The sequence below is a fragment of the Megascapheus bottae genome, chromosome 10 (genome assembly GCF_031878675.1).
Source record: "Megascapheus bottae isolate mThoBot1 chromosome 10, mThoBot2.hap1, whole genome shotgun sequence".
NCBI lineage: Eukaryota > Metazoa > Chordata > Mammalia > Rodentia > Geomyidae > Megascapheus > Megascapheus bottae.
The window spans coordinates 45,185,340-45,288,091 of record NC_143518.1 but is presented as its reverse complement, the minus strand read 5'-3'; the positions used below and the strand labels follow the sequence as shown (position 1 = coordinate 45,288,091).

The window sequence follows — 102,752 nt, the reverse complement described above, 5'->3', positions numbered from 1 at the left end:
GTCTAGATTATTTATTTAGTAAAAAGTGAACATTCAATGGTATAGGCTTTTCTATCCCAGAATACTTGTTGTCCCTGGTAAATGCTACCTTGATCAATATAGTCATGAAAAGAAACTCTAAAGAAATCTGACAGATAAGTAAGCCTTCACTGAAACTATGAATGGCATGAATCCAACTGGAAGACTCTCAAAGACAGTAAATACATACTTGTGTCCATACTTGCAAGCAAGGAAAATGTATTACATATCTAAATACCTGAACACACAATAGCTCAGTTCCAAGCAGAAAGTAACACTTGGATTTTTCTCATCTCACAAAATCAAGAAGACAGAAGGTACTTTTCTCCCTATCCCATTAAACTCTACCTTTTATAATGTTCTGAGAACATTTTCCAGCCTGGAAATGTACTTATTTTACATTTCTCCAAAAATGAGGAGAAGAAAAGATATTCCTGAAGTTCCACAAATACCTAACTTCCACTTCCATGGACTTTGAAGGTGATGGGATATTATGACATTTCAGGGTTTTTTTTTCTACATAGGGAGTTATGCCTCTCACCTGAGAGTCAGCTAAAAGCTACTTAAGGGTGCAGCTCAGTAGTACAGTCCTTAATTCACATATACCAAACCCTGGGTTCAATCCCCAGCACCACACAAACAACAACAATAATAATAATAAAAGGAAGAGCTATTTTAAATCCAGTGTCCAGAGTTAAGAGTTCCACCCTTCAGTATCTCTGGTCTATGTGCTAGTGCACTTTGCTTTAGAAATCACAGAACTGTTGAAGAGCAGCAAGAGATACCCAGGGGAAAAACCAACAGATATGTTTCGCTAAAGTCCTAACTTAGCCAATCTTTACTGAACGAGGAGACTGCAAGGTTGGTTTGAACTCACAGCCCACAAAGCTGTTCCCACAAGCCAAGCTGGTGGTCTCAATAGGCCTCAACTTATAGAGTCTGATCTTATGGGAGTACCAGATCAAAAATGTGTACTGTTTTCACAGTGTTGTTCCTCCCGAGTTTTGTTAACAGATTGTCTGTGGTCACTCAGGCAGCCATCCACAGATAGGTCAATGGCCACTTCAGTGGCTTCTCTTCTACTTCTGTATATCTCTACAGGAGGGCCACCATTGTGCTCAGCACAGCCATTGACGTGAGCCAGTGGCAATGCCCCAGGGGGACAGCACAGCCTCGTAGCACAGCCCTTGGAGATGCAGGGGTGGTTGCATTGCAACAATAAGTCTTTCTGCTCCAGGGGTTCCTTCATGTCCACCTGTTCACACTGGATGGTCAGGTTATGGATTCCTGCATTGTGAAAGATTTCTCGAATTTTCATGCTGGCATCCTGATAGCCAGTGTCCTGCTGGTACTTGATGTGCAGGGTGGCGATGATCTTTCCACTCACAAGTTCCCAGATGTGTACTTCGTGTATACTGCGAATTCCGGGCACTGCAGACAGTTTGCTCACTAGAAGAGAGGAGAGTTCATGATAGGAAATTGTGAATGCAGTGTAGGTGAGAGCCAGAACCAGAGCACAGGTATGTCTGTTTAAGTTCTTCAGCAATATAGTATGCATTTACTAAGACTAACAGAAGAAGAAGAAAAATCACTGCTTTTCTATGAACAGGTGTTTCCTGTAATCTTCTTTCTCCTCTCTAAATGTCTACAATCATTGTCAGCCCACAAAAAGCAATTCCAATGAACGTGTCTGAATGTAGAGAGAATAGCCCTCCAGTGAACTTCTGAGAGCATAAAATAGAATAGCTCTTTGAAAGAAGAAGTGTTTGACAAATACGGATGGAAAATATTTACCAACAAAGCTAGAACTGCAGTTTCACCCAAAGGGTATAACGAAATATCTATGTACACGCACAGCTTGAGCAATACTCTTTGTAGTACTCAAAACTGAAAACAAAAGGGCAATGTCTCTATCTCCTGCTTCATCTCCTTCCTCTCTCTGCCTGCAGCATTGAGCAAACAGCAGATACTCGGGAAATAGAGGCTGGTTTGGGGAGGTTTTTTTGTTTTGTTTTTTTAAAACAGTCAGAGCAATGGTCTCAGAGAACAGACTAGAAAATACTAATAAAAGGTCCAGGAGAAAATGCCTGAAGAGGCTGTTGCAATGATCCCACAGATTGGCCACAGTGGGTACAATTAAATATAGTACCACCAGAGATATGTCTTTCAAAACAAAGTGATACTGGAGCTGGAACTGTAGCCCAAAGCTAAGATTGTGTGTTTGGCATATAAGTAGTCATGAGTTCTGTCTTCAGCATTAAACACACACACACACACACACACACACACACACACACAAACACACACATACACACACACACACACACACACACGCACACACGCGCGCGCATGCGCGCGCACACACACATTGCCACATTGCAAGTTACCCCTCTATCTGGGACTATCTTTCACAATAATAGAATATATTATTGTTACAATTAAACTGACTGTGATGCAGGTCATAAAAAAGATCTCCTAGCTTATACTTCCTGTTTTCTGGCTCACTAATGAAACAATATATAATAGTAACAATCAAATGCACAAAATAGTATTGCTTCTATATAAAACAGTTTCTTCTGTATAAAAATGTATTCTTTTAAAAACACCAGATGGCAGGGAGTTTGACCTAGGGGTAAGAGTGATCACTTAGCATGCACGAAGACCCAGGTTCAATTCCTCGGTACCACATACACAGAAAAAGCCAGAAGTGGTGCTGTAGCTCAAGTGGCAGCACTCCAGCCTTGAGCAAAAAGTGTCCAAGGACAGTGCCCAGGCCCTGAGTTCAAGCCCCAGGACTGGCAAGAAAAAGAACAGCCCAGAAATAAAATTATATATCCGATTTCTCACCAACATCTGTATAGGCTTCCCTTAGGAATTTTACAGTCTCTAAACTTTTTAATCACAGATGCACACATCTAAAGAGAGTATCTGACTTCAATCTGAGCGAAGTGAAGAGATAGATTTCATTTATGGAGGAAGAAAGGATCTGAACTTGAGACATGTCCTTTTTACAGGATATGAGAGACAGAGAGACTGGTGTGCTGTAATAGTCGTTTAACTGAATGGCGGGATCTCTAATATGAATGATTCAGGTTTACATGAAAAATAAATAAAATTATGGTTTAGGCAAAAGTAGCCTTATTTGAGTTGGAATAAATCTTTTTCTCTTTTGTGGGGGTGCGGGACGAAGAGGAGTTATTTATAGAACATCATTCAATAACAGCAAAGCAGTCATTGAATTTTTCACTAAAAAAGATTTTCTGGATCACAAATTTTAAAAATGACTTTTAAATAACTGAAATCACACAAAAAAATGCCCGCAGGCAATAATGGAATTAACTCGAAGCCTGCAATACAAAGATAACAGCAAGCATCAGGAAGCACCAGTGTCTCACACCTAAAATCCTCGTTGGAAGCCAGCCCAGGCAGAAAAGGCTGTAAGATCCTTCTCTCCAATTAACCACCAGAACACCAGAAATGGTGCTGGGGCCCAAAGTACTGAAGCACTAGCCTTAAGCACAAAGGCTCAGGGACAGCACCCAGACCCCAAGTTCAAGCCCCACGACCGTCCAAAAATAAATAAATACAACAGCAATATAGAATGACGAGGAGGTTTCAACTCTTCTTCCTCAAAAGGCCAATGATCCAGTCACTAACGAGTGACTGAAACAGCTCTCGGAAAGCTCTGAGGTATACCGTGAAAACATGGTAGTTCCGGTCCAATGACTGATCTTCCCCCACTAGGAGGTCCGGGGAGCCCTGAGGGAATATGGCACTTCCCCTGGCCCTAAAGGACTGACCCAGGCCAAGTGTTTGTGGATGTCCCGAGGCAGGGGCTGGGAGACAGTTAACCAGTTAACGCAGCTGCTCTCTGAGAGGTTCTGAGTGGAGCAATATTCTTTGGGTCCTCATTACCTCCAGGAGAAGGAGGATTCTTTCTGCTGGCAGAGGGCAAGGAAGTTAGTCCAGAACTGAATCCTGACTTACAGCACCAAAGCAGGGTAGACAAGGATGCAATAAACCATTATTCAAATAAATCTTTTATGGGAAGGCACTAGGTATTGCCCAAACATCGAATTTTCAAAAAAATGTGCAACTGAGTCAGAGTACCCTGGCTGGCAAAGGACCTTTGGTTCTTGGAGCCATGCATCATCTCCTTGGGCTTCCGGGCACAGGGGGAGATTTCAGGTATTTTGGAATGCACAGACGGAACAGCGCTCCGCACACAGGCTAACCCTCCAATGGCGGTAGACCCCTACCTCCACATGCAGTTCACTTACTCAGCTCCTCCATGTTGACTCCCCGGGGAACCATCTGCAGCAGAATGACAGCAGTCTCCTTGATGAGTGGAAAGGCCGACGACAGAATAATGATGACCATGATGATGGTCAGGCTGGGGTCAATGTAACACTGCCAGTTACAAGGCGCTTCCGCCTTCAGGGGACGAACGTAGAAAATGATGGCTGTGATGACCACGATCACAGACCCCAGAGCATCTCCCATCACATGTAAAAGAACACCTACGGTGAAGAAAGACACTGGTAAAGCACGTGGGAACCACGTCACAGAGTCATGCAGATTTCCAAGTAGAGAAATATCTGTTGCTACCTGTGTTCTCTGTGCTTAGCACTCCAGCAAACATCTATATGGAAAACAACAACAACAACAATAATAATAATAGGATGATGATGACAATGATGATGATGGCAATAATTTTTCTAAAATGAAAGCCAAGACTACCAGATCGAGGATTCAGAGGGCCCAGGAAATGGCAAGAAGGATTCTTGGTGGCTGTCACCTTTGGGAAGAGTGGGTGATCGTGTCATCTCATAGTGTGATATGAAGATTTTCTGTTCTAGAAAGAAGTGCTGGCAAAGAATAGCAAGCTTTTGATTTCCAGCAGTTCTCACACATTTTATTGACCATCATAAAGGTTCGTGTGCAAACCCAGCCATGGTCTCATCTGTGATTCAGAGGTAAGTCTGGTAGAGACAAAGATCAGCCCTTTGTAGCCATGTCAGTTACCTGATTAGTGACAATGTTCAGAAGACTGGAATCCTTTACAAAAGCAGGAATCCTCTGTACTTGGCCTTCACTTCTCAACTTGGAATTTTAAAAAGTTAAGAAAAAAAATAGGTACTGGTGGCTCACACCTGTATTCCTAGCTACTCAGAAGGCTGAGATCAGAGGATCAAGGTCTAGAACCAACCCAAACAGGAAAGTCTGTAAGATTCTTATCTCCAATTAATCACAAAGAGCGGTAAGGGAAGATGTGGTTGAGGTGGTAGAGAACTAGCCTTGAGCACAAAAGCTCAGGGACAGCATCCATGGCTTAAAGTTAAAGTCCCAGGACAAGCACAATAAAATAATAATAATAATAATAATAATAATAATCCCCAAAGTGATCTAGAGCATGAGCTGGCAGTTGGACTAAAATTAAAATTTAGTAAGTATAAGCATCAATGCACTAAACCAGGAACATGCTGCATTCACACTGAGTACTTACACATGGTTCTGAAAGAATAAAATCTGGGGTGGGAATGTAGCTTAGTGGTAGAATGCTTGCCTAGCATGCATAAAGCCCTACGTACGATTCCTCTGGACCACATAAACAGAAAAAGCCAGAAGTGGTGCTGTGGCTTAAATGGGAGAGTGCTTGCCTTGAGCAAAAGAACTTCAGGAGGGGCCGAGAGTTTGGCCTACTGGTAGAGTGCTTGCCTAGCATGCATGAATACCCAGGTTCGATTCCTGGTACCACATACATAGAAAAAAACCGGAAGTGGTGCTGAGGCTCAAGTGGTAGAGCTCTAGCCTTGAGAAAGCCAAAGGACAGTGCTCAGGCCCTGAGCTCAAGCCCAGGACTGGCAAAAAAAAAGAAGAAGAAGAAGTTCAGGAATAGTGCCACATACCTGAGTTCAAGCCCCAGAACTGGCAAATAAACAAACAAAATAAAATGTGTCTTTGCCGAAAAGAAAAAGAATAAAAGAACTATGAGGAAACATCTCATCAGAGGGGTGATGCCAGGATTGTGATTTATCTATTTAGATTCATACTGAAATTAAAAGAGCTAATTGTCTTTCCAACACTGTTGCAACATTTGCAATGTAGCATGCTTGTTACTATTACATAAAGTCGGCTACTACAAATGTACATTAGGATTTTTTTAAGATGGAGCTTCTTGGAATTCATTTTCTTATTTCTTCTGGAGTGAAAGAAATAATGATAAAAGTGAAGGATTTTTTTTATAGAGAACTCTATCAGGGAATTTTTACCTACAAATGGGGAGAGGCATAATCAAAATTTCATTAAATGATAAAACATGAAGCAAGAAGTTATACTCCAATCCCAGTCTGTGATATCAAATCTTTTCTCTGGAGCTGAGTGCTAGTGCCTCACGCCTGTAATCGTAGCTACTCAAGAGGCTGAGAGCTGAGGATCACAGTTCCATGCCAGCTCAGGCAGGAAAGTCTCCACGAGACTTTTCGATTAACCACTGGAAAACCAAAAGTGGAGCTGTGGCTCAAGTGGTAGTATACTGGCTTTGATAAAAGGAACTTAGGGACAGAGTTCAGGTTCCACACCACCATTACCACCACCACCTACAGCAAAAGTCTCTTCTCCCATTCTTCCCATAGATTGTTAAAGTTAAGAACAGCTGGAATAGCAAAGTCTCCAGAACTTGACATCTTTAAAATGTAATTTTTTTTCATTTTGAAAAGACAGCAAGGTGTACGTGTATTGCATGTACATATTCCATTTATTTGTATGCAGTACACGAAAGGATCAACCATCCTGTTTTCTGAAGCCCACTGGAGTGCACTGGAGTGTACACTGGAGAAGCAAGCCACCGCTGCCTGGAAGCCAGAGGCAGTGTGTGATAATAGAAGGAGCCAGAAGCATGAAACAGGAGCCAGGGTTCCAGCCCACCCCTCAGCTGGCCAAGCGGATATGGGGAAGTTGCCAAATACTCTAGACTTCGCTTTCTCTTTTGTAAAGGGTAAGTAAGGATGGGAGTTCATTCAAAGTTTTTTCTAGCACTTACATTCTATGGTCCTTCCCTGCATTATAGCCCCAATTGAAGGGCCTCACACTTAACCTGAATTCAGAAAGCAGACAGCCAAAGTATGGCCTACCTTACTGAGCCAGCAGGGCCTCGTGCTTCACAGTTTCACTCAGAACCTGAATGACAAACGTATCCATCTAGGAAGCTGGTAGTGAACACTAAATGACTCATCTATGCATGGTACCTGGCACAAAGTAGGCACTCAATAAAAGAGGAAACTCATTTCCTATTATAAGCCTAAGTACTTTACATGTTTTCCCGTCATGCAAATCCATGAGGTAAGTACTGTTGCTAACCACCTTTATTTAGTTAGTTGCTATTCATTCGTTCATTCATTCATTTGCAGTACTGGGGATTGAATTTCAGGCCTCATTGTAGTTAGGCAAGTGTTCTACCACTAAGCCACACCATAGACCTCAAATCCTCATTTAAGAAATAATGGGGGCTGGGAATGTGGCTTTGTGGTAGAGTGCTTGCATGAAGCCCTGGGTTCAGTTCCTCAGTACCACATGAACAGAAAAAGGCAAAATTAGTACTGTAGCTCAAGTGGTAGAGTTCTAGCCTTGAGCAAAAAAAAAAGCTCAGGGACAGTGCCCAGGCACTGAATTCAAGCCCCAGGACTGGTGGGGGGTGGGGGGAAGGGTGGGTGGGGAGAGGAAGGAAGAAAGGAGAAAAGAAAGGAAAGAAGGAAGGAAGGAAGGAAGGAAGGAAGGAAGGAAGGAAGGAAGGAAGGAAGGAAGGAAGGAAATAGAGACTTCTGGAAAACATAAGGGAGGCACCCATCGTCTAGCAATGCCATACAAGGCATAGTCTTGGGGAAAGGCCTAATCAGTCTTTTTCCCCTTTTATCAAAGTCATATTCAATACAATCATTTGCACTGGGGCTGAGTGTGTGAGTCAATAACGGAAGACATGGATGTTTAGCATGTGTCAGGCCCTCAGTTCAGTTTCCAGAATCACAAAAATCACTATGTCTTAAAAAATAAACAGAGGTCAGGCCAGGTTCAAAGCCAGCTGGGACAGGAGAATCCATGAGAGTCTTATCTCCAATTAACCGGAAGTGATGCTGTGGTTCAAAGTGCTAGGCTTGAGTGCAAACGCTCAGGGACAGTGCCCAGGTCTTGAGTTCATAGATAGATAGATAGATAGATAGATAGATAGATAGATAGATAGATAGATAGTCAGACAGACAAATAGGTTGTATTGTACATCAGCAATACCCATGGATGTTCAAACCCAAGTGGAGCAGGGAGATGGCAGTACTCTATGGAACTCAGGAGCAGGGATATCATATCTGCCACAACTAGAACAAAGATCAATCATTAGCAACTAGTTTCTCCTTCTGAATCAATGCAGTGATTAAGTAAGACACCAGGTCATAGTCTGTGCAGGTAACTGGCCTGCTTTCCAACACACCATTGACTTACTCAAAATCAAATAGAAATGGAGAGCAGGGCACAGTCCACAGACACCCCTGGAAAGCATTTTGAGTGGACCCAAAGCCAAGCCTACCTCTGATATTCAGGGTTTCAGACTTTTTCTCCTTTTTCATAGTCTCTTCCAGCTCATTCTGGGTGCTCAGGGAATCACCTGCATTCAAAGAAGAAACCTTGTGTTGTGTATAAGTTCTACAAACAAAAAGAACCAATGGACTCAAAATAAAGTTTTGTTATTTCAAATTCCTATTAGTATATTGGAACTCCTCCTCCCCCCTGCTAGCGCGCTCTCTCTCTCTCTCTGTCTCTCTGTCTCTGTCTCTGTCTCTGTCTCTGTCTCTCTTTCTCTCTCTCTCTCTCTCTCTCTCTCTCTCTCTCTCTCTCTCTCTCTCTCTCTCACACACACACACACACACACACACACACACACACACACACACACACACACCAATAATAATCCCTTGGCCCTGAAAGAGCCTGTGATCCACCTTTGGATTTCATTCACCCTTCCTTTCAAATAAAAAAGGAGGAGGAGGACGAGGAGGAGGACTGGGAGCCCACCCCCCAGCCCCACCCCCAAATCAAGAGACAGGGTATGGCCAAAGGGGAGGAGGAGGCGGGAAACAAAGTTCAGACGGTATAATCGGTATAATCAATGAAAGGGAAGAGGGAGGAGGAGTGCTGTTTCATTGCCCAACAATGAGAATGGATCCCTAGGAAGATGGATACCTCCATACACAGAGGCTAGACTAGGAAGTCAAATGGCAAATGAGGACGCTAAACCTACGAGGGAATGAAAGATATTGTGGGGAAATGAAAGATATTGTTAGGAGAAGAGAAGTGGGCAGCAAAGAGTATTAAAAACAAAAAAAAAAAATCCGGACAGGAAGAAAAGGGCGTGGGATGAGACAGGGACCAAGAGGAAGGAGGGAGACAGAGGATGGAGGAGGGGGGCAGAGGGCCAAAGGATGCAACCGAAAGGCACCTGCTACGTTAGAGAAAACGGTCGCCCCCTTCTCCAGCTTCCTTTCCATCGAAGCCCCCCGGAAGGTCACAGCCGAGTCGGAGCCGGGGCCTGCCGGGGTCACGGCACCGTGCTGGCCCTCGGCGCCCTGGAGTCCCCCGAAAGGACCCCCCTGGTCCTGCGGCGGCGGCGGCGGTGGCTGCCGCGGGCGCGGGCGGCGGCGGGAGCCCGGGACGCAGGCGGGGAGGCAGGCGGCGCAGTCCTGGAAGATGAGCAGCCCCACCAGGTTGACGGCGAGCCCCAGCGCGCCCACGATGAGCACGAGCTCGGGGTCGTCCATGCGCTCGGGCCGGGCGAGGCGCAGCACGGCCTGCACGAAGATGGTGAAGCAGAGCGCCGTGAGGAAGACGGCGTTGCTGAGCGCGCCCACCACCTCGGCGCGCGCGTAGCCGAAGGTGGCCGCCGCGCCCCGGCGCGGGCGCCGCGCGATGTAGCCGGCGCTCAGCCCCACGCACAGCGAGATCAGGTCCGACAGCATGTTGAAGGAGTCGGACAGCAGCGCGATCGAGTTGCCCAGGTAGCCCGACACCAGCTCCGCCACGAAGAACACCACGGTGAGCACCAGCATGAACAGCAGCCGGCACGTCTTGCCCGAGTAACGGCCCATGGCTGCAGCCCGGCGGCCGCGCCACAGGTGGGGGCGCGCACGGCAGCCCCGACGCCTCCGGGCCCCGGCACCACCCCGCCTCCAGGGCTTCCCGCTCCGCGCGCCCTGCCCAGACGCGTTTTATGCGGCGGCGGCGGCGGCAGCGGCGGCGGGGCGACCCCAGTCCCCGCAGTCCAGAGTCTATGGGAGTGGCCCAAGAGCCTCTGCTCTCCTCCCTCCACCCGGGCCCTCCTCCCTCCCCTCCTCACCCGCACCCACCCACTGCCTTGGCAGGTGGCCACCGGACGGTATCTCTCCTGGGGCCCCACGCTGCTGGGAGGAAGGGAGGTGGGGGCCGGTGGCACGCCCTCACCCCCGGGACCCCCTTCTCCAGGCCCTCCTTTCCCCGAATGGACCATGGCCGGCCCAGTCAGATGGATCAGGACCTTGGCTACCTGGAGGCGAGCTCGCGGCTGGTGGACGTGGACACCTGTGCGTACGTGCCCAGACTCGGGTGGCTGTATAGATTTTCCCATTAACCCTCCTCATAAAGCCCAGGAGCGTGAACTTGGGCCAAGCTTGACTTTAAGGGCGCTACCTGCTTTTCTGTTTTATTTTATATCATTACTACCACTGCTGCTGTTATTATGACCAGTACCCGGGGCTTGAACTCAGGGTCTGGGTACTGTCCCTGAGCGTCTTTTGCTCAAGGCTAGCACTCTCACCACTTGAACCACTTTTTCTGTGTATGTGGTACTGAGGAATCGAACCCAGGGCTTTATGTATGCTAGGTAAGCACTCTACCACTAGGCCATGCTTCCAGCCCCTTGCTTTCTTTTTCTTTCTTTCTTCTTTTATTTTTTTAACTTTCTTTTTATTTTTTGCCAGTCCTGGGACTTGAACTCAAGACCTGGGCACTATCCCTGAGCTCATTTTCCTCAAGGGTAGCACTCTACCACTTGAGCCACAGTGCTACTTCTTGCTTATTCTGAGTTTATTGGAAATAATTTCCCACCCAGGATGTCTTAGAACCACTACCCTCAGATCTCAGATTCCAGAATATCTAGGATTTCAGGCCAGACCCACCAGTGTGCCCTCCACACAAAGCATTTTTAGAAATACAGGGAATGGCACTTTGGTTGATGCAAAGTAATAGTGCCCTTCAGTGTTTTTCAGGATATTGTAAACTTAAGAGATTCAGTGTGTGTGTGTGTGTGTGTGTGTGTGTGTGTGTGTGTGTGTGTGTGTGTCTGTGTATATGAGCTAGAGAGAGAGACAGACAGACAGGCAGACAGAGAGACAGAGACACAGAGACAGAGACTGTCTCAGGGCCTCAGTGGTATCTCTTCTTTTTTTTTTTTGCTCAAGGCTGACACTCTACCACTTGATCCACAGCTCTACTATGGCTTCTTGCTGGTTAATTGGAAATAAGAGTCTAACAGACTTTGCTACTAGGGCTGGCTTCAAACTGTGCTCCTCAAATTTCCGCCTCGCTAGGATTATAAGCATGAACCACCAGCAGTCAACTAAGAAATTCTTAATGATGGAGGTATAAGTGTCAGCACCATTCTGAAAGGGTTGCTGCTGACGATGAGACACAGCAACACGAGGTGCTTGTTCTCTAGAAGGCATGAGCTCCAACAAGATCAGTTCAGAGCTGTGCTAGTCAACTTATCAAATGTCCTCACTTGAAGGCATTTCCATGGTTTCTTAAAAATAATACTTTTTCCTCCCCTGCAGTCCTGGGGCTTGAGCTCTGCATCTGGATTCTGTGCTGGAGCTTCCTTTTGCTCAAGGCCAGCGCTCTACTACTTGAGCCACAGCACTGGCTTTTTTTTAGTTTAGTAGAGGAGATGAGTCTCTTGGACTTTCCTGCCTGGGCTAGCTTCTCAATCCTCAGATCTCAGCCTCCTGAGTAGCTAGGATTACATGCATGAACCTCTGGTGCTCGGCTTGCTTGTTCTTGAGATGAAAGACTGCCTAGCTTTACCACGACTCCTTGAACTAAATACCAGCCTCATCTGATAGGAACTGGCATTTTTACCTTAATCCATTGCTGCCTTCAAGCCCCACTTGACCTCTTCCCACTTCCCATCATCCCCAGGGCCATTCTTGAAAGTCTTGGCCTTGAGCAATTTTGGGGAAAACCTCTCCTATCTGAAAGTATGCATTGCCCAAGTAGAATTCAGTTTTGCCAACTGCCTGAATTGTTTCTTGTTTGACTTGTACTTACGCCCTGGATTCCCCACTTTCCGCACCCTTGTATTTTAGACTCTGCGCAATGGTACTTGACAGTGATTAACAAAATCTGCTTTGATCTGCTGAGGTCTCTGTGTTCTTTCTCTTCTTTCATCCTCTTGATCTTTTGTAACGCTATCTAAAACATTACAAGTTAGGATACAGTAAAGACACTTGGACATCCATTTTGGTGTACTATTCATAATAGCTCAGTTATGGAAACAACCCAGATGTCCTACAATAGATGAGTGGAGCAGCAAAATGTAGTACATAATTACAATGGAATTTTACTCATCGATTTAACATTATGTCATTTGCAGGGAAATGAAGGGACCTAGAACAAATCATGCCAAGTTTGGTAAGCCAATCCCAGAGAGACAGATGGCATATGCTTCCTCTCCTTTGTGGGAGCTAGATTTAAACTACACGTGGATGTGATAACTTATACACGGCCTCAGATAGTCACACAAACTAAAGGAGCACACTTTTAGGAGAAGAATCCAAAGGTGTAACTCTTCTAAACATTTTAAAACAGTATTTTGTTGAAACAAATTCCAAGAAGTGGAAACAAGTATTTTTGTTGGTGGTGGTGGTTGGTTTTTGTTTTTGTTTTTGTCATTCTAGGTGGGCAGAAAGGGAGGGAGGAAACATGAACAAACGCAGTCCTGGTATTCAGCAGACACTCTGTGGAAAATGAATTATGTAACTTGTGGGCAGGGACAGAAAGAAGAGGGAAGGGGAGAATGAAGGGATGATGGTATCCAAAAAAAGTAATGAACTCATTACCTGATTATTAAATGGTAACCCCTCTGGACAACATCTTAATAACAATAAAATTTTATTTAAAAAAAAAGAAACCTGCCCTGTTGTAACATCAAATAATGCAACCCATTAAATAAAACATTGCGTAAATCATTCGAATTTTGCAGTCACTTTAAGAGAACTTGGAAGGTTAGGACGAAACCCCTTAATATGTATAGCTGAGTATTTTTCAATAGAAATGCAAAAGAAAATTTGAAAGACACCATAGCATAGTAGTTAGTAATTGGAGTTTTCCTATTCCCAATAACAAGAGCATTGCACATGGTAGAATGAGCCAGACACAATAGGACAAGTACTGCAGAGCCATCGGATTCCTACGTGGACGCTAAGCAGATTCCAGGAAGAGTACTAGGGAGAGGGATGGGGAAATATTGATCGATGAGTACTAAGTTGTTACAGCTAGACAGGAGCAAGAGGCTCTGGCAGCAACGGTACGGCGGAATGACTGAACAGTACGGATAGTGGTTCTTAACCACAAGAAGTGTAAAATGTTTAAAACTGGTCAGTGTAACTTGACTGAAACATGATGCAGTGATGCAAGTATCGAAATACTACATTATCCCACTAATGCGTACTATTTTTATGCCTCTGTGTAGCAGTTAAAGTTAGTTTAATTTTTTTTGCCAGTCACAGGGCTTGAATTCAGGGCCTGAACACTGTCTTTGGGCTTTCACATGGCTTGTGCTCTATCACTTGAGCCACAGCACCATGTCCAGCTTTTTCTATGTATGTAGTACCAAGGAATGAACCTGGGTCTTTGTGCATGCTAGGCAAGCACTCTTACTACTAGGCCAAACTTCCAGCCCAGATAAATTTTTTTAATGATTTTTTTTTTGCACCAGTCATGGGGCTTGAAGAGGATCTGGGAACTATCCCTGAGCTTTTTTTGCTCAAGGGTAGCACCCTACCACTTGAGGCACAAAGCCACTGCCAGCTTGTTCTGTGTATGTGGTACTAAGAAAGCAAACCTAGAGCTTCATGCATGCTAGGCAAGCACTCTACACCTAGGCCCAATTCTCAGCCCCTAAAATGATTTTTAAAAGGCGCCAGACTGGCATAAAACTAAATCCAAACTCTTCTGATTTTGCTACTGCCTCCATGTCCTGAGTTTCCTTTTCTCTTATCCTTCTCTTTCCTCATCTGTACAGAATAAATCATAAAAGTATCAACCTCCTGAGGCTGTCATGAGACTTAAATAAGGAAATACATGTAAATTGCTCAGTGGACTGCCACATTATATAAGGCTATTCACAAATAACCACTCCCTGGAGTTTTGCATATAAGTTAGGGAGGAAAAGAATAATTCACTTTAAACAAGCATGGTAGCATGTCATATTCCCTAATCCTAGCTCTTCAAGAGGCTGACATCTGGGGATTATGGTTCAAAGCCAGCCGGAACAGGAAAGTCCACAAGACACTTATCTCCAGTTAACTACCAAGACACTGGAAGTGGTGCTGTGGCTCAAAGTGGCAGAGTGCCAGCCTTGAATGTAAATGCTCAGGGTCAGCAACCAAGGTCTGAGTTCAAGCCCCTCGACCAATTTAAGAAAAAAAAAAATCACATGAAGGTGACTATTAGAAAAAAATATGCATTTAAACATTTAAGGACTGGTTTACAGCTCATCAAAGAAGCAATGAAATATATACAGAATAAGGTAAAACATTTTCAAATTCTCGAAACTGAAGGAAAAGATGAATTAGAATGAGCTGGGCCTGGTGGCTCACGCCTGTAATCCTAGCTACTCAGGAGGCTGAGATCTGAGGATCAAGGTTCAAAGCCAGCCCGGGCACAAAAGGACCTGAGACTCTTATCTACAATTAACCTCTAGAAAATAGCTGTAGAGCTGAGACACAGCACCTAGACCAAGTTCCACAAAAAAAGAAAAAAAAGAAAAAGATGAATTCGAATGACAGTACTTTTACATATACAAATTGTGGATAGAAAAATTACTGTTAGGGCTCAGCTCATATGTGAACGAATGGTATTCATATATATATTTATTATTATTATTATTATTATTGCAGTATTAGCGTTTGAACTTAGGGTCTCTGAGATTGTGAGAGGAGGAAGTCTTCCACCACTTGATCCACAATCAATAGTCCTTTGCTTTTAGTTTGTTTTTCAAATAGTGTTTCATGCTTTATTCCAGGCAGGCCTCAGACCTATCTCTATTTCCCAGTAGTCAGGGCGTCAGCCTTACCATCCATTTTCATGTAGCATCAGGGATAATGTAGAAGTTTTTTCCCCTCAGGGTATTTGAAAAATACATTAAATTTGAGAGATTTTTGACTTTTGTCAGGAAAGATCAAGCTGGTGAAAGGGAAGAAAGGGGACAGGCACTTCGATAAATTACAATAGGAACAGGCTTTAATCAGTGCAGCAGAGGGGCTTCAGGTAAGGCCAAGTAGTCAGAGATATAAGGGGCATGGAAGCTGGAGAATTTAGGGTTTTAGTTCAACAAGACAGTCAACTTAAGCAGTTGGCAAAAGGTTCTACCTGGGACAATGCATACTTTCAGACACATGAGGTTTTACCTGAAAATTGCTCCATGGCAAAGAATGGTCCTGGGGGTGAATGGGTTCAAGTAAGCCATGAAGGCAGCATTGGGTTATGAAAACCATGCAGAATCCCTCCAAATTTACATTGTTTTTCCATAATAAAAGGAGGCAATGTGAGCAACCATTTTAAAAAGCTAGTGGATAGGTTGTTGATAAAGCAGGAATAGTCTGTGCTCTCTGATGTAACTGAGAACAGAGAAGCCCATGTTCTCTGAGAATTTCTGAGGTCTGGAGCTTCAGTGCCTGGTTCTCTTCCCTCCTGCTGGTCACAAGGGCATCCCAGAGGCTCACTCATAGGGAATCCCTGCGCTCTAGGTTTAGGAGAGGAAAAGGTAAGTTAAATACGAACCTGAAAGGGGATATGGCTATTAGGAGAAATGGGAGAAACCGAGGCAGAATTGGACATTTAAGAAACACTTCTCCTTCCAAGTTCATCACTACAAATTGATACCATTTGAAGTCTAGTTCCTCCTGATTGATGAAGGGGGGTGGATATTCAGCTTGTGGACAATTTTTAATTGTCCAATGGAAGCAAAAAAACCTAAAAGTTATTTTAAAATGGAGAAAAATTCCACCAGAGTTTGCCTAATAAATATAAATAAAATGGATGCCAGACAAATAGGTAGATAAATAGATTTATAGATAGATGATAATTTGTGGGAAATAATTTTTTCCTCAAATGTGGAATTCTCCTGCCTCAGCCTCCTGAGTGCTGAGATTGCAGATGTGAACCACTATTTCTGGCTATATGATTTAAAATCCTCCACAAAAAAATTCACATGTTATTTGATGCCACTCCAAACAACTACACAAACAGCAACTTTCTTTCCTTAAAGTTTAATCTATATGAAAATGGGAAACCTCTTTGTCCAAAAGAACAATTCTTTTTTTTGCCATTCCTGGGCTCGAGCTCAGGGCCTGAGCACTGTCCTTGGACTTTCTTAAGGCTAGAGCCCTACCACTTGAGCCTCAGCACCACTTCCAGCTTTGTTTCAATGTATGTGGTACTGAGGAATTAAACGCGGGTCTTCGTTCGTGCTAGGCAAGTACTCTACTGCTAGGCCAAACTCCTGGTCTAAAAGAACAATTTTTAATTTTAAAATAAGAACTTTTGAAGAAGACATAGTGATCCCTTCCCTGAACTGTGTTCTTGGCAAAGGCCATTTTGCCAGAAAGTGGCCTGGTGGGACTGTTGTTGGAATATGGGTCGGGGGGGTGGGGTGGGTATCTGAATTGACAGCAGGAAACCCCCAGGTCTTTTTTTTGTGATTTGGGGGCTTAAACTCAGGGCCAGGGCACTATTCCTGAACGTCCTTTTGCTCAAGGATAGTGCTCTACCACTTGAGCCACAGTACCACTTCCTACTTTTTCTGAGTAGATTTTTGGAGAAAAGGGTCTCAAGTACTTTTCTTCATGGGCTGGCTTCAAACTGTCATCTTCAGATCTCAACCTCCTAAATAGCTAGGATTATAGATGAGAGCCACCACCGCCCAGCAACCACAAGGCATTTTAAAAAATAATACAGTAGAGATTGTAACAGGATACCATGGTTTCTGCATAACTAAAAAGGATTTGCCCACCTGATCAGAAGTTGATGTTGGCCCACCTGACCTTTTGCATATCTGATTAATGCCTATTTTGTGTGTAATCAGCCTGTATAAACCTCGGGGTCTCCCTGATTTCAAGATCCAAACTTGTTTCTGGCACTAGCTGGGTTCAATCACCAGCAATAAACCCCTTTATCTTCTCTAAGAAGTCATCTTGATCTCTGCTGGTCTGTGCTGCTGTAACACTATTAGTGAATGTTTTAACACTGACCTGCCAAATACACACATGAAATATCTATGGTAGTATAGTAAAATGGCATAGACTTTGGAACTGCACATCCAAGATCCACGCTTGACTGTGTCAGTTACAAGCAAGTAGGCAAGAGCTTCTACATGCTCTTTTGTCATCTCCCATAATGATTGTGAGAATAGTAGTGTGTAAGGGCTTACAAAAAACTCTAGTAGATTATCTGCAAGGTACTCCTCCCATTGACATTTATTGCTCTCTGTGTTCCCTTAGCTTAACACACTGTTCATGTTTCCTTCTTGTCATTCAGGCTTGAGTCCCCTTCACTTTCCTCTAGAAAAGCTCTTCTGACTATGAATCTGAATGCATATATTTCCTATCAACAGTTTTAAAAAGCCCCTCTGGTTTGTTCATTATCCTTATTTTGTATTTTCAGTTCCTAGAACTATGTTAAATATATTTCTGATTTAATATTTAGGGGATGAATGAAGGAAAAACAGAAAGAAAGAAAGAAAGAAAGAAAGAAAGAAAGAAAGAAAGAAAGAAAGAAAGAAAGAATCTCTGAAACTTTATCTCTTCACCAAGCAGAGTTCATTCTGTTTCTCATTATTATGGAACAGAGAATGATGGTGTACACTAAAGAAATTTAAAGAGAATAAAGCTGTGTGTGATGACACACTGGGGCAGTGGATGCAGAAAAATCATCATGAGTTTAGGGCCAGAGTGAGTTACATGGAATAGAAAGAGAGGAAACTTCAGATAAACAGGGAACTGATTTTGAAAAAAATTGCTTCTGGAAATATTGAGTCAAAGAGATATGGGCACTTAAGATTGTATATTATTGTTGCTTAACTTCCACCCAAAAATGTTGTACAAATTTGTATTTGTATTGAAAGTATGCAAGAGTATCTTTGCTTCATTTTGTGCTTGTTTTCTTATTTATGTTAAAACATAATTGATATTAGCCAGGTATGGTGGCTCACGCCTGTAATCCTAACTACTCGGAAGGCTGAGATCTGAGAATCTCGATTCAAAGCCAGCCCGGGCTTTAAAGTCCATGAGACTCTTAACTCCAATTAGTCACCAGAAAACTGGAAGTGGCACTGTGGCACAAGGGGTACGGCAGTAGCCTTGAGCTGAAGAGCTCAGGGACAACTCCTAGGCCCAGAGTTCAAGCCCAATGACCGGAAAAAAAAAAAAAGTACCACAATTGATATTAACCTTTATCCACATTGCTAGATTCAATTAACTCTTAAAATGGTTTCATAAATTTACTGAAATTTATAGGATTGTTACGTTAAATTTGACACTTAGAAACTTCTCCAGAATGTATATACTGACTGGTTGCTCCAATCTGATTTTTCCATTCTGATTGGCAGGTAACTAATCTTTACTTGATTCAAAAAGATTTTCTATTATAATTTGGATAGTTTATCTGCCACTTGTGTTTTGCCCTTGGGAAATGCCTAACACGTTCTAGAACTGCTGATGGTTAAACTCCATTAAACTCCTAGGCCAATTTCTGGCTACCATATCCTGTAATGCTCATTTTATGTCTCACTGCTTCCTATTTTTATTTCAAAATTTTCTGTTGCTGGGTGCTGGTGGCTCATACCTGTAACCCTAGCTACTAAGGAGACAGGAAGCTGACATTTGAGCATCGAGGTTCAAAGTCAGCCCAGGAAAGTCCCAGGAGACTCTTATCTCAAATTAATCACTCAAAACCCATAAGTACACTTTTGGCTCAAAATGGCAGAGACTAGCCTTGAGCAAAAGAGCTCAGGGACAGTGCCCAAGTCTTATAATGGACAGTTGTTTTTTTTTTAAAAAGATGTCGGGGCCGGGAGCATAGCCTAGAGGTAAAATGCTCGTCTAGCATGCACAAAGCCCTGGGTACAATTCCTCAGTATCACACACATGGAAAAAGCCGGGAGTGGCACTGTGGCTCAAGTGGCAGAGTGCTAGCCTTAAGCAAAAAAGTGTCCAAGGAGAGTACACAGGCCCTGAGTTCAAGCCCCAGGACTGGCAAAAAACAAAACAAACCAAAAATGTCTGGTTATCTTCTCCCTTCACTCCAAGTCTGACAGTCTATCAAAGTCCACGAGTACAGGAAACAGTTATCGAAGAGTGACCTGAGTCCTAGTGGCTTCCAACGGAATCTGTGGTACCAGAACTTATCAAACATTCTTCTTCCCATAGAGATAATGAAACCATCCTGGTGGATGTGTTCCACAGTTTACAATGGAGAATTTTGGCTCACAGATTTCTTTCATGATGAAGGGACCTAGCACTCCCAGAGTCTCGCCTATCTATAAGGTTACCTCTACAGAGGACTCACACATGGCCTCTTTTCACCCTTGATCCTTCTCAGGGTCAGGACCATTTCTTTGGAGCATGCTCAGCTCAAGAATTCTGGGATTTCCTAACCCCACCCCTCAAGATTTACCTTCCCATAGAGACCTACACCTCTGATGGATGAGGAAAGCTAACTGAAACAAGCTCTGCCCTGGTGAAGCAGATCTGGAACTGTGTAGATAGTTCTAGAATGCACTCTGATGAAGCTCCCTGTCACTATACATTTAAGTCATACCTTTTTTTTTTGTGCCAGTCCTGAGGCTTGATCTCTGGGCCTGGGCATTGTCCCTGAGCTCTTCAGCTCAAGGCTAGTGCTCTACCACTTGAACCATAGGGCCATTTCCCATTTTCTGGTGATTAATTGGAGATAAGAGATTTAGGTCCTTTTGTGCCCAGGCTGGCTTTGAACCATGATCCTCAGATCTCAGCCTCCTGAGTAGCTAGGTTTACAGGTGTGAGCCACAGCTCCCAGCAAGCCATATCCTTGAATATCTATATTATAGTTTAGATTTATCTGTCAGCCATATCTAATCTATCAATTGCTTCCAAACCCAGGTGAGAAAGAGGTATTATTTATAAGTTCCTAAAGTTCAGTCATATTTGCTGAGTTCTCAAGAACCTCAAGAAAGATAAATGATTATCCAGAGGCCAAAGAAAAACAGGAATGGAGCCTCTGGTGAGACCCCGGCACATGCTGTCTTAAAGAGTGCTTCACAAATATTTTGATGTTGGCAGGTCACAGCAGCTATTGCCTACAAAGAGACTTTCTCTCTTCCCCTCTCTCTCCCTTTCCCTCTCTCCCCTTCCCCCCCCCCGCCCCCAGTCCTGGTCATGAACTCAGGGGATGGGCATTGTCCCTGAGCTTCTTTTGCTCAAGGATCACTCTACCACTTTGATTCCAAGTGTCATTTCCATTTGTTTATTTATTTGTTTGTTTGTTTTTTCAGTTGCAGGGTGCTTTCTTTTTAAGGATTTTTCAGTTTATTTATAAGTACTGAAGAATTGAAACCCAGGCTCCATGCTAGGCAAGCACTCTACCACTACCACTAAGCCATGTTCCCAGCTGGATAACTATTTTAACAGGCTTTCGTGTGCGTGGTTGTTTAAGAGTGGATTTTATTATGTGCATCGGAAATGAAGAAGAGTAATTTGCTCACAAAACAACAGGTAGGGAAGTGGCACTGTGGCTCAAGTGGTAGCGTACAAGCCTTGAGCTGAAGAGCTCAGGAACAGCACCCAGGCACAGAGTTCAAGCCCCATGATCAACAACAACAACAAAATTAGAAGTTTGGGGGCCTAGTGGTAGAGTGCTCACCTAGTAGGCACAATGCCCTGGGTTCAAGTTCAAATACACAGAAAATGCCAGAAGTAGTGCTGTGACTTAGTGGCAGAGCGCTAGCTTTAAGCAAAAAGTGCCCAAGGACAGTGCCCAGGCCTTTAGTTCAAGCCCCAGGACTAACTGAAAAAAAAAAAAACAGCAACAGCAATAACAACAACAACAACAAAAATGCAGGCAGATTGAGCTAGAAGAAGATAGCTCTTCTGAGAGTGGAAAGAAGAAAAGGAAAGGAAATATGCCCACATCTGAGCATTCGTGTGTGTGTGTGTGTGTGTGTGTGTGTGTGTGTGTGTGTGTGTGTGTGTGTCTATTTATTTGGTGGGAGGATGTTTCTCTAAACACTCTTAACAGGAGTATTAGATTACAGAGTAGGAATCAGGAAAATGTTTCAGAGACAGAAGACAATTTCAAACAGCCATCAGTTGTCTAGACTGCAGTTTCCTCACCACCAGGGGGAAACCATACCTAGGAAACTATTAACAGTTGTCTTCCTAGAGTTATGAATGCTGTCTAAAACAAACACAGCACAAACCTCCATTGTACTATGCCTGTCCTATCACTGTGTATGGGGAGCAAGCCATTTGTTTCTTTAGCACCCAGATCTCAAGAAACTCAAGGAGCCATATATGAGGAGCTATACCTGAGATGCGTCATTCATCCTGGACCCATTTAAGACAACAAGACCCTGCCCTGCAAATGGAGCTGATAGCACATTGGATAAACTTTTAAGGTTTTTGGAGAGAGATGAAATTATTTTGCTTGTGGAAGTAATGTGAATTGGGATCAGGGGAAAAATTGGATGGCATGTTTCTAAGCAATGGCTCTAGGAATACCTCCAGTTCTACATGTTCTTCTATAGGATAACCTAGATGTGCCCTTCATCCAGAGGAAAACGAAACAAAAATAAATGCCTCTGAGGCGCATGCCTGTAGTATCTATATTCAGGAAGCTGAGGCATGAGAATCTTGCATTTGCTGCCAATCTAGGCTATATGATGAGACCCTGTCTCAAAAACAAAATGAACCAGGTGCTGCTTGCTCATGCCTGTAATGGTAGCCAATCCAGAGACTGAGATCTGAGGATTTCCGTTCAAATCCAGCCCAGGGAGGGAAGTCCATGAGATCCTCATTTCTAATTAACCACCAGAACACTGGAAATGGTGCTATGACGCAATGTGATAGAGTGCTAGTCTTCGGTACAAAAGCTCAGGGACAGCGCCCAGGCCCTGAGTTTAAGCCCCACAACCACCAGCACTAGCAGTTCCACCAACAACAACAACAGCAGCTAAAGAAGCTGCACAAAGCAAGAAATAAAATTAGGGCCGGGTGCAGTGGATCACGCCTCTAATCCTAGCTACTCAGGAGGCTAAGATCTGAGGATGGTGGTTCAAAGCCAGCCCAGGCACTAAAGTCCAAGTGACTCTTAGCTCCAATTAACCAACTAGAAAACCAGAAATGGCACTGTGGTTCAAGGGGTAGGAAGGTAGCCTTTTGCTGAAATGCTCAGGGATGAGCGCCCAGGCCCAAAGGTCAAGTCCCATGACCACCACCACCAACAAAATTAGGACTTTAAGGAGAGATACAGGGAAGAAAAGACACATTGAAGACCAGACAATGATAGTTTGAATCAGGCCTATGATAGATTTTTTTTAATTTAATTGCAAAATGCCTTTGAGTGAGATTATCCAACTAAGAGGGATGAGAGTTGACAAGATTTGTTTGGACAATAGTTGTTTTTGGCAGACCCTTAAAACATTGACTTCATTTCTCTTACTGTGATGAGAACAAAATCTGTGTTTGAAAAATAAACAGCCCAGAAAACAATGAACAAGTAAAAGGAAGATAGTCCAACAGAAACACTAGCTTTATAGTTGTAAATAAGGAAAGAGACTGATTTAAGGACTTAGTGAAACCAGTAAGCCATTAACAATGCAACTGAATCTTCAGGAGAGGAGCTACAGAATAAAACACAGGAAACTACCTTAGGAAGTATACAAATAAGATAGATATTTGAAAACTGAAAACATAACATGAGTAAAAATTCAATGAATTATCTCAATAGTAGAGTGAAGATGAAATCATAGAAAGTAACCCATGTGAACAACATAAAATAAAAAGACAGAGAAGAAAAGGAGGGTGGGAAAGAAGCAGGAAGGCAGGAAGGCAGAAAAGCAGGCAGGCAGGCAGGGAGGCAGACAGGCTCAGAGACCGATACGGCAATAACAATTATAAATGAAGAAAGATAAAGGGAAACATAAAGGAAAGTTTCTAACTTCACTTGCACTGGGAAACTATTGCCACATTAATCTATTATAAATTACATGCATGCAATGCTACATCAAAAGTAATTGCTAACAATATTATACCAAGATCTGCTAAAAAATGCAATGGGAAAGCTGGACTCCAGTGTCTCATGCCTATAATCTCAGGAGGTTGAGATCTGAGGATCATAGTTTCAGGCCAGCCCGGGCAGGAAAGTCCATGAGACTCTTATCTCCAATGACCCACTAGAAAACCGGAAGTGGCACTGTGGCTCAAAGTGGTAGAGCCTTAGCCTTGAGCAAAAGACCTTAGGGAATAACACCCAGACCCTAAGTTCAAGCCCCACAACCAATTTAAAAAGAAAAAAAAACAACAACAGGAAAATTACAATGGAATTCCGAAAATCAAGAAAAGCAATAAGAGGAAAACAGCAAAATAAAAATCAAAATAAACAAATACAAATACAAAGTAAATACTAGACTTAGATTTTATCATCCAATACTTATATTAAAGTGGTCTAAAATATCACTTAAAATAAGCAGAATGGCAAAAAATCCCCAGACTCTATAACAATATATAATAATATAATTATACAATAAAATATATAATATACATAATATGTAATTATATAGTTATATGTAATAAGATATAATAATCCAAGGCTATGTAATTAAAGAAACAAACTATTGACCTATGTAACAACTTTAATGAATCTTAAGAGCTTGTAGTAGAAGAGACAATCTCAAAGGTCACCTATGCACATTCCATTTGTGTAATTAGATTACAAAAGGAAAACAGACTGGTGGTTTCTAAGATACAGAGCTGAGGAGTAGGGGAATGGTTAGTGTGACTGTAAACTGGCAGGATGAGGGAGGGACACATCTGTGGTGATTTAATTTGAAGATGGTTATACAAGTTTACATTTGATAAAATAGCATAAAATTGCATGTATGCACACACTGGTACAAATGCCCACTTCTCTCTCTCTCTCTCTCTCTCTCTCTCTCTCTCTCTCTCTCTCTCTCTCTCTCTCTCTCTCTCTCTCTCTCTCTCTTCTTTCTTTCTTGCTAATCCTGGGACTTGAACTAGTGCTCTACCACCTCAGCCACAGCTCCACTTCCAGCTTTTTCTGTGTATATGCTACTGAGGAAGCAAACCCAGGGCTCCTAGGCAAGTACTCTACCACTAGGTTATGCTTACCAGCCCATGCCCATTTCTTTACTGATCCCATGCAACAGTTTCATTGGGGGAAACTAGACAAATGATATTATTAGCTTTGAATTTGCCTTATAACTTAGTGTGTCTATAAATTCATTTCAACATAAAACTTGCAAAAGTTAATGAACATCAAAGTCAAAGAGAAAAGTGAAGATAAATCTGAAGAACTATGTGTGTACTATATTTTCCTGGATGGAAAATATGAAAGATCTTACAGGGCATGGAAGATATAACCAGATCCAACATTATATAACTAGCACTGTACACCAGGACTGGGGTGCAAAACTGGAGCCAATAATATCTTTAAAAAAAAAAAACAACAGAAGCCAGATGCAGTGGTTCATCCCAGTAATCCTAGCTACTCAGGAGGCTGAGATCTGAGGATCATGGTTCAAAGCCAGCCCGGGGAACTAAAGAACCTAAAGAACTAAAGAACGAGAGACTCTTATCTCCAATTAATCACTAGAAAAAGGGAAGTGGGGCTGTGGCTCAGGGGTAGGGCAGTAGCCTTGAGCTGAAGAGCTCAGGGTTGGCACCCAGGCCCAGAGTTCAAGCCCCAGGACCAAACAAACACATTTTCCAATTGATAAATGCTATAAGTGCTCAGATTTGGAGAAGTGCTATTCTTGCTGCTCTGGAAGTAAAGCCCATCAGCCCTCCTCACTGATGTGAGATAAGCAGAATTTTCTTCCTATGTACTACTAGGATCACACATCTTAGAGATGTCACTGCAAATGAAGACAAGAATACAGATCCTACTTTATTAAAAAATACTTTCTCAGAGATCTCTCAAGATAGTATCTTAGTGGTAGATGATAAATAACAGGACTTGGACTTTGGAAGGCATTCTAAGAGAGACGAGTCTCTATAGATAATCCTTTCTACTTATGAGGCTGAGATCTGAGGAAGGTGGTTTGAAGCCAACCTGATCAGGAAAGTCTGTAAGACTCCTATCTCCAATGAACCACCAGAAAACTGGAAGTGGCGCTGTAGCTCAAAGTGGTAGAATGCTAGTTTTGAACAAAAGAGCTCAGGGACAGAGCCCAGGCCCTGCGCTCAAGTCCCACAACTAGTCAAAAGAAAACAGAAACAAATCTCTAATGAAATAGATGCTATGATCCATGATATTTATACATTCTTATCACAGGATCTCTTGTGGGAGTGAATTAAGACTAAAGATGGTACTGTCTTCTGAGAATAGTAATTAGTGTCAGATATGGAACCCTGTAAAGGGATACTTCTGGGAATGATTATTGCACATTTCCAGTCATCTGAATCCTGCCTGCGGAAAAGAATGAGAAAGAGTGCAGAAGATGGGTGCCTAGGAAATGACCAAAATGCTTTATTCTGCCCTGCAGATTTCTACCTATCTCTGTCTCCTGCCTTGGCCTCCTGATGGGTAGGTTACAGGCCTTCTCCACCATGGTTTGTGTAGGTTTTTTGGTGCTCTTGTTTTTTTTGATGTTGTTGTTCGTTTGTTTGTTTGTTTTTAATTCTGGTACTAGGCTTAAACTTAGGACCTGGGTGCTATTCTTTAGCTTTTGTTTAAGGCTGGCACTTTATCACTTTGAGCCATAGCTCTACTTCTGGCTTTTTGGTGATTGACTAGAAATAAGAGTCTCTCAGGTTTGTCTGTCCTGCTGTCTTCAAATACTTCAAACACAATACTCCAACCTCAGGTTCCTGAATAGCTAGGTTTATGGGCATGGACCATCAAGACCAGGTTTGTACAGTTTAGTTGTGGTTGGTTTGTTGGTCATAAGTCCTCAACTAAGAGCCTGGACACTTTCTCTGAGTTTTTTCACTCAAGGTTAAGTGCTCTACCATCTTGGGCCATACTGCCACTTGTGATTTTTGAGTGGTGAATTGGGGTTCTCTCTGACATTTTTTTCTTAATAGTTTTGTTTTGTTCCTTTTCTCCCTCTCTTTTTTTCTTTCCTCCCTGTCTTCCTTCCTTCCTCTTTTGGACAATACTGAAATTTGAACTCACTCTGAGATTCTGAGTGAGAATCTCTCTGAGATTTTTCTGCCTGGGCTGGCTTCAAACTGATTCTCAGATCTTAGCCTCCTGAGTAGCTAGGATTATAGGCATTAGCCACTGGTGCCTGGCTTCTATAGTTTCTTATATCTATCTCATTTACTCCAGAGTATTTGCCACTGAAGAATCAACAAATTTAGTGACTGCTACAACCTCTTCTGATAAATGCTGGGTTGTCATTGCTTCTAGCAAGTTGGTTGGGAAAACATGGTATTAGGAGGGAGGAGAGAAGGCACAAAGCAAAGCAAAATTAAGTACTAAAGAATTTGTAAAAAAATTGAATATACATGTGTCAGATAAAATTCATCATTTATAAATGATAGGAAAACAGGGTGCCAGTGGCTCACTCCTGTAATCCTAGCCACTCAGGAGGCTGAGCTAGGAGGATCCAGGTTCAAAACTAGCCCAAGCAGGAAAGTTTGTGACTTTTATCGCCAATTAACCACCAGAAACCCAGAAATGGCTCAAGGTGATAGAGTGCTAGCTCAGGGTCAGCACAGGCCCAAAGTTCAAGCCTCACGACCAACAAAACAAACAAATAGGACATTAAATAAGACTGATTGAATCCTAAACAGAAAAAAGGTGCACATGAGACTAGATGCCATTGTACTAGAAAGCAAGCTACATAAAATTCATTTTTGCTTTTTTTAAAAAAGGACCATTGTGTAGCAAGATTTTCGGGTCCAGTGCAAGTCAAGTGCATAGTGTTCTAGTGGTTACATTTTAGAGAACATTCAGGTTTGAAAAATAATTTTCAAAAAAGCAATGGAGCAAAAAACATGAGAATCAAGGAAAAATTCAAAGTAAATAAGGAAAAAGAAAAAACAAACAAGTGAAACATAATGGCTCGCGCCTAGAAATCTTCACACAGATGAGGCTGAGTTAAGGATGGAGACCAACCCAACCTGAGCTACGCAGAAAGGGCCTATCTCAAAGAATGGAAATCTCTGATTAATTTCAGAAAAATCCAGTCTCAAGTGGTTGAGTGCTAGCCTTGACTAAAAGAAGCTCAGGGACAGTGCCCAGGCCCTGAACTCAAGCCCCAGGGGGGAAAAATATATGTATTTATATGCTGCACACAAAGCTCAGTAATACAATGATGCTTGCCTGAACTCAGGTATGAAACCCTGAGTTCAAATCCCAATATTGTCCAAAAGGGTAAGGAAGAAAGACAGGGAGGAAAGAAAAAAGGGAGGGAAAAACAGAACAAAACAAAACTATTTAAAAAATCAAATAGGTTTAAAGTCCAAAATGTTGATGATTCTATGTGTATATTTGGGGGAGTGAAAAAAAAAAACAAATAGTAAAGAGGAGTAAACAACAATATACATCCAGATCTCACAAAATATGCTTCATCAATCAGTTTTCTCCTTCCTTCCTTTTTTTCTTTCCTTCTTTTTCTTCTTTGCCTTGTTTCCTTCCTTCCCCCCGTTCCTTTCTGCCTTCCTTTTATTTTTTCTTTTGCTTTCTTTCATGCTTTCTGTTTTCGTCTCCTTTCTTTCCTTCCTTCTTTTTGCGTCTTTCATTTTCTCCCTCTCCTTCCCTCCTCTTCCTGCCTTTCATCCTTTTCTTCTTTCTCTTTATTTTCTTTTGCTCCCCTCACATCTTTCTTTCTCCACTGACATCTCAATAACATAGCCCAGTCTGGCCTCAATTTGAGATTCTCCTGCCTATCTCCTAAATGCTGAGATGACAGCTGTGTACTTCCACACATTCTTTTTTTTTTCTTTCTTTCTCCATGGCTTTAAAATACACTTGACTCTATGACTGCCTAAGTTACTTCATGAATCCCAATTATGTTGAATGCCTTAGTTGTATGTACAATCTGGATACTATTTCAAATTAGTGGCCTTGATTGTTATTACTATTTTACTTTTCTATAATCTCAAACAACAAGCATAGCTAGTATTAATTCCCAAAGCACACAAATAAAACAAAACAAGAAAAGATCTACAGGACCAGGGACACTGAAGTTTTACTAAGGCAGAAGATCCCTAGCTATAGACCCCACAATGATGAGTGGTTACTGCATTCTGAAAACTAACCAGATGGTATCAGCAGTTCTCTAATAGATGGCACCTCAAAGTATTTCAGACTGAAATTACCTTGAACCCCAGCATTCAGAAGGCTAAAACAGGAGAATCATGAGTTACAGGAAAACCTGGACTCCACAGTGATACCTTGTTTCAAATATAAACAAAGAATTCTTTTCTCCCTTACAGATTATTATGCATGGATTAGCTGTATTTCCTCCTGAAATGTGAGCTAATTCTTAAATTAAGGTTTATTTATGAGATTTATTTGACATGTATATTTACTCTTTAAGTGAGTGAATATGGTTTAGAAGCTGGGAGTCAGGGGGTCATGCCTGTAGACCTAGCTACTCAGGAAGCTGAGACCCAGAGGATTGAAGGTTCGAATCCAGTCGAAGCACAAAAGTTAGTGTAACTCTATCTCCAAAAAAATCAACAAAAAGCTAGGCTGGAAGCATGGCTCAACTAGTAAAGCTCTAGCCAGCAAGACAGAAAGCAAACTGTAGGCTGTGAGTTCAAAATCCAGTACCAATACAAAACAAACTGTGATTCAAATAATAATGAATATTTACCTAAAGACATAAATGGTAACAAGCTAAAACTACTTGGGAAACTTAAACACTGACATTTCTAATCAAAGAATTCAGTAACACTAAAAACTACCCAAATAGTAATGTAACGTAGAACACCAATCTTAAAGCATTGGCTCTATAGTTGAAGTAGCCATTACTACACTTAGTTATTAGAGAAGAAATACAGTATAATCCCCTATACTCTACAGGAAGAGAGATACTCTGGAATCAAACCAGTAGAAGCCATATAATCAGGGCAAAATACTTTTTCCTTAAGTCTCTTAGCTGTTACCTCAGCATGGACATAAAAAGGACTAGAAAGCACTTTTTCCCAAAAGAAAAGTGAACTATGAGCTATCTGATAATTCAGCTTATAAATGAAACTATGAATGTATACTACGTGTCAGAGCCTGAGCTCTGGACTGAATGACTTTGTTAAATGCAGACAAGAGATCATCTATGAAAATAAAGTGGGCCAGGAGTTTGGCCTAGTGGTAGAGTGTTTGCCTAGCATGCATGAAGACCTGGGTTTGATTCCTCAGTACCACATACATAGAAAAAAGCCAGAAGTGGTGCTGAGGCTCAAGTGTAGAGCTCTAGCCTTGAGAAAGTCCAAGGACAGTGCTCAGGCCCTGAGCTTAAGCCCAGGACTGGCAAAAAAAAAAAAAAAAAAAAAAAAAAAGAATAAAGTTAGAAGGCTGGGAGCATGGCCCAGTGGTAGAGTGCTTGCCTAGCATTCATGATGACCCAGGTTCAATTCCTCCGCACTACATACATAGAAAAAAAAGCCAAAAATGTTGCTGTGGCTCAAGTGGTAGACCTCTTTCTAAGCTCTAGCCTTGAGAAAGCCCAAGGACAGTGCTCAGGCCCTGAGTTCAAAACCCAGGACTGGAGAAAAAAGCAGGAATAAAGTTAGAATTGTTGTGGTACAACTAAGGACATGTTAGCCCAGTAAAGCTGACAATCTAAAATAATCTCCCATGCTTATATTTATAAATAATAATTATATAATTTATAAAAAATGTCATATTGAACACATGAATTTTATAGTCTGAAACTGATTACATTAGTCACCAAGTTATAGGGTCTTAGGTTAATATTGTCTTTTACAAAATAGGATGTTTTAACTTTTTTTTAAATTCCATTTTGGGTGCTTGAACTCAAGTCCTGGGCACTGTGCTGAGCTGATTTTGCTCAAGGCCAGTGCTCTACCACCATGTAAGTGATCCACTTCTGACTTTTTGATGAGTAACTGTGGATAAAGAAGCTCAGAAACCTTCCTGCCAGGGCTGGCTTTGAGGCTACTCAGGGCCTCCTGAGTAGCTAGGATTATAGGAATGAGCCACGATCCTCTGGCAATGAATTTATTCTTTAAGCTTAATGAAGATGTAGACTTTAGTTTCTCCTCCTCCTTTCTTGGCAGTCCTGGGATTTGAATTAGATTCTAGACACTTATTTGACTCCCTTTATAATCAGCACACACCATCAATGTTTTCCTAACATATTCTACTGGTAGGAAAGCTTATCAGAAAATTTAAAACTGACTTAATAATGGTATGAAGAAAAGGATTACACTGAAGAATACCAAAAAAAAGATCAGTACTAAATAAGCCTTGAAATGTATCTTTGATTTTTTTGCAGTATAAATACATATACATAATTTTATGTGTAGTTATATGTAATTTTTAAGTCACTTTACAGCAATAAAGTGAAGAAACATGGTTTGATTTATAAAGAAGCTACTTTTTAGATTTACTGTTTTCTTCCAAGATTTAATTCAATCTGGTAACAGATGACCCAGTAACCTTGGTATCCACTCTTAAAGTCCTTTTTGAGGATTCACAGGTACATTGTTTTCCTTTTACTCGCAGAGAATATATGCCTACAATAAATATGTGCAAATATTCCTGTCAGAAACCACCATTTTCTTTTATATCTCCTCTCTCCCCATTTTATGTAACACCCATTCACAATGTTTCTAGAAGTTTATCAGTGAGTTAGATATTTTAAAATTCAAACACGGCCGTGTCACATCTAGGCAGACTGTGATGCCACATGCATTTTTCTTCCTAGTTGCTCCATGTATATTTCTACAGTCAGCACCCTTGCCTCCTTTCTACTGGTCTGAGCATGCTGTTTCATTCTTTGAGAGAAAAAAATTAAAGAACACCTTCCACCCATGCCAATGGCCTGAAGAGCCAGACCGAAAGCAACTCTTCTAAGAAAGACCTATTGTAAAATCACAAGGACAGGAGGCCCACCCAGTGAGGAGGGCCAATCCGGATAGGAGCCTCATAGGCCCCTGAACACACCACCTGCCAGAACTCTCTGTAACTCTGCCACCACCACCTGAGGAGCTTTACCTGTTTTGATGTCGCCCTGAGGCCTGGGCGCTGCACAGAAACAGCAGTCCAAGAAGATGATATAGTTAAGAACATTGAAGAACAGCCCGATGATTCCAGCACTAAGCACCAGTAGGGGCTCCTCGGTCTTCTGGGGACTGGTATACCTCTTGATGGCTTCAACCAGGATACTGAACATGAGGGCCACAGCAAAAACACTGTTGCCAAATGCTCCTACCACATCTGCCCGAAGAAAGCCGAACGTGCTCTTCTTGTGATGTTCTATACTGCTCGCCCTGACACCTACAAGTCCTATGATCATGGACAAGAAGTGAGAAAGGACGGCAAATGCATCGGACGCCAAGGAGAGGGAATTGCCTATTTGGGAGATCACCAGCTCCATCACGAAAAGGAGGAGGCTGACCACACACATGATGATCAAACGGAAGCTCCTTCCTGAGTATCGCCCCATAGCTGCGCAGCGCTTGGAAGTTTCTCCCGTTTCCCAGGAAGGCTGAGCAGCCACAGATTCACTGATAATGTTGTTCCTGGCTAATTTACCCCTTCAGCCTTTCAGTGTTTGTCTTATTTGGAAATCATCTTTTATAGGTGGCTATAAAGCTATAAAATAGTATAAAGGGCGATCAAGCAAGAGATGTCACGTGAGCAAAGGTTTGTAGAAACGGAAGACACTGGCTTCCTATATGGACTTGAAACATCTGTTGGGTTGTAGGTCTATGTTTCCTTACAGAGCTAAATATCTTTCAATGTGTAGCTCATGGGTACCTACGGGCTTTCCAGTTCTCCCACTCCATGAATGAAACTGTAGCTGAAGTGAAAGAAGTCATTTGATATCAACAACCATGTTTGGACCATCTGATATATAAGTAGTTTTGAATGCCATCTACTGTGAGAAACGAGGAATATTCTAAAGCCAACGACCTGCAAATTAAAGACACAGTAAGTGAAAGTCAATGCAAAAGCTAGGGTGGTATTTCTATGGCTTTTCCCACTGAACTGGAATAAACCAATACGCTACTTCCAAACAACAGTCTTGGAAAGTAAAACAAGAAAAACATTCTTCTTGTTGAGGCATGGCGATGCATTTTTAACCGGAGGAGCTTAAGACAATCCCCGAGAGTTTCAGGATAAAAGATAAAAATAAGGATTGAAGGAAGATTAAAAAATAAATAAATAAAAAATTCCAAGATCAGGGCTGGGAGTTTGGCCTAGTGGTAGAGTGCTTGCCTAGTATGCACGAAGACCTGGGTTCAATTCCTCGGTACTACATATATAGCAAAAAGCCAGAAGTGGTGCTGTGGCTCAAGTGGTAGAGCCCTATCCTTGAGAAAATCTAGGGACAGTGCTCAGGCCCTGAGCTCATGCCCAGGACTGGCAAAAAAAAAAAAAAAAAAAAAAAAAAATTCCAAGATCTGCTGAGTGCTAGTGGCTCACATCTGTAATCCTAGCTACACAGGAGACTGAGATCTGAGGATCACAGTTCAAAGCCAGCCTATGAAGGAAAGGCCCTGAAACTCTCTTCTCCAACTACACCTACCTAAACCAGAAGTGGAACCGTACCTCAGTGTTAGAGCCCTGGCATTGAGCAAACAAAGCTCACACTACCCAGGCCTTGAGATCCAAGCCCCACAACAGGGGGGAAAATATCCTAAGATCTGTTAGGCACGTAGAGCTCTTTAAGGTTTACTAGCTGCCCAATATGGAAAATAGTACTAGCCTGTATTGTTCTGAATAGTCTCCCCACTACTTCTTTAAAAGAAATACAGGCTGAGATTCTGGCTGTTGGTAGCTCACACCTATAATCCTAGCTACTCAGGAGGCTGAGACCTGAGGATCACAGTTCAAAGCCAGCTCAGGCAGGAAAGTCGAAGAAACTCATATCTCCAATTAACCACCAGAAAACTGGAAATGGCACTGTGGCTCTAGTAGAATGCTAACCTTGAGCACAAAGACTCAGGGATAGCACTCAGGCCCTAAGTTTAAATTCAAAGCCCCCTGTCTAACAAAAACCATGTTTTTAGGCCAGTGGCAGTAGCTTATGCTTGTAATCCTAGCTACTCAGGAGGCTGAGATCTCTGCTCGGAAGCCAGCCTAGGCTGCAAAGTCTTTGAGACTCTTATTTTCAATTAACCACAGAAAAAGCCAGCTGTAGTTCAAATGGAGCAAAAATTTAGGGACACTGCTCAGGCCCTGAGTTCAAACCCTAGAACCAGCACAAAATATAAAGACAAAGAACCTCAACCCTTTAGCTTCTAATACTACTACATTTGATAGAGGATAGAGTGTCTACTTTAAAGCTATATATTAGGAATAACTTTCAACTGATAGCTATTATTATGTATTGAGTTCCACCTTACTATATGAGATAGAGGAACTCTGTAATAGGTATTAGACTTCTCATTTAATAAGCAGTTTACATTGCTTCTGAGGATGGAAGAATAATGAAGAATTGCCATCAAGCATGAAATCTGCTTCACAGTTCAAAGATATGGCTCAAATATTTCACTTGATTTCACTCACATAGTTATGACATGAATCAAAGCACACTGTAGTTAGTATGCTTTCAAGCAACAATTCCCTATCAGTGTAAGAACAGCTCCTGTTTCTCATACTTTCCTGCCTTTGAATCTTACTCCCTCTGCCTGAAACATTCTTCTATTTATTCCAAAATTCTATTCATCTTTCAAAACTGCTCAGAATTCAAGCCCTTTTGGAACATTTTGTCTTTATTGATGTATTTATTACTACCAATATGAAAAAAGAAAACATACTGGAATGAAGTGCTGAAGGAAGAATTTACCAAGGAGACTAGAAATTAAAAGTGAAAAGTATTCCAGGAGAAGACAGAGATGGGAAACAGCAGGAGGCCCTACATGGTTGAGTTGCAGACAGTAAGAATCTGCTGAGTCAGGCAAGCCACAGAAGTATTTCAGAGTCAGCCAAAAAGAGACAAATATAATAACACACATGGAAATGTAGACACTGGCCTAGAGATTCACAAATAAATCTACGGAAGGGGAAGATGTAAAACATATTTAACCTAACAAGTTGTTTATTTTGCTGGCCAAAGACTATGGATGTCAGTGTTAGAGTAGCTGCTTAGGACAACTCAGGTTCATGATTTGGGTTCACAGGCTCAAAGCTGTTTTTTCTAGGCAGAAAAGATTGATACGGAGTAAAATGAGATTTTGGAGGCATGCCAACCAGAAAATATTGCTGGAACATAGAAAATTTAGTGTAATTACAACAGGTCTACAGTTCAGACCAAGAGATACCAATGTCAAGAGTTGTTAGCCTATTAATGCTGTTTGAAACTATGAGATTAGATGAGGTAGTATTAGAAGAACGCCAAATACAGACATTTACTATACTAATATATGAGAAGTAGGCAATGAAAGAGAAGCTGGTGAAAGAGTCAGAGAGGTAAAGGGGCAAGTCATAGAACCAATTAACTGCTAGAAAACAGGAGGTGGGGCCTGGCTCAAAGGTAGGGTAGTAGCCTTGAGCTAAAGAGCTCAGGGAGAGAGCCCAGGCTGAGTCCAAGCCCCATGAGTGGCCCCCCATCAAAAAATAAATAAATAAATAAAAGGATCAAAGCCTGGTGCGGTGGCTCACTGCCTGCAATTCTAGTTATTCAGGATGGTGAGATCTGAGGATCATGATTCAAAGACAGCCAGAGCACTAAAAAGTCTGTAAGACACTTATTTCCAATAATCACCAGAAAACCGGAAGTGGTACTGTGGCTCAAGGGATAGGGTGGTAGCCTTGAGCTGAAGAGCTCAGGGACAGGGCCCAGGCCCGGAGTTGAAGTCCCACAACCGATCAAAAAAAAAAAAAAAAAAAAGAACAAAAAAGTATCATAACCAGTAGTAATTTAGCAAGCCAAGAATAAGTAAACATTTGCTGACCTAGGGCATCCTCACTGATTTCAGTGAGAAGCATCATAGTGAGGGCAAAAAGAGGGTTAAGAAAAGATGGAAAGAGGAGAAAGACGGATTGACTGCTCCTTGACTTCTGAAGACCCAGTGGTAACTAAAGAGAGAAGCTCAAGGAAAAGCTTTAGTATTTTTTTTTTTCCAATTTGTGGATTTAGGCTCAATATTAGGAACCACAGAAGGAGTACTTTAAGACAGTCAAGACAATGAGTAGACAGAACTTACCTAATTTTCAAAGACCTATCTCTTGATAGAAATTTGTGCATATAATTTAGTTATTTCAGAGAGAAAAGAATACATGAAGCAGTTAATTAGTTCATGATATTTATTACTGTAGTTGTTTACAGAAAAATCTTTTCAATGTTAATTTGTTCATAAGAATAGCTGTTCATCCACATGACCTCCTTTTAGATGTAACTTTTATTTTAAAAAATCAAAAAACTGTATCTGAGATTATTAGTATCAACTTTTTAAAAAGTGAGGAGGACTGGAGAGAGACGTCTGTTTTATCTTCTAGTAACTCCTACCAAACAAGGTATAGAACTTGGCAGGGTTCTTGCCACAGATGCATTTGGCTCCAGGTTGCAGCTTACAGAGTGGTTCAAAAGGGATACAAAGGCTTTTAGCTCCCATGGATGGAGCACCAGGTTCAAGATCCTGATCCCTGGAAAAAAAACGAGAATTCCAGTCATCCATGATGGAAAACACATTCTTTTCCAAATACGATACCTCAGAAGCCTTTTAGTTAATTATGTTTACCTGGCAGTGGTCTTTTTGATCCAGTCTTCACAGTCAATTTCCCCACAGAATGGAATCTGAGCAATCTAATAAGAAAAGGAGAAGTGATCAGTACCTCTTAACCCTGTTCTATGTGTAGAAAGATTTCAGTTTTATTCATAACTCATAAGCAAAAAAGTATGGGGTTGAAGTCTCTTTCCAGACTGTTCAGAGTTTTCTTGTACTATCAAAAATTCAAACTCAAAATAAGACACACTGAAGGAATCTCTGCAATACATTAGCATGTCCTAATAAACTGGCTGCAACAGTAACCTCAGCAGAACCTTACCATATATGGACTAATGTCTGTTCTACATACCTGGTTTTCACTGGGAATATAAACAGGAGATACTTGGCAGGTAGTTTTTTTTGGGGGTGTGTGTGTGGGTCATGGCCTGGGCGCTGTCCCTGGACTCTTCAGCTCAAGGCTACTACCCTATCCCTGGGGCCTGGGCGTGGTCCCAGAGCTCTCCAGCTCAAGGCAGTAGCCTAGAGCCAAGCCCCACTTACCGTTGGAGATAAGAGTCTCAGGTACTTTGGTGCCCAGGCTGGTTTTGAACCTTGATCCTCAGATCTCAGACTCCTAAGTAGCTAGGATTACAGGCGTGAGCCACCCACACATGGCTGGCAGCTGGTTTTTACAGTGATGTTAACAATAAAAACAATCATGAAGACCTCACCTTTATCACATTCTGACATTATGGTTAAGGGAATAATTAATGCTGAAGACCTTGTGAAAGTAAAGAGTCAGTCATTCTGTAGCTAGACACCATTGGCTCTGCACATGCCCGCAATTATAGCTACTTAGGAGGCTGAGATCCAAGGATCATGGTTTAAACCAGCCTGGGAAAGCAAATCTGTGACTCATCTCCAAATATGCACCCCTTCCAAAAAAAAAAAAAAAAAAAAAAAGCTAGCGGTGGAGCTGTGGCTCAAGTAGTTGGGTAGAGTGCTAACCTTGATTAAAAGAAGCTAAGGAACAGAACTCAAACCCTAAGTTCAAGCCCCAGGACTGGCACCAAAATAAAGTCAGTCTGAAGCTCAATTTTTTAAAGCCATGTTGAATAACAGAATCAAGCCACTTAGAATTTTTTCTTAATTTTGAAACTTTCCAATTGTTTAAAATCTTTGGACCTGGGTTTTTTCTCAATAAAATGTAGTTCTGACTAGAACAGCATTAAGATTTCTCCCAGTTTTTTTCATAGTATGGCTACAACAAATGAGCTCTATCTGTAATAAGAATTGCAGGATAGCCCTCTCCCCAAATCCTGGAGATTAATGTAAGAATACCATTAACATATCAGAAATTATTAAGCAGCTGATGCCAATCTAGAGCCCAATAAAAAGGAGATCCAAGAGCTATTAGAAATAATACCAGTGTCCCTAGCTTCCTCACCACGTCTTCATCAGCATATCTCAACCACATGTTTCACACTCAAATTCTGAGCAACTGCACAACACTTGCCTATAAAGTTAGTAAGACTAACTCAAAAAACAAACAAAAAAACAAACAGAAGAATGTGGTTCAACTGGTATAGCTCATATGCCCAACCTGGGATCATGTAGTTCTCAATCCCTAGAACCAGAAAAAGTTTTTAGAAGAAAACGGCAATGGTGACAAACAGTAATAGTAAATACTCATGTGATTAACGAAATTGCTATTAACAGATAATAAATCATATATAGATAGCATTTGCTTTTCATTGACCTAAGTTCCTTTCTTTAGAAAAAGTACTAAAACCAAACCCTATAAATATAATGTCTTTCTTTTTCTTCATTTATAACAGACAAGAGTAAAAAAATAAAACCTACTCTCACCTACATTCAAGTTCAAAGATCCTGTTCTTCTCTTCCCTTGCTAGTAAATACAACTTTATTTATAACAGCCTCAAAGGTTGCTTGACAGTTAACATATCTAAGCTGACCCACACAGAGATGGAACTGACTTATTATACAAAGGGAAATTAGCTTTCTGGTCCTAAGTGCTTTTTGTATACATCACTGAAACACTATGTTCTACTTCAGAATAGAAGTAATCCATTCTAGTAATAGAAGTCAAAATTTGTGCAGTAATTTTATTATAACAGCATAAATGATACGACTTCCATGAGCACCTTTTAAGATTCATGTCTTTGAAATCAATGGATTAACTGAGTTACCCTATTGATTTATTAACTCTTACATAATTTCTCTAATAGACTGCTGTAAAAAAGACTACTGTATTTCTATAGTAAAAGAAAAAGTTTTTGTAGTCCTATTTTATTTCTTTTTTATTTCAGTAAAAGAAATTTTTATATAAAAATTTATGGAACAAAAGGAAAATAATAAATTATAAAGAAATGAAAAATATATGAGTTGACTATATAAGTTCTAGTCTTCTATTAAAAGTATACAGTTTGAGTCAAAGGAAAAATTATGGAATCCAGAAAGGTCAAATATTACAAAGGCAATAAACCAATAATAAAAGGCTAAACAGAGGAATTACAAATTTGAAGGGCATTTTGAGATGATGTATACTGTACTTTTTTACAGATTAGTAAACTAAGAACAGATTAATACTATCAGCTTGTGCAATAAGAGACGTACTAGCATTCATAAAACAAAGTATTGTCTTATATACTCAACATTAAAAAAATTGCAGAGGAAAGCACATTAAACTGAACAGTAAGGGGGAAGGAGTGGACTCTAACTCTACTTAGTCTGTGCTAACTCATTTAGACTCTGGCCCATAAGGGCTTTTTCATTTGTAACCTAGGGACATGAGACTGGTTGTGTACTCAAACATGTATAGTAGAATTCTAAAGTCCATAAGTGATTCACTCCGATAATAAATAACTTTGCACCTCAGTTTCTTCTTACAAAAATTTAAATTTATAACTAGAACAGTACATATATGGAATACACAAAACCAATGATATCTTAGCTAAAAACTACCCAAGTTGAAAAAAAATCTTTGCAGTTTTAAGATGCCAAAAGTAGCTAGTCATTCTAAAAGGAAGGCTTAAAACTGAGCAGTATTTTTTTCCATGTTATTCAGAAAGAGCAATCCACCAAGGGCCAGGTAAGTGTATATACATGCATAGTCAGGGAATTGAGAAAAACTTTTAACTTTGTGTTACATTTCTGAAGCTTATTATAAGAATACCAAAATGAAATAATCAGACAATGAAATTAGTGTTTCATGTATTTTTTTTTTTTTTTTTTGCCAGTCCAAGGCTAGAGCTCTACCACTTGAGCCTCAGCACCACTTCCGGCTTTTTTCTACGTATGTGGTACCGAGGAATCAAACCCGGATCTTCGTGCATGCTAGGCAAACACTTTAACCACTAGGCCAAACTCCCCGCCCATGTTTCATGTATTTTTAGGTAAAATTACTAAGCACGAATTTATAAGTGTTAGCCAAAAATGACAGAACTTTGGGAAACCAGCGGAATACAACACATAATGCTAAATAATATACAATTCTCTTATTGACTGTTAAAAAAAGATTACTATTGTATGTCAGTTTGATGAGTCATAAAATGTAATTGCAATCCTCCACACCACAAGGAAAACAAAACTAGCACCCCCCTCAAAAAAAAATACAAAACAACAAAAACATTCTTTTGGAAATCTCTTACCTTTCCAGAATCTAGTACCTTCTGAAAGTCCTCCAAGGTATCAGCCACAACCATATGAGTCTTAAGGTCTTCAGAAGCCCTATCAAAAACATTAGAAAACATGCTTCTTAAATGAGCTATACAAAAATACATAAGCATCATTTAATAAAAATAAAAACCCAAAGTTAGCAGAATTTAATTTGAAAATTAACTCCCTCTGTTAGTGATGACCTTCAAGATCAGCACCTTATCACAGCGCTACAGGAAGTGGAGGTATGGGAAATCTGCCATGTGCACAGTAGACAACCACTGCTTTTGTTGCTGCCATTGAGATTCAACTGTGTAACGTTCTAGTTCTGGCTATCCCATTTCCATCCAATCTGTGGTAGTTTGTTACTTTTGAAAGTAAGTTTTCTTACTTAGTTTTGGGTTTTTTTTTTTTTTTTTACAAAACTGGAAAAGTAGTAAATACTGTTAAAAAATACTTAGTAACTACTACATATGACTGCTGTGACAAGGAAACATGAAGGCATTAAGGCATATATGTGCTTTTCTTTAAAAAATATATATATACACTCATATAAATCAAGATGTTTCCTTTTTCTTTTTGTGCTGGAATTGGGACTTGAACTCAGGTCCTAGGCACTGTCCCTTAGCTATTTTGCTCGAGTGGTACTCTACCATTTGAGCCACAGGAAAACTTCTACTCCTTTTGGTTGCTGATTGGAGATAGTCTGACAGGCTTTTCTTTCCAGGCTGGTACTGACCCATAATCCTCAGATCTCAGCTCCTGAGTAGCTAGAAGCCACAGGGCCTAAATTTTCACATGCTATATAATTCCCTATTGTAAGAATCCAGGTTTTAGACATGCCACAAGTAAATATTTTCCTTCATATCAAAACCACTTTTTTAGTTACTCGTGAGTGGTGATGAAGGAAGAAAAACATTATTGGCCATATGAACTCTATATCACTACTAGCCATCTACCAAATGTGCTTTTCCTTCCCCGTCTTGTTACTATAGCAAGATGAGCCTGTGCAATAAGATGAGAATAGTTGTATACAACCCTCAGACTGAAGCTTGAAGGCAGTATGCATGGCATGGCTCCTGAACATTTCCCTCCTTCCAACCAACACTGGTAGACATGACTGTCATCTTGTTTGGACCATGTAGATGACCATAGGCTCCAGAAGATGGCAGATCCAGTGAGATAAAAAGCAAGGCCCCTGAATAACCAGGGGGAGCACCACAATCCTGACCTGCAACAGTGACTTTACATTGTTCAATGAAAGACTACAGAAGTCATTCATTAAGATCCTCAACTTTGGGGCCGGGAGTTTGGCCTCCTGGTTAAAGTGCTTGCCTAGCATGCATGAAGACCTGGGTTCGATTCCTCGGTACCACATATAGAAAAAAGCCGGAAGTGGTGCTGAGGCTCAAGTGGTAGAGCTCTAGCCTTGAGAAAGTCCAAAGACAGTGCTCAGGCCCAGGACTGGCAAAAAAAAAAAAAAAAAAAAAAAAAAGATCCTCAACTTTGGCTAGGTACTGGTGGTAGCTCATAGTTGTAATCCTAGCTATTCAGGTGTCAAAGCCAGCATAGGGAGAAAAGTCCATGAGACTCTTATCTCCAATTAACCACACACACACACACACACACACACACACACACACACACACCAAACAAACAAACAAAAACACGGAAGCAGAACTGTGGCTTAAGTGACAGAGCAGTAGCCTGGGACAGTACCCAGGCTCTGAATTCAAGCTCCAAGACCAGCACATGCATACACATGCACACACACACACTTTTCGTTTTCTCCACGTTGTAATAAGTCTATTTGACTCACATAGAACTTCTATTAAAAGTAACAAAAATTTTTACATTGTAGGTATTAGCTATATACTCAATAGTGAAGTACTTACCTATCTTACATGTGGCTCTGAATGAACCTATGAGCCTTAACATCACAAATGCAACACATACACACACACACACACACACACACACACACACACACACACACACACACACGAAGCTAAATGAGATGATGAAATCCTATAATCCTAGCACTTGGTAGGCAAAGACCTAGATCACAAGTTCTAGGCCAGCCTGAGTTACATAATGAGCCCACCTCACCAAAACAACAACAACAACAACAACAACAAACCAAACCATAATATCTAGATATGTTTCTGGCTCTTAAACCTCTCAGTAGACTTCACAGAATTTCTGGAACTGAACCAGTGCAACAAAAGCACTATTGGAACATTACAACAAAATTACTTGTTCTGAATTCTAACAAATTTTAAATGCATTACATCATTTGCATACAAACAAATCTTAGTTAATATTTCTCCCAGATTTAGAGGCACTGCTTTCCCTCAAATTGAGACTCTATTGTTATTGGTACAGCCTTCATCTCTACTCCAGGTAGGCAGAAAAGAAAGCAGGGCACCACACCAACACCACAAATGTTCTACTGTGGTAGAGGTCACCTTAAGATCCTTCTTTCTAAAAGACTCTTTTTCACGGGCCACGGCAGCTCTAAGGCCTCCCCATCCAACAATCCCCAATCCAATCATGAGATTCATAGCCCTGGCTACCTTATAATCACCCAGAGAACATTTTATACTATAGTTACCAGGCTCTGTCTAGACCAATTGAATTAATATCTCAGGGAAGGTATCAAGCCCTGACATTTATTAAAGCTTGTCAGATACTACTGACCTGTACCTAACAGCTGAGAATAGATACCTTGATCTCTTGCATTTACATCCCATAAGAGCCTGGATCCTTGGAGCCGGAAAGTTGGCATACTAGTAGAATGCTTGCCTAGCATGCACAAAGACCCAGGTTCAATTCCTTTGTACAACATACATAGAAAAGCTGGTAGTGTTGTGGCTCAAGAGAGTTAGCCTTGAGAAAAAAGCCTAAGGACAGTGCTCAGGCCCTGAGTTCAAGGCCCGAGACTGCCTAAAAACAACAACAAAAAATAACACCTGCTAAAGTTAACCCAAATTAGACTAGGAGAGAAACAGTTCATTTCTGCAAACCGAATGGGAGACAATGATACTTAGAAAAATAACCATAATACAAGATGAAACATAGAGAAAAGCAAAGAAAAAAGCCTGGCACTTCCGAAGCAAAGATTATTTCCAGCTGGGGTCACCCCGAAATTCCTTGTTTTATAGTTGAGAGGTTGGTTATGATTTGAAGAAACATAATTATCAGAAACTACCTTCGGAAAAGATTAACCTGGATATCTTCCAAAATAGCTTGAAGTTTAGTTTCAGCCTCATTTTCTGCAATTGTTAGCTTTTCTCCAGTATCTCGTCTGACAGCTACAAACTGACAGTTCTTCATGTCACGCGGCCCAACTTCAAGTCTAATTGGTACTCCCTATAAAATAAAAAAGGTAATTACATTGGCACATGGCAGTTTTCTCTCCTAAGTAAGTAGTTACAAATTTACCCATATAAAATTTTTCTTTTCAATAGCAACAGAAATGTATATATTGAAATATTTTCAATTTTTCAGTCTCCCTGATATTGCCAGGGGGACACTAAGAATAATTTTAAGAGGTGCTGCAAATCACATTATATCTCATGTTCTTATCAGAATGAGCTTCACATCCACATATACATTACTCATACAAATACTTCACACACTAATTACTATAAAATAAACAGGAGCCTAGATTTCTCCAAATGTTTTTTGCTACCAATTTTTTTAACTAAATGGAACTAAGAAGGTATTAAAAATATTACAGTGGAACTAAAACTGTAGCTGAGGTGACATGCTTGCCTCAGCAAGCATGGGAGGGGAAAATACAGCTAAGAGTAAGTATCCCTTATTCAAAATGCTTCAAACCAAAAGGGTTTCACATTTTACTCTTCACATTTTCAAATATTAGAGATTTAAGCATCCCTAATCCAAAATCTGAAACTTCTGGAGTATAATTAGAGCTTGATTTGTATCTATACTTTTCATTAGCTAGTCAAACTCTTTCTCATGTTCTTTAATTTAAGGCATGAAGTTAAAAACTTAAGGGCTTTATTTTCTTTCTGAGAAATGAAAACATAGACTGTATGGATGTAACTCTTATCAGTAATATCTCCATTCACAAAGTGTAGGTTTACCAGGGACTCAAACAGTGATAGAGGAGGGACTAAGAAAGGAATATGGAGAGATGGTCTCTGTTTAATTAATCTAGTAGCAATAAGAAATTTATTCTTTATCATTTGGTATTAAGGCAAGTATAAACTGGTTTAGAGAAGGTGTTACACACCATGCAAAAAACTTTTTGTGCTGGGCGCACTGGCTCATGCTTGTAATCCTAGCTATTCAGGAGGCTGAGATCTGAGGATTAAGATTCAAAACCAGCCCGGGTATTAAAGACCCTGAGACTCTTATATTCAATTAATCTTTAGAAGAGGGGAAGTGGGGCTGTGGCTTAAGGGAAAGGGTAGTAGCCTTGAGGTGAAGAGCTCAGGGACAATACCCAGGCTAGAGTTCAAGCCCTATGACCCACCAAAACAAAACACTTTTTGGTGTAGCTAGGATTACAGGCACCAGCCACTGACGCCAGGGTCAAAAAACTATTTTTTAAGCAAGAAAGACATTTTTTCAAAAGGAAAAACATCCATCTTAAAGTCCTTACTATAGAAAGCACTACCCAATAAAAGAGAAGCAATAACTGTGTTCCAGCACAGAAGATAGTTTAATTCAAAGGCCATTAAAGATATAACATTGTAAATACAGCAACTTGGGAAATGTTAGGTATATTGATACTGAAAAATCCCAGCATTACCAAGCTTACACCAAAACTGAAAGTTGAAATATCACCACATTTTCTCATTCCTATTTGCTATATAATGTGAATTATATTTTTGACTTCTAATGTCTAGATCCAATTATGATTTTCTGAGCTAGGCAGGAATAATCCTAACAGGAGGCTGAGACAAAAGGACTCAAAGTTTAAAATTTAGGATACATAGTGAGATGCTGACTCAAAATAAATGAACAAAAAAATAAAGTCAGGCAATGTGGCTCACAGCTGTAATCCTACTCAGGAGGCTGAGCTCTAGAGGATAGGTTCAAAGCTAGCCCAGGCAGGAAAATCTGTGAGACATTTATTTCCAATTAACCACCAGAAAACTGGAAGTGATGTTGTGACTCCAAGGTAGAGTGCTAGCATTGAGCTGAAGAGCTCAGGGATGGCATGAAGGCCCAAAGTTCAAGCCCCAGGACTGGCAAAAAAAGAAAAAAAGAATTTAAATGCTAGAAGTTCATAAAATGGAATTAAGCACCCAGATCATTTTAACAACAGTGTATGAGAGGTAAATGAAATTTGTATTATAATAAACCAGAATTCAAATAGGCCTTGGATAGACAAACTAAAAAATCAACTAACTGATGTGAAACAATGTGGCATTAAAAACCCAACAATGGATCGCTCTCTCACTCACATCTTAGAGATGGCCCTGACCAGTTGGTATGATTCTCGATGCTAGGCGCGGAATAAAACTCTGTTTAACTTCTAAAAAAAACAAAAAAAACAAAACCAACAATGACAAGTGATGCCCATGTATTATTCTAACATTACATCCAACTGGTCAAATAACTTACATGAATGTCTGGGTTTGTTTGTTTGTTGACCGTGGGGCTTGAACTCTGGGGCTAGACGCTGTTCCTGAGTTCTTCAGCTCAAGGCTAGTACTTTACCATGTGAGCCACAGTGGCACTTCCGATTTTTTGGTGGTGGAGATAAGTATCTCATGGACTTTCCTGACCAGGCTGGTTTCAAACAACAATCCTCAAGTCTCAGCCTCCTGAGTAGCTAGGATTACAGGCATGAACCACCAGTGCCCAGCAAGGTTTACTTATTTTAAACAAAATCTCTAAATTCATTTTTATTGTAGCAGAGAAAGCCTTAAGTGAAAGAGAAATGAATGTACAGAAAATCTAAATCTGGGTTGAGTATTCAGGAATAAAAGTCAACTGAGTGATTTACCTTGAGTTCCCAATGATTGAATTTCCAGCCTGGAGAGTAGTTATCTCTCAAATCGACTCTAACTCGGATGTTAACATTGAGCAACCGCTGTCGATAATCATTGCATTTGGCCATCAGGGCTTCTTTGTCTTCTTCAGAAAGTGTGTTTGTAATACCACAAGGAATAACCACAACCTAGAACCCAGCAACACAGAAACAAACACATAGAAGTCCTGTAGCTGTACACTATCCATCCAGGAGTTAAAACCTACCATATTTAAAGCTTTTCTTTTTAATTTTTTAAAATTGTTATTATAAAGGTGATATGTAGAGGAGCTACTTTTCAAGTCAAGTAGTAAGTAAATTTCTTTTTGGATGTCACCCTTTCCTTTGCTGTCTGCATTTCTCACCCCCCCTCCCAATATAAAGTTTCTAAAGGCCTAATGAATTTACATGATTTCTAACCTACACATAACATCTATCCATTAGGCACATATAATTTATCTACAGTAAATGAATTTTCATTTAGTCTACTTTAAGTCATTTCAAAAAATGACTTCATGCAGACTAGGGTGTGTGTGTGTGTGTGTGTGTGTGTGTTTTGTGTATACATGTGTCCATGCAGTTCTTGGGCTTGAACTCAAGGCCTGAGAACTGTCCTGCCTACAAAACATTTAAAAATTAAAGAAGCAGGGAATCAGTGACTCATGCCTATAATCTGCAATCCTAGCTACAAAGAAGGCTGAGACCTGAGGATCACAGTTCAAAGCTATCCTGGACAAGAAAGGCCATGAAACTCTAATCTCTAATTAACCACCACAAAATGAGAAGTAGAGCTCTAGTTCAAGTGGTAGAGCACTAGACTGAACAAAACAGGGACTGCCACACACACACACACACACTAAAAACAAACAAAAGTACAAACAATAACAATACAAATAATACACAGTTGCACAAAACAGGTCTAAGCTATATTCTCTGTTGCTTTATTGTCAAATCTACCCGAATATCTCATTAAAAAAGTCTTATAATTTCAAATCTTCCAAATCACAATTTCAAGTTACTAAACATGGCTAATATTATAAACAAAATGAAAAACAGAAAAAGGGAACATTTTCTTTACCTGGACACAAGCCACACGAGGTGGCAGTACTAAGCCCATGTTGTCCCCATGCACCATGATCATAACACCAATGGTTCGTGTGGTCAGTCCCCAGGAACACTGATAGGCAAACTGCTTCTCTCCAGGTGTTTTTGGATCTTCAAAAATGATTTCACACATTTTGGAAAAATTCTGGCCTAAATGATGTGATGTTGCCCCCTAAAATAAAAAGAAAAACAGATAATCACCATAGACTTACATGTGTTAAGATAGCACTACATCTGTTTTATCTTCCCTTCTGGAAGGTGCATAGGTTTAAAACGTTAAGTATAGGGGCCGGGAGTTTGGCCTCGTGGTAGAGTGCTTGCCTAGCATATACAAAGATCCGGGTTTGATTTTATGGTACCACATACATAGAAAAAGATAGAAGTGGTGCTGTGGATCAAGTTGTAGAGCTCTAGCCTTTGGAGAAGTCAAGGACAATGCTCAGGCCCTGAGTTCAAGCCTCAGGATTGGCACCAAAAAACAACAATAACAAAAAAACCCATAAGTATAAATAATATAAGAAGAGGTCAGAATTAGTGGGGGAAGGGAAGAACCCACCAAAAACTACGTGAGTGTTTTGTAATTTGCAGCTCCCTTTTCAATAGAAATAACTTTCAGTACAATCTTTAAAAAGGTGTTCATGCTTTGGTGATTCTGAAATTAACTAAACATAGAGACTTTAAGATGACAGATGTGCTGAAAATATGAACTAGAAAGCACATAAAACGCTTTTTTTTTCCCTTGTGTTTTGGGGATTAAATTCAGGAGTGATGTCCCCTTGCTTTTAGTTTCTCAAACACATCTTGAGCTTTTTTCCTGGCTTAGCCTCAGACAGGGGTGCTCCTGTTTCCATCTCCCATGGGTATACCTGAAATTACAGGCATACCCGATCATGTCCAACTTCAATTATTATGCAATAGGTGCATAGAAACATAAAAACTGAACATACTAATATTGTAACATATTTTGATATATAAAGACACTGCATATTTAAATCAATTTAAATATATCTCTTTGAGTTTACAATTTTTATACAGATTATTAAAAAATTTAAATGTATAGTATATTACTGTTATCCATCACAATCTTACTCTACAAGAACATACCAGAAATTTCTGTTCTGTTAAACTATGTGAAATAAGAGAAACATTAAAACTAAAAGTACTACATGATCTCACTCATATGTTGACTCCTAAGGTCATCATGGAAATTTAGAATAAAACAGTGACACCAGCTGGAGAAAGTAAGAGTGGGAGATGCAGAAAGGCTAACTCATGGGTATACAATTATAAGTTACACAGGAGTAAGAATTTCTAGTGTAGCAGAGAGTGATGACCCATAATTCAACTTGTAATTCCAGCATTCAGGGGTTGAGCTAGAAAGACTTTGTGAATTCAATGTCAGCCTGGGCTACATAACAAAATCCTATTTCAACACAAGAATATACTTATTTGTAATAGAAGAAATTGCTAGGTCTGCCCATGGGTTGTCCTGACTGTCTTTTACCCACAGGTCCTAAGCAGTGGCAGGAGGGTACCTGGATAGCTCTCCCACTAGCAGATATGAATGCTTCTACTGTCGTCGTATAGTCTCCTCCTGCAAATTTCTCCTTCTCAGTCTTTCTTCCTCTCACGACAGGAATTGCCAGAAGTTCTTCATATACTCGAGTATATAACTCAAGTATCTGTAAGACCTGTAAAAGTAATTTAAACAAAAATATGTCCAAACTTAGGGCATATTTATTCATTATAAATCTATAAATTGTGTTGTGGAAAGTACTTCAAACAAGGAAATCTTATTATAATGGAAAAGTTGAAAGTTAAGTGAGAGATTCATTAAAAGACATTTTGGCCGGGAGCACAAATGGTAGGATGTCTGCCTAGCAAGGTCCCAGTTCAAACTCTAGTATTGTTAAATAAAAATAAATAAATAAATAATAAGGAAGACAGAGCAAGGTTGAACATCTTTTTTAAACATCTTTTTAGATTTGGAATTAGAAAAAATGCACATGAAATTATATAGCAATCTGAGTGAAAAATGATTATTTTTAATCAACACATGCCATATTTTCAACTAAATTTCATTGTATGTTTTGTTTCTTAGTAAGACTTCAGTAAGTGATTTCTTAAACCTGTGTACATTTGAACAAATTTTTTACTTTGTAAAAAGTGCTGCGTAAATTTTAATTAAAATGCAGAGCTGAAAAAAAGAAAAGGATCATAAATAATATGAAAATCTTTTTTTTAATACCTCTTCTGCTGCTTCCTCAAAGGTAGCAAAAGCACTGTGCCCTTCTTGCCAAAGGAATTCACGAGTCCTAAGGAAAGGCTGGGGGTGCTTGAATTCCCAACGCTACAAGAGGAAAGAGTGCAATTGGTTATTACAGACAGTTTTCCTTTCCTATTAACAACTTTCCATGGTAAGTAATCAGAAACCATAACCATGGTCCCCAGTACTTCAAAAATTAAAATGAAAATATGATGACAACAAATCTGAGTGAAAGTGTGGACCTACCACCACATTGCACCACTGATTGAGCCGGATGGGCAGGTCTCTGTGTGACTGCACCCATTTTGCATATGCAGGATACATTACTGAAAGACACAAGAAAACATAAGTTACTTACTTAAGGATTCACTTGATTGCATTTATTAAATTTATATTCACAAAGAATAACATTCATTTACTTTGACTGTTTTCATGTTAGTTTTTTTTTTTCCTGGAAACACAAGTTCTAGGTTAATTCATCGCATTTACTATCCTGTTTAGTTCTCAGCCCATAAAGTACAGATTGTCAATATCAAAGTTTGTGAAAGTTTAAAAACTTTTCAAATTCAGCAGTTACATATTATAGAATGAAATCTTACTTAGATCTAATTGAGTATATCTTAAATTATGAGCTGAGAAAAAAGTTAGTATCATAATGGCAATAGAGGATATACAAAAACATCACTAGAAATATCAAATAAAGAATGTACATTCTTAGCCAGATGCCAGTGGCTCATGCCTATAATCCTAGCTACTCAGGAGGCTGAGATCTGAGGATCACAGTTCAAAGCCAGCACAGGCACAAAAATTTCGTGAGACTCTTATCTCTAGTTAACCATCAGAAAACCATAAGTGGTGCTGGCTCAAGTGATAGAGTGCTAGCCTTGAGCTGAAGAGCTCAGGGACGATGCCCAGGCCCAAAGTTCAAGCCCCATGACCAACCATACAACTACAAGTTTTTTCTTAAAAATACACATTCATATATCTAAAGAGGGACAATCACTTTAAAAGTCATTAGCGGGGCTGGGCGTTTGGCCTCGTGGTAGAGTGCTTGCCCAGCATGCATGAAGACCTGGGTTTGATTCCTGTGTACCATATACATAGAAAAAAAGCCAGAAGTGGTGCTGTGGCTCAGGTGGTAGAGCTCTAGCCTTGAGGGAAGCCCAAGGACAGTGCTCAAGCCCTGAGTTCAAGGCTCAGGACTGGCAAAAAAAAAAAAAGAAAAGAAAAAGAAAGAAAAGGTTAGCAGCACTCCCACTTACTATGAGTAATTTTAAAAAATGATTCAATCTTTTAGGGATATTTCTTTACCTACAAAATAAAAGGTAATAATAGCTGTGACTTCTTCAGTTTTGTTGTGGGGATGACAATCTAAAAAACTTGATTAAAATAAATTGTTTAGCAACCTTTAAAAATTCTACATATGGCCAGTTGCCAGTGGTTTATACCCGTAATTCAAGCTATTCAGGAGGCAGAGAACTAAGAACCTTGGTACCAAGCCACCCTAGGCAGGAAAATCCTTCAAACTCTTAGCTCTAATTAAAGAGCAGGGATTGAAGCTGTAGCTCTAGTGGTAGTATGAAAGCTTTGAGTGAAAAAGCTCAAGGACAACATCCACGATCTGATTTTAAGCCCTAGTACTGGCATACACAAAAATAAACAAACAACCGCACCCCCCACAATTCTTATGATTCAAATGAGTAACCAAGTTTTAAAATAAATGACATGAAGTATTAATTTGCACATTTTATTTTTTGCTAGTCCTGGGCTTGAATTCTGGGCCAGGGCACTATGTCTGAGTTTCTGTTGCTCAAGGCTAGTGCTCTATCATTTGAGCCACAGTACCACTTCATTTTCTGAGTAGTTTACTGGAGATAAGACTCATGGACTTTCCTGGTAGGGCTGACTTCAAACAACCATCCTCAGAACTTCAGCCTCCTGAGCAGCATGAGCCACCAGGGACCAACTTATCATTTTTATATGCAATTTTTAAAAATCTTCTAAGTCATTGTACAAATAAATTTCAATTTAACATGTCACCCCTTCCACAGTTACCCCCATCCCTCAATTCCCATCTATTCTTCCTCGTTACCCGATTCCATTCTCATTTATGTTCATTGAATATTATTACTATACTTGCCCCCTCTCTTCATTAGTCTGCTCCTATCCTTTCCACTCCCCTGACATAACCTGTTCCAGCTTCCTGGTATTCATTCTGTCAAACTCTAAGATAGCTGTTTAGAGGAGTTTTCAAACTCAGCTTCATACATGCTAGGCAAGCACTGTACCACTAAGTCACATTCCCAGGAGCTTTGGGCCTGATTTCACGTATTTTTTTCCCCCAACTCCACCATTTTCCTGCAAATCATATTATTATTCTTCCTTATGAATGAGTAAAATTCGGTGGCAATCATAGTGGTATGTGTGTACATTATATGTTTGCTATGTTTTAATCAGTTCTAAGAATAAAACATATCACAGTAAGATTCCATGAAATGCTCTGAAATTATTCCAAGACATTTTAAAGCAATGAATTTTAAATAAAAACAGAACCTACATCCTTATAATAAAGAGCTCTGTAACAAAACTAATAATGTTTAAAGAATAAAATTCCAGGGTCCGGGAGTTTGACCTACTGGTAGAAAAAGCCAGAAGTGGTTCTGTGGCTCAAGTGGTAGAGCACTAGGCCTTGAAGAAAGCCTAAGGACAGTGCTTTGGGCCTGAGTTCAAACCCCAGAACTGGCCAAAAAAAGAATAAAATTCCAACCCATCTGCAAACAATATGCTATGGACAAGGATAACACATATCAAACAAAAGCTGAGACTCAGCTCTGCAAGTGCAGTTAGCTCTGGTCTCAGTGGGCTTCCTGCCGTTCTCACTTACCTGTTTCACTGGTAGGTCGGATGGCAATTGGTTCTGCCAACTCTGTTTGGCCAGATCTGGTAACCCAAGCAACCTAGTAAAACAAAACCATTTTCAAACATTGTTTTTCAAGGGCATTTCATGACAATAGTGTATAGGTAGGCAAATTTTGTTTTTCTCAAAGTCAATAAGGCAATTTCAAATTACTGAGGCTGCTTCTATGAGGTAAGACTCCAGTTAGATGTCGTGACAAACAACTATAACTTGCCATAAAGGCAAAATATAATTTTAAAATAAAAACAGCCTTACATTTCTATAAACTGGGTGTTAGACACCATTAAAATTGCACTTTGAAGGTTATAAAGGGAAATCCACCTCCAAACCCCCTGCCCCGCAAAATCAAATAGTGAAGGGCTGGAGGTATAGCTCAGTCATAAGAAAGTCTACCTAGCAAGTACAAGGCTCTGAAATCAAACCCCAGAACTACCAAAATAATAAAAAGAAAGTCTGTAAATCACATAAGCAGCCCAGGTCACACCATTATTGTGAAAGTAAGAGGATGGTGGGCTGAGTGGGGAGAGGAAGAAAGTACTAACAAAGAGGGTACATGAGGATGAATATGGCTGAAGTAGTTTATTTGTATGTATGAAAATAGAAGATGAAATTACTGAAATTGCTTTAGGAAGGAAGAATGGGAAGGAGAATGATACAGGGGGTCAAACTAATGCAAATACATTGTATACACATGAAGAAATGTCACAGTAAAAATGCCCCTTGTAAAATAAATTTAAAAACAAAAAACAATAAAGCTAACTTACCTCAGGGGCAAAGTCAGCAACATGAGTCTTCTCTTTCTCTAATGCAGCTTGAGACACAAATATGGGGAAATAGCAGTTTTCAACACCAAGTTTCTTGATCTCAGTATCAAAAAAGTCCTTGATTAATTCCCAAATGGAATATGACCATGGCCGAAGAATGTAACAGCCACTCACATCATAATAGTCAATCATTTCTGACTTTGTAATGACCTTTTAAAGGGAAAAATAAAATCTGTGAAGTTTAATTTTGCTGTAAAGCACAACCATACACATGGCAAAAATACACAGTAATAAATAGTCCAATCTAAGCCAGGTGTGATTGAACACACGTGTAATCTCAGCTCCCAGGAGGCTGAGATAGGTGGATCACAAGGATGAGGCCAGTTTGGCATACCCAGCAGATCCTGTGTTAAAAAGTAAGTAAATAAAATGAAATGAAAATCTAATCTAGTCATTTCCTCTGTTGATCCAGAGTTGTAATGTGGAAGATATGAATAACAATAAAACACATCTTCCTACACTGAGAAGCAACAAAAACAGGTTTCTAAACTCTTAAGACTTGAACTCCAATTTTGTCTCTACAATTTATTTACTATCTTTAGGACTGTAGACTAATCCTCTTACTTTACCAGGGGTAAAACAACAAATAATTACTATCTCCTTGTCTTATGTTTTTCCTTGACAGTCCTAAGGTTTGTAACTAACTCATGGCCTCATACTTGCTAGGAAAAGTACTCAGTCACTTAAGCCATGCCTCTCTCTGTTTGCTATGGGTCATTTTTTTAGACAGTGCTCTGTTTTTACCTAGGTTATCAAGGATAATACTCTCATATCTATCTCTTATCTAGAGACCAGACCATCTATCTAAACCGAAGCTTACATATATGTTGAGATGGGAACTGGTTAACTTTTTTTGCTTGGGCTAGACTTGAATTATAACCCTGATGAACCCTACATAGCTGAGATTACATGTTCAAGCCAATGCACACTGCCAGGGCTTCCTTTTGATCCAAGAATTTATGTGACCAGGCCTTAAAAACGAACTTGTTAAACGACTATATGAAGCCCTGGGTTTGATTCCCCAGTACTGTACACACAGAAAAAGCCAGAATTGGTGCTATGGCTCAAGTGGTACAGTACTAGCTTTAAGAAAGTCCAAGCCCCAATACTGGCAAATAACCTAAAAAAAAGACTATGCACTATATATTATAAAAAGGCACCATATATTCAGTAAGTCTGTCTCAATAGCAGATTTATTACTCTTTTTCTTTCGGGTGCTGGTTTCTTTCTGGCTTTCTGGGGTTTGAACTCAGGGCCAGGGCATTTCTCTTAGTTTTTGCCTTAAGGTTGGCACTCTACAGCTGAAGCCATAGCTCTACTTCGACTTTTTTGCTGATTAATTGGAGATAAGAGTCTAGCAGGCCTTTCTTGTCCAGACTATCTTAGAACTGCCTCAGCTACTGAGCAGCTAAAACTATAAGCATGAGTCCATCCAACACTTAGTTTTGACATAAATTTGAAATATTCAAAGTCTAAACTTTTTAATTCCCACATGCATATCTTGTAGCCCAGTTGATGTGGAGTTCTTAGTTCTATTATCTCTTGTTATTTTAAAATAGTTCTGTAATCTGATGTTTTCCTGTCCTTTATTTGGGAGGCATATTTTCCTTTCCCCCAAAGTCAAAGCAAATCATCATGCTTGTCATCCTAATGGTTAAAGAGGCTGAGCATCAAAGCTGGAAGCCAGCACAGGGAAAAGAAGTCTACAAGATTCCATCTCCAATTAACTAGCAAAACCAAGCAAAAAGCTGGTGACCCAAGGCTCACATCTGATCCTATTCAGGAGGGTGACATTGAGGATTGTGGTTTGAAGCTACATAGGCAGGAAAGTCCATGGACTCTCATCTCCAATCAACTACCAGAAAACTGGAAGTGGCACTGTGGCTCAAAGTGGTAGAGCATGAGCCTTGAGCAAAAGAACTCAAAGACAGCACACCCAGGCCATGAGTTCAAGCCCCAGGACCAAAGAAAAAAACAAGACAAGTTAGGTGTGGCTCAAGTGATAGAGCGCCAGCTAAATAGGCAAACCTAGTAACAGTACAAGTCCTTGGGGTTCAAAGCCCAATATCTGAAAAAAAGGGAAAGAAGGAAGGAGGGAAGGGAAGGAAGTAAAAAAGGGAAAGGAGGGAGGGAGGGAGGGGAAAGGAAAGAAAAATCTACGAAGTATGATAAAAGCTCACCAAAATGATACATGAAGATTGAGGTTTGGTGACAGGCTGCCTATCTTCAACACAGGTTCAACAGTGTTATGGGGCGGGGGGGGGGGGATAAATTAAGCATCCATGATATAGTACTGAATTCTGTGAATTCTAAGCTCTCACCATTTTCCCTCAATAGTAGTCTCCTTGGAGATCATGGTACATTTACAGACACCATGGATCTACTAGAATTCATTAACTTTATTAACTGACTGGACCTTAATCATAAAACAGATTTTGGGAAAATTAAAACTAAAATCAACTGAGAGCATACTCACTTGAGAATACCAATCTGCGAGATTTTCTTCCTTTTTTGCCTCAAGACCCAATCTGCAGATATGAAAAAGAAAATAAAGAATGGTGGATGGAGCATGGCTCAGTACTTGCTGGTTCATCTCTTATAAACATACTAAAACCCTAATAAAAGCTCTTCTTTCTTGAAAGTAAAGCTAATCTTTACTTTCCACTGCCTCCCACAACCCTGACAAGTTCCATTTCCAAATAACATCAGCATATGAATTTGGAAATTAATTCCAAGCATGTACTTTAGAGAAAAACCTTCAAATCATGGCAGGCTGAACTGAAAACAAACACCTAAAGTTCAAAACAGATTAATTTTTTTAGTATCATTTATTTATATATTTGTATCTTTTAATTGTATCGGTTCACTGCCTGGAGAATGTTTTTTAACATAGAAACAGCTTAGCCCTGCATATGATGATGGATTTTGTCCAAAAAAACTACAAAACTGGATTGATGCTGGCGGCTCATGCCTAACATCCAAGCTACACGGGATGCTAAGTTCTGAGGATAAAACTTTGAAGTCAGCCTAAGCAAAAAAGTTTGAAAGACTCTTATCTCAATTAACCAAAAGAATGCTAGACTGGAAATGTAGTTCAAGTGGTGGAACACCAGCCATGATTTTAAAAGCCGATGCAAAGAACAAAGTTCAGAGTTCAAGTTCAAGCTCTGTACCAAAAAAAAAAAAAAAAAAAAAAAAAAAAGGAGGAAAGACCAAAATAATCACCTGCCTCTCTCCCAGAGGCCGGGTGCTTGGCCTAGTGGTAGAGTGCTTGCCTGGTATGCACGAAGATGTGGGCTGGATTCCTTGGTACCACATACATAGAAAAAAGCCAGAAGTGCTGCTGCGGCTCAAGTGGTAGAGCTCTAGCTTTGAGAAAGTCCAGGGACAGTGCTCAGGCCCTAAGCTCAAGTCTGGGATTGGCAAAAACAAAACAAAACCAAAACCTCCCCCAAGTAATACCAAATCTAACAAAAGCTATGATTTTAGTGCAAACATCTTTTACAAAGTACTTCATTCAATTAATGTGCTTGTTAAAGACAAGCCTAGCTATGTATATTCTCTACTAAATAAGAAATTCATGTCATTCTCAACTGTGATCAGTGTCTCACTGAAAAGATGTAACCTATAACTTTTCTAGATAGTTGTCCTTTTCTGAAAATATCCCAACAATTACTCAAAGAAGTTTGGTCTCACAATCCATAAAGGAAAATCTATACATTAGTCATGACATATAGCAGAGTCTTTTAGTTTGTAAGCTAGGCTTTGCTGGCTTAAGATGCGAACATTTTTGCATGGGCATTCTCCTATGTTTTCCTGTGATCCATCACCACAAAATAGCTACATAAAATCTGGTCCTTAATACAATCAGAAGGCAAAGGGTGAGAAATTCTACTCACTCCTCCAGTATTCCATAAATCTTATTATCTGTGACAAATAAAGAATAATAACTGTTGTAGTCTCTTATAAAGATCCCAGTTTAAAGCCAGTCTGGGCAGGAAAGCATGTGAAATTCTTACCTCCAATAAACTATTCAGAAAAGGCCAGAAGTGGCACTGTGGCTCAAAGTGGTAGAGTGCTAGCCTTGAGTACAAAGAGGCTCAGAGACAGTTCCAGGCCCTGAGTTCAAGTACCAGCCCAGAAAAAAAAAATCATAATCTACTGGGAATGGAGTCCTTATTTAGTTCCCAGAGAAAAAAAAATCTGCTTGAAAAACTGCAAGAAGTTATTAGGCTATCCAGTGTTAAAAGGGAGGAAAGAAGCTGAATGTTATTGGCTCATGTCTGTAATACTAGCTACTTAGGAGGCTGGGATCTGGGGATCAAGGTTCAAATAGACAAAATAAAACCCACTTATAGAACTAATATATGCTAATAAGAGAGGGAAGGCTTTTTAATAAGGTGGGAGCAGGGCGTGACAGACTGTGTGAGATTGAATGGATAATATGAAACCAACACACATGGCTATATAATAATGAAATCTCTTCTGTAAAACTAATATAAGCTCATTTTCTAAAAAACAAAAAGGCAATGAAAGGAATACCCTTAAATACTTAAATAGGAATACCCTTAAATAGGTACAGAAGAAACTAGTAGAAGCTGAGAATCCTTTAGTTAAAACACTCAGGACCAAAAGTCTTAGATTTTGTAGTTCTAGGATTTTGAGCATAGCTAATTACATTTTCAGGTTAAAGGAGTTCACCCTGTAATAATGGCCAATAATTCATTTTAATTACAGAGGAAAGAGGAATGATGGGAAACATGCACGGGAACTTCTTATGTTCTGAGACTCTTAGTCCAAGAAAAGCATGTGTCACTTGTTTTAAAAGTTAAGAAAACTGAAAGTTAAAAAGAAGTTATCTGCTGACATTACAGAGTTAAGATTCTGACATAACCTTATGGTAAAATTAACCAAAATTTGTTGGTTTAAAAAATTACAGTTAAACAAAAGAAAGGCAACAATAGATTACATTCGAAATTCAGTTCCTTCAAAAGAAGTCACCATGTTTCTTACCTGGTTTGTTTCTTTGGCCCTTGCCCTTCGCCTGCTCCACCTGATGACAGCCCACTCCCTTGGTTCTTAGGAGGGTCGTTCTTTTGACCATCATTCTGTTTCTGGGGCTTACTCTGCTTTTCAGATGTATTTTCTTTTTCTTTCTTCTTCTTCTCTTTGTCCTGGGCTCCAGTGGCAGACACAGGCTTATACTCTACTCCTGTCAAAGACTTGTACTGTGCCTTCAGCTGAAGGAGTTCTTGAACAGCAGCATCTACTTGATCCTACGGTGTAATTAATGGGAGGAAAAAGGGAAGACTGTACAATGCACAAATACAATATCCAAAGCTTTGCAAACACTATCAGAAGTGGGGGTGAGGGGAAGTATAGGGTAAAGGTGGTAAATGTCAAAACTAATTACTGAAAATAAATGTCAAAGTACTATTAAACAGAGACAGATTTATACAAGAGTACTGGGAAACAACAGTCTATAGCAACAAACTAATCAGCTGCCACATGGGGCTATTTAAATCAATAACATTAATGTTCAGTATCTCAGGTGCAGCAGGTCCATTTCAAATGCTAATAGCACAAATGGCTCAATGCCTATTGCACTGGACAGTCTTGTTATATTCCCACAAAAAACAATTATTCATAACATGTATTTCATAGTGTTCTAAGGTAAAATCCGTTAAGTGGGATACATCACAGTTATAAAGAAGGCAACAAGTCAAGTATCTACAATACTAGCTAAACTTTAAAACCTACTACAATTTACTATCTTGCATGCATGTAAGACTGAGGCTGATATCTGATGATTGTGGTTCCAGGCAAACCTGGGCAGTAAAGTCTGTGAGATTCTTATCTTTAGTTGACCACCATAAAACGAGAAGTAGAGCTGTGGTAGAGGACTAGCCTTGAGGAAAAATACCCAGGCCTTAAGTTCAAGCCTCATTACTAATCAAAACAAAAACAATCCCCCACCACCAAACAAAAAACCCAAAAAACATAATTAGCACAAACTATACCAGAGCTCAAAATAAAAACTATTTTGAGACTGACAAGAAGAACAAATCAAAATACTAAGAGAGGCTACAACATCATAGGCACAGTTAGGTCTAGATTATTCTATACTCTGGTTCTTTCAGATCAGAAACAGAAATCAAAGCAAATAAAATAAAAGCTCTTACACCAGACACCAGTGGCTCATACCTGCAATTCTAGCTACTAGGGAGGATCAAGATTTGAAGCCAGCCCAGGAGAGTCTTATCTCCAATTAACCACCAGTAAACTGGAAGTGGCTCTGTGGCTCAAAGTGGTAGAGTGCTAGCCTTCACTGAAAAAGCTCAAGGACAGTACACAGGTCCTGAGTTCAGGCCCCATGTTGGACAAAAACAAAAAACAAGCTCTTTACATACTTTGGCAGTAAAAGTAATAATAACATGAAAATATTTAGCTACATCTAGTTGGGGAAAGATGTTTCTCTAAATGAATAATGAGAACTGAAATACAACCAGAAAGAATCAGAACTGATAGACAAGTGTTCCAGACAGGCTGGGAGTTTGGCCTAGTGGTAGAGTGCTTGCCTAGCATGCATGAAGACCTGGGTTCAATTCCTCTGTAACGCATACATAGAAAAAAGTGGTGCTGTGGCTCAAGTGGTAGAGTTCAAGCCCTGAGAAAGTCGAATGACAGTGCTCAGGCCCTGAGTTCAAGGCCCACGACTGGCAAAAAAAAAAAAAAAAAAAAAAAAAACAAGAAAGAAAGGAAGGAAGAAAACAGTATAAAATGAGAAAAATACAAGTGCACAAAGAAAACAAAACACTCACCTTGGAGGCTTTTTCAGCTTTAAGTTTCCGAACTACTTCTCCCTGACAAGCTACTTTGTCAAAAAGTGCTTTTGCTTCTGATGTGTCTGGAGCAGCAGTACCAATGTTTTTGATGGAACCTGAATCTGAACTTTGAGATGATGGGCACTGACCAGGTATGTATTCCTTCCCAGTTTTTTCTTTATATTCAGCTTTTAGGGAGAGTAAACACTCCACTGCTTCATTTACTTTGGCCTGAGATAAAGGAGGAAAAGAAGTAATATAAATGGAAATTTCTGAACATTTCAAGGTCATGTAAAAGTCTTCAATTGTGACCAAAGTACAGTTAACTATGTCCATAGATTTATCCAACTACAGGTCAAAAGTATTTTTTTAAAACAACATTGCATATTGAAGTCTAGAGGCATGGCTCAGGGGTAGAAAGTCTGACTAGGAAATGCCAAGACTGAATTCAAGTTCCAGTACCGTCAAAAGAAAAAAGAACTGGAAAATTTTTTTCCCCCTTTGTTCAGTCCTGGGGGATTGAATTCAGGGCATGGGCACTGCCCCTGAGCTCTTTGCTCAAGGCCAGTGCTCTACCACTTGAGCCACAGCGCCACTTCTGGCCTTTTCTATTTATGCAGCACTAAGGAATTGAACCCAGTACTTTAATACATGCTAGGGAAATATTCTATCTCAGCCACATTCTCAGCTCAAAGAAATGGATCTCAGGCCAAACATGGTGGCACTTTTTATAGTCACAGCTACTGGAAGGGCTAAGATTCAGAGGGCAGAAATTGAAAATCTGTTTGAGCCGGAAAAACAAAAGCTAATGAGACCCCAATCTCAGCCAATCAACTGAGTGTAGTGTTACACACCTTAAACAACAGCAATACAGGAGGCATCCCTAGGCAAAAAATGTAAGACCCTATCCAAAAAACAAAGAGTAAAGCGAAAAAGACAGAGTTTGCGTCAAGTGGTACAATGCCTGCCGAACAATGGAAAACCCTGAGCTGAAGCCCAGTCCACACAGTACGTTTGCAAATATTATCTCCCACCCCTCCCCACAGGCAACTTTATATCATACAAAAAACAAAACAAAACAAACTGATCATTTGTTGGTAAAACTTTTCAAACATCCATTTGAATAAAGCATACTTGCTATATTCCAAGATCTATTTGGGGGTGGGGATTACACCCTACTGAACATTTACAGACTTGCTTTTTACATCATTATTCCTCTATACAGTATGACTATGACATAGCACTTATGCTGTATTAGGTATCATTAACAGTTTAGCAACCATTCTAAGTATATAAGCATATAGGTAAATATGCTAATTTAATATATACTCTATTCAACATTTTCAATAAATAGTGATGCATATTGACAATAGATTTGTGGAAGTTCAAAAGAAACAACCTATATAAAAGACTTTCATAAGATTTTGAAGGTAAGCAAAAATGATCTTTTTTTTTTTTTTTTTTTTTTTTGCCAGTCGTGGGCTTGAGCTCAGGACCTGAGCACTGTCCTTGGACTTTCTCAAGGCTAGAGCTCTACCACTTGAGCCTCAGCACCACTTCCGGCTTTTTTCTATGTATGTGGTACCAAGGAATCGAACTCGGGTCTTTACGCATGCTAGGCAAGCACTTTAACCACTAGGCCAAACTCCCGGCCCCGCAAAAATGATCTTATAACTATACTTCAAAACTGACAGGTGAGGCAGGTGCTGGTGGCTCATGTCTATAAATAACAGTTACTGAGGAAGCTGATATCTGAGGATCGTGGTTCAAAATTAGCCCAGGAAGGAAAAATCCACGAGGCTCTTAATCTTCAATTAATGGCCAAAGGCCACAAATGAAACTGTAGTTAAAAGTGGTAGAGCACTAGACTTAAGCAACAAAAATCTCAGGCCCTGACTTCATTCCCAGGTCTAGCACAATGAAGAATAAGTACTCAAAGAGCTATTTCTGCAGCAGTCACTAGATGGTAGTATTTTTCCACTGGGAGAGCGGTCATTTTCAACAAACTAGAAAAAAACCCACCAATTCCTTAGCAATTAAAAATGACAACAGAACTTTTCTAAATGGTCTGGACATCTCAACTGTCAGTGAAAAGTATTCTTCTCCCCAAAACATATCTTGCTTCTTATTAGCACATCTGAGAAACTACACTTACACATGCAATACATGACTTCCCAGAGCTGAGGCTTTCACTTGGCAGAGTGGGAAAGGAATGTGGCTGATAAACAGGCAACTTTTTGAAGGAGGGGAAATATTAATACTAAGCTTTAAAAGACCAAAGAAAGGCAGTTATAGAAAAGCATACTTGTAATTCTAGCTTCAGAATGAAGAAATCTGAAGACAAAAGCCTTCCCCTCAAATTATACCGAAGAATGGGCCCCATAGCATCCAATGTACAGAGAGTAAAAATGCTCCCAATCACTCTACACAGCTGAAAACACTCATATCTATCAAGTCTTTAGTCTCTGAAACAAGCTGATTTTTTAGATAACCATGGCTCTTTGGGAATCTAAAAAGCATAGGAAAGGTAAAAGCAGCAAGATGTCTAACTTCACAAGGGAGACACAAAATACACTGAATCCTAGAAAAATCTTTTCTCTCTTCCTTGGTGCTTCAATAAATGTTCATGGATGAAAGTATTTCAGGTCCAAGGGGTCCCAGGTAGGTACCTAGCAACTTGCTAAGTAAGGTGAGCAACTTGCAGCCTTGTGGTACACATGCTGTAACCTAGGCCTGCAGATCCCATGATAACATTAGAACACATTCCTTCCAGCTACCAAAGGCACATACCGTGGTGAGCCATATCTGTGTTCAAGCCTGGCCAAGTCACTCCACAATTTTTGGCAGTTCATCAGAAACATTCAGTTATAGCTCTATTTATTTCATCATGTTTTTTTTTTTTTTAGAACTGTGCTGTTTGTTATCTCAGTAGCACTGTCTTATTTATTTATTTATTTATTTATTTATTTATTTATTTATTTATTGGGGGGGGGAGAGTCCTGGGGCTTGAACTAGGGCCTAGGCACTATCTCTGAGTTTCTTTTGCTTAAGGTTAGCACTCTACCATTTGAGCTTCCAGCTTTTTCTGTTTATGTGGTACTGAGGAATCAAACCCAGGACTTTATGCCTGCTAGGCAAGCATTATACCATTAAGCTACATTCCCAGCTGAGTCTTCATTTTTAAGCATGACTTCCTATCATAGACACCATCCCATCTTTTTTTAATTTTTTGTGGGTCATGGAGCTTGAACTCAGCCTGGGTGCTGTCCCTGAGCTCTACAGCTACCCTTGAGCCAAGCCCCACTTCCTGTTTTCTAGAGGTTAATTAGAGGTAAGAGTCTCAGGTCCTTTTGTGCCCAGAGCAGGCTTTGAACCTTGATCCTCAGATTTCAGCCTCCGGAGTAGCTAGGCTTGTAGGTGTGAGCCACCACGCCCCGGAACCATTCCTTCTTTAACCCCTTCCACACTAAAGCACTAATACACACCAGGCTGTTTCCTTGAAGGACATACTGAAACAAGAACAAAATGTCAGGCAGCATTTGATGACATTTGAAACTCCCCTATAAAGAGGGTCAAAAAGTCCTCAACGATTCACTCATTTTTCCTGGTTCACAGCACCTAATCACCTCCTGTTCTTTTTATATTGGTAATTCTCAAAGCACAAATCCTGGGCCACCAGCATCTACATGACCAAACAACTTTTCTGACATGTATTTTTCCCTGTATACTATTTACGAGATTCACTATTACTACTTATTAGAAAGGTGTGGAGGGGAGGGGTTTCCAGCAGTTTGTGTAGCAAGCTCTCTAGTAATAATTGTGCGCAACAGAGCTTAAGAACCATGGTTCCACACTTAAAATGTCTTTCTCTGAACTTGTTTTCTATAAAATGTTTCCAATTACTTTACAAATTCTCTTCCCCTTTCTCTCCCTCCTTCTGTCCTTCCTCTCTGTATTTATTTTTTTCCGCAGGCTAAATGAACCCTTTATCACTATTTCCAAACCCCAAAAGAAATGGTCTCATGAATTGTTTCCCTCTTCCCTGACAATCTGACTACAATTACTGACATAAATCTATATATATTACACAGAATATGGTCACATTACACAGTGTTATAGTTAATTTGCATGTTTCTTTCCTAGCAAACACCAACTCTCCAGTTGTGAGAGTCTTAATATTTTCAGTTGTTTGCTGATTAGGTCAAAATATTCAAGTACGAAAATGAGACTATCCTCAACTCATTTACTTACGATGAGATCTGTATAGCTCTAGCACACTGACCTTAGGGGCTTTTTCAGCTTTCAGCTTTCGAACCACCTCTCCTTGTGCAGCAACTTTATCATAAAGAGATTTGCTGTCCACAGTGTTTGCTGGTAATCTGGAAACACTCTGTACTATTGCAGCTGGAGGACTTCCAGGTTTGTATTCTTGCCCAGTTTTCTCTTTATATTCAGCTTTCAATGCCAAAAGCTGTTTAACTGCTGCATCTATGTCTTCCTTTGCTGCTTTCTTGGCTTTCAATTCACGCACTGCATCCCCTTGAACAGCCACTCTGTTGTACAGGTCCAAGGAATCCTCAGATGTAGTACATGTATTATTCAGAGGAGCTGGCTTTTCCTTACGAGGAGAACTTTTCTAGACATGCAGACAGTCAAAGTAGAATTATTGGCTCATGTTAAATGACACTCTACAAAACTATATCAAACTGGAAAAAAAAAAAAAGGAATAACGCAAGCATCTATAAAGAAAGACACTCCAAACTTTAGGAGATTGCTGTTTACCTCATGTTTTGTGGTTTCTACTTTGGTCTTTTCCTTTGACCCAGAGGTTGGCATTTCCTTTGTGTGTCCATCAGGAATATATATTAAAATGCATGGAGCTTCTTTGCAACTATGTGGGCTAAAAAGAAAATCAAAGGGCAAAAAGGTGATTTTGAGTAAAATATCTAAAACAGCAACTATAATTAAATTCCTAACAGGGAAGCCATGATTAAAAGTCCATTACAGCCAGGCACCGGTGGCTCATGCCTGTAATTCTAGTTACTCAGGAGTCTGAGATCTGAAGATCACAGTTCAAAGCCAGCCTGGGCATGAAAGTCTGTGAGACTCTTATCTCCAATTAACCACCAGAAAACTAGAAGTGGTGCTATGGCTCAAGTGGTAGAGTGCTAGCCTTGAGCTGAAGAGCTTAGAGACAGAGCCCAAGCCCAGAGTTCAAGTCCTATTACCAAAAAAAAAAGTTCATTATAGAGGCCAGGAGTGTGGCCTAGTGGTAGAGTGCTGGCCTAGAATGCATAAAAGCCCTGAGTTCCATTCCTTGGTACCACAGACAAAGAAAAAGCCAGAAGTGCTGGGACATAAGTGGTACAATGCTAGCCTTGAGAAAGTTCAAGTGCAGTGTCCAGGCCTAAGTTCAAGCCCCAGGACTGGAGTGGGGGAATATATTATACATGAGCTGGGTGCTGGTGGCTTACACCTATAATCCTAGCTACTCAGAAGGCTAAGATCTGAGGATTGTGTTCAAAGCCAGCACAAAGAGAAAAGACTATGAGACACTTACCTTCAATTAACCACTAAAAAAGTCAGAAGTGGAGCTGTGGTTCAAGAGATAGAACAACAAAGCTCAGGGATAGAACCCAGGCTAGAGTTTAAGCCCCATGACACCCCACCCCCCAAAAAAAGAACTAAGGGCCTGAATTCAAGCCCCAGAACCAATACCAAAGAATAAATAAATAAACAAAATAAAAAGCTAATTACTGGAGCTGGGGAGCTCAGTGGTAGAATGCTTGCCTTTCATTTGTAGAGTTCTGGGCTCAGTCTCCAATCAAACACACATAAATGGATACAAATACTTACCTTACAGGCTCATAAGGCTGATCACATATGAAGAATCCTCTTCTCTGGAGCTGAATAATGTCTCCTTTTTTCAAATCCTTAAGGCATGGATCCCCTAGCATCAGTTCTTCCCGCTATGAAGGTGATACAAGAATAGTATATACTGGGCTCGGAGTTTGGCCTAGTGGTAATAATGCTTGCCTAGTGTGCATGAAGATCTGGGTTCCATTCCTCAGTACCACATACATAAGAAAAAGCCAGAAGGGGTGCTGTGGCTCAAGTGGTAGAGCACTAGCCTTGAGGAAAGTCCAAGGACAGTGCTCAGGTCCTGAGTTCAGTCCCCAGGACTGGCAAAAAAAGAAAGAATAGTATATACTTTGTGGGCTGGGAGTTTGGCCTAGCGGTAGAGCACATGCCTAGCATGCATGAAGACTCAGGTTCAATTCCTTAGTACCACATACATAGAAAAAGTCGGAAATGGTAGAGTTCTGTAGCCTTGAGAAAGCCCAAGGACAACTCAGGGCTCAGGCCCTAAGTTCAAGCTCCAGGAGTGACCAAAAAAAAAAAAAAAAAAAAAAAGAAAAATAGTATATATTTTTTCAAACAAGAGCACTAAGACAAATCTAAAACAAAAGCAAGTTTAGCAGTTGCTCAAATATTCCTATTTTAAACAGATGTTAAAAATGTAACTTTTAAGCATAGATTGAAACAGTGATGTGTTAAAGTAAATGACAAACCAAACCCATTAGTGTGTACCTATAATTGCTGCATTTAGGAGGCTCCAGGTTGTGGAATTCAAACCAGCAAGGGCAACACAGTGAGACTCTGTCTCAAAATTAAGTAACTACATATATACATACATTAGATGAAAATTTAGTTAATCGTATTATTTTGAGACATCAAGTCAATATGTAGGTTAAGTTAGTTTTGAACTTGCAATCTTTCTTCAGCTTCCCAAGTAGCTGGGATTAAAAACCTATGCTACCACACACAGTTCCACCATAATTTTTTTTTTTTTTTTTTTTTTGCCAGTCCTGGGCTTGAGCTCAGGGCCTGAGCACTGTCCTTGGACTTTCTCAAGGCTAGAGCTCTACCACTTGAGCCTCAGCACCACTTCTGGCTTTTTTTCTATGTATGTGGTACCTAGGAATCGAACCCAGGTCTTCATGCATGATAGGCAAGCACTTTAACCACTATTCCAAACTCCTGGCCCTCCACCATAATTTTAAATGTTAAAATTTATACAATGAGTGACTTCAAAAACTCTCTAAGAAGCCCTACTGACCAGTCTGTGAAAATATTTTTCTTACTGTAAGTATGAAATACAATGGGAAAAAACAGGCTTAGATCAATGGCACAGAAGCCTGGCATTCAAGTGCAAGGCTCTAGACACTGAATCCAGTTCTACTATTTACTAGTCTTCAAGCAACTTACTTAACTTCGCTTGTGCTTCAATTCTAGGTTCTTATACTCTATCACTGAGCTAGCTCCCTAGTCCTTATCTTTGTCTAGCTTTGGTACTTAGCAGTCCTTTGAGGGGGGGGGGGGTGTTGATTTCCAGAATTTAAACTCTGGCTCTCATTCTCATTGGCGTTTTTTGCTCATGGATGATGATCTACCATGACACAGGTCTAGACTCCTGCATTTTTCTTTCTGCCAAAGCAGTCTTCCAAGTCTTAGCCTCCTCAGTAGGTTATGATTGCCAGATGCTTAGCCAGCCCTTGGATTTTAAAGACCAAGTCTTGCTGGGCACTGATGGCTCACTCCTGAACTCCTAGCTGTTCAGGAGGCTAAGATGTGAGGATCACTGTTTTTTTTGTGATTGTTTGTTGTTTTATTTTGTTTTTCCATGGGTTATATGGCTTGAACTCAGCCTGGGCACCCGCTGTCCCTGAGTTCTTCAGCACAAGGCTACCAATTCCCATTTTCTAGAGGTTAACTGGAGATAAGAGTCTCAGGTCCTTTTGTGCACGGGGCTAGCTTTGAATTCTGATCCTCAGATCTCAGCTTCCTGAGTAACTAGGATTACAGCATGAGTCACTGACTGAACCCCAGCTGAGGATCAGGCTGAAAATCATGGTTTGAAGCCTGCGTAGGCAGAAAAGTCACTGTGAGACTCTTATCTCCAATAAGCTACTAAAGAAAAGCTAGAAGTAGTGCTATGCTTCAAGTAGTAGAACACTAGCCTAGACCACAAAGAAGCTCCAAGACAGTGCCCAAGCCCTGAGGTTCTAGCCCCAGGAGACAAGACAGACAGACAGACATACAGACAGACACACTTCATTAATTAAAGAAAAATTAAAAACTGAGTCTTGGTATATTGCCTAGACTGGCTTCAAAGCCATGATTCACTTGCCTCAGGTTCCTGAGTGCTAAGGCTTACAGACACATGTTACCACACCTAACTTTTTTTTTTTTCTCATTTTCTTTTTGGCCAATCCTGGGGCTTAGACTCAGGTATAGTGCTCTACCACTTGAGCCACAGCACCACTTCTCCCTTTTTCTGTGTATGTGGTATGGAGGAATTGAACCCAGGGCTTCATGCCTGCTAGGCAAGCACTCTACCACTAGGCCACACTTCCAGTCCCCCCACCCTTTAATGTATATACAATTTCTTTTTCCCCAGTCCTGGGCTTAAGCTCAGGGTCTGAGCACTGTCCTTGGACTTTCTCAAGGCTAGAGCTCTACTACTTGAGCCTCAGCACCACTTCTGGCTTTTTTCTATGTATGTGGTACCGAGGAATCGAACCCAGGTCTTCGTGCATGCTAGGCAAGCACTCTACCACTAGGCCAAACTCCCGGCCCTGTATATACAATTTTGTAGACATTTTTCATCTCTCATGAGGAACTGTAAGTTTCTGATTTTATATAGATTCCCTTCTTAAATACTTGTTTGTTAAGTCATTTGAAAGATGATGTAAAAATCAATGTTAATAAAAATGTTGTAAGTTTCTATAACAGAAAAAGATGAATATAGAAGGTTACCTTACTGTTCTTGTTGACATACTGCTTAAAGTCCTCATCTTTACCTAGCACAGGCTTTGTGATCAAGTGCTCATAAGTGACACAGATAGCTGGAATAGGAAGTGCATTTGACGTCTCAGCAAGCCAAGTGATCTTAGTGGTTTTCTTGTAGTCTTTGTTTTCCAAATTCAATTTTGCATCAAGGGATACAACTTTTCCATCTGCATTTCTAGATTTAAGATTGAGAAATATTCAAAGAAATAAAGCTTAATTACTACAAGTAGATTATATTATTCTATAGTGATTACATAATTATAAAATTATTTTTTATTTAAGAAATTTCTTCAGAAAAAGTCATATCAAACCTGAATTTCTAATTTATACCAGACATTTATTAGCAATATTTTATATTAATAAACATTCTCTATTAAGATCCCAATAATCCACATCTATACACACCTGATAAAAAAACGTATTACCCTAAAATTACTTTGATGCTCACTACATTAAGCATATAAATCTGAATTAAAATCTTAAATCTACATTTTAAAAGATTTAAGTTACTTGAAATCATGTAATAACTACATGATTAAGATTTCAGAATTTACACAAATTTTAAGCATACTATATTCCATTTACATAATCTAAAAACTGAGCTAGTAAATGTAAGCCCATTGTATTGAAAAGTAAAATACATCAACCAACCAATTTTATTTTAATTAATTTATTTATTTATTTATTTATTTATTTATCGCCAGTGCTGGGCCTTGAGCTCAGGGCCTGAGCATTGTCCTTGGGCTTTCTCAAGGTTAGAACTCTACTACTTGGGCCACATATAGCACCACTTCTGGCTTTTTTTAAATGTATGTGGTACCAAGGAATCGAACCTGGGTCTTTATGCTAGGCAAGCACTCTACCACTAGGCCAAACGTCTGGCCCAATCAACCAATTTTAAAGCAAATGTTACCATAAAAAGTTACATATGTAAATTCCAAAAGAAGCATCCTATCAATTATATATAATAACAAGATGTTAAAGGGCTCAAAAGTCCCTTGAAACTATTTCTACATTTACATAAAATAATTTTAATATCACAAAATATATCCTAATAGCCTACTAATAAATTAGAACATATAATGCCAAAAGTTAAGTGTCCATAATTTGCAAAATCTATGTCTAGATATACATGAATGTCAAAAACATTCAAGGTCTAAATCAGGTGATGTTTAGTAAGTAAACATAAAAGACAATGTTTCAAATTTATTTGAAAACAGAAAAAAATTCTTACTTGTGTATTTTAGTAATGTTGAGGTTGCCCCAATTTATAAATGTAACCATCTCACCCTCTGAGAAAGTCTCTGCGTCAGCACCTTCTATGAAAACTTTAGAACTGTACCATACAGGTTTCAAGCCAACCTCAGGATTCTGATTATAAAGAGAGGGAATGTTAGTTGAAGCAACAATTTATTGTAACCTGAAGCTAGTAGGCAAATCTTGTATATTAATTCACGTATTCATTGTATCACTACACTATTAAAAGCCTATTGTTCTACCAGGAAGAAATGCCTTGTGAGATGCTTTATCTCTTCTTTGTTAGAAAAGGAACATCTGTTAGATAATCAGTTACACTATCCTTACACTAGAAAATCCTTAGTACAAATTCCAGCTCTGACACAAATCTCTGATCACTGTACTGCCTAAGGGTACTTCTAGTCTACAGCAGTCATTGATTTCAGAGCCACAATTATATTCTATTTTTATCCTCATTACTTCAGTGGCTGCTTTTCACTTTCTCAACTTTCTCAGCGCTCTCTCTCTCTCTCTCTGTTGGTCATGGGGCTCGAATTCTAGGGCCTGGGCACTGTCTCTGAGCTCTTCAACTCAAGGGTAATGCTCTACCACTTTGAGCCACAAAGCTACTTCCAGTTTTCTGGTGATTACTTGGAGAGAAGAGTCTCACACATTGTTGTGCCCTGGCTGGCTTTGAGCTATGATCCTCAGATCTCAGCCTCCTGTATAGTCACCAGCACCCAGCTCTCCATTATTTTCTACCACACATTGCTACCTGGGCAGGAAATTGTTATCTGTCACATTTTAGGAGACAAATTTTGAGAGACAGGTAAATTTTCTGTCTTCCCACTGTACATTACATGAAGAAGAGATAAGAAATAAGCAGCACGCTGACTGTGTCAAGTTCTAACATGCCAGAAAGGGGGGAGAGGGAGGAGAGGGAGAAGGAGAGGGAGGAGAGAGAGAAGAAAAAGGAGAGAGAGGGAGAGGAAGGGAGAAGGAGAGAGAGAGGGAGAGAAAGTAGGTCTAATGTTTCAGTTGAAACATTAGGAGAAACATCAGGAGAAAGAGAAAAGAATGTAAATTAGAATACTTCATCTCAGAATGACTCAAGAGGAAATAAATTCTTTTTATACATTAATATACTTTACTAAACAAAACTGAAGCATGAATTGAATATAGCCATTTCATATAGTGTGTTGCATAATATTAGTAGAATAAATTTCTTGGCAGCTGGGCGCAGTGGCTCACGCCTGTAATCCTAGCTACTCAGGAGGCTGAGATCGGATTCATAGCCAGCTTGGGCTAGGTCCAGGGATAGGACGGTAGCTGAAGAGCTCAGGGACGGTGCCCAAGCCCAGAGTTCACACCACATACACAGAAGTGGTTCTGTGGTTCAAGGGGTAGAGCTCTACCCTTGAGAAAGCCTAAAGAATGGCAAAAGCCCTGAGTTCAGGCCCCAAGAGTGGCAAAAAAAAAAAAAAAAAAAGGAAAAAAGAAAAAAAAAGCCACAAAAAAGATTTCCTTAAATTGTTATCAACCCTAATAACTAATGATGAAAAGAAATGTATCTCCACACTACTCCATGTCCCTTAACAGAAAATCCATTACTGTCAGGTGACCTTTGGGTGCTTCGCTACTTCTTTCATCTCCTCCTGTGCTTCTGGGACATTCACTGGTATGACTTCTTTCTTTAGTAATGCAACATACCGCGGAGCCACGGGGTCAATAACCTGCAACAAACACATCCTCATGTTACAACGCTGAATATCCTTTAAAATGTCATAAATAAAAGTAAGCACAGAAATACTAACTGGCTTTGTTACTGCACTTACTAAACTCTGTGGTTTATCTGTTCCCATGTGTCTGTGTTTGTCAAGCAGAATAAGGAAAACAGACATAAACGTATACAATATAAACAATTTAGAATTCTTTTCCTAGAATACCGGTGTGGAAAATTATCTTTAAATCTGTTAGCTAGTGGAACTGTGGCTCAAAGTGGCAGAGTGTCAAACTTGAGTAAAAGAGCTCAGGGACAGTGCCCAGGCTCTGAGTTCAAGCCGTGGCTAACAAAAATAAAATCCGGTGTCTAAGAGAGAAGAAATCCCTATAGGTAAGTATAATTTACAATATTGCATTGTTGGAGAAAACCATTTTAAAAGAAATATAGATATTGTTTCAGTATCTTTTTTTTAGTAATCAGGTAGGCAACATGGCACCATCAAAAAGCAGAACAGCTATAGAACACTATAATAAGGCAACTCTGTAGATTATAAAAGCATAAACAATATAATTCTATTTATCTATATCTTATACAAAGGTTGGGCACCCATAAGTTACAAGTCTGAAACCTGAAGCACTATGGTTCTAAACATTTTAGATAATGAATATTCAGTATATATAATATATATACATATATTATATATATATTCAGGAACTACTATTATTCTCGGTATTAAACAAGGGTCTAGCAATATAGGTAATCAATAAATACTTAAAATTAATTGAATGAATCATCGTAATCTGTTCTCTCTCAAACAGTAGTAGTCTCCTTAGAAGCCAATGCAGTTCTTTTATTTTACTGACCAAATTAAACTTACCAATGATGACTAATCACCCCAGTAATTCAGATTCTGTATAAAACATCTGGGAGAAAAATATAAAGATGGGCCGGGAGTTTGGCCTAGTGGTTAAAGTGCTTGCCTATCATGCATGAAGACCCGGGTTCGATTCCTCGGTACCACATACATAGATAAAAGCCAGAAGTGGTGCTGAGGCTCAAGTGGTAGAGCTCTAGCCTTGAGAAAGTCCAAGGACAGTGCTCAGGCCCTGAGCTCAAGCCCAGGACTGGCAAAAAAAAAAAAAAAAAGAAAAATATAAAGATATTTTTTCCCTTTTTAGAAAAGTGTAGGAAACAGTGGCAAATCTGGTTACAGTTGTTTTACATTTTATTACTTCTATTGTTGGACTGGCTTTTTTCTTTTTTTTAATTGAGAGTAACCTTTTGCTTTAGGAGAGAATGACATATTCTCATGAACTCAGAGGAAAAAAAAAAAAAAAAAAAACCCTTCCTAAAGTCATTTCCGCAAAGTGCAGAAAGCCATTTAAATTTTCCTTGTCTGATATTCCTTGTCTGCTTATATTTTATGACAATATTAAATCACTACTCAGCCTTAAGTTTACTATTTAATTCTTTTCTCCCTAGTTCAGGGCTGCCTTTCTCACCTTCTACTAGGCTAGAATGATCAAAGATTTAATTTGTAAGTACTCAGACTAGTATTTAAGAAAAACAAAATTTAGTTCAAGACAATAATACCTGAGAAATTTAACTCAGGTCAATGTAGCTGTGTCTCTGTCTCTGTCTCTCTCTCGTGTCTCTGTCTCTGTCTCTCTCTCGTCAGTCGTGGGGCTTGAACTCTGGGTCTGGGTGCGGTCCCTGAGCTCAAGGTAACTGCCCTACTCCTTGAACCAGAGCTTCTGCTTTTCTAGTGGTTAATTGGAGATACGAGTCTCATGGTCTTTAGTGCCCAGGCTGGCCATGAACTGCAATCTTCAGATCTCAGCCTCCTGAGTACCTAGGATTATACACGTGAGCCTGTGCACCCAGCAATTTGCAACTGTGTTCTCAACTAAGAAAAAGTCAGCTGGGGCATTTATTAGTGCAGACTCTCAGGCTACTTAACCTGGAAATTTATACTCTGGTAATACTGAGCTTCCAATTTTGGTCTTACATTTACTGTGGAGGTGCTCCACATCTCCAGCAAATTTAAACAAGCATTCCACAGGATGGTTAACATAAAAAATGTTTGGGAAACTTTGAATTAGAATTTTTAAGTCTGTATTTGGTTAAGTAGTAAATTCTATATTTTAATTACTCTAGCTAGAGGCTAAAGCAGAACTGCTTGAGCCCAGAAGTTTAAGACCAGCCTATGTAACACAATAGGATATCATTTTTCACTTTAAAAAAATAAAAATCAAATTATATACATCACAAAGTCTCTGGATTAGTGGTTTGTAAATTACTTTAAAGAGTCTGAGGATTTTACACACTTCAATCACAGCAGCTTTAAGTTTGTTAGGATGTATATAAAAATTTTCATTGGAGATTGCTTGTTTGGGGAGCAGAAAGAAACACTCTACACACTTTGATCTAGTAGCTGAAAGCAAAGGCAAAGAGACTGAGATAAGAGTTGGGGAAAGCTGCTACTTCACTGTTTAGAAACATACATTTAAATACAGTAGCCTGGGCACTACAGAGTGTAAGACTCTTATTTCTAATTAACCACTAGAAAAGGAGAAGTGGTCTTGTGGCTCAAGGGGTAGAACAGTAGCCTTGAGCTGAAGAGCTTGACTGGCAAAAAATTAATAATAAATAGATATAATTAATACAGCAATAAGTTACTAGAGACAAATAACAGCTCTGAAGTAAACACCTTAAATCTGTGACACTTCAGTCTAGACTTAAAGTTTAAAATTTTTTTTCCCCAATTGTATTTTATTGTTGGGGCAATGTACAGAGAAGTGTTACAGTTACATTCGTCAGGTAGTGGGTAAATTACTTCTCAAACATTGATACCCCTTCTCATGTTTTTGTCCCTACTTTCTTCCAAAAAGTTAATTTTTTTCCAGGAGCTTACAGCTCATAACTGTAATCTTAGCTACTCAGGAGGCCTAGATCTAAGAATATTGGTTCAAAGCCAGTCCCAGTAGAAAAGTCCATAAGACTGATCTCCAATTAACCACCAAAAGCGGAAAGCTAAAGGAGTGATTAAAATAGAAGAGTGCCAAGTTCAAATTTTTGCATTTTAAATTAAACCAAGGAGAAAATTAATAAGGCTAAGAATTTAAAGTAAGCTCTTAAAAGGTTTCCTACCAATATCAAACTCAATTTGCTTTTTCTTTTTTGCCAGTCCTGGGCTTAAGCTCAGGGCCTGAGTGATGTCCTTGGATAGTCCTTCGACTGTCTCATGTATGCTAGACAAGCACTGTACCACTAGGCCAAACTCCCAGCCTCAAACTAAATGTGCATTTTGCAAACTATAAAAAAAAAAAACTATAGTCTAATTACTTATAATGCAGAAAATTATAGTTCCTTGCCAAGATGAAGTTAGGCTAAGAGAACAAGCATCTTAGTATATTTATGAGGATACAGAGGTACCAGCCTCCCTATGTCTCAAGCACTACATTACACATCCATTTCCTGCTTTCTTCTTAGCATGTACACTTCATGCTATAAATAAAGCTCTTTCTTTAAGTAAGTAGGTAAAGAGCCCCAGGTCATTTTCAAATAGAGGCTGCTTAATTTTTTTTTCCTGAAAATTATTAGTAAAAAGCAGTAAGGTTAAAGATATAGATGGTTTAGTTTTTCCCTTAACATTTACTTCCCAATGCCACTGCACTAAAATACATTTTAATGAAGTGTTACTTAAATTTTAGCTGTAGACATTAGAGCAAGATAGAAAACAACCTACTAGTAAGAATGGAAATGAATTGAATTCTAAATAAAGGATCTGTACCAAAGGGGTGGATAGAATGGTTTACGGTATAGGAAAATGTCATTAAGGCCATTAACAGGAACAAAAAGTATGTAATCAAAGTGATTTCAATTTTACTATCAACCAAAATTTAAACTTTCTTATTTACTAGATATTTAAGGATAAAGGATCATTTCATTCGGATTTCAGGAAGTACAAAGCAAACTGACTCACTGCTTTCACTCCCTCCTAAATCCCCATAAACAAATCGAGAAGGACTATCAAAATGAAGCTAACACTCAATTCTGCCCACAAACTTTATTAGTAACTGCAGCAACACAAAGTACCAGTTAGTAATTCCTTTATTTTCAAAAAACTGAACACAAAAAGGACACATGCAAGACAAGCAAACTATTTCTCAAGGCAAAACAGCACAATAAAGCAGCAATTCCAATAAAGAATTCACAGAACACAATCACAGAAACCATAGTTTAATACATGGCATTTTTCATTATTTGCCTTATTATAGTATCTAAGCATCTGTTCCCAATTAGTAAATAACTTCAATTTGCATGATTCCTTATTTGATTTTCAGTTTGTTGTTTTTTAAAAGCTGGACTCAATAAGACACAAAAATTTCAACTAGTGAGCTTTCTACAACCCAATGATGTACAATTTTAAAGCTTTGAGTCCTCTCAGCATATAAGGGAACAGGGGGAGGAAGTTAGCCAAGTCTTCCCCTATGACATCAAGAAGAATAGAGGACCTATTTTATAAAGCTGCAATAATGCATTCCCAACATGTTTGCATTAATCAGACTTTCATATAAATGTGATTGTGCTTCACTCAGATGATAACATGTAATAGGCTAAAAAGCTATGTTTAAAGTAAGGCAAATAAAAGCATTTAGTAATACCTTCTTACAGAGAGCTCGCAGCTTGAAAACAGAAAAATGAAATGCAGAGTGTTCACAAAAGATTAAAGGAAAAAACTATAACCATTTCTCATAAATTCAAGTTTGTCTGTTTCAATTATTGTTTACCTGTTGGTATGGTTAATAAGCTCAATGCTCTATAGCCTTTTTCTTTTTTAAAGGAAAATATTCCATTTTCCTGGAAGACTGCAAACTGATAATATCCTTCCAAAATTTTTTTCTAACACAGAACACTAATGATTTCTACGTACATATTATTCCAAAGTCATATATGATAAAGAGAAATGAGTGTGACCTCTGTACCTTTTTGTTAAATGCCCAGATCTTGTCCCATTCCATGTTCACAACAGATCGTGAGGAGCCCTAGACCAATAATAAAAAATATTTTAAGGCTATGAAGTAGTAAATAGAATATTTGTTTCAAAGAAACATTTTTTAGAAAACAAAACCTCAGTAAATACTTATACATTTACTTCAGCTGAAACTTAAAACTTGTTGCATGCAAACTAATTTGTTATCCTTAACTATTTATTGTCAAAACTCAGTCATTTTTACTGGGAAAAATACCCCACCTTTAGTTGGGCGCTGGTGGCTCATGCCTGTAATCACAGCTACTCAGGAGGCTGAGATCTGTGCCAGCCTGGGCACAAAAGTCCATGAGATTCTTATCTCCAATTAACCACCAGAAAACTGGAAGTGGAGCTGTGGCTCAAGTGACAGAGAGATAGCCTTGAGATGAAGAGCGCCCAGGCCCAGAGTTCAAGCCCCATAACGAACCAAAAAAAAACAAAAAAAACAACAAAAAAAAACCACCTACCTTTGTTCAGTGCTAGGTTAGGAGTTTAGGACAACCTAAGTTTTCCACTATTATAAAAAGCTAGCCCAAACAAATATAATATGAGACTACTATCTCCAATTAACCAACAAAGAACTGAAACCAGAGGGGTGGTATGGCTCAAGTGGTAGAGTACCAACTTTGAACAAAAAACAAAGCAAGACTGCAAGACCCTAAGTTCAAGTCCAAGTACTAGTGTGCATATGTGTGTGGGTCTGCGGGTTAAGCCTAATCTTTGAATCACAAGGCCCAAGTGTATCTGACTTTGGTACCTGGTATATTGTCTGTATGTTGTTTATTTGAAATAAGGAAGATGACTGGGAGGGGGTGGAGGGAGGCAATGTAGGAGAAAAGCATGGGAAGGGGTATCAATGTGCAAGACGTAAGGCGCCCCAGTTACATTTGTAATTGAATCCCCTCAATACATCATCTGGACAATAAAACATAAAATTTTTTAAAAAGGAATAACAGAGATAATAACAACTAAAAGGATATTAACAAAATACCTAAAAATTTAAAGAGAACCTAGGAAAGAAAACTCAACTCACTTGAGCAGCAATAAACTGTTTCAGCCCTTCAACTGTCATTCCTCTTCTCAAAACACCACGCACTGTAGGAAATCGAGGGTCATCCCTGGAAAATATGAAAACTGTTAGATATCAAGAAGATATTTTAAAATATGTATGCATAAAAGACATTTACTGAGTAATAAATTATAATTCATATATAATTCTGGTAAGCACAAATCAACAAGAACAGGTTTCACTTATAGATACATGATTGTATGACCACATTCATTTTTATATTCATCTTTCTTATAAAAATCTCATTTAGGTTTTTAACATGCCACAGAAATTTTCATATTTGTTCAACAATATGGACGTGTGATCCTCAACACACCAAGGCTGAGATCACTTACATCTTTATCAAGAGTATTTTGACCATAGTAGAATATGGAGAATGGTAACAAGATCTATGAAATACCAAAGTTCTATACACTTTTCTATTAAAGGCTGAAATCTTCAAAGGATGTGATCTTCTGTGTGGCATTCTCATGTACTGTGCATGGTCTACAGTGAACATTCCATGTTGATACCATTTAAAACAAGGGAGGGTTTGGGGACAGAGGAATACTAAGGCACGAACTGAAAGCCTTAACCAGGATTTCTATATAGACCCACAGACTCATCCAGTGAACCACCACTGAGTTAATATTAAAAATCAGATACAAATAGTTCTTTGTCAATTCTAGGTAACATGAAACATACCATCCATCTACTAGTCCTTCATCGACAAACCATGTGAGTTTTCTTTTGGATAGCACTGTATTGTTGAGATTTAGGCGACTATATTCCCAGATATATGGTTTTCTTATCCCTAAAGCTTCAATAATCCAGTAGAACTGCTCATCTCTGTCATGGTACTCAGTTGTTCTTAGGGCATGTGTAACACCTTCGATGCTGTCAACTATAGGACAGGCAAAATCATATGTTGGATAAACTCTAGAAAAAAAACAATGTTTTTGAATTAACATTACCTATTTCATGTTCCCTATCTTAATCAACATTTCCTATTTTATGTTTCCTATCTTAAAACATTTATATGCAGCAATAGTAACAAAAAATATAATTATTTGTAAATTTAGGGTTGTTGTTGTATGTGTGTGTGTATGTATGTGTGTGTGTATATATACTAGTATTAGGGGTTGAGCTAATAAAGGCCTCATATGGCTGAGAACAAGAGGAGAGTAGTTTGTGGATAGCCTAGGAAAAAGTTCAAGAGACACCTCAATCAACAGCTGGACACAGTATATGTAACTGTTATCCCAACTACAGTGGTAAGTATAAGAACAGGATTGTGGTCAAGGCTAACACAGGGAGACTGTCTCAAAACAAGTGAGCTTGAGCCCTAAGTTCAAATGCCAATATTCCCCCCAAAATAGAACAATTTTACTGAAAATATACTTTTCTTTATCGGTGGAAGAGCAGTTGTCTAGCACCTGCTAAATATTGTGTATGAGCCAGAGCAATATACAAAACAAAAACCTATTTTCTTCTGCTGCTTATTATAATGTATAAAACTCTTAAGAATGCAGCAGGATTGTTATGTTTGAGAATGGTTCTTTACCTCTAAAAAAGATACTCACCACAATTATACCTACTAGATACACAAAAAGCAAATTGAGGGAGAATCAAGCACTCTCATAAATGGACATTACTATTGGAAATACCCTCTTATATCTGACTAGTGAATAAGCAACCTCTGAAAGACCACAGGCCACCTGGCCAATTCACCTATGCTTTCCAGACTGACTACTCACACTGACAAAACAGAATAGAAACAAAAGCATAGAAGGCTACCTGGCATACTGAAAAAGACACACTTACTTGTATTTACTCCCAGTTCTTGGGTGCGGTTGAATTTTACAGCGGTAAAGTGTTGGGTCCCTCAGGCACCCGTTGTTACTAGTCATGTCAATTTTTGCTCTCAAACAACAGGACTGACCAAACTGACTTCCTTTTTTCATTTCTTCCCACATTTGTAGATTCTTCTCAACCGCTATAAAATGATAATTATATTAGTATTTAATGCTATTAATGTAGTTAAATTCTAATTACTTTAGTATTCTTACAACTTGATACACATTTTCATTTTATGTTAGTCATATTCCATTAATTCCATTAATTTCCATTATCTATGGTGGTAGCTCACACCTGTAATACCAACTACTCAAGAGAATCATTGTTCTAGGCCAGCCCTAACAAAAAAGTTAGTAAAACTTACCCAAAAAATAACTAAAGCAAAAATGCCTGGGATGTGCTCAAGTAGTAAACCACTTGCCTAACAAGTCCAAGGCTTAGAGTTCAAACTAAAGTGAGGGGGAGGGGAGACCAGTAGAATATGGTATAAGCTGAGACAATGGGTTCCTGTAGAGAATAAGAAATTCTTAAACCACAGAAAACAACAAAAGGTTCTTCATCCCAAGTGACTATGAGTCTATGTCAGTCTATTCTCTAAGAAAGAATTGTGAAAAGGGATCTTTCTGTGTAAACTTCTGGAGATACAATGGACATATTTCCTATAACCAAATGTCAAGATAGAACTGGGATCAAGTGATAAAAGTCCCTTAGCTAGCAAGCACAAGGCAATACCCCAATACCACCCTCACCCCTGACATATACAAAGATTAAGACAACCGTGAAGGCCCAATTGTTAGTCTTTAAAATGTAAATTAGGGGGGGACCAGAGTACAGCCTAGTGGTAGAGTGCTGGCCTATCATACACGAACCCTGGATTTGATTCCTCTGTACCACATACACAGAAAAAAAAGTCGAAAGTATTGCTGTGGCTAGTGGTAGGGTGCTAGCCTTAGGAAAGCCCAGTAAGTGCCTAGGCCCTGAAGTCAATCCTCAGGACTGAATGAGAAAAAAAAAATTTTATTAAAAAAAGGTTTACCATGACAATTTAAATACTTCAAAAATAAGTATGAAAGTTCTGGCAATATAACTACAAAGACTACAGAACCAAAATAGCCCAATTTGGGAGCTCAGAAGACAGGAGAGCAACTCATAAATGAGAAAGGTATATTCTTAGGAGGCACGCCTATATTCTTAGTACTCAAGATTCTAGATGCAGGAGGATAGCAGATACAAGATCAACCTAGGCTATAGTAAGACTGTCTAAAGGAAATAAAGTGTGCTCTTTAGAGAGATGATATTTCAGTATTATAGAGTATCCACATATTAAAAGGAAGACTTAAATATAAATAGCATTGTCATATAACAAGTTAGCAATGCTAAATATTTAAATTAAATGAGTGTAGGGCCAGGGATATAGTGATATCAAGTGTTAGTCTAGCATGTGCAAAGGAATGTATTAATATCAAGTGTTAGTCTAACATGTACAAAGCCCTGGGTTTGATCACCAGGACTGCAAGAAAAAGAGCTATAAAATACCACAGGAAGGAAGTTTTCAAGTGAAATACACTCAAAAGACTGCATATAATAAGTAAGAACTACAAGACATGGGCTCTGTATATGGTTGTTACTGGTAATAAAGCAGTAAAAATATAAACGATTACAGAAAAAGAAAAAAAAATTTTGTGCGTGTGTATGTGTCAGTTCTGGGGACTGGGCATTGTCCCTGAGCCTCTCTATGTTCAAGGCTAGCCTTATAGCACATGAACGACAGGTGACATTTCCAGCTTTTTCTATTTACATGGTACTGAGGAATTGAACACAGGGCTTCATGCATGCTAGGCAAACACTCAACCACTAAGCTATATTCCCAGATGAAAAAAGATTTCTGAGATGCATTAACACAGAAACTCAATCTGTTGCAAGCCAGCATTTTTCACAATAAAGAAGTCATGTACTGCTAAGGAAGCACATAGTACAGAATATGAATTAAAACATCAGACAAAAATATGCCTTACAATTATTTCTATGTTTGGATTCTATCCTCTGTTCACGTTCTGCTTTCATCTGCTCAGCAGGCGTATCATCAACAAAAGCCTTCCCTTCTTGAATTAGTTTCTCTGCATATTTCATTATAGTTTCAAAATGATCCGAAGTGTAAGTAAATTGATTTGGTTTGATATGCAGCAATGCAACATCTTCCAAGATAACCTGCAATAGATTTAAAAATAAAAATCAGTGCATATTTTCGTTTTCACCATTATTTCTGATCCTTGATACTGCATTTTGAGTAAATGTAACACCGTCTGTCTTAAATAGCCTGAAAATGGCCATGGATGTTGTATGATATTAAGTCAGAAAAAAAAATTCATTACGTTAAGCTTCCAAATTTCCAGCTCCGAAAGCTGATCTCATGAGGGAGGTTTCATTTATTCTGGAAAAATTGATTATTATTTATTGCTCATACAAACAATCCTTTGTATCTTCTTTTGCTTCTGAATAAGGTAAAAAAAAACTACATTTTCTAATACCTATTTAGTGATTATTCCATTCATATACTTAATGACAAAAAAGAAACCTGCCTCCAATGAATTTGGTACTTAAAGGAAAATACAGCACGTAGGTAAATTCTGTAACTAGAGAAGAAGAAAAAAATTTTGGGGGGGGTATAGGAGCTTGACAATTTTTGGTTTGGGTCCCAAGAATATACATAGGTGGAATATACAGATAGGGTGGAGGCAGCTGGTTTGCTTTCATACCATGAAGGTATCAGGTCACACTCTAATTTTAATTAACTTTTCTGAAAAAAGTCATCACTACACTTTTAATTACCTTCTCAAAATCTTCCTTTTCTTTTTCAGGATTTGTGTCATCAAATCTCATGATCAGTTTCCCTTTAAAGTTAACCTGGTAGTGCTGGTTCAGAAGAGCAGCTTTTGCATGCCCAATGTGTAAGTAACTAAAACAAAAACATTTCACAAAGAAACTCATTAACAGGTCTTGACTAAATACTTCAACTCAACCCTGAGGAGATGAGGTCTAAACAGAACTTCTAACTGGTATCCCAATCGTATTTTACTTTTCAACAAGAAGTACTAAGATAGAAAATCTGACCCTGAAGGGAAAAAACAGACTAGGAATATTTATAATATGAAACAACTTTGCATGTAAAATTACCATATTCATAAAAGTTGTAGTGTTCTTCCTCCCCCTCCCCCCAAGAATAGTGGTCACCTGGAGAAAAACTCCTGAAACATTTCCAGTTGGTAGGGTCCCCTTATTATAAGACTTGATGCTACAGGGAATTGGACAAGTACCTAGTACCCACTAGAGAGAAACACTAAGACTGTCACTGTGATGGTTAAGTGAGAACCTACTAGAATTATGAGGAAAAAATAGCTGGGCATGACAGCTCACACCTGCTAATTCTAGCAGTAAGGAGACTGAGTTGGAGGATCACAAATTCCAGACTATCCGGTCTTCATAGCAATATCCTGTCTTAAAAAATGAAACAAGCCAAGAAACAACAACAAAAAAAAAAAAAAGAAAGAAAGAAAATAAAAGAAAAACTGGATTTCCTCTAGAAAAAATTTCTTTCTCTAGAAATTTTATTTCTCTAGGATTTAGCATTTTCAAAAGCAAAATAAAAAGACTTCAATCAAATGATTTCAAAGGTCTCATCTAGTACCAAACTCCGTGAATCAAAATGTATAATATTCTTTTCAGCCAGATGCTGGTGAATCAAACCTGTAGCTACCTCGGAGGCTGAAATCTGAAGATTGAGGTTGGAAGCCAGTGAGGGAAGGAAAGTCCAGGAGACTCTTTTATTTCCAATAACTACTTTTAAAAAAAAATCAATAAGTGGAGCTGTGGCTCAAGTGGTAGAGCACTAGCTTTGAGGAAAAAGAAAAAAATTCAGAGTCTCCAGGCCTGAAGTTCAAGCTCCAGGTCTGACACTATAACACACACACATTCACAGTTTGTTCTTATGGGGAACTGACAATTGTAAAATTTAATTGCAATGTAATGCAATATAAATTTAAAACTATTATAAAATAAAGTAACTTAAAAGGCCTGGAGCCAGTGGATCACACCTGTAATCCTAGTTACTCAGGAGGCTGAGATCTGAGGATCATGGTTCAAAGCCAGCCCAGGCACAGAAGTCCATGAGACTCTATCTCCAATTAGCTACCAGAAAACCAGAAGTGGCACTATGACTCCAAGTGGTAGAGCGCTAGCCTTGAGCTGAAGAGCTCAGAGACGGAGCCCAAGCCCAGAGTTCAAGCCCCAAGATCAACCAAAATAAACAAACAAATAAATACAGGGCTATGGATTCCCTAAAACAGAAACTCTAGGTTTTCTTGAAGCAGTTTAATTCAGTAATATGCTATATAGTACAAAAAAGATATAGTTACCTATATGGTCACCTATTGTTTGAGCTAATCTGCTCAGCTTTAAATACAAAATTAAGAAGGATGATGTAGAGTTGACAGTGTAGCTGAATGATACAGTATATGCTGACCAGGAACAAGATGCTGGGAGAGAAGAAGAGATTTGAAGGAGAGGAAGAAAATAGAGGAGAAAAAGAGGAGGAAAAAAAGAAGAAAAAGAGAGGAAAGGAAGGAGACAGAAAAGAGAAAGGGGGAGAAGAAAAAAGGGGAAAAGAAAACAGGAGGGAGGAGGGGAGAAAAGTGATGAGAAGTCTTAAAGATACAAGTGAACCTGCAATAATGTATATTCCAAGCCTCAGGAAAAAACAACCGAGATTATAAAATACCATAACTAAAATTAATCATCTGAAAACACCACAACAGTTAAGGAAGTTAAGAATCACGCTCCTTTAGTTACCAGTTACGCTGAATTGGACTTCTGTTATGTTCAGCAAGTACATAACAATATTTAGCTACAAGAGTCAGATGGCACAGATTTTGAGTTTGGCAAGATATTAATATATTGTATGACTCAGCCTTCTTCAAAGAGTTGTTCAGATTAATGACTTACTATATAGAAAGCACTTGTTAGTGCCTGCACATGACAGATGTTATATACACACTAGCTAAGAATAAAATAAAAGGCAAAGTTAAGCCTTCTGGCTCTTGCATTCAGAACAAAAATAATTGTCTTTAGCAAATATACGGGAATTTAATGAAATTTATGGATAATAATGAAATATTAGTTACCTGTATTAGAGCATTTATCTCTGAAAATGACATAAACATGTTTCATGATGTATATGCATGAGTATAAATGTATAAATCCAATATTCAAGAAGTGATAAAAGACATAAAAATAGTATTTAAAAGTAGTTTTTATCAAACAATTAATGTTAGTAATGCAAACAATAAGTATGACTTCTCATACCAAACGTAAGAACAGAATATTGGGAGGAAAGATTTAATGATATCTTTAAAACTGAACTAGCACTGTTGGCTCACTATGCAATCCTAGCTACTCAGAAGGCTGACAGCTGAGTGAGGATCATGGTTCCTGGCAGGAAAAGTCCATGAGAGGTTTTTTTTTTGGTTTGTTTGTTTTGGGTTGGTCAGGGGGCTTGACCTCTGGGCCTGGACACTGGCCCTGGGCTCTTCAGCTCCAGGCTCGCGCTCTACCACTTGAGCCACAAAGCTACTTCTGGTTTAGTAGTGGTTAATTGGAGATAAGTCTCACAGACTTTCTCGCTTTGAATGGTGCAATCCTCAGATCTCAGCCTCCTGAGTAGATAGGATTACAGGCATGAGCCAACAGAGCCCAGCTTTTGACTTTGAACCTTGATTCTTAGATCTCAGCCTCCTGAGTAGCTAGGATTACAGGTGTCAGCCACTCCTGCCCAGCTTTTCTTTTCTTTTCTTTCTTTCTTCTTTTTTTTTTTTTTTTTTTGCCAACTTTGGTGCTTGAACTCAGGGCCTGGGCACTGTCCCTGAGCTTTTGCTCAAGGGTAGCACAGAGCTACAGAGCCACAGAGCTAGTCTAGCCTTTTCTGCTTATATTGTATACAGGAATCCATCTGAGGGCTACATGCATGCTAGACAAGCACTCTACCACTAAACCACACTCCCTGAAACTCTTAATCTCCAATGAATTACTCAGAAAAAGCCAAAAGGGGAGCTGTAGCTCAAGTAGCAGAATGATAATCTTTGGCACAAATGGGCTCAGATACAGGACCAGGCTCAGGACCCCCCCCCCACACACACACAAAAGAACTGAACTATTACATGTTACTTATGACTAATTTCATTGAGTCAGGAATCAATCAAGTTCTTTACTTTTTCAGTTAAAATCATTTTCATTTTTTTCCTACCTATCCCCTAGGTTAGCATCAGGATCAGCAAACTTAAAAAAAGCAGAAAGAAGCTGGGTGCCAGTGGCTCACGTCTGCAATCCTAGCTACTTAGAAGGCTGAGATCTGAGGATTGTGGTTCAAAGCCAGCCCAGGCAAGGAAGTCTGTGAGACTATCTCCAATTAATGACCAGAAAACCAGAAGTGGTGCTATGGCTCCTCAAGGCAGTGTACCAGCCTGGAGCTGAAGAGCTCAGGGATAGCACCCAGACTCAGAGTTCAAGCCCCATGACCGACCAGGAAAAAAAAAGTAGAAAGAAGTCATGAGGCAGTTGCTCAAGTTTGTAATCCTTTAGATTACAAGTTTGTAATACTTTAGAGGCCAAGTGTAGTGAAGGTTTGAGGTTCAAGGCCAACCCAGGCAGAAAAGTTCATGAGATTCCATCGCCAAAATAAAAAGACAAGCTAGGGCCTGGAGGGTAGCCTAGTGGTAGAGTGCTTGCCTAGCATGCACGGAAGTGCTGGGTTTAATTCCTTAGTACCACATATACAAAAGCTGGAAGTGGTGCTCTGGCTCAAGTGGTAAAGCACTAGCCTCGAGAAAGCTCAAAGACAGTGACCAGGCCTTGGGTTCAAACCCCAGGACTGGCAATAAATGAATAGAGACAAGCTAGAGGAATGGCACAAGTGGTAGAATGCCACAGAAACAAGCAGGCTGAGCAAGCCCAAGGCTGAGTTTAAATCCTAGTACCAGTAAAATAAATAATGTAGAATATCTGGAACTATACAACTGGCTTTTCTTTTAATTTTTGTTTATGTGATACTAGGAATCAAACCCAGGACATCATGCATGCTAGACAAACACTGTACCACTAAGCCACATCCCCAGGCCTAGAATTGGTTTTTATTGGTGAGATCACTTGCAAAGATCTATTAAATACACACCTAAAAGAAAAGTGTTTTCTTCCTGGGTGTTGGTGGCTGACACCTGTAATCCTACTCAGGAGGCTGTGATCTGAGGATAAGTCCATGAGACTCTTATCTCCGATTAACCACCAGAAAACCAAAAGTGGCACTGTGGCTCAAGTGGTAGGGTCCTATCCTATCAGCCAATTTCTGTGATCTACATATTCCATCTACCATAAAAAGGCAAGAATTTGAAATTCTTATCTGAAACAAAAACTGAAATAAAAAGTTGTAAAAAGAATCACTCACAAATTCACATTGTCTCTAATGGTTCAGTGCTTCGGTACACAACTGCATTAGTAATATGTCTTTAGTAAGACTCATTTTATTACATTAGTATCATAGGAATTACAAAGCTTGACGTTCCTCTGCTTCAAGGAGATGGATGTGGAAAGGCAGAGTCCCCTCAGCCTTAGGGAATGGTGAAAAAGATCTGAAACAGCCCCAGGGTATGACTTACAGGAAGAACAGTTTTTCTTAAATTGATTATAATTTTCTATGTTCGCCAAGGTTAATGAGTTTGGGAAACATGTTACCAACAGAAGGAACTAAGTAGGAAGATATTTTTTTTAGCACTCTTCTCTACTTGAGGACAAAATACTGCTATCTAATTTTTACTGCTATTATAAAAGAATGCAGATAAAAGTTAATCCCTATCTATAGACATCTTTAAATTTGAGTTTCTTCATTCACTAGACATTGTGTTAAAAATGAACTATACAACTTGTGGGGTAGGGGAGATGGAGGGTAAAACTGTGAGAAAACAAGGGAAGGGGTGACATAGTTGAAAGAAATGTACTCATTACCTGATCTACATAACTATAACCCCCTTGTACATCACCTTTACAATAAAGATTAATGAAATGTTAAAGAAAAAAAATTAAGTTTCTTCTTATCAGTGCTGGGATGTGAACTCAAGGCCTTGCATTTCCTAGGAAAACACTACCATTTGAGCCACTCTGCCAGTCCTTATTTTAATGATTCTACTTATGATATTTTATTTGTATTTAAAATGGGATAAAATTTAAATGTCCCTTCTATTGTCTTAATAATTTAACTAATTAGCTGTTAATAATTAAGAACTATTATGACGGGTTAAAATTTTAACTCCCATCATTAAAATCTTATTTACATTCTTCTATATCAACTCATTAGCATTAGAAGTTGGATAACTTAAAGTGTAAGTCTGAGCTGTATTTCCTTACCCACTAGCTTCTGGAGGAAATCTGACAGTAACCTTTCCCATCTCTGCACCTGGAAGCTCAACAAACTTCCCAACATCTTGTTTTTTCTCAGGTGCCTGAAAAGAAAAACATCAACAACAAGAAGTTATATGATGTGTTCACTAAAGAAACTTTTAACCTGGTAAATGATACAGCATAGTAGTTATGAACAAAGTGATGACTAGAAGATCATTTCTGCATTTGGGGACTTTAAAAGTACACACCAGCAACACAGATATTTAGAAAGTACAGTCAGAATGTTTAATAAAAACTAATCAAGGGCCGGGAGTTTGGCCTGAGGTAAAGTGCTTGCCTAGTAAGCATGAATACCTGGGTTCGATTCCTCGGTACCACATACACAGGAAAAAGCCGGAACTGGCGCTGAGGCTCAAGTGGTAGAGCTCTAGCCTTGAGAAAGTCCAAGGACAGTGCTTAGGCCTTGAGCTCAAGCCCAGGACTGGCAAAAATAAATAAATAAAAAATAAAAACTAATCAACAAACCAGGTACCAGTGGCTCACCCTAGTAATCCTAGCTTTTCAGAACTGAGGATTGTGGTTTGAAGCCAGTCTTGGGCAGGAAAGCCCATGAGACTCCCATTTCCAATTTATCATCTAAAAAGCAGCTGTGACTCTACTCGTAGAGTACTTGCTTGAGCACAAAACTTCAGGGACAATGTTCAGGCCCTGAGTTCAAGCCCCAGGATTAGCACGCACACACACCCCCTAAATCAACAATACCCAGGTCATCAGGAAAAGCTTAAAAGGAGAAAAGAACCAAGCTGGATCTCTTCTAGTCTCAGGGCAGCAGGCTCTCTCAACCATTCTTTTTCTACTCACAGGCTAGCACTTCTAGCATCTCACTGGTTAACTGGAGATAAGATTCTATTGTTTCTGTCTCTCTAAGCTGGTTTTGAATGGAGATCTTCTGATCACTGTCTTTGGGATAGCTAGGATTATAGATGCAACCACTAGCAGGGGTTCCAATCTACATGTTAAAAAGTAGAAATGTACCAGGCACCAGTGGCTGCTACTCAGAGAGGCCCATATCTGAGAATAGAGGTATAAAGCTAGCTCCAAAGCCAGGCAGAGCAGAAAAAGTCCTTGAGATTCATATCTCCAAGCAACCACCAAAAAAGTCAGAGGTGAAGCTATAGAGTGTAGCTCAAGCAGTAGAGCACTAGCATTGAGCACAAAAGTGCCCTGGGCATGCATTCACATACACACATGCACACACACATACATGTGTGCAAGCTTGCACGCAAGCACACACACACACACACACAAAGTAGAAATGGATCAGATGGAAAGGATAAAGGGCTTAAAGGCAAGATACAAAGGCAGGGAAGAACAACGCAGTATCTATATATACTGGATATATGAACAAGAAGTTGAAATAAATTAAGTGGTGACAGCTCACGTCTATAATTCTAGTTACACATGATGCTGAGGTTTGACAAGCACAGTTCAAGGCCAGCCCAGGGAAAAGTAAGTCTATGAGATTCTTATCTCCAATTATAGCAAAATGCCAGAAATGGAGGTACGCCTTGAGTAGCAGAACACAAGCCTTGAGTGAAGAAGCCAATCAAAAGTTCAAGCCCCAGTTCCAACCCACCAAGTTTAGTCCTGGCTTTTATGTTTCAAGTAATAGGAAGTAGTAGGGAAAATGAAATAAGTTACTTCCATATTTTAAAATAATACCTACAACAGCAAAAATGCAGAATTAGAGAAAGAACAAGTAAAGTAAGTTCAGTTATGAAAAAGTATATAATGAAGAAGATGCAATAATATAAAGCAGAGCAATAGGGATGAACAGAAAGAAAATTTGTAGATAGGAGAATAAGAGGGCTTGTTGACCTATTAGATGGAAAAAACAAAAAAATTAAGCAAATTTTACATTAGAAAAACCTTCATTAAATAAGAACTGAGCTATTCATGTTGACTATATGAAGCCAATCAAATTAGAATGACTCTAGGACCTTTCCTACTGTATTCTATTACCACATCTTCCTATAGAATTAACAAAAGAATCTATAACTTCCCAGAACTCAATGATTCAAAAAAAGAAAACAGTAGATTCAGGAGACAGTAAAATAATAATAGGGGCTGAAAGTATAGACTGATAGTATGTGCTTAGCAAACATGAGGACTTGGGTTCAATCCCTAACACTAAACCACAGTATCAGTGAAAATTCCTATGAAGTTTGAATTGTCTGAGAAAAATACTGGAGAGTCAATCTTTCACAAGCACAAAGGGCTTTATGTAATCTACCAGTTAATGTTAAACAAAGATTTAGCAACAGGTTTTTCTAAGAAAATCCTTTTTCACTTGTGAAAGGATAAGTTCACTTTTTTTTGTGCCTATGAATTCTAAGTTAAGCAAACACTGCCACTGGGCTATACTCTCAGTTTCTGAAAGTAAGTTTTATGAGTAGCAATAATTTCCTTCTCAGATCCATACTGAAATATCAGCATTTAAGAAAGGAGAAAAGATCCAGGCTCTAGTGGCTCACACTGTAATCCTAGCTACTCTAGGGGTTGAGATCTGAGGATTACCATTCAAACCCAGCCTGGGCAGGAAAGTCTGTGATACTCTTATCTTCAATAAACTACTCAGAAAAAGCTGGAAGTGATGTTGTGGCTCAAGTGGCAGAGAGCTAACCTTGAGCACAAACCGCACCCAAGCTCTTGAGTTCAAGCCCCAGGATTTCCCCCCTCCCTCCCTCTAAAAAAAAGAGGGTAAGGAGAAGAATGGGGATGAGGGGGAAGGAAGGAAGGAGACAGGGTGGGAGGCAGGCAGGCTTACCACTTTATCTTTGCTTGTTGAAACATCCCACTTGGTACCTATAGTCTGGAAGGCCTGCTGGGCTTCAAGAAAACCAAACCAGCGTTTTACATGAACCGGAGCCTTGTTCTGTTTCACTTGTTCTTGCCATGTAGCACTTCCTATTAGCAAACATAATTTTAAAATATTCTATAAGTCTGCAAATTCAAAAGCAAAGTTCTAATGATGATTAAATTAAGAGATTAAAGTCCTTCTTCTGCAATAAAGTCATTAAAATCTGAAACATGTCCTAACACTAATGCGTTTTCCAAAATTCAAAAAATCAGCTTTTCAGATTAACTGAAGTTCTTTAACCATAAATTCTGTGCTTATTCATGCCACATACACAAAGACCAACACTTCATTTTAAATGTAAAGTTCATTTCAAAATTAAGAAAAAGGTCAACTTTCAAACAAAATCAAGCCAGGTATGGTGGCACATGCCTGTAATACTAGCTGAGATCTAAGGATTCCGGTTCAAAGCCAGCCTGGGCATTGAAGTCTATGAGACTCTTATCTCCAATGAACCACCAGAAACCCAGAAGTGGTACTGTGGCTCAAGGGGTAGAGTGGTAGCCTGGAGCTGAAGAGCTCAGGGACAACGCCCAGAACCAGATTTCAAGCCCCATAACCAATCACAACAAAAAATCACAATCATCAAGAAGCTATCAATAGCTGTAATCCTATCAACTCAGGAGGCTTAGATCCAAAGGATCAAAGTTTGAAGCCAGTTCAGGCAGAAAAGGCAGTGAGGTTTCATCTTCAAAATAACAAAACAAAACTGAACTGGAAGCATGGCCCAAGTGGTAGAGCATCAGTCAAGCAAGCACGTTAAGGGAATAAAAGGTCTTGAGTTCAAACTCTACTACTGGCACAAAATTTTAAAAAAGGCAGTAAAGGAAAGTTTATTTACCAGTTTACCATTACAAAGCTTAAAAGAAAAATTAGAAGCCAGATATCAATGGCTCATGTATGTAATCTAGCTACTCAGGAGGCTGAGAGCTGATGATTATGGTTCAAAGTCAGCCAAGGAAGAAAAGTCCCCATCAGACTCCTATCTCCCATTAACTACTCAAAAACTGAAAGAGGAGCTATGGCTCAAAGTTGTAGAATGCTAGCTTTGAGGAAAAGGGCTGAAGGACAGTGCCTAGGCCCTGGGTTCCATCCCCATGATGGACAAAACAAACAAACCAAAACCTCACAGAACAGATAAAAATTACTGAAGCACACTCCTGTAATACTAAGGCTAAGGCAGGAAGGAGTTCAAGTCCAGAGATATGGGCATGATTCAAGTGGGAGAGTGCTTAGCAAGTGCGAGGCCAAATTCAAACCCTAGGGTCTTTAAAATATATGTGTATCTCAATAAAATCACATTTTTTGGGGGGGGCAGTCCTGGGCTTAAGCTCAGGACCTGAGCATTGTCCTTGGATTTTTCTCAAGGCTAGAGCTCTACCACTTGAGCCTCAGCACCACCTCCAGCTTTTTCTAAGTATGTGGTACCAAGGAATCGAACTGGGGTCTTCGTGCATGCTAGGCAAGCACTCTACCACTAGGCCAAACTCCCGGCCCCTAAAATCACGTATTTTAAGTGGAGTTTTCTGTATACAAGTTACACTTCATGAAGTTCCTTTTTTGTTTCTTCAAGATAAAAGGCTGTTTTTCCAAGTTGAAAAATACTTCTTCCTATCTGTAGCAAACAAGTTTTAGAAGAGGAATAAGTAAACTCCCAGAAAAGTGACACTTCAAATCACTAACCTAGCCCTTCTTATAGTCCTGGTGATTTCTCCAGTGAGAGCTAAGTGTCTAAAGTAAGGCTGAAGCAGAAAAGTGCTGATATAAGTGGAATGAGGGACTTAATTCCTATAACTGCATATAAATAAGACACTTGGAATGACTACTCTGTAAGAAAATTCTTAAGTTATGACCTAGACATGTGTGTATGTGTGAGAAGGTGTGTACATGCATGTGCACATGCAGAAAAATATTAAATGAGTAAAATGTAGTATTTTATTTGGGCATGGAGGTGCAAAATTGAAATTCTACCCTTCTGTGAGGCTGAGGCAAAAATATTACTTAGGCTATTCCTGTCGCTATCATGGCTGATCAAGGTGAAAAGGAGAACCCCATGCGGGAGCTTCATATCTGAAAGCTCTGCCTCAACATCTGTGTTGGGGAGAGTGGAGACAGGCTGACCCGGGCAGCCACGGTGTTGGAGCAACTCACAAGGCAGACCCCAGTGTTTTCTAAAGCTAGATACACTGTCAGATCCTTTGGCATCAAGAGAAATGAAAAGATTGCTGTCCACTGCACAGTCTGTGGGGCTAAGGCAGAAGAAATCCTGGAGAAGGGTCTGAAGGTACAGGAATATGAATTAAGAAAAAATAACTTCTCAGATACTGGAAACTTTGGTTTTGGGATCCAGGAACACATCGATATAGGCATCAAGTATGACCCAAGTATTGGTATCTACCGCCTGGACTTCTATGTGGTGCTAGGTAGGCCAGGTTTCAGCATCGCAGACAAGAAGCGCAGGCCGGCTGCATTGGAGCCAAACACAGAATCAGCAAAGAGGAGGCTATGCACTGGTTCCACCAGAAGTATGATGGCATCATCCTGCCTGGCAAATAAATCCCCCTTTCTATACAAAGGCCAATAAAATGTTCTCAGTGAAAAAAAAAATATTACTTAGGTTTAGGTGTTTAAGGCCTCCATTTAAAAAAAAAAAAAGCCAAAATCAAGGAATGCTTATTTTAAAAGGAACTGATACCTTTTAAGACAGCCCACACACATAAATCTGCCAATGTCAAGGAGTTCCCAACTAAATATGTTCTCAAAGATAGGCAATGATTAAGCTCATTGATGGCAGAAGTAAACAAATGACATGAAGATAATTTTGTAGTACTGAACTCCAACCAGTGGTCAATCTGTGAACACAAAGAAGAGAGAAAAAAACATTGCAGAGTTTAGATTTTTTTTTTTTTTTTGCCAGTCCTGGGCTTGAGCTCAGGGCCTGAGCACTGTCCTTGGACTTTCTCAAGGCTAGAGCTCTACTGCTTGAGCCTCAGCATCACTTCCAGCTTTTTCTATGTATGTGGTACTGAGAAATCGAACCTGGGTCTTCCTGTATGCTAGGCAACCACTCTACCACTATGCCAAACCCCCGAACCACAAAGTTTAGACTTCAGAGAAAGATGACCACAAGAAAAAAAATGGCAGTTAGCTAGAACAACATACCCAGCTTCCTAATGTAAAAACATACATTTGTTACCTTCATTCTTTTTTCCTTTTTGCCAGTCAAGGGGCTTAAACTCTGAAGTCTGTCCCTGAGTTCTTCAGCTCAAGGCTAGCACTCTACCACTTGCGCCACAGCACCACTTCCCGTTTTCTGGTGGTTAAAAGTGTCTCGCAGACTTTTGTGCCCGGACTGGCTTTCAACTGCAATCCTCAGAGCTCAGTGTCCTGAGTAGCTAGAATTACAGGTGTGAGCCACTGGCGATTTGCTTATCTCAAATTTTTGCATTATTATGTGGAATCAAATCTAGTAGCACTTAAGTAGATGATATATTGTGTTACTTTACACAAACACTTGAGAATTGATATGCCTACTGCCTTATCTACAAAGCATGAAAGTTGGGTGGGATGATATATAGTTTCATACCACCATGATATTCTAGGAAGGTAGGAAGATGAAGATGCACTAAATGCCCCTAAAGTACAGTTAATTTGGAAATAAAAAAACCTATTTTTTTTAAAGGAAAGACAAAGAGTACTATATTTTTTAACTATATTGGTGATCAAGCCCAGGACCTGATACATGCTAGACTAGTGCTCTACCACTTAGCCATACCAACTCTGAGAATTTTTCTTTAAAATAAATAAATAAATAAATAAATAAATAAAATGGGACCGCGAGTATGGCCCAGTGGTAGAGTGCTTGCCTAGCATGTATGAAGCCCTGAGTTTGATTCCCCACTATCCCATACACAGAAAAAGCTGGAAGTGGTGCTGTGGCTCAAGTGGTAGAGCACTAGCCTTGAGAAAACTCAAGGACAGTGCCCAGTCCCTGAGTACAAGCTGCAAGAGTGGCAATAAAACAAAATAAAACCACCATAAAAATTTCTTAACTTGTTCTATAATTAACACTGTAGAGTAATAGAACATGACAATGTAAGACCATACTGTTTTCAAAAATCTAGCATCAATTAATTAAAATAAGCAATACATGCAAGTTAAGTGTTTACCTCAGTATGTTCCATCAGGTTAGTACCATAGAGCCCAGCTGTAGTTGCAACTCTGGCCAAATAGCGAAGTATGGAATTTATGTCTGTGAACACCACATTCCTAGAATAAAAACATGAGGTAAAATACTATAGTTGCCGGGGCTGGGAGTTTGGCCTAGTGGTAAGAGTGCCCAAGGAATGCTTAGGCCCTGAGCTTAAGCCACAGGACTGACAAAAAAATAAATAAATAAATAAATAAAAATAAAAAAAAAAACCCTGCTGTTCCCTAACATTAAAAAAAAAATACTATAGTTGCTCTAGCAAACAATAAATTATGGGACTATGGAAGATATGTAAAAATGGAAATCCTAATATACTTTCTAAGTTCTTTTGTACTACAGGCAAGATAAATTTGCCTGTTTACTTGTTTCTATCAAATTCTAATTTGTTATAAAACATCCAGCTAAACGAACAAATTACTACAAAGTAGTCTTCTCTCTCACACACACACACATTTGTATAATGTTTTCTTTTTTCTTTTTTTATGCCCGTCTTGGGGCTTGAACTTAGGGCCTGAGCACTGTCCTTGGGCTTTTTCAAGGTTAGCTCTCTACTACTTGTGCCACAAGTACCACTTCCAGCTTTTTCTATGTATGTGGTACTGAGGAATTGAACCCAGGGCTATATGCATGCTGGGCAAGTACTCTATCACTAGGCCAAACTTCTAGCCCTATGTCTTCGAATTATTAAAATACAACTTCATTAAAGTACTACTGTACCAGGATGGTGGTGAGCTAGTACTCAGAAGCCTGTCTAGCCAGTTCAAGAATCTGAGTTCATGGCCGGGAGTTTGGGCCATGAGTTTGGCCTAGTGGTTAAAGTGCTTGCCTAGCATGCATGAAGACCCGGGTTTGATTCCTCGGTACCACATACATAGAAAAAAGCCAGAAGTGGTTCTGAGGCTCAAGTGGTAGAGCTCTAGCCTTGAGAAAGTCCATGGACAGGGCTCAGGCCCTGAGCTCAAGCCCAGGACTGGCCAAAAATAAATAAATAAAATAAAATGATTATCTATAAAAAAAAAAAAAAAAAAAAGAATCTGAGTTCAAAGCAGAATACCAACACACACACACACACACACACACGCACGCACGCACACACACCAACTTTATTTTGCTAGGATACCTCTGTGGCACAAACTGAAAATTTATTCCCTAAGAAGTCAAAGAGAACCTCTTTCCTGGATAACATCAGCCCAAGAAGATCCCTGTGAACAGTTTAGCCAGCTTTATTTTCAGAGTAAAAGTGCAGAACTGATAGAATCAACTCTCAGTTCGGAAATTACCAGTCCCATTGTTTTCATACTATCTCTGAAAGAACTACTACCAGGGGTTGTTGGATATCTGAAGAAACCCTATAAAGACAATGACAAAAATAAACAATATTAAAAAAATCGCAGCCTACACTGAAGCTATTAGGGGTCTTTATGTGCAAGGTTGAGGGCCTACAATCGCCAGCATCTTTACATCCGAAGAGGGAAAATAAACAGACAAACAAACAAGAACAGAACATTATAAAAGGATTATCCAGAAGTATACAACAGAACTCTTAAAGGCTAGCATAGTGTCCAACACCAGTAATTCCAGTACTTAAGAGACAAAAGCAACATCTTAATAGTCATGGGATATTCTTTGTTAATGAATCCAATAAACATTTATCTTGCCAAAAGAGGGGAGAGGGGAGAGAAGCAAGAGGATGTCCAGTTCTATGCTGCCTGGGATATACAGAAAGACCTTGTTAAAAAAAAAAAAAAAAAAAAAAAAGCCAGGTGCAATGGCTCACTCCTGTAATCTTAGCTACTCAGGAGGCTTAGATCAGAGGATTGCAGTTCAAAGCCAGCCTGGGCACTAATGTCTGTGAGACTCTTATCAACAATTAACCAAAAGAAAACAGGAAGTGGCACTGTGGTTCAAGGGGTAGGGCAGCAGCCTTGAGCTGAAGAGCTCAGGGACAGCGCCCAGGCCCAGAGTTCAAGCCCCATGACTGGTCAAAACAACAACAACAACAAAAAACCTGCCCCCCCCCCCAACTCCAAAACAACAAAGAAGAAAGTCCCCAGAACTCTGATAATATGTAATAGCAGAAATTAACATTTCAATGAAAAACACTGGATAATAAATCTGGAAACAAAAGAAAATACTTGCTAGAGCTGGTTGTGGTGGCTCTTGCCTGTAATCCTAGCTACTCAGGAGGCTGAGATATGAGGATCAAAGTTCAAAGCCAGCTCAAGCACAAAAGGACTTGAGACTTATCTCCAATTAATTAACCTCTACAAAATGGGAAGTGGGGCTTGGCTCAAGGGTAGGGCAGTAGCCTTGAGGTGAAGAGCTCAGGGACCGTGCCCAGGCCCCATGACCCAGCCCCATGACCCATGGGGGGGGGGGGGGGAAAGGAAGCTAAAAGACCAGACCTTAAGTTCAAGCCTTTTATATAAAAGTTCGGTCACAGTAGTACACACCTGTAATTCCTGCAGAAGGATCCTGAACTTCAGGCTAACCTGAACTACATAAAAACTTGTCTCAAAAATGAATAAATAAACAAATAAATCCTTATATGTCATATTTCTTCACATCTGTAACTCCTTTAAAACATGAGTGAAATCACATAGCCAGCTGACAAATATAAATCCCTGGCTTCTGTCCTTTTAGAACAACGCAGCTCAGCCAAGAGTGTGGCATAGTGGCAGAGTATTTGCCTAGCATGTACGAAGCCCTGGGTCTGATTTCTAGGTACCACATACACAGAAAAAGCTGAAAGTGTTTGTATGTCTCAAGTGGTAGACTGCCAGCCTTGAGAAAGCTCAAGGACAGTGCCAGGCTCCGGGATGGCCAAAAACAAAAGCATAACAAAACTCACTTCTAGGAGCAGTCTACCAAATTAGCAAGTGGAACAAGCACACAATACTAAATTCTGAATATTTTTAATAGTACTGAAAATAGAGATATGAAAGCACTTACTCAGAAACACGAAGAAGAGTCTCTTTTCCTTCTTCAACAGAAATGCTGACATCACCTTTCACATGTTCTATTGCCAGCAATGCTTCTAAAAATGGAGGATGAAAAGATTTATTTGTTTAAAGACAATGAAGTACTCATAACTTGGATCATAAAAGCAATAAGGATGAGTCAATAAACCAGCACTAAGAGTTTAGAAGGTCTATAGAAAGTCTTATGTTCTAGTTCAGAGAAATAATGTAAGAGCACAGCTTCTGAAAAAAGGACTCAAGGCAATCTTGTTCTCAAATTCTAAAGCACTGTGCATTTCAAATCCAAGTCTCAGTATTGAAATGCAGACAGACAGACATATAGATAGATAGATAGACAGACAGACAGATACACACACACACACACACACACACACACACACACACACACACACACTGAACACATCCAGTACAGGTACTATGAATTTTTACATGGGAGAAAGAAAATGTTCTTCTCACATAAAAATGGTGTCTAGGCCGGGAGTCTGGCCTAGTGGTAGAGTGCTTGCCTAGCATGCACGAAGACCCGGGTTTGATTCCTCAGTACCACATACATAGAAAAAAGCCGGAAGTGGTGCTGAGGCTCACGTGGTAGAGCTCTAGCCTTGAGAAAGTCCAAGGACAGTGCTCAGGCCCTGATCTCAAGCCCAGGACCGGCAAAAAAAAAAAAAAAAAATGGTGTCTAACATATGTAGAAGTAACTGTACATCTGGAAGGTCATCATGACAACATCATCAAACTAGATGCTGAAACCAATACATTGATAAATAAGAGCATTTGCATGGTTCAGTTTTATTCAAAATATCTGTAAATTGAAAGAAAAAACTGCAGCTGGTGAAGTGGGCTGACATCATCTTAAGTAATCAAGAATAGAATCATTAAGTAGGAAAATTAAACCCATGTACCATTGTTGCACTGCAATGATAAATAAAAAAAATCTCATCTGCAAAAGAGAACAAAGACCATCGTGTTACTCCTGCCAAAGAGGCAAAGACTGAATCTGACTACAAGGAAATGTCAGACAACCAGACAAGGGAATATTCAAAAGTAAGTGGCTTATAATCTTCAAGGCCAAAGCTATGAAAATCAAGGTTAGACTATTAACTGATTCTAGACTGAAATAAACTGGGAAGACATGACAATAAGGAGATCTTAGAATGTGGACCTTGCCAACAGTATTATTGAAACAGTTAAGTGTTAGAATAAGAGTCTATAGGTATGGGACTTGTATCCGTGGGTATTTTCTGACTTTGACGGTTGTGTGAATCAGATATAGAGATTATATGCTTGTGGGAATTGTACATTTGGAAGATTCTAGGGAAGTCAAGTATCTGTAGTACGCTCTCTTATTGTTTTATTATGTTAAATTATTTTTTATCATTAAAAAGAACATACAGCCATGCCTGTATTACAGGAGGCTGAGAGCTGAGGATCAAGGCTCAAAGCCAGCCCAGGAACTAAAGACTGTGAGACTCTTATCTCCAATTAACCACTAGAAAACTGGAAGTGGTCCTAGGCTTAAGGGGTAAGGTGGTAGCCTTGAGCTGAAGAGCTCAGGGACAGCGCTCAGAACCACAGTTTAAGCTCCATGATGGACAAAAAAAGAGAAAAAAAAATCATGTACTATGCACTATACATACAAAATAGGGAAATTCTAGCAATGAAATCTATTTTTCTACATGCTTTATCTAACTTTATAAAGATAAAACATCAAATTTGAGCAAGTGAGAAAAATTACGTGAAAATCAAGAGAAGCAACTAGAAAAATAACATGTATTCTAAAATTGGTAGAGTTCAAAATGACAAATTTCTTTAAGACTCTTCTAAGACTGACAAAACAGTTCTGAGTTCTGTAATTTATAAATAGATCTATCACCTCCAGAGTCATTTTATTTTCTTCTCTTCTCCCTGCCCCCCCCCCCAGTTCTGGGCCTGAACTCAGGGCCTGAGCACCGTCCTTGTGCTTTCTCAAGGCTAGAGCTCTACCACTTGAGCCACAGCAACACTTCCAGCTTTTTTCTATGTATATGGTACTGAGGAATCAAACCTGGGTCTCTGTGCCTGCTAGGCAAGTACTCTACCTCTAGGCCAAACTCCTGGCCTCCAGAGTGATTTTCTAAGCAACATATTACAATCACAGCTATTTGCTACACATTTAAAACCTGTCAGAACTTTGTAAGTGTTATTCCATTCTGGGAGCCAACACTATATAAAAGACATTCCACTTTCTTACACGAGGAAACAGAAAAGTAAGCTAGGAACTCATTCAAGTTCCACAACTAGTATTTAGCAGTGGAGACAGAGGATTATTTAGGCTTCCAGCAACCATATGCCTTTGCCCTCAGCCGTAAGACAGTGGCTAACTATTGTCTAGTGGCTTTCCATCCCCCCAATCAAATCTACTCATTTTATGGAGCTTACCCCATAATTACTGGAACCAATATACTAAAACGTTATCATTTTAATTATTTAAGCCTTCTAATGGTTTATAAGGTCAAGAAGGGGATGGATATTGGGTTGTATAGTGCTTGCCTAGTATAAAGGCTTTCCCAGAAACACATACTCGGATAACCATGAACTCTACCTATTTAAAGTCCTCTAAAAAAAAAAAAAACTATATTCTTAATATGTATTAACGAAAACGAGATTAGGCTTAAATTCTTTGCTGCAATTTCCCAAAGTAATGAAAAAGCTGAAATTCTAAGCTATCTAACCACCACAGTATTCAGGGACTGAACTTAAAAAGCTGTATTAAGCAAGCAGTATCGCCGACGTCAGCTCTGACACCCCAGTGTGTGTGAAGTAAAGCACCCCATCAGTCTGCAGTTTGCCTACGAGTCTCCACTCCATTATCCTACCACCTCTAATTAAAAATTCTAAAGGCTAACATGACCGTCTACCCTGTGTTCGCTCTGAACAGCACCAAGTGTAAAGGTTAAGTGGGGTCGAGTCTTTATTTTCTGAGTTGGGAGGACAGGAAAGGAGCGTGGAGAGGGGGAGAATGCTGAGAGGAGGGTAGGCAAACATGCCATCTCTAAGAGGAGCTGGGCATCTTATGAGGAGTCATCACACTGAGAGACGATACCAACTACTCCAGCGGCCCAGAGCCGGCTCACACTCCCTAACTCTTCCCACGCCCCAGAAAACCGCCTTCGCCAGGAGAGGCCTCGGGAGGCCCCGGAGTAGGCCGAGGGTCCTGGACGACTCTGTTCAGTCAGGCCGCATCTTCCAGACGGTGACCACCACCGCGCCAGACCGGGGCCCGGCGACATCTCTGCCCCGCACCCCTCTGGCTGATGCAACCCCACAGAGGCCGGCGGCCTCGGCCTACTCCCTTACCCAGGGGAGGGTCTGCTGAATTCACGGTGAGACAGAGCATCGCCATCGCCTCAGGTCTGTCGGCTGGCAGTCAGGACGCCCGAACCCGCACGTGAAATGGACTGGAAGCGAAAAGGTGCGACGTGTGCAAAGCGCGCCGCACGCCAGCGCCGCAGCCGGTAGCGCCCCGCCCGCGTGCCACGACCGCTGACGTCGCCGCGCAGGGCGTGGTGCGTCATCACAGCGCGTCCGTCTCGGTCCCGCCTCCCCATTGGCTGGCGTCCCCGGTCCTGGGCCCACGTGACCTGGCTCGACGGGGTGGAAGAATGTTGTATCCTTTGCTGGGAAGATTTAAATTAAAAAGCAACAACACCTTTATGTTCAGCGTGCCTCAGGTGACAGCGTCGTACACTCGAAAACACACGAAATTACACGTACGTAGTCCACCCTTTTACGTGTTTTGAATGCAGTGCCTTCACTCCACTAGTTGCAAACACTGAGGCCTCCTTGGGGGAGGAACTGGAGACCAAATATCGAAACACCTGGTGCTTTTACTATCTTTAGTTGTACAAAGGGGTCAGTCCAGCCTTGTCTATGAGTTCAGTGCATCTTGATCAATGTCACCCTTCTCATCTCTCCTGAGCCCACGTGTCCTGAGTTTGCCCGGTTCCCTTTGAAACATCCAGCTTTAAAGATGGCCATCGACTACGAAAGAAAGACGACACGGTGTAGAAAGAAGCGGAGCCATGTGTCCATATGCACAGTAGAAAGTTGGTGTGGGAGGATGGCATGATCCTTTCCATACTTTTGTTTTGGTGCCAGTCCTGGTTCTTGAACTCAGAGCCTGGGCTCTAACTCTGAGGGATTTTGTGTGTGTGTGTGTGTGTGTTTAAGGCTAGCACTCTACCACTTGAGCTACAGCTTTTGGAAGTTAATTGCAGATAAGAATCGCACAGACTGTCCTGCCTGGGCTGCCTTTGAACTGCCATTCTCACATCTCAGCCTTCTGAGTAGTTAGGATTACAGGCCTGAGCCATCATCACTCAGCTAACCCAGTCTGTCTTACATGTTGTTTCCATAGCTGCTCTTGTGAAGTGTGGACCTTAGCACTGCAGACAGTCCTGCCTGGATGGAT

The 102,752-nt window shown here is 39.8% G+C and overlaps 2 protein-coding genes and 1 pseudogene across 4 annotated transcripts in view; 1 reads left to right on the top strand and 2 right to left on the bottom strand.

Annotated features, from left to right (window-relative positions):
* Positions 1-32,170, bottom strand: part of Slc30a10 (solute carrier family 30 member 10) — a 32,704-nt gene extending 534 nt beyond the window's left edge. Inside the window, exons 1-4 of one of the 3 annotated variants that reach the window (XM_090341176.1) lie at positions 31,720-32,170; positions 8,594-8,671; positions 4,299-4,538; positions 1-1,467 (exon numbers count right to left, since the gene is read on the bottom strand). The exon at positions 1-1,467 is cut by the window's left edge and continues 534 nt beyond it. In XM_090341176.1, the coding sequence (XP_090197302.1) occupies positions 980-1,467; positions 4,299-4,538; positions 8,594-8,671; positions 31,720-32,170 (1,257 nt within the window). In that variant the 3' untranslated portion in view covers positions 1-979. Of the gene's footprint in view, positions 1,468-4,298; positions 4,539-8,593; positions 8,710-9,502; positions 10,149-31,719 lie in introns of those variants that run through there. The other 2 variants (XM_090341175.1, XM_090341177.1) reach the window with 2 other exon arrangements.
* A 3,795-nt stretch (positions 32,171-35,965) lies between these two features.
* Eprs1 (glutamyl-prolyl-tRNA synthetase 1) lies at positions 35,966-101,770 on the bottom strand. The gene is made up of 32 exons (XM_090341174.1): positions 101,639-101,770; positions 98,274-98,358; positions 95,281-95,380; positions 93,807-93,963; positions 91,022-91,161; positions 88,201-88,295; positions 82,585-82,711; positions 81,771-81,963; positions 79,723-79,894; positions 78,604-78,837; positions 77,884-77,968; positions 76,804-76,863; positions 71,715-71,825; positions 70,091-70,227; positions 68,824-69,031; positions 65,860-65,972; positions 64,786-64,903; positions 64,286-64,639; positions 60,001-60,234; positions 58,193-58,455; positions 55,656-55,707; positions 53,120-53,329; positions 52,323-52,395; positions 49,685-49,764; positions 49,421-49,522; positions 48,708-48,863; positions 47,147-47,344; positions 46,045-46,218; positions 43,270-43,430; positions 40,052-40,130; positions 36,414-36,478; positions 35,966-36,318 (listed from the first exon to the last, which is right to left on the bottom strand). Exons 1-32 carry the CDS (start codon positions 101,682-101,684, stop codon positions 36,168-36,170), a joined length of 4,533 nt encoding a protein of 1,510 aa, XP_090197300.1. The 5' UTR covers positions 101,685-101,770; the 3' UTR covers positions 35,966-36,167.
* Positions 93,135-93,697, top strand: LOC150058382 (large ribosomal subunit protein uL5 pseudogene; annotated as a pseudogene).
* Positions 101,771-102,752: the final 982 nt, after the last annotated feature.

Excerpts from the sequence above, each read along its gene's own strand:
- Eprs1 (XM_090341174.1), bottom strand. The coding sequence starts at position 101,684 with ATGGCGATGCTCTGTCTCACCGTGAATTCAGCAGACCCTCCCCTGG. Across the intron at positions 81,964-82,584 it reads AAAAGGAAGATTTTGAGAAG|GTTATCTTGGAAGATGTTGC; the intron begins GTAATTAAAAGT and ends AATCTATTGCAG. Across the intron at positions 60,235-64,285 it reads AAGCTGAAAAAGCCCCTAAG|GCCAAAGTAAATGAAGCAGT; the intron begins GTCAGTGTGCTA and ends CCTTTATCTCAG.